Source organism: Jaculus jaculus, chromosome 14 (genome assembly GCF_020740685.1).
Source record: "Jaculus jaculus isolate mJacJac1 chromosome 14, mJacJac1.mat.Y.cur, whole genome shotgun sequence".
Classification (NCBI taxonomy): Eukaryota; Metazoa; Chordata; class Mammalia; order Rodentia; family Dipodidae; genus Jaculus; species Jaculus jaculus.
Window position 1 is genome coordinate 7424633 of NC_059115.1, and position 134372 is coordinate 7559004.

At 46.5% G+C, this 134372-nt stretch overlaps 1 protein-coding gene, 1 long non-coding RNA gene and 1 pseudogene across 3 annotated transcripts; 1 reads left to right on the forward strand and 2 right to left on the reverse strand.

The window, feature by feature from the left end:
* Positions 1-59065: 59065 nt before the first annotated feature.
* On the reverse strand, positions 59066-89308 carry LOC123454566. 2 transcript variants are annotated; one of them, XR_006633404.1, is made up of 6 exons: positions 89247-89308; positions 88756-89019; positions 84266-84461; positions 72228-72299; positions 72011-72152; positions 59066-60805 (listed from the first exon to the last, which is right to left on the reverse strand). It is a non-coding gene; the product is annotated as an uncharacterized LOC123454566 (long non-coding RNA). The 2 variants fall into 2 exon arrangements; XR_006633405.1 differs by lacking the exon at positions 72228-72299 and having other exon boundaries at positions 72011-72185.
* Positions 89309-90950: 1642 nt separating this feature from the next.
* Positions 90951-96285, reverse strand: LOC101603381 (annotated as a pseudogene).
* Positions 96286-100501: 4216 nt separating this feature from the next.
* On the forward strand, positions 100502-120855 carry C5ar1 (complement C5a receptor 1). The gene is made up of 2 exons (XM_004672781.2): positions 100502-100567; positions 119655-120855. Exons 1-2 carry the CDS (start codon positions 100565-100567, stop codon positions 120702-120704), a joined length of 1053 nt encoding a protein of 350 aa, XP_004672838.2. The 5' UTR covers positions 100502-100564; the 3' UTR covers positions 120705-120855.
* The last annotated feature ends 13517 nt before the right edge of the window (positions 120856-134372 follow it).

Consider the following 134372-nt stretch of genomic DNA (forward strand, 5'->3'; position numbering starts at 1 on the left):
GTGTGGCTGTGCAATGAACCTTGAGGGGGCTGGAGCAGCGAGCTCAGAGAAGCAGAGACTAAAGGAGCAGCCGCAGGGAAATGAGAACCGAGCCTTGTCCTCCTGATAAAGGCAATGGAGGACAACAGGGAAGGGTCTTCAGGTGGTCCTCGTGTCCTGGAACTCGTAGGGATCACTCTGAAGCCGTCATGGATAATCTCCTAACGCCACGAAACAGACTGAGTTACAATGCCACCTAATGATGTGTAATGCAAACCTGCGGGGATATTTTTGCATAGACTGTGATCCATGAGTGTATGGCAGATGGGGTGGCAATATAAGGACTGTCCCAAAATGTCCCTTCCACAAAACATCTTAGACACTTCAGGATACTGGAAATGAACCAATGCTTATAGTAAAGCAGGAAGCGTCATACACAAACAATACATTTGATGGCATTTTTATGTGTCCTGACTCCATCCTTCACTGTCCACTTCAGGGTTTGGACTAAACAGCAGCAGTCACATCATGGAGAAAATGACACCTTCAAGTCAGGAGCACGGCACGAGCTCTTCCCAGCAGAAGGACCGTGACTGGGACAGTCTGCCCTGCAGCCACACTTACATAAATCTGAAAGGTTTCCAATGGACCTCAGAGCAAAGTCTTTCAAAAACGATATTCACAAGCAGGCAAGCACAGTTCCACCACATGGTGTTTAAGGACCAACTCACAATCACTGTGCAACTGAATTATAAACCAACAATAGAATTTCTCAAACCTATAAAACACTTACACTTGAGGCAGCAAAATACATTTTCACATAGACGTCTCAGCCTGCGTGCATGATGTCCTGGAAATCAAGGAAACAAATTCATTAACTGTGAAATGTAACAAATGCCAAGCTTATACTGCAATGTTTAGAATTGAGGAGCAGAGATAGCTTGCTTCCAAAGCCTGCCAGCATAGGTTTGAAACCCCAGTACCCATAGAAAGTCAGATGCACACAGGGACACATGCATCTGGAGTTTGTTCACAGTGGCTAGAGGCCCTAGCATCCCCATTTTCTTTTTTATATTCTTTCTTTCTTTCTCTCTTTCTCCTTCCCTCTCTCTCTCTCTCTGTCTCTCTCATAAACAAGTAAATAAGCAAACTATGGAAAGGAAACAGAACTGAATGGAAGGCATATAGAGTACTGTAATGAAAATGGTTCAATTAGGGAATGATCAAATGTGGCACGATGCAAACATTGCAGATGATGAAAGGTTTCAGAGTTCTGTCTACTTAGAAAATAAACCTGACTACTAGAAATGACACCAGAGGCCTGGAAAGCAGCAAACACAGACAATGTCTTTAAAGGAACCCAACAAATTCTTATGAATCCAAACTTTTTCACCACGGAATGCAGTCTCTGTGATATTCCATATTTATCCAGTTGACATGAAAAGCTGCATCCGCACAAACTCTCCCCAGGAACATGCACGTCGCCTGTGTCTATAGTCACATAAACTGGAATAAAACATGATTTCTTTGCAGTGGTAAATGGATTACAGTTTTAACTTCATCCATATAGAAGACTGTGTTCTGTATTTAAACCATGTTCTCAATGAGGAAAGCAGAACATGCAGTGTATGTTGATTAGCAAAACAGGATTGCATAGGCAAGCTGTATTCTGATTCCCACTCAATGACCTTATGAAAAGCACAAAAGCATAAACATAATATACAAAATGTCACTAGGGTTTTGAGCAAAGGGTGAAGCATTAGTTACTGAAGGACAGACGATTTCTGTGTGGAGAAAGAAAGTTTCCGAAGCCAGGTGTGCTGGTGCACGCCTTTAATCCCAGCGCTCAGGACGCAGAGGTAAGAGGATTGCTGTGAGTTTGAGGCCACCCTGAGTCAACATAGTGAATTCCATGTCAGCCTGGGCTACAGTGAGATGCTATCGCGAAAAACAAAACAAAACAAAACAAAATTAAAAAAAAAAAAAAGAAAGTTTTGTGCTGGAGGGATGGCTTAGCTGTTAAGGCACTTGCCGGCAAAACCAAAGGACCCAAGTTTAACTCCGAAGGATACACATAAGCCAGATGCACAAGGGGCACATGCATCTGGAATTCGTTTATAGTGACTGGAGGTCCTGGCATGCCCATTCTCTCTTTCTCTGCCTGTCTATTACTGTATGTATCTCTCTCTCAAATAAATCAATAAAAATAAAATAAAAAAGAAAGTTTCTGCTTGATACTGTGAGGGCAAAAACATGATCATATGGACATTTCAACCATAATTCACACAGACGATGTGCGCATGTGTAATGACAGACAGTAGCAGGATCCACATCACAGATGAGGATAGTTTCTTCCTGTCAAGGAAAACCACAGTTGACTACTTTTTGAGGCAAAGTCTGACTGTAGCTCAGGCTGCGGGTGGCCATGAACTCACAGTGATGCTCCTACCTCGGCCTCCTCCAAGGAATGAGATTAAGGAGGTGTCATTTAGAGGTGTTTTTTTTTTTTTTTTTCTCAGTCTTTTAAGTATTCCTATGAGGGAAGTTCACACATAGAGAAAAGGGTGTGGCACAGCCCTGGTGGAGATCCCCAGAACTCCACGACCAAGAGAGGGTCCCCAGCTCCGCTCCTTTGGCGCATCTTCCACAGGGCAGCCTTCGCGACTCCCAGCACCCACACAGGAGCGTGCAGGGTTGGGGATCTGAAGCCCAGAACTCAACTTCCCGTCCTGCCAAAGTCCTGTCTCGCCAGGATTAGGGGAGTAAAGCCCTCACTCTCCAGACCAGATCAAGGACAAGTTCTACTTGGCCTTGCTCCCCGCTTCTGGGCAGAGATTCACCCCTCCTCCAGGATGAAATGTACTGAAGATCAAAGAGGGGGAGATGAGGTGCCCTCCCCCCTCCCATCCCTTGATGTTCCCCTTGAAAAGGTGCTGGGGCAAAGGAGGCGGAAGATGGGGAGAGGTAGAGAGTAGGGAGCAGAAGGGGGAGGTGGCCTCTGCACCCCAAACCCTGCTGGCCTTGCCCCATTTCCACTCCCTCGGCCCCGCCCCCTCAGGAAGTGTTCCCAGCCCAGAGATCTTTTTGTTTGTTTGGTTTTGATTTTCCGAGGTAGGGTCTCACTGTAGCCCAGGCTGACCTGGAATTCACTGTGTAGTGTCATGGTGACCTCAAACTCTCCGCGAACCTCCTACCTCTGCCGCGTGAGTGCTGGGATTGAGGGCATGCGCCACCATGCCCTGCTTAGCCCAGAGATCTTTGAAGAGTGGCCGAAGGCCCCCCAAGGTTGCCATCTCCCTTGGGCCACCCAACCTCCCACTGTTGGGGTTGACCTTTGGTCCCTGTGGATGAGGCCCCCTCCCTCCCCCCAAACCTTCGAAAGTAGAGGGGAGGGTCTGATGTGCCTCCCTGGTCCACAGTGGTCTCAGGAAGAAACAAAAACCCTGTCAAAACACTTCATACATCTACTCTGGAATATGAACTAATGTCACGTACAACTTGCTGCTCCTACTTCAACCCAGTTACTGAATTTCTCCCCTACCTGCTCGCTGCTGTCGACGCGGCCCTTCTTCCTCACGCTCGTCACTGGGATGGTTCTCCTGACGGTTTGTCCTATTTCGTTGAAATATGTTCATGATGGACGTCACTGAGAATGCATTCACAACACAGTCAGGTCAGCTTAGTGGCAGCAAATCAGAGGGAAATGAGTAATTATCCTGAGATTAAACACGTGATCTCATTTCACGCTTTCCATATAGTCATCACATCCAGGATGGGGCCTCAGGAAGATCATAATGTCCAGTGCATCCTTAACAGAGTGTATGTGAGGACTGCCTAAATTCATGAGATCATGTAGGGAAAAGAGCAGCATGCAGACCTGGTGGTCAGCATACAAACTCCTTTTAAAGCTCATATGTAATGAACACAGTGAAATTCCTGTGATTTCTCTTCCCCGTTCTTTGCGCCCTGACACTATAATCATCACAAGAGCTCCCTCTGTGAATGTTTGAGTCTAAATAATGTAAGGGCTTTTAATGAAAAGGCTGATACTTTGGAACTGCTCTGAGATGTTCTTTAAATGCCAGAGCAATGAGACAGGGGTGGTTGAGTTAAGAGAACATGTTTGGATGGTTCCAGGAAAGGGAAGAACCCATGTTCTTTACCTAATCATGACCCTTCAACCAGCTCATGAGCATCAAACAGTATCCTGTCCAGTAAGGGAGGCAGGCAGGTGACTGACCATACATCCTACTTTTCTTTCTTTCTTTCTTTTACTTTTTTTTTTTTTTTTTGAGAGAGAGAGAGAGAGAAAGGGAGAATGGGCGCACCAGGGCCTCCAGCCACTGCAAATGAAGTCCAGATGCATGTGCCACCTTGTGCATCTGGCTTACGTAGGTCCTGGGGAACCAAACCGAGGCCCTTTGGCTTTGCAGGCACGTGCCTTAACAGCAAAGCCATCTCTGCAGCCCCATACCTCCCACTTTTGAGCTGCGGATACTGTATTAGGTAATGGCATATGTCTGTGACCAAACTAGCTGACAGAAACAAGGAAGGGATTCTCTACATTTCCAACACTGATGCAAAACAGGACAGATTTTGTTCCAAAGTCACCCATGGGATCTTGATTATGATAGGTGAGAACATGGCCCGTGTCTCCCGCCATGACTCAGAATCCCAGTCAGGGTAAAACAGCCATAACAAGATGATGTTGCCTGTATCCTGGAGCAGCTCACCAGTCCTCACAGGAACGAGAGACATGCCTAGGCACAGCCTAATTATGATACACACCCACACTTCCTGTGAAGTGCACCCCTTTTTCAGAACCCATGATTTCCTAAGGAGGAGCATATGGGTTTTTACATCACTGACGCTGGTGAAGGTCTTTAGGAAGATGTGTCGATGCTATCTTTAATGATTGGCCACTGAGGCAGTCAGGATAGTGTTTTAGTGTTTGGAATCTCTGTATACGTGAGCATCTCAGATACACACAGGGAAGCTGGAGCTGTTTCTCTCAGGGCTGGGATTGAACTAAGAGGCTCGAGCACGCCGAGACAGCACTCCACCAACTAACTTATAACATGCACCGTGGAGAGGCAGGAGCGCTTACACAGTGACTGGAAATCCCTGATGGGATGACAAGTCGACGTGGTGACGTGTGAGCAACTTTGGGCCACATGTCAGTACACATTGTGGCTTTGACACGTCACAGCTAGAAAGCTTGCTCACTGAAGTAGGTACCTCTGTTTATTCATCTGTGGATTGGTGTGTAGGGCAATAAACCTAGCATACATGTCAGCCATGACGTTGGAACTAGTTAATGAAGGTACAGTAGGAACCGTGATGTTTTTCAATTGAAAAAAATTGGGTTGGATTGGGTTGAGAGGAATATTTTTCTATGATAAACATACATGTAGTTAGACATTGACACCCCAAATCCCACACTAGGTAAGGAGCAGAGCTGCATTCAGAGGCTGTATGCCCTATCCCGAGCAAAGGGCTCAGAGCACAGTAGTGCACTGGAGAAACCAGCATCCCTACAATTCTTATCTAAAACGTGTCTTCACCAGTGACTCCAGAATACGTACATATTCGTGCCTTCCTTGTCATGGTCTGTAAAGTAGAGAGGGAGAAACATTTTGAGGCTCACGTCATACTGAGTACTTTTTTCCCTCAATTTAATAAGCATTTTCCATGATTATAAAAAGTATCCCATGGTAAAACCCTCCCTCCCCCATGCTGAGTACTCTTGACCCAGGTCTCTGGTTCCTTGTTCTCATGTCAAAGACGCTGTTAGTCTTTGATGTGTGGCTATCATATGAGGCTGGCCACTTTGAAAAGAGAAATATTTTTTATGCTTTTGCGAATTCAGAGCTCTGATCATGCTACTCTATTTGCTGAGGCTACATTTAGAGTTCCAAAGATACAAAACAGCATGACAGAGAAACTGTAACAATCTGCTCTTGTGAGCGCTCATTACTCCATTCTAAAGTGGTTGGGATATTTCTATGTCCCAATTATCTCGATCAGGTCTCATGACTTAAATGTGTCATCACCTCAATGCCACGATACTGAACATATGAAGCACAAAGCACAAGAGCCTTTGGATGACACCCTAAAACTCTACCCAAACCATAACATACCCCAGAAGAAATGGGGCAAGTCATGTAGAAAGGGACAGGATTTTAATACAGGGTGCAGTAATCAAATCCATTTGAAAGTTTAGGTATCTTGCTGATATTATGAGATGGAAATTCAGTTATGAGGAAAACGCTCTACCACTTCAATATACTAGATTTGGCAGCACTAATTGTCATGGGGAATCAGGAATAGGTTGGTAGGAGATTCCCATGGAGTTCTAATACCCTCAGGAACTGATTCCTTCTGAACAGAGCACAGGGACTGAACATAGAACTTCATTTCTATAAAAGACACGGAACTGTAGACATACCGGAATTTTCTTATTTTTTCTTTTATTGCCTTTCTTCCAAGCTGAAAGGAAGCAGAACAAATATCATTGCCTTGATAATTTGGGATTACCTCTCACTGCTGGAAATGTCTCTGTGTGCGCAGCGAGTGGGGGGGCTGTTGAGCAAGCGGGACTGGGATAAGGACCCTCCTACCGGGGGAAGGGCAGAAAGAAGCGGGAATGACTGGCACAGAGACGCCCTGGCCCTAAAGCTCAGGGCACTGGGCACGATACAAAATGATCCTGCTGAGCTGAGCGCCAGCACTAGGGATGTGGGATGCAGAGGGCTTGAGAACGTGCTTAGGCACACTGAATGTAAGGCCTACCTGGGCTACAGGAGGCCCTGTGTCAAAACACACAAAGAAGGAAAATTGAAAGCCATGAATGCACAATACTGTTGGACAGAAGTCTTTTACCACCCTTCCCCCATGTCTGGGAAGTCATCAGATTGGCTCAGGAGCGTCTTGACTGTTTCAAAGCCATTGGAATACATCATGCTGCTGCTACATGAAGTCATTTTGCAGGATATGGATTTTTTTTTTTTTTTGAGGTAGGGTCTCACTCTGGCTCAGGCTGACCTGGAATTCACTATGTAGTCTCAGGGTGGCCTTGAACTCATGGCGATCCTCCTACCTCTGCCTCCCGAGTGCTGGGATTAAAGGCGTACGCCACCACGCCCGGCTCAGGATATGGATTTTTATACAAAGCAAATTCCAATGATGAAATACACTAGATTCTAGGAAATGCACTCTTATTCACTTATAGTTAGTTTGTATCCATAGTATAAGTGATTATTATTTGCAAATATTAAAGATTAATAACTTTTTTTGAGGTAGGGTTTTATTCTAGCCTGGGCTGACCTGGAATTCACTGTGTAGTCTCAGACAGGCCTTAACTTCATCACGATCCTCCTACCTCAGCCTCCCAAGTGCTGGGATTAAAGGCGTGTGCCACCACATCTGGCTAAATACAATAACTTAATAATAGTCCAGGATTTCCATAGTCACTTTTGTCATTCTTGTATAATATGTGGTATACATGCATTTGTTTCCCTGTGATCAGGACAGTCAGGAGCATTTGTATCACACTTAGTGAAGGTGGTACCATTGAGAAATTTCTTGAATCACTGAGATCAAGTTCAAACAGTCATGAAAATTGATCTATATGAAGACAAAGACCCATTCCACAGGAGTCGGGAGATGGAATGAAGTCGCGGAAGGCTCTAGGGACAGTTCAGCAGGTAATATGGTTATGGAAAGGCTACAGAACTACAAGTCCTTTCCCAGTTCACAAGTAACATAGAGATGCACAAGGTGACACGTGCATCTGGAGATCCTTTGCAGGGGCTGGAGCACTGGAGCACACATTCTCTTTATCTCCCCCTCTCTTTGATATACAAATAAAGTAAAATAAAATATTTTTAAAGAAATCACAGTATATATTTACATGGTCTCAGACAGGAAGAAACTTTCAAAGAGGTTACTCAGAGGTACGAGAATGATTGCTTGAATGTGGAAATGAGAAAATGAGCCCTTTTCACTCCATTAATGGCAAGGAAAGACATCAGGGGACGGTCGTCAAATGGTTTGAACCTCCAATAGCTCACAGAATCACTTCAAGTCTCCATAAATGTGATGCTAAAATAATGAATTGGTCTGAATGGCCATGCACGGTCAGGTCATGTAATACAAACACTGAAGGAGACATCCTCATAGTGTCCTAGAATAAAGACCCAAGAGGATCCAAAAGAAGACTGTTGGGCCTTGGAAGGCCTGGGCGTGAGGCCTCGTGGAACTTCCTGAGCCTAGCTGAAGTTGGGGATCTGCCTCCGGCCCACTCGGACTCAGCAGGGGCCAAATAGCCTCTGGCTGCTCCTTCCCGAGGAGTGGGATTCCCGGGCGCGCTTCGGGCCAATCACCTCAAAAGCCGCGGTTTCCTATTGGCCCTCACCTCTCCCCGCCCTAAAACCTCCACCCTCGTTTTCAACGTTATATGAGTAACGGCTTGTAGCAATAAAGCGAGTTCCCGCGCCCTGCGAGAGGCGGCCCCCTCCACACTGGCAGATGAAGACATCCTCTTGGGAATATTCCACAGAAGAGCTACGAACGACAAGGAGAGCGAGAGAACTGGCGGGGGCGGCGGCATCGATGAGCGCGACCCTTGACCGGAGCCGCCCCAGCCAGCGGCCTGGAACGCAGCGGTCCCGATGCAGCACAGCCAGCGAAGGGTCCCAGCGGCCGGGCGAGCGAAGGGCGGCGACCCGCGCGTCCTCGCCGTCCTCAGCCGCCATCGGCCTCCCTCAGCCTCCTCTGCCGCGGGACTCAGGCCGCCTGGGACCCAAGCCCGCTTCCTGCCTCCCGCAGCCATCGCCACGCTCCAGACTAGGGACCCCGAAGAGATCTCCCGGCACTACATTGCTAATGACTGGAGGGAAGTCCCCAAAGTGTGGTTCCCCCTTCGAGCCAACACCAGAGGGAAGATAATCGAGGAATAGGAGAACTTCAGCCCTCCACATGAGTCCACACGGCCTTCGTGGCAGAATCAGGTCTTCTCATGACCACCGTCACCCTTCCCTTTCCTACCAGGGACTCCCAACTCAGAGATCTCCGCACTGCAAGGGGAACGGACTTCCTCAGTACATGTGCGATTTCCCAGTACGTACCAGGACACTCCTCCTCCTCCTCCTCCTCGAAGTTCTGCACCTAGAGAAAAAGAAACACCGTGAATGCTCATCCCTCAGTACACTCCCCTCATTTTTGGCTTTACTAGGATGCATTAGGAAATCACGCAGTGGCACACTTTGCATAGATCAACAATGTTGTCACAATGGACCGCAAAGGACAAGGTATATAGTCTTTAATGCAGACTGCAGTTACAAAATCCTCGGACTTTCAGAATCCTGCTGTTAATATGAGAATGAAATTCACTGATGAAGAAAATCCTTGCACATATGGATAATATTGATTTTGGCAACATTAACCATCATGTAGAACCCACAATAGGCTGGTCAGAGTTCCCCACTGAATTCTAACCAGCTCAGGATCTTACTCTGTCCAAACAGTGCACATGTACTGGACATAGAACTACATTTCTAGAAAGACACAGAATGTGGTCTTACGACACTTACTGGGCTTCCTCGCTCCTCCTCTTCCTCTAGGTCTAGAAGGAAGCAGAAGCAATGTCATTATGTTGGTAATTGTGATTTCATCTGGCTGGTTGAAATTTCTCTATGTGGACATAAACAGCTAGTGAGGTGTATGGTGAACACGTGGTACTGAGCTGCTAATGATCCTCTCTACCAGGGGAAGGAGAGAAGGAAGCCGGAATGACTGACACATTGAAGCCTGGGCCGTAAAGCTCTGGGCACTGTGAATGGTACAAATCAGTCCTACTGAGCTGAGTGTGGCATTGCCTACCTGTCATGCGAGCTCTAGGAAGGAAGGGTGAGGAGGTTTGAGACTACTTTTAGTCACAATGGATTTGAGACCAGCCTGGGCTACAGGAGGCTGTCCCAGACACATCCAAGTGAGCAAAGTGAAATGGCATGGAATGCATACTGTATTCAAATGGAAGCCTCTTCCCATTCTTCGCAGAATTGGGAAAGTTATCAAAATGGCTAAGGACCTTCTTGACATTTTCAAGCCTATTTGAATATATCATGCTGCTATAACAAGAAGTCCCTTTGGTTGTTGTAAAAAGTGATAGAAATACATTTCTGAGGGTGAAAGGCCAGAACCTAGGAAATGCAACGTGTGCACTCACAACAGGGTCACATCCATAACTTACACAAACAAGATTTATGAACATTAAAGTACAATAATTTTGTACTAGTTCCGATTTATATACACATATATGTTTGTAAATGTATATTTTATTGAGTATGGTGACACTCTAGCTCAGGCTGACCTGGAATTCACTATGTAGGCTCAGGGTAGCCTTGTACTCATAATCATTCTCCCACCTCCACATACTAACTGCTTGAATTAAAGGCTTGCAACACCATGTGCAGCTATAAGGTCACTTTTGTCATTCCTGCATATACTGGGGACACACGTGTGATTCCTTGTCATCAGGACAGTCAGCAGGGTTTGTGGCACTCTCAGTGAAGGAGGTATCTCTGTGCCATACCCTCAATAACTGAGTCAGGTTCAAAGAGAGACCAAAGCCAACCTACATTAGCCTAAGAGACCCAATTCACAACCTTCAGAATAGGCAATCAAACTGCTGTGTTTAATCACATGGTCTCAGACGGGAAGAACCTTTCAAAGAGGATACAGGTAGAGGAATAATTGTCATGAAACTATGAGACCAACATACATCAAGTTAATTAAGGTGTCTCATTTGATGTCAAAGCAGTGAAAGTCAACACTTGCTGCTTTCACAGATTTCTCTCTGGGATATGTTAATTCTACGTGATTCATCAGCTAACAACATATGACTCGCCAGAACACATGCACAGTTTTTGCAAAAGGTGGTATAGAGCAGATAACCAAGAGTAGGGCAGATGATGGATCGGGTAAATAGGAGGAATTACCAGAGTGGAGATCTGTGGTGTTTCTTGTGCTACGCACAGCAACGGATGAGGGAGGAGGGGAAGCTGGAATAAAGCCAATAGAAAGAGTGTCTCACCCTGTCAAATCTGCCCCAGAGAAAAACACACCCCTCACCCTACACCAGCCTTGACTTTCCAAGGTTCACAATTACCTCCATGGTACCAAACCCACACTGACTTTAGGCCACATTAATATCATGATGGCTTTCCATTTGAATTCACTCCCTACCATCTTGTCAGTACAATGACAGGCACAGCATAAAGCTGTAAAGGAGAAACTCAGTCCCTCTATTTCCACCCAGAGTCCTTCTTCTGATGTCGTGATGGTCGATGTGTACAGGGAGCTAATTAAATACTGCCAGTAACTGACAGAGCCTTGTCATTTCCTCTGTCCACTTGGAAGAGGAAAAGTAGTGGGTGGATAGGAGAACTTCAGCACTCCACATGATTCCACAAAGCCTTCATGGCAGAATCAGGTCATCTCATTACCACCTTCACCCTCCTCTTTCCCACCAGGAACTCCCAACTCAGAGATCTCAGCACTGAAAGAGGAACGTGCTTCCTCAGTAATGTGGGATTTCCCAGTACGTACCAGATTCCTCCATTATTTTAGATTTTTGAGCCTGTAGAAAAAGAAACATTGTGAATGGTCATCCCTTCAGTACACTCCACATCGTTTTTGGCTTTACCAGGATGCATGAGGAAATCACACAGTGGCACACTTAGCATAGGTCAACTATGATGTCACAACGGACCGCAAAGGACAAGGTATATTCTTTAAGGCAGACTGATGTTACCAAGTCATATTGGACTTTCAGGTGTCCTGCTGTTAATATGAGAAGGAAATTCATTGATGTGGAAAATCCTTCCACATATGAATGATACTGATTTTGGCACCATTAATCGTCATGCCCACAACAGGCTGGTCAGAGTTTCCCACTGAATTCTCACCAGCTCAGGGTCTTATTCTGACTAAACACAGTGCACATGTACTGGACATCGAACTACATTTCTGTTTCTTTCTTTCTTTTTTTTTCTTTTTTTTTTTTTAGGTAGGTACTCTTTTACTTTCTATAGGCACATACTCTTTTACTTTCTATAGGCACATACATGTAATATCCATATTTTTCTGTTTCTTAAGGTTTAGCAAAGTTAAATAAGTTACAGGGTTATATATCTCAGATTTGAGCTCAGTGTCATTTGGCTTCGAACCTGTGGTCTTCTCTCCTATGCTGTGTAACTGCGTTCTTGAAAATGTGACCTTCCTGAGGTTATTTAGGCCCATCAAAGCCACATAAGCATTAAATTGGTTCAGGGGTTCAGGAGCCTAAGTGACACTCATCCATCTTACCACGCATTTTGATTGGTGCTTGAAGTATTGTCTTCCTTTTTCTTAAGCAGATTTACTTTATTTTTATTTTTTTATTGGAGAGAGAGAATGGGTACGCCAGGGCCTGTAGCCACTGCTAACAAACTCCAGATGCATGAACCACCTTGTGCATCTAGTTTTATGTGGGTACTGGGAAATCAAAGCCAGGTTCTTGACTTTTCAGACAAGTGCCTTAACCACTGAACCATCATCACTAAGGCCTGAATGTTTTTGTTTTTTTGGAGGTGGGTTTCACTCTAGCTCAAGCTGACCTATTGACCTGGAATTCACCATGTAGTCTCAGGGTGGTCTTGAACTCATGGCAATCCTCCTACCTATGCCTCCTGAGTGATGCGATTAAAGGCACGCGCCACCATGCGCAGCCTTGAATTTGTAGAACTACATTTCTATAAAGACACAAAATTTGGTCTTACGATAGTTACTGTCGTGCCCCGCTCCTCCTCTTCCTCGAGATCTAGAAGGAAACAGAAGCAATGTCATTATGTTGGTAACTTGTGATTTCATCTGGCCAGTGGAAATTTCTCTATGTGGACCTAAACAGTCATTGAGGTGTATGGTGAGCACGTGGTACTGAGCTGATAATGATCCCTTCTACCGGGGCAAGGAGAGAAAGAAGACAGAGTGACTGACACATCGAAGCCCAGGCTGTAAAGCTCTGGGCATGTGAATGGTAAAAAACAGTCTTACTGAGCTGAATGTCATGTCAGCTCTAGGAAGGAAGGGTGAAGAGGGTTTGAGACCATTTTTAGGCACACTGGATTTGAGACCAGCCTGGGCTACAGGAGGCCGTCCCAGACACATCCAAGTGAGCAAAGTGAAATGGCATGGAATACACACTGTATTCAAATGGAAGCCTCTTCCCATTCTTCGCAGAGATTGGGAAAGTTATCAAAATGGCCAAGGAGCTTCTTGACATTTTCAAGCCGATTTGAATATATCATGCTGCTCTAACAAGAAGTCCCTTTGGCAGGTTGTGAAATTTGATAGAAATCCATTTCTGAGGGTGAAAGGCCAGAACCTAGGAAATGCAATGTTGTGTACTCACAAGTTTCACATTCATAATTTACACAAACAGGATTTATAAACATTAAAGTACAATCATTTAATGCTAGTTCAGATAGCTATATCTACATATCTATCTACCTATATAGTAGTTTATTAAGGTATGATATCACTCTAGCCCAGACTGACATGGAATTCAATATGTAATCTCAGGGTAACCTTGAACTCATGATGATCCTCCTACCTCAGCATCCCAAGTGCTTGAATTAAAGCTTTGCACCACCATGTGCAGCTATAATGTCACTTTTGTCATTCCTGCATACTACTGGGGACACACGTGTGATTCCTTGTCATCAGGATATTCAACAGGGTTTGTGGCACTCTCAGTGAAGGAGGGATCTTTGTGATATGCCCTCAGTAACTGAAGTCGGGTCCAAAGAGAGACCAAAGTCAACCTACATTAGGCTAAGAGACCCAATTCTCAACCATCAGAATAGGCAATCATACTGCAGTTTCTATTCACATGGTCTCAAATGGGAAGAACCATTAAAGGAGGATACAGGTAGAGGAATGAAGTCGTGAAACTATGAGACCAATGTACATCACATCAATGGGGCTGTCACATTTGGTGTCTAAGCAATGACAGGAAACACTTGCTGCTTTCACAGATTTCTCTCTGTCTGGGTGTGTTAATGCTCCCTGACTCATCAGCTATCAAAGTAGGACTCTCCAGAACACATGCATGGTTTTTCAAAAGGTAGTACAGAGCAGATCACCAAGGACAGGACAGATGATGGATCAGGTAAATAGGAAGGATTACCAGAGTGGAGATCTGTAGTGTTTGGTGCGGTACGCACAGCGACAGATGAGGGAGGAGGGGAGCCTGGAATAAAGCCAATAGAGAGAGTGTCTCACCCAATCACATCAGCTCCAGTAGAAAACACGCCCACTCATCACACCAGCCTTGCCTTTCCCCTGGTTCACAATTACCTCCATGGTATCAAGCCCACACTGACTTTTGGCCACATTAATATCATGACGGCTTTCCACTTGGATACACTCCCTACCATCTTGTAGGTGGAATGACAGGAACAGCATGAAGCCAGAAAGGAGAAACTCAGTCCCTCAATTCCCACACAGAGTCCTACTTCTGATGTCATGATGGCCGATGTGTACAGGGAGCTAATTAAATACTGCCAGTAACTGACAGAGCCTTGTCATTTCCTCTGTCCACTTGGAAGAGGAAAGATAATTGGTGCATAGGAGAACTCCAGCGCTCCACATGATTCCTATACCGCCTTCATGGCAGAATCAGGTCATCTCATTACCAACGTCAGCCTCCTCTTTCCTACTAGGAACTCCCAACTCAGAGATCTCTGCACTGAAAGAGGAACGGGCTTCCTCAATAAATGTGGGATTTCCCAGTACGTACTAGATTGCTCCATTTTGTTAATCTTCGGCACCTATAGAAAAAGAAACATTGTGAATGGTCATCCTTCAGAACACTCTACATCCTTTTTGGTTTACTAAGATGCATTAGGAAATCACGCAGTGGCACACTTAGCATAGGTCAACTATGATGTCACAATGGACCGCAAAGGACAAAGATAGTCTTTAAGGCAGACTGCAGTTATCAAGTCCTATTGGGCTTTCAGGTGTCCTGCTGTTAATATGAGAAGGGAATTCATTGCCGAGGAAAATTCTTCCCCATTGAATGATGTTGATTTTGGCAACATTAATCATGATACGGAACCCACAGTAGGCTGGTCAGAGTTTCCCACTGTTTTCTTGCCAGCTCAGGAACTTATTCTGTCCAAACACATCGCACATGTGCTGGACCTCAAGCTACATTTGTATAAAGACACAGAACTGTGGTCTTACAATAGTTACTGTCGTGCCGTGCTCTTCCTCGAGATCTAGAAGGAAGCAGAAGCAATGTCATTATGTTGGTAATTGTGATTTCATCTGGCGGGTTGAATTTTCTCTATGTGGACCTAAACAGTCATTGAGGTGCATGGTGAGCACGTGGTACTGAGCTGCTAACGATCTCTTCTACCGGGGGAAGGAGAGAAGGAAACCGGAATGACTGACCCATTGAAGCCCGGGCCGTAAAGCTCTGGGCACTGTGAATGGTACAAATCAGTCCTACTGAGCTGAGTGTGGCAGTGCCTACCTGTCATGTGAGCCCTAGGAAGGAAGGGTGAGGAGGTTTGAGACTACTTTTAGGCACACTGGGTTTGAGACCAGCCTGGGCTACAGGAGGCCGTCCCAGACACATCCAAGTGAGCAAAGTGAAATGGCATGGAATACACACTGTATTCAAATGGAAGCCTCTTCCCATTCTTCACAGAGATTGGGAAAGTTATCAAAATGGCCAAGGAGCTTCTTGACATTTTCAAGCAGATTTGAATATATCATGCTGCTCTAACAAGAAGTCCCTTTGGCAGGTTGTGAAGTTTGATAGAAATCCATTTCTGAGGGTGAAAGGCCAGAACCTAGGAAATGCAACGTTGTGCACTCACAACAGGTTCACATCCATAATTTACACTAACAGATTTATAAACATTAAAGTATAATAATTTTATGCTAGTTCAGATATCAATATATGTGAACATATATTTAGTTTATCGAGGTTTGGTGTCACTGTTGTAGCCCAGGCTAACCTGGACCTCACTATGGAGTCTCAGGGTAGCCTTGCACTAATGACCATCCTCTTACTTTGGCATCCCAAGTGCTTGAATTAAAGGCTTGCACCACCACGTGCAGCTATGTCACTTTTGTCATTCCTGCATACTACCAGAGAAACACGTGTGATTCCCTGTCATCAGGACAGTCAACAGGGTTTGTGTCACTCTCAGTGAAGGAGGTATCGTTGTGCTATGCCCTCAATAACAGAAGTCAGGTTCAAAGACAGACCAAAGTCAACCTACATTAGGTTAAGAGATCCAATTCACAACCGTCAGAATAGGTGATCAAACTGTTGTGTGTGTTCACATGGTCTCTGACGGGAAGAACCATTCTAAGAGGATACAGGTAGAGGAATGATTGTCATGAAACTATGGGGCCAATGTGCATCACATCAATGGGGGTGTCACATTTGGTGTCTAGGCAGTGACAGGGAACACTTGCTGCTTTCACAGACTTCTTTCTGTCTGGGTGTGTTAATGCTCCCTGACTCATCAGCTATCAAAGTAGGACTCTCCAGAACACATGCATGGTTTTTGCAAAAGGTAGTACAGAGCAGATCACCAAGGACAGGGCAGATGGTGGATCAGGTAAATAGGAGGGATTACCAGAGTGGAGATCTGTGGTGTTTCTTGTGTCACGCACTGCGACGGACGAGGGAGGAGGGGATTCTGGAATAAAGCCAATAGAGAGAGTGTCTCACCCAATCACATCAGCTCCAGAAGAAAACACGCCCACTCACCACACCAGCCTTGCGTTTCCCATGGTTCACAATTACCTCCATGGTTCCAAACACACACTGACTTTAGGCCACATTAATATCATGATGGCTTTCCACTTGGATATGCTCCCTACCATCTTGTCAGTGGAATGGCGGGCACAGCATGAAGCCATAAAGGACAGACTCAGTCTCTCTATTCCCACCCAGAGTCCTTCTTCTGATGTCATAATGGTCGATGTGTACAGGGAGCTAATTAAATACTGCCAGTAACTGACAGAGCCTTGTCATTGCCTCTGTCCACTTGGAAGAGGAAAGATAATCGGCGCATAGGAGAACTTCAGCATTCCACCTGATTCCACAAAGCCTTCATGACAGAGCCAGGACATCTCATTACCACTCTCACTCTCCTCTTTCCTACCAGGAACTCCCAACTCAGAGAACTCAGCACTGAAAGAAGAACGTGCTTCCTCAGTAAATGTGGGATTTCCCAGTACATACCGGGTTCATCCCAGTTCTTCAATTCCTGGATCTGTAGAAAAAGAAACATTGTGAATGGGCATCCCTTCAGTACACTCCACATCATTTTTGGCTTTACTAGGATGCATTAGGAAATCACTTTGCATAGGTTGATAATAATGTCACAATGGACCGCAGACGACAAGGTATAGTATATAATGCAGACTGCAGGTATGAAATCTACTTAGACTTTCAGGTGTCCTGCTTGTAATATGTGATAGAAATTCATTGATGAGGAAAATCCTTTCAAATATTAATGATTTGGAATTAGGCAACATTAATCACCATGGGGAACCCTCAATAGTCTGGTCAGAGGTTCCCACTGAATTCTAGCTCGTGATCTTATTCTGTTCAAAGACAGTGCACATGTACTGGACATAGAACTACAGTTCTGTAAAGACACAGAATGTGGTCTTACCACAGGTACGGGACTGCTCCGCTCCTCCTCCTTCTCCATATCTATAAGGAAGCAAAAGCAATGTTACTATGTTGCTAACTTGTGATTTCATCTGGCCGGTGGAAATTTCTCTATATGGACCTAAACAGTCATTCGGGTGTATGGTGAGCACGTGGTACTGAGCTGCTAATGATCCCTTCTACATGGGAAGGAGAGAAAGAAGCTGCTTTGACTGACACGTCGAGCCCGGGCCGTAAAGCTCTGGGCACTGTGAATGGTACAAAACATTGCTACAGAGCTGAATATGGCAGCCCCTACCTGTCATGCCAGCTTTAGGAAGGAAGGGTGATAGGTTTGAGACCAGTTTTAGGCACACTGGATTTAAGGCCTGCCTGGGCTACAGGAGGCCCTGTCCCAAACACATGCAAATAAGGAAAGTGAAATGGCATAGAATGCACATTTTTTTCAAATGCAAGACTTTTCCCATTCTTTGCTAAGGTTGAGAAAGTATACAAAATGGCCAAGGACCTTCTTGACATTTTCAAGCTTATTTGAATATCTCATGCTGCTATAACATGAAGTCCCCTTGGCAGTTTGTGAAATTTGATAGAAATCCATTTCTGGGTGTGAAAGAGCCTAGGAAATACAATGTGTGCACTCACCACAGTTGACATCCATAGGGCACAAAAACAGGATTTGCAAACATTAAAGTGCAATAATTTAATACTAGTTCGGATTCCTAATGACCTTTTTTTGCTAGGTACCGAGTTAGCGTGTCACTCTTGCCCAGGCTGCCTTGAATTCACTATGTAGTCTCAGGCTGTCCTTGAACTCAGGCTGATCCTCCTACCTCTGCCTCCTGACTCCTGGGATTAAAGGCGTGTGCAACTATGCCCAGCTGTAATCTCACTTTTGTTATTCCTGCATACTACTGGGGACACACGCGTGATTCCTTGTCATCAGGACAGTCAGGAAGGTTTGTGTCATTGTCAGTAAAGGAGGTATCCTTGTGATATGCCATGAATCAGTGAAGTCAGGTTCAAAGAGCGACCAGAGTCAACCTACATTTAGCTAAGAGACCCAATTCACAACCGTCAGAATAGGCAATCAAACTGCTGTGTGTATTCACATGGTCTCAGACAGCAAGCACCTTTCAAAGAAGATACAGGTGGAGGAATGATTCCCTTAAAAATATGACACCAATGTACATCAATTCAATGGAGGTGTCTCATTTGGCATCGAGGTGAGTAACAGGAAACACTTGCTTCTTTCACAGATTTCTCTCTCTCTGGTGTATGTTAATGCTCCCTGACTCATCAGCTATCAAAGTATGACTCTCCAGCACACATACATGGTTTTTGCAAAAGACAAATGACCAGATGACCAAGAATAGGGCAGATGATGGGTCAGGTAAATAGGAGGGATTACCAGAATACAGATCGATGCTATTTCGTGCACCACGCACAGGGTAGCACCAATAAGGAGGAGACTCTGAAATAAAACCGATAGAGAGAGTGGCTCACCCAATCCAATCTGCACCACAAATAAAACACACCCCTCACACCATACCAGCCTTGCCTTTCCCCTGGTTCACAATTACCTCCACGGTACCAACCCCACACGGACTTTGGCCACATGAATATCATGACTGCTTTACACTTGGATATACTCTCTACATCTTGTTGGTGGAATGATGGGTACAGCATGAAGCCCAAAAGGAGAAACCTGGTCCCTCCATTCACACCCAGAGTCACATCACGATGATTGCTGTGTACAGGGAGCTTACTAAATGCAGCCAATAACTGACAGAGCCTTGTCATTTCCTCTGTCCACTTGGAAGAGGAAAGATAATCAGTGCATAGGAGAACTTCGGCACTCCATATGAGTCCACACAGCCTTCATGGTAGAATCAGGTCATCTCATTACCAACGCCACCCTCCTCTTTCCAACCAGGAACTCTCAACTCAGAGATCACTGCACTGAAAAAGGAACGTGCTTCCTCAGTAAATGGGGGATTTCCCAGTACGTACCAGGACACTCCTCCTCCTCCTCGAACTTCTGCACCTAAAGAAAAAGAAACACTGTGAATGGTCATCCCTCAGTACACTCCACATCAGTTTTTGGCATCATTAGGATGCATTAGGAAATAATGCAGTGGCACACTTTGCATAGGTCAACAGTGACCACAATGGCCAGGAGATGACAAGGTATAGTGTTTAAGGTAGAATGCCATTACCAAATCCACTTGGGCTTTCAGGTGTCCTGCTGGTAATATGAGATGCACATTCATTGACGAGGAAAAATTTCCATGTATTAATGATATTGAATTTGGCAACATTAATCGTGATGGGAACCCACAATAGGCTGAATTCCCACAGAATTCTAAGCACCTCAGGATCTTATATTGTCCACAGACAGTGCACATGTACTGGACATAGAACTACATTTCATAAAGACAGAGAATGAGGTCTTACACGTGTTACTGTTCTGCGATGGTTGTCCTGATGCGCAAGATCTAGGAGGAAGCAGAAACAGTGTCATTATGTTGCTAACTTGATTTCATCTGGCTGGTGGAAATTTCTCTATGTGGACCTACACAGTGCATTGAGGTGGATGGTGAGCACATGGTACTGAGCTGCTAATGATCCCTTCTACCAGGAGAAAGAGAGAAAGAAGCCGGAATGACTGACACATCGAAGCCCGGGCCATGAAGCTCTGGGCATGTGAATGATACAAAACAGTCCTGCTGTGCTGCATGTGGCAGCCCCTACCTGTCATGCCAGCTCTAGGAAAGAAGGGTGAAGATGGTTTGAGGCTATTTTTAGGCACACTGGATTAGAGTCCTGTTTGGGTTACAGGAGGCCCTGTCGCAAACACACGCAAATAAGGAAAGTGAAATGGCATAGAATTCACACTATTTTCAAATGGAAGCCTTTTTCCATTTTTTGCAGAGCTTGGGAAAGTTATCAAAATGGCCAAGGACCTTCTAGACATTTTCAAGCCTATTTGAACATATCATGCTGCTATGACATGAAGTCCTTTTTGCAGGATGTGAAATTTGGAGGAAAAGCATTTGAGGGTGAAACCATAACCTAGGAAATGCAACGTTGTTTACTCTCCACAAGTTCACATCATAGTGCATGCAAACAGGATTTGCAAATAGGAAACTACAATAATTTAATACTAGTTCAGATATCAAATATCTTCAACCATTTTTCTTTCTTTCTTTCTTTCTTTTTTTTTTTTTTTTTAGTTTTATAACTATGGTGTCACTCTAGGCCAGGCTGACGTAGAATTTACTATGTACTCTCAGGGCGGCCTGGAAATCATGGGGAACCTCTTATCTCTACATCCCAAGTGTTGGAATTAAAGGCCTGCAGCGCCACGCCCAGCTGTAATGTCACTTTTGTCATTTCTGCATACTGCTGGAGACACACTTGTGAGTTCCTGCCATCACGACAGTCAGGGAGTTGGTGTCTCCCTCAGTGAAGGTGGTATCCTTGTGGCATCCCAAGAATCACTGAAGTCAGGTTTAACGTGTGATCAAAGGCACGCTAAATAGAGCTAAGAGAGACAAGTCACAGCTGTCACAATAGGCAGTGAAAACTGCTTTGTGTATGCACATGGTCTCAAGTGAGAAGAAACTTTCTAAAAGGATACAAGTAGAAGAATGATTAATCTGGAAACTGTGACACCAACATACATCAAATCATTGAGGGTGTCTCATTTGAGATCTAGGCAATGACAGGAAACACTGCCTGCTTTTATAGATTCCTCTCTGTCTGGGCTATGGTAACGCTCCCTGATTCATCAGCTATCAAAGTATGACTCTCCAAAAAACATGCATGGTGTTTGCAAAAGATAGCACAGGGCAGATAACAAAGAATAGGGCAGATGATGGGTCAGGTAAGTAGGAGGGATTACCATAATGCAGATCAATACTATTCCGTGCACCACGCACAGCGACATATCCGGAAGGAGAGGACTCTAGAATAAAGACAATAGAGAGAGTGGCTCACCCAATCCAATTGGCACCTCCAAAGAAAACACACACCTCGCACCGCACAATCCTTCCTTTTCCCCGGGTTCACAATTACCTCCATGGTATGAAACCCACATTGACTTTAGGCCACAGAAATATCATGACAGCTTTCCAATTGGATACACTCCCTAACATCTTGTAGGTGGAATGACAGGTACAGCATGAAGCCATAAAGGAGAAACTCCGTTCCTCTATCCCACCCAGAGTCCTCCTCCTTCTAATGTCACAATGGTCAATGTGTACAGGGAGCTAACTAAATACTGCCAGTAACTGAGAGGGCCTTGTCACTTCCTCTGTCCATCTGGAAGAGGAAAGATAATCGGCGCCTAGGAGAACTTCAGGACTCCACATGATTCCTACACAGCCTTCATGGCTGAATCAGGTCATCCATTATCACGTTCACCCTCCACTTTCCTACCAGGATCTCCCAACTCAGGGACCTCAGCACGGAAAGAGGAACATGCCACCTCAGTATATGTGGATTTCCCAGTACATACCAATGTCCTCCTCCTCTTTGAACTTTTCCACCTAGAGAAAAAGAAACATTGTGAATGGTCATCCCTCATACGACCCTCATTGTGTTTGCCTTAACTAGGATGCATTAGGAAATCGTGCAGTGGCAGTTTGCATAGGTCACCAATGCTATCGCCACAGACCGCAGACGAGAAGATACCGACTATTGGGCTGACTGCAGTTATGGAATCCGCTTGGACTTTCTGGTATCCTGCCGGTAATGTGAGATGTAAATTCAGTGATGAGGAAAATCCTTCCTCGCATTAATGATATTGAATTTGGCATCATAAATTTTCATGTGGAACCCACAATAGGCTGGATAGAGCTTCCCACTGAATTCTCACCAGCTCTTGTTATTAATCTGCTCAAAGACAGTGCCCATGTACTGGACAAAGAACTACATTTCTATAAAGACACAGAACTGTGGTCTTACAAGTGTGATGGGACTGGTTCGGTCTTCCTCGTGCTCGAGGTCTAGAAGGAAGCAGAAGCAATGTCATTATATTGCAATGTCATTATATTGCAACTTGAGATTACATCAGGCCGGAGGAAATTTCTCTATGTGGACCTAAACAGTCATTGAGATGCATGGTGAGCACGTGGTACTGAGCTGCTAATGATCCCTTCTACCAGGGGAGGGAGAGAAAGACGCCGAATGACTGGCACTTTGAAGCCTGGGCCGTAAAGCTCAGGGCACTGTGAGTGGTATAAATCAGTCCTACTGAGCTGTATGTGGCAGTCCCTACCTGTCATGCCACTCTACAAATAAGAGTGAAGCGGTTTTGAGGCCACTTTTAGGTATACAGGATTTGTAGCCTGTCTGAGCTAAGGAGGCCCTGGTCCAAACAGATGCAAAACAGGAAAGTGAAATGGCATAGAATTCACAGTGTTTTCTAATGGAAGCCTTTTCTCAATCTTTGTCCAATTGGAAACGTTCCCACAATGGCCAAGGAACTTCTCGACATTTTCAAGTCCATTTGTGCATATCATGCTGCTATAACATGAAGTCCCTTTTACAGGTTGTCAAATTTGGCAGAAATTCATCTGAGGGTGAAAGCATAACCTAGGAAATACAATGTTGTTTACTACCCACAGGTTCAAATCCATAGTGTACGTGAACAGGATTTGCAAACATGAAAGTACAATAATTTAATACTGGTTCAATACCAAATATCGTTAACTTTCTTCCTTTTCTTTCTTCATTTCTTTCCTACTTTCTTTATTTTCTGTTTTTCATTTTATAGGTATGGTGTCACCCTAGGCCAGGTTGACCTGGAATTCGCTATATACTCTGAGGATGGCCTGGGACTCATGGGGAACCCCTTATTTCTGCATCCCAAGTGTTGGAATTAAAGTCCTGCATTGCCACACCCAGCTCCATTGTCACTTTTGTCATTACTGCATACTGCTGGAGACACATTGTGAGTCCGTGCCATCACGACAGTCAGGGGGTTTGTGTCTCTCTCAGTGTACATGGTATCCTTTGTGGCAAGCCGAGAATCACTGAAGTCAGGTTTAACGTGTGACCAAAGGCAAACTACATTATGCTAAGACACACAAGTCACATCTGTCACAATAGGCAATAAAAACTGCTGTGTGCATTCACATGGTCTCAGGGGAGAAGAAACTTTCTAAGAGGATACAGGTAGAATAATTGCTCATAAAACTGTGAGACCAACATACATCAAACCATTGGAGATATCTCATTTGGTTTCTAGGCAATGACAGGAAACACTTGCAGCTTTCATAGATGTCTCTCTGTCTGGGGTATGTCAATGCTCCCTGACACATCAGCTATCAAAGTATCACTCTCCATCACACATGCATTGTTTTTACAAAAGATACACAGACCAGATAACTAAGAATACGGCAGATGTTGGGTCACGTAACAGAAGTGATTACCTGAGTGAAGATCGATGCTATTCCGTGCACCACGCACAGGAACGTAACGGGGAGGAGGTGAGTCTGAAATAAAGCCAATAGAGAGGGTGGCTCACTAATCCGATCTGCACCCCACAAAACACACCCCTCACAGCATACCAGCCTTGCTTTTCCCCTGGTTCACAATTACTCCATGGTATGAAACCAACACTGTCTTTAGGCCACAGGAATATCATGACAGCTTTCCACTTGGATACACTTCCTATCATCTTATAGGTGGAATGACAGGTACAGCATGAAGCCATAAAGGAGAAACTCCGTTCCTCTATCCCACCCAGAGTCCTCCTCCTTCTAATGTCACAATGGTCAATGTGTACAGGGAGCTAACTAAATACTGCCAGTAACTGACAGAGCCTTGTCATTTCCTCTGTCCATCTGGAAGAGGAAAGATAATCGGCGCCTAGGAGAACTTCAGGACTCCACATGATTCCTACACAGCCTTCATGGCTGAATCAGGTCATCCATTATCACCTTCCCCCTCCACTTTCCTACCAGGAACTCCCAACTCAGGGACCTCAGCACGGAAAGAGGAACATGCCACCTCAGTATATGTGGATTTCCCAGTACATACCAATGTCCTCCTCCTCTTTGAACTGTTCCACCTAGAGAAAGAGAAACCTTGTGAATGGTCATCCCTCCTATGACCCTTATCATGTTTGGCTTAACTAGGATGCATTAGGAAATCGTGCAGTGGCAGGTTGCATAGGTCACCAATGCTATCGCCACAGACCGCAGACAAGAAGATACCGACTATTGGGCTGACTGCAGTTATGGATTCCGCTTGGACTTTCTGGTTTCCTGATGGTAATGTGAAATGGAAATTCACTGATGAGGACAATCGTTCCTCGTATTAATGATATTGAATTTGGCGCCATAAGTTTTCATGTGGTACCCACAATAGGCTGGATAGAGCTTCCCACTGAATTCTCACCAGCTCTTGTTATTAATCTGCTCAAAGACAGTGCCCATGTACTGGACAAAGAACTACATTTCTATAAAGACACAGAACTGTGGTCTTACGAGTGTGATGGGACTGGTTCGGTCTTCCTCGTGCTCGAGGTCTAGAAGGAAGCAGAAGCAATGTCATTATATTGCAATATCATTATATTGCAACTTGAGATTACATCAGGCCGGAGGAAATTTCTCTATGTGGACCTAAACAGTCATTGAGATGCATGGTGAGCACGTGGTACTGAGCTGCTAATGATCCCTTCTACCAGGGGAGGGAGAGAAAGACGCCGAATGACCGGCACTTTGAAGCCTGGGCCGTAAAGCTCAGGGCACTGTGAGTGGTATAAATCAGTCCTACTGAGCTGTATGTGGCAGTCCCTATCTGTCATGCCACTCTACAAATAAGAGTGAAGCGGTTTTGAGGCCACTTTTAGGTATACAGGATTTGTAGCCTGTCTGAGCTAAGGAGGCCCTGGTCCAAACAGATGCAAAACAGGAAAGTGAAATGGCATAGAATTCACAGTGTTTTCTAATGGAAGCCTTTTCTCAATCTTTGTCCAATTGGAAACGTTCCCACAATGGCCAAGGAACTTCTCGACATTTTCAAGTCCATTTGTGCATATCATGCTGCTATAACATGAAGTCCCTTTTACAGGTTGTCAAATTTGGCAGAAATTCATCTGAGGGTGAAAGCATAACCTAGGAAATACAATGTTGTTTACTACCCACAGGTTCAAATCCATAGTGTACGTGAACAGGATTTGCAAACATGAAAGTACAATAATTTAATACTGGTTCAATACCAAATATCGTTAACTTTCTTCCTTTTCTTTCTTCATTTCTTTCCTACTTTCTTTATTTTCTGTTTTTCATTTTATAGGTATGGTGTCACCCTAGGCCAGGTTGACCTGGAATTCGCTATATACTCTGAGGATGGCCTGGGACTCATGGGGAACCCCTTATTTCTGCATCCCAAGTGTTGGAATTAAAGTCCTGCATTGCCACACCCAGCTCCATTGTCACTTTTGTCATTACTGCATACTGCTGGAGACACATTGTGAGTCCGTGCCATCACGACAGTCAGGGGGTTTGTGTCTCTCTCAGTGTACATGGTATCCTTTGTGGCAAGCCGAGAATCACTGAAGTCAGGTTTAACGTGTGACCAAAGGCAAACTACATTATGCTAAGACACACAAGTCACATCTGTCACAATAGGCAATAAAAACTGCTGTGTGCATTCACATGGTCTCAGGGGAGAAGAAACTTTCTAAGAGGATACAGGTAGAATAATTGCTCATAAAACTGTGAGACCAACATACATCAAACCATTGGAGATATCTCATTTGGTTTCTAGGCAATGACAGGAAACACTTGCAGCTTTCATAGATGTCTCTCTGTCTGGGGTATGTCAATGCTCCCTGACACATCAGCTATCAAAGTATCACTCTCCATCACACATGCATTGTTTTTACAAAAGATACACAGACCAGATAACTAAGAATACGGCAGATGTTGGGTCACGTAACAGAAGTGATTACCTGAGTGAAGATCGATGCTATTCCGTGCACCACGCACAGGAACGTAACGGGGAGGAGGTGAGTCTGAAATAAAGCCAATAGAGAGGGTGGCTCACTAATCCGATCTGCACCCCACAAAACACACCCCTCACAGCATACCAGCCTTGCTTTTCCCCTGGTTCACAATTACTCCATGGTATGAAACCAACACTGTCTTTAGGCCACAGGAATATCATGACAGCTTTCCACTTGGATACACTTCCTATCATCTTATAGGTGGAATGACAGGTACAGCATGAAGCCATAAAGGAGAAACTCCGTTCCTCTATCCCACCCAGAGTCCTCCTCCTTCTAATGTCACAATGGTCAATGTGTACAGGGAGCTAACTAAATACTGCCAGTAACTGACAGAGCCTTGTCATTTCCTCTGTCCATCTGGAAGAGGAAAGATAATCGGCGCCTAGGAGAACTTCAGGACTCCACATGATTCCTACACAGCCTTCATGGCTGAATCAGGTCATCCATTATCACCTTCCCCCTCCACTTTCCTACCAGGAACTCCCAACTCAGGGACCTCAGCACGGAAAGAGGAACATGCCACCTCAGTATATGTGGATTTCCCAGTACATACCAATGTCCTCCTCCTCTTTGAACTGTTCCACCTAGAGAAAGAGAAACCTTGTGAATGGTCATCCCTCCTATGACCCTTATCATGTTTGGCTTAACTAGGATGCATTAGGAAATCGTGCAGTGGCAGGTTGCATAGGTCACCAATGCTATCGCCACAGACCGCAGACAAGAAGATACCGACTATTGGGCTGACTGCAGTTATGGATTCCGCTTGGACTTTCTGGTTTCCTGATGGTAATGTGAAATGGAAATTCACTGATGAGGACAATCGTTCCTCGTATTAATGATATTGAATTTGGCGCCATAAGTTTTCATGTGGTACCCACAATAGGCTGGATAGAGCTTCCCACTGAATTCTCACCAGCTCTTGTTATTAATCTGCTCAAAGACAGTGCCCATGTACTGGACAAAGAACTACATTTCTATAAAGACACAGAACTGTGGTCTTACGAGTGTGATGGGACTGGTTCGGTCTTCCTCGTGCTCGAGGTCTAGAAGGAAGCAGAAGCAATGTCATTATATTGCAATATCATTATATTGCAACTTGAGATTACATCAGGCCGGAGGAAATTTCTCTATGTGGACCTAAACAGTCATTGAGATGCATGGTGAGCACGTGGTACTGAGCTGCTAATGATCCCTTCTACCAGGGGAGGGAGAGAAAGACGCCGAATGACCGGCACTTTGAAGCCTGGGCCGTAAAGCTCAGGGCACTGTGAGTGGTATAAATCAGTCCTACTGAGCTGTATGTGGCAGTCCCTATCTGTCATGCCACTCTACAAATAAGAGTGAAGCGGTTTTGAGGCCACTTTTAGGTATACAGGATTTGTAGCCTGTCTGAGCTAAGGAGGCCCTGGTCCAAACAGATGCAAAACAGGAAAGTGAAATGGCATAGAATTCACAGTGTTTTCTAATGGAAGCCTTTTCTCAATCTTTGTCCAATTGGAAACGTTCCCACAATGGCCAAGGAACTTCTCGACATTTTCAAGTCCATTTGTGCATATCATGCTGCTATAACATGAAGTCCCTTTTACAGGTTGTCAAATTTGGCAGAAATTCATCTGAGGGTGAAAGCATAACCTAGGAAATACAATGTTGTTTACTACCCACAGGTTCAAATCCATAGTGTACGTGAACAGGATTTGCAAACATGAAAGTACAATAATTTAATACTGGTTCAATACCAAATATCGTTAACTTTCTTCCTTTTCTTTCTTCATTTCTTTCCTACTTTCTTTATTTTCTGTTTTTCATTTTATAGGTATGGTGTCACCCTAGGCCAGGTTGACCTGGAATTCGCTATATACTCTGAGGATGGCCTGGGACTCATGGGGAACCCCTTATTTCTGCATCCCAAGTGTTGGAATTAAAGTCCTGCATTGCCACACCCAGCTCCATTGTCACTTTTGTCATTACTGCATACTGCTGGAGACACATTGTGAGTCCGTGCCATCACGACAGTCAGGGGGTTTGTGTCTCTCTCAGTGTACATGGTATCCTTTGTGGCAAGCCGAGAATCACTGAAGTCAGGTTTAACGTGTGACCAAAGGCAAACTACATTATGCTAAGACACACAAGTCACATCTGTCACAATAGGCAATAAAAACTGCTGTGTGCATTCACATGGTCTCAGGGGAGAAGAAACTTTCTAAGAGGATACAGGTAGAATAATTGCTCATAAAACTGTGAGACCAACATACATCAAACCATTGGAGATATCTCATTTGGTTTCTAGGCAATGACAGGAAACACTTGCAGCTTTCATAGATGTCTCTCTGTCTGGGGTATGTCAATGCTCCCTGACACATCAGCTATCAAAGTATCACTCTCCATCACACATGCATTGTTTTTACAAAAGATACACAGACCAGATAACTAAGAATACGGCAGATGTTGGGTCACGTAACAGAAGTGATTACCTGAGTGAAGATCGATGCTATTCCGTGCACCACGCACAGGAACGTAACGGGGAGGAGGTGAGTCTGAAATAAAGCCAATAGAGAGGGTGGCTCACTAATCCGATCTGCACCCCACAAAACACACCCCTCACAGCATACCAGCCTTGCTTTTCCCCTGGTTCACAATTACTCCATGGTATGAAACCAACACTGTCTTTAGGCCACAGGAATATCATGACAGCTTTCCACTTGGATACACTTCCTATCATCTTATAGGTGGAATGACAGGTACAGCATGAAGCCATAAAGGAGAAACTCCGTTCCTCTATCCCACCCAGAGTCCTCCTCCTTCTAATGTCACAATGGTCAATGTGTACAGGGAGCTAACTAAATACTGCCAGTAACTGACAGAGCCTTGTCATTTCCTCTGTCCATCTGGAAGAGGAAAGATAATCGGCGCCTAGGAGAACTTCAGGACTCCACATGATTCCTACACAGCCTTCATGGCTGAATCAGGTCATCCATTATCACCTTCCCCCTCCACTTTCCTACCAGGAACTCCCAACTCAGGGACCTCAGCACGGAAAGAGGAACATGCCACCTCAGTATATGTGGATTTCCCAGTACATACCAATGTCCTCCTCCTCTTTGAACTGTTCCACCTAGAGAAAGAGAAACCTTGTGAATGGTCATCCCTCCTATGACCCTTATCATGTTTGGCTTAACTAGGATGCATTAGGAAATCGTGCAGTGGCAGGTTGCATAGGTCACCAATGCTATCGCCACAGACCGCAGACAAGAAGATACCGACTATTGGGCTGACTGCAGTTATGGATTCCGCTTGGACTTTCTGGTTTCCTGATGGTAATGTGAAATGGAAATTCACTGATGAGGACAATCGTTCCTCGTATTAATGATATTGAATTTGGCGCCATAAGTTTTCATGTGGTACCCACAATAGGCTGGATAGAGCTTCCCACTGAATTCTCACCAGCTCTTGTTATTAATCTGCTCAAAGACAGTGCCCATGTACTGGACAAAGAACTACATTTCTATAAAGACACAGAACTGTGGTCTTACGAGTGTGATGGGACTGGTTCGGTCTTCCTCGTGCTCGAGGTCTAGAAGGAAGCAGAAGCAATGTCATTATATTGCAATATCATTATATTGCAACTTGAGATTACATCAGGCCGGAGGAAATTTCTCTATGTGGACCTAAACAGTCATTGAGATGCATGGTGAGCACGTGGTACTGAGCTGCTAATGATCCCTTCTACCAGGGGAGGGAGAGAAAGACGCCGAATGACCGGCACTTTGAAGCCTGGGCCGTAAAGCTCAGGGCACTGTGAGTGGTATAAATCAGTCCTACTGAGCTGTATGTGGCAGTCCCTATCTGTCATGCCACTCTACAAATAAGAGTGAAGCGGTTTTGAGGCCACTTTTAGGTATACAGGATTTGTAGCCTGTCTGAGCTAAGGAGGCCCTGGTCCAAACAGATGCAAAACAGGAAAGTGAAATGGCATAGAATTCACAGTGTTTTCTAATGGAAGCCTTTTCTCAATCTTTGTCCAATTGGAAACGTTCCCACAATGGCCAAGGAACTTCTCGACATTTTCAAGTCCATTTGTGCATATCATGCTGCTATAACATGAAGTCCCTTTTACAGGTTGTCAAATTTGGCAGAAATTCATCTGAGGGTGAAAGCATAACCTAGGAAATACAATGTTGTTTACTACCCACAGGTTCAAATCCATAGTGTACGTGAACAGGATTTGCAAACATGAAAGTACAATAATTTAATACTGGTTCAATACCAAATATCGTTAACTTTCTTCCTTTTCTTTCTTCATTTCTTTCCTACTTTCTTTATTTTCTGTTTTTCATTTTATAGGTATGGTGTCACCCTAGGCCAGGTTGACCTGGAATTCGCTATATACTCTGAGGATGGCCTGGGACTCATGGGGAACCCCTTATTTCTGCATCCCAAGTGTTGGAATTAAAGTCCTGCATTGCCACACCCAGCTCCATTGTCACTTTTGTCATTACTGCATACTGCTGGAGACACATTGTGAGTCCGTGCCATCACGACAGTCAGGGGGTTTGTGTCTCTCTCAGTGTACATGGTATCCTTTGTGGCAAGCCGAGAATCACTGAAGTCAGGTTTAACGTGTGACCAAAGGCAAACTACATTATGCTAAGACACACAAGTCACATCTGTCACAATAGGCAATAAAAACTGCTGTGTGCATTCACATGGTCTCAGGGGAGAAGAAACTTTCTAAGAGGATACAGGTAGAATAATTGCTCATAAAACTGTGAGACCAACATACATCAAACCATTGGAGATATCTCATTTGGTTTCTAGGCAATGACAGGAAACACTTGCAGCTTTCATAGATGTCTCTCTGTCTGGGGTATGTCAATGCTCCCTGACACATCAGCTATCAAAGTATCACTCTCCATCACACATGCATTGTTTTTACAAAAGATACACAGACCAGATAACTAAGAATACGGCAGATGTTGGGTCACGTAACAGAAGTGATTACCTGAGTGAAGATCGATGCTATTCCGTGCACCACGCACAGGAACGTAACGGGGAGGAGGTGAGTCTGAAATAAAGCCAATAGAGAGGGTGGCTCACTAATCCGATCTGCACCCCACAAAACACACCCCTCACAGCATACCAGCCTTGCTTTTCCCCTGGTTCACAATTACTCCATGGTATGAAACCAACACTGTCTTTAGGCCACAGGAATATCATGACAGCTTTCCACTTGGATACACTTCCTATCATCTTATAGGTGGAATGACAGGTACAGCATGAAGCCATAAAGGAGAAACTCCGTTCCTCTATCCCACCCAGAGTCCTCCTCCTTCTAATGTCACAATGGTCAATGTGTACAGGGAGCTAACTAAATACTGCCAGTAACTGACAGAGCCTTGTCATTTCCTCTGTCCATCTGGAAGAGGAAAGATAATCGGCGCCTAGGAGAACTTCAGGACTCCACATGATTCCTACACAGCCTTCATGGCTGAATCAGGTCATCCATTATCACCTTCCCCCTCCACTTTCCTACCAGGAACTCCCAACTCAGGGACCTCAGCACGGAAAGAGGAACATGCCACCTCAGTATATGTGGATTTCCCAGTACATACCAATGTCCTCCTCCTCTTTGAACTGTTCCACCTAGAGAAAGAGAAACCTTGTGAATGGTCATCCCTCCTATGACCCTTATCATGTTTGGCTTAACTAGGATGCATTAGGAAATCGTGCAGTGGCAGGTTGCATAGGTCACCAATGCTATCGCCACAGACCGCAGACAAGAAGATACCGACTATTGGGCTGACTGCAGTTATGGATTCCGCTTGGACTTTCTGGTTTCCTGATGGTAATGTGAAATGGAAATTCACTGATGAGGACAATCGTTCCTCGTATTAATGATATTGAATTTGGCGCCATAAGTTTTCATGTGGTACCCACAATAGGCTGGATAGAGCTTCCCACTGAATTCTCACCAGCTCTTGTTATTAATCTGCTCAAAGACAGTGCCCATGTACTGGACAAAGAACTACATTTCTATAAAGACACAGAACTGTGGTCTTACGAGTGTGATGGGACTGGTTCGGTCTTCCTCGTGCTCGAGGTCTAGAAGGAAGCAGAAGCAATGTCATTATATTGCAATATCATTATATTGCAACTTGAGATTACATCAGGCCGGAGGAAATTTCTCTATGTGGACCTAAACAGTCATTGAGATGCATGGTGAGCACGTGGTACTGAGCTGCTAATGATCCCTTCTACCAGGGGAGGGAGAGAAAGACGCCGAATGACCGGCACTTTGAAGCCTGGGCCGTAAAGCTCAGGGCACTGTGAGTGGTATAAATCAGTCCTACTGAGCTGTATGTGGCAGTCCCTATCTGTCATGCCACTCTACAAATAAGAGTGAAGCGGTTTTGAGGCCACTTTTAGGTATACAGGATTTGTAGCCTGTCTGAGCTAAGGAGGCCCTGGTCCAAACAGATGCAAAACAGGAAAGTGAAATGGCATAGAATTCACAGTGTTTTCTAATGGAAGCCTTTTCTCAATCTTTGTCCAATTGGAAACGTTCCCACAATGGCCAAGGAACTTCTCGACATTTTCAAGTCCATTTGTGCATATCATGCTGCTATAACATGAAGTCCCTTTTACAGGTTGTCAAATTTGGCAGAAATTCATCTGAGGGTGAAAGCATAACCTAGGAAATACAATGTTGTTTACTACCCACAGGTTCAAATCCATAGTGTACGTGAACAGGATTTGCAAACATGAAAGTACAATAATTTAATACTGGTTCAATACCAAATATCGTTAACTTTCTTCCTTTTCTTTCTTCATTTCTTTCCTACTTTCTTTATTTTCTGTTTTTCATTTTATAGGTATGGTGTCACCCTAGGCCAGGTTGACCTGGAATTCGCTATATACTCTGAGGATGGCCTGGGACTCATGGGGAACCCCTTATTTCTGCATCCCAAGTGTTGGAATTAAAGTCCTGCATTGCCACACCCAGCTCCATTGTCACTTTTGTCATTACTGCATACTGCTGGAGACACATTGTGAGTCCGTGCCATCACGACAGTCAGGGGGTTTGTGTCTCTCTCAGTGTACATGGTATCCTTTGTGGCAAGCCGAGAATCACTGAAGTCAGGTTTAACGTGTGACCAAAGGCAAACTACATTATGCTAAGACACACAAGTCACATCTGTCACAATAGGCAATAAAAACTGCTGTGTGCATTCACATGGTCTCAGGGGAGAAGAAACTTTCTAAGAGGATACAGGTAGAATAATTGCTCATAAAACTGTGAGACCAACATACATCAAACCATTGGAGATATCTCATTTGGTTTCTAGGCAATGACAGGAAACACTTGCAGCTTTCATAGATGTCTCTCTGTCTGGGGTATGTCAATGCTCCCTGACACATCAGCTATCAAAGTATCACTCTCCATCACACATGCATTGTTTTTACAAAAGATACACAGACCAGATAACTAAGAATACGGCAGATGTTGGGTCACGTAACAGAAGTGATTACCTGAGTGAAGATCGATGCTATTCCGTGCACCACGCACAGGAACGTAACGGGGAGGAGGTGAGTCTGAAATAAAGCCAATAGAGAGGGTGGCTCACTAATCCGATCTGCACCCCACAAAACACACCCCTCACAGCATACCAGCCTTGCTTTTCCCCTGGTTCACAATTACTCCATGGTATGAAACCAACACTGTCTTTAGGCCACAGGAATATCATGACAGCTTTCCACTTGGATACACTTCCTATCATCTTATAGGTGGAATGACAGGTACAGCATGAAGCCATAAAGGAGAAACTCCGTTCCTCTATCCCACCCAGAGTCCTCCTCCTTCTAATGTCACAATGGTCAATGTGTACAGGGAGCTAACTAAATACTGCCAGTAACTGACAGAGCCTTGTCATTTCCTCTGTCCATCTGGAAGAGGAAAGATAATCGGCGCCTAGGAGAACTTCAGGACTCCACATGATTCCTACACAGCCTTCATGGCTGAATCAGGTCATCCATTATCACCTTCCCCCTCCACTTTCCTACCAGGAACTCCCAACTCAGGGACCTCAGCACGGAAAGAGGAACATGCCACCTCAGTATATGTGGATTTCCCAGTACATACCAATGTCCTCCTCCTCTTTGAACTGTTCCACCTAGAGAAAGAGAAACCTTGTGAATGGTCATCCCTCCTATGACCCTTATCATGTTTGGCTTAACTAGGATGCATTAGGAAATCGTGCAGTGGCAGGTTGCATAGGTCACCAATGCTATCGCCACAGACCGCAGACAAGAAGATACCGACTATTGGGCTGACTGCAGTTATGGATTCCGCTTGGACTTTCTGGTTTCCTGATGGTAATGTGAAATGGAAATTCACTGATGAGGACAATCGTTCCTCGTATTAATGATATTGAATTTGGCGCCATAAGTTTTCATGTGGTACCCACAATAGGCTGGATAGAGCTTCCCACTGAATTCTCACCAGCTCTTGTTATTAATCTGCTCAAAGACAGTGCCCATGTACTGGACAAAGAACTACATTTCTATAAAGACACAGAACTGTGGTCTTACGAGTGTGATGGGACTGGTTCGGTCTTCCTCGTGCTCGAGGTCTAGAAGGAAGCAGAAGCAATGTCATTATATTGCAATATCATTATATTGCAACTTGAGATTACATCAGGCCGGAGGAAATTTCTCTATGTGGACCTAAACAGTCATTGAGATGCATGGTGAGCACGTGGTACTGAGCTGCTAATGATCCCTTCTACCAGGGGAGGGAGAGAAAGACGCCGAATGACCGGCACTTTGAAGCCTGGGCCGTAAAGCTCAGGGCACTGTGAGTGGTATAAATCAGTCCTACTGAGCTGTATGTGGCAGTCCCTATCTGTCATGCCACTCTACAAATAAGAGTGAAGCGGTTTTGAGGCCACTTTTAGGTATACAGGATTTGTAGCCTGTCTGAGCTAAGGAGGCCCTGGTCCAAACAGATGCAAAACAGGAAAGTGAAATGGCATAGAATTCACAGTGTTTTCTAATGGAAGCCTTTTCTCAATCTTTGTCCAATTGGAAACGTTCCCACAATGGCCAAGGAACTTCTCGACATTTTCAAGTCCATTTGTGCATATCATGCTGCTATAACATGAAGTCCCTTTTACAGGTTGTCAAATTTGGCAGAAATTCATCTGAGGGTGAAAGCATAACCTAGGAAATACAATGTTGTTTACTACCCACAGGTTCAAATCCATAGTGTACGTGAACAGGATTTGCAAACATGAAAGTACAATAATTTAATACTGGTTCAATACCAAATATCGTTAACTTTCTTCCTTTTCTTTCTTCATTTCTTTCCTACTTTCTTTATTTTCTGTTTTTCATTTTATAGGTATGGTGTCACCCTAGGCCAGGTTGACCTGGAATTCGCTATATACTCTGAGGATGGCCTGGGACTCATGGGGAACCCCTTATTTCTGCATCCCAAGTGTTGGAATTAAAGTCCTGCATTGCCACACCCAGCTCCATTGTCACTTTTGTCATTACTGCATACTGCTGGAGACACATTGTGAGTCCGTGCCATCACGACAGTCAGGGGGTTTGTGTCTCTCTCAGTGTACATGGTATCCTTTGTGGCAAGCCGAGAATCACTGAAGTCAGGTTTAACGTGTGACCAAAGGCAAACTACATTATGCTAAGACACACAAGTCACATCTGTCACAATAGGCAATAAAAACTGCTGTGTGCATTCACATGGTCTCAGGGGAGAAGAAACTTTCTAAGAGGATACAGGTAGAATAATTGCTCATAAAACTGTGAGACCAACATACATCAAACCATTGGAGATATCTCATTTGGTTTCTAGGCAATGACAGGAAACACTTGCAGCTTTCATAGATGTCTCTCTGTCTGGGGTATGTCAATGCTCCCTGACACATCAGCTATCAAAGTATCACTCTCCATCACACATGCATTGTTTTTACAAAAGATACACAGACCAGATAACTAAGAATATGGCAGATGTTGGGTCACGTAACAGAAGTGATTACCTGAGTGAAGATCGATGCTATTCCGTGCACCACGCACAGGAACGTAACGGGGAGGAGGTGAGTCTGAAATAAAGCCAATAGAGAGGGTGGCTCACTAATCCGATCTGCACCCCACAAAACACACCCCTCACAGCATACCAGCCTTGCTTTTCCCCTGGTTCACAATTACTCCATGGTATGAAACCAACACTGTCTTTAGGCCACAGGAATATCATGACAGCTTTCCACTTGGATACACTTCCTATCATCTTATAGGTGGAATGACAGGTACAGCATGAAGCCATAAAGGAGAAACTCCGTTCCTCTATCCCACCCAGAGTCCTCCTCCTTCTAATGTCACAATGGTCAATGTGTACAGGGAGCTAACTAAATACTGCCAGTAACTGACAGAGCCTTGTCATTTCCTCTGTCCATCTGGAAGAGGAAAGATAATCGGCGCCTAGGAGAACTTCAGGACTCCACATGATTCCTACACAGCCTTCATGGCTGAATCAGGTCATCCATTATCACCTTCCCCCTCCACTTTCCTACCAGGAACTCCCAACTCAGGGACCTCAGCACGGAAAGAGGAACATGCCACCTCAGTATATGTGGATTTCCCAGTACATACCAATGTCCTCCTCCTCTTTGAACTGTTCCACCTAGAGAAAGAGAAACCTTGTGAATGGTCATCCCTCCTATGACCCTTATCATGTTTGGCTTAACTAGGATGCATTAGGAAATCGTGCAGTGGCAGGTTGCATAGGTCACCAATGCTATCGCCACAGACCGCAGACAAGAAGATACCGACTATTGGGCTGACTGCAGTTATGGATTCCGCTTGGACTTTCTGGTTTCCTGATGGTAATGTGAAATGGAAATTCACTGATGAGGACAATCGTTCCTCGTATTAATGATATTGAATTTGGCGCCATAAGTTTTCATGTGGTACCCACAATAGGCTGGATAGAGCTTCCCACTGAATTCTCACCAGCTCTTGTTATTAATCTGCTCAAAGACAGTGCCCATGTACTGGACAAAGAACTACATTTCTATAAAGACACAGAACTGTGGTCTTACGAGTGTGATGGGACTGGTTCGGTCTTCCTCGTGCTCGAGGTCTAGAAGGAAGCAGAAGCAATGTCATTATATTGCAATATCATTATATTGCAACTTGAGATTACATCAGGCCGGAGGAAATTTCTCTATGTGGACCTAAACAGTCATTGAGATGCATGGTGAGCACGTGGTACTGAGCTGCTAATGATCCCTTCTACCAGGGGAGGGAGAGAAAGACGCCGAATGACTGGCACTTTGAAGCCTGGGCCGTAAAGCTCAGGGCACTGTGAGTGGTATAAATCAGTCCTACTGAGCTGTATGTGGCAGTCCCTATCTGTCATGCCACTCTACAAATAAGAGTGAAGCGGTTTTGAGGCCACTTTTAGGTATACAGGATTTGTAGCCTGTCTGAGCTAAGGAGGCCCTGGTCCAAACAGATGCAAAACAGGAAAGTGAAATGGCATAGAATTCACAGTGTTTTCTAATGGAAGCCTTTTCTCAATCTTTGTCCAATTGGAAACGTTCCCACAATGGCCAAGGAACTTCTCGACATTTTCAAGTCCATTTGTGCATATCATGCTGCTATAACATGAAGTCCCTTTTACAGGTTGTCAAATTTGGCAGAAATTCATCTGAGGGTGAAAGCATAACCTAGGAAATACAATGTTGTTTACTACCCACAGGTTCAAATCCATAGTGTACGTGAACAGGATTTGCAAACATGAAAGTACAATAATTTAATACTGGTTCAATACCAAATATCGTTAACTTTCTTCCTTTTCTTTCTTCATTTCTTTCCTACTTTCTTTATTTTCTGTTTTTCATTTTATAGGTATGGTGTCACCCTAGGCCAGGTTGACCTGGAATTCGCTATATACTCTGAGGATGGCCTGGGACTCATGGGGAACCCCTTATTTCTGCATCCCAAGTGTTGGAATTAAAGTCCTGCATTGCCACACCCAGCTCCATTGTCACTTTTGTCATTACTGCATACTGCTGGAGACACATTGTGAGTCCGTGCCATCACGACAGTCAGGGGGTTTGTGTCTCTCTCAGTGTACATGGTATCCTTTGTGGCAAGCCGAGAATCACTGAAGTCAGGTTTAACGTGTGACCAAAGGCAAACTACATTATGCTAAGACACACAAGTCACATCTGTCACAATAGGCAATAAAAACTGCTGTGTGCATTCACATGGTCTCAGGGGAGAAGAAACTTTCTAAGAGGATACAGGTAGAATAATTGCTCATAAAACTGTGAGACCAACATACATCAAACCATTGGAGATATCTCATTTGGTTTCTAGGCAATGACAGGAAACACTTGCAGCTTTCATAGATGTCTCTCTGTCTGGGGTATGTCAATGCTCCCTGACACATCAGCTATCAAAGTATCACTCTCCATCACACATGCATTGTTTTTACAAAAGATACACAGACCAGATAACTAAGAATATGGCAGATGTTGGGTCACGTAACAGAAGTGATTACCTGAGTGAAGATCGATGCTATTCCGTGCACCACGCACAGGAACGTAACGGGGAGGAGGTGAGTCTGAAATAAAGCCAATAGAGAGGGTGGCTCACTAATCCGATCTGCACCCCACAAAACACACCCCTCACAGCATACCAGCCTTGCTTTTCCCCTGGTTCACAATTACTCCATGCTATGAAACACACACTGTCTTTAGGCCACAGGAATATCATGACAGCTTTCCACTTGGATACACTTCCTATCATCTTATAGGTGGAATGACAGGTACAGCATGAAGCCATAAAGGAGAAACTCCGTTCCTCTATCCCACCCAGAGTCCTCCTCCTTCTAATGTCACAATGGTCAATGTGTACAGGGAGCTAACTAAATACTGCCAGTAACTGACAGAGCCTTGTCATTTCCTCTGTCCATCTGGAAGAGGAAAGATAATCGGCGCCTAGGAGAACTTCAGGACTCCACATGATTCCTACACAGCCTTCATGGCTGAATCAGGTCATCCATTATCACCTTCCCCCTCCACTTTCCTACCAGGAACTCCCAACTCAGGGACCTCAGCACGGAAAGAGGAACATGCCACCTCAGTATATGTGGATTTCCCAGTACATACCAATGTCCTCCTCCTCTTTGAACTGTTCCACCTAGAGAAAGAGAAACCTTGTGAATGGTCATCCCTCCTATGACCCTTATCATGTTTGGCTTAACTAGGATGCATTAGGAAATCGTGCAGTGGCAGGTTGCATAGGTCACCAATGCTATCGCCACAGACCGCAGACAAGAAGATACCGACTATTGGGCTGACTGCAGTTATGGATTCCGCTTGGACTTTCTGGTTTCCTGATGGTAATGTGAAATGGAAATTCACTGATGAGGACAATCGTTCCTCGTATTAATGATATTGAATTTGGCGCCATAAGTTTTCATGTGGTACCCACAATAGGCTGGATAGAGCTTCCCACTGAATTCTCACCAGCTCTTGTTATTAATCTGCTCAAAGACAGTGCCCATGTACTGGACAAAGAACTACATTTCTATAAAGACACAGAACTGTGGTCTTACAAGTGTGATGGGACTGGTTCGGTCTTCCTCGTGCTCGAGGTCTAGAAGGAAGCAGAAGCAATGTCATTATATTGCAATATCATTATATTGCAACTTGAGATTACATCAGGCCGGAGGAAATTTCTCTATGTGGACCTAAACAGTCATTGAGATACATGGTGAGCACGTGGTACTGAGCTGCTAATGATCCCTTCTACCAGGGGAGGGAGAGAAAGACGCCGAATGACTGGCACTTTGAAGCCTGGGCCGTAAAGCTCAGGGCACTGTGAGTGGTATAAATCAGTCCTACTGAGCTGTATGTGGCAGTCCCTACCTGTCATGCCACTCTACAAATAAGAGTGAAGCGGTTTTGAGGCCACTTTTAGGTATACAGGATTTGTAGCCTGTCTGAGCTAAGGAGGCCCTGGTCCAAACAGATGCAAAACAGGAAAGTGAAATGGCATAGAATTCACAGTGTTTTCTAATGGAAGCCTTTTCTCAATCTTTGTCCAATTGGAAACGTTCCCACAATGGCCAAGGAACTTCTCGACATTTTCAAGTCCATTTGTGCATATCATGCTGCTATAACATGAAGTCCCTTTTACAGGTTGTCAAATTTGGCAGAAATTCATCTGAGGGTGAAAGCATAACCTAGGAAATACAATGTTGTTTACTACCCACAGGTTCAAATCCATAATGTACGTGAACAGGATTTGCAAACATGAAAGTACAATAATTTAATACTGGTTCAATACCAAATATCGTTAACTTTCTTCCTTTTCTTTCTTCATTTCTTTCCTACTTTCTTTATTTTCTGTTTTTCATTTTATAGGTATGGTGTCACCCTAGGCCAGGTTGACCTGGAATTCGCTATATACTCTGAGGATGGCCTGGGACTCATGGGGAACCCCTTATTTCTGCATCCCAAGTGTTGGAATTAAAGTCCTGCATTGCCACACCCAGCTCCATTGTCACTTTTGTCATTACTGCATACTGCTGGAGACACATTGTGAGTCCGTGCCATCACGACAGTCAGGGGGTTTGTGTCTCTCTCAGTGTACATGGTATCCTTTGTGGCATGCCGAGAATCACTGAAGTCAGGTTTAACGTGTGACCAAAGGCAAACTACATTATGCTAAGACACACAAGTCACATCTGTCACAATAGGCAATAAAAACTGCTGTGTGTATTCACATGGTCTCAGGGGAGAAGAAACTTTCTAAGAGGATACAGGTAGAATAATTGCTCATAAAACTGTGAGACCAACATACATCAAACCATTGGAGATATCTCATTTGGTTTCTAGGCAATGACAGGAAACACTTGCAGCTTTCATAGATGTCTCTCTGTCTGGGGTATGTCAATGCTCCCTGACACATCAGCTATCAAAGTATCACTCTCCATCACACATGCATTGTTTTTACAAAAGATACACAGACCAGATAACTAAGAATATGGCAGATGTTGGGTCACGTAACAGAAGTGATTACCTGAGTGAAGATCGATGCTATTCCGTGCACCACGCACAGGAACGTAACGGGGAGTAGGTGAGTCTGAAATAAAGCCAATAGAGAGGGTGGCTCACTAATCCGATTTGCACCCCACAAAACACACCCCTCACAGCATACCAGCCTTGCTTTTCCCCTGGTTCACCATTACTCCATGCTATGAAACACACACTGTCTTTAGGCCACAGGAATATCATGACAGCTTTCCACTTGGATACACTTCCTATCATCTTGTAGGTGGAATGACAGGTACAGCATGAAGCCGTAAAGGAGAAACTCCGTTCCTCTATTCCCACCCAGAGTCCTCCTCCTTCTAATGTCACAATGGTCAATGTGTACAGGGAGCTAACTAAATACTACCAGTAACTGACAGAGCCTTGTCATTTCCTCTGTCCATCTGGAAGAGGAAAGATAATCGGCGCCTAGGAGAACTTCAGGACTCCACATGATTCCTACACAGCCTTCATGGCTGAATCAGGTCATCTCATGTCCACCTTCACCCTCCTTTTTCCTACCAGGGCCACCCAGCTCAGAGATCACAGCACAGAAAGAGGAACATGCCACCTCAGTATATGTGGATTTCCCAGTACATACCAATATCATCCTCCTCCTTGAACTTCTCCACCTAGAGAAAAATGAACATTGTGAGTGGTCATCCCTTAGTACATTCCTCATCGTGTTTGGCTGAACTAGGATGCATTAGGAAATCATGCAGTGGCAGTTTGCATAGGTCAGCAATGCTGTCACATTTGACTTTAGACGAGAAAATATAGTCTATAAGGCTGACTGCAGTTCTGGAGTCTGCTTGGACTTTCTGGTATCTTGCTGGGAATGTGAGATTGAAATTCACTGATGAGGAAAGTCCTTCCTCGTATTGATCTTAACCTGTCCAAAGATATGCACATGTACCGGACATAGAATTGCATTTCTCTACAGACACAGACCTGTGGTGTTTCTAGAGGTAATGGACTGCCATGTTTTCCCTCGTGCTCGAGGTCTAGAAGGAAGCAGAAACAATGTCATTATTTTAGTAATTGTGATTTCACCTGGCTGGTGGAAATTTCTCCATGTGGACCTATACAGTCATTGATGTGCATGTTGAGCATGTGGTACTGAGTTGCTAATGATCCCTTCTACCGGGGGAAGGGGAGAAAGAAGCCGGAATGACTGACACTTTGAAGCCCCAGCCAGAAAGCTCTGGGCACTGTGAATGGTACAAATCAGTCCTACTGAGCTGAATGTGGCAGCCCCTACCTGTCATGTCAGCTCTAGGAAGGAAGGGTGAAGAGGGTTTGAGGCCATTTTTAGGCACACTGGATTTAAGGCCATGTCCCAAAAATATGCTATGGAGCTAACTGAAATTGTGTAGAATGCAACTGTTTTCAAATATAAGCCTTTTCACATTCTTTGCAGAGCTTGGGACAGTTATCAACTGGCCAAGGACCCTCTTGACATTTTCAAGCCTATTTGAATCTATCATGCTGCTATAACAAGAAGTTGACCTGGAATTCACTGTGTAGTCTCAGGGTGGCCTTGAACTCATGGTTATCCTCCTACTTATGTATCCCAAGTGTTTGAATAATTAGCCTTCAGTGCCACACCCAGCTCTAATGTCACTTTTGTCATTCCTACATAGTACTAGAGAGACACTTGTGATTCCCTGTCATCAGGACAGTCAGGGGGTTTGTGTCACTCTCAGTGAAGGAGGTGTCTTACTGGCATGGTGAGCATTATTGATGTCAGATTTACAGTATAGTGTGACCAAAATCAACCTACATGAAGCTAAGAGACCAAATTCACAACCGTCAGAATAGGCAATAAAAACTGCTCTGTGTATTCACATGGTCTCAGACAGGAAGAACCTTTCAAAGAGGAAACAGGTGGAGGAATGATTGTCATAAAAATATGACACCAATGTACATCAGATCATTGGTGGTGTCTCATTTGCTGTCTAGGCAGAAAACCATTGCTGCTTTCACAGGTTCTTTCTGGGTATATTTATGGTTCCTGACTCATCAGCTCTCAATGTATAACTCTCCAGAACACATGCATGTTTTTTGCCAAAGATAGCACAGAGCAGATAATCAAGAATAGGGCAGATGATGGATCAGGTAAATAGGAGGGATTACCAGAGTGGAGATCGATGCTTTTTCGTGCGGTACGCACAGCGACGTACTCGGAAGGAAAGGACTCTGGAATAAAGCCAATAGAGAGAGAGAGTGGCTCACCAATGCAATCAGCACCACAAAAAACAAAACAAAAAAACCCCACCCACTCTCACCAGCCTTGCCTTTGCCCTGGTTCACAATTACCTCCATGGTACAAAACCCACACTGACTTTAGGCCACATGAATATCATGACAGCTTTCCACTTGGATACGCTCCCTACCATCTTGTAGGTGAAATGATGGGCACAGCATGAAGCACTAAAGGAGAAACTCAGTCCCTCTATTCCCACCCAGAGTCCTTCTTTGACGTCATGATGGTCGCTGTGTACAGGAGCTAATTAAATACTGCCAGTAACTGACAGAGCCTTGTCATTTCCTCTGTCCACTTGGAAGAAGAAAGATGATCGGTGCACAGGAGAACTTCAGCATTCCACCTGATTCCACTCAGCCTTCATGGCAGAATCAGGTCATGTCATTAACACCTTCACCCTCCTCTTTCCTACCAGGATCTCCCAACTCACAGATCTCTGCACTGAAAGAGGAACGTGCTTCCTCAGTACATGTGGGATTTCCCAGTACGTACCAGGATCCTCCTCCTCCTCCTCGGACTTCTGCACCTATAGAAAAAGAAACATTGTCAATGGTCATCCCTTCAGTACACTCCACATCATTTTTGGCTTTACTAGGATGCATTAGGAAATCACGCAGTGCCACACTTTGTTTAGGTCAACAATGATGTCACAATGGACCGCAGATGCCAAGATATAGTCTATAAGGCAGACTGCAGTTACAAAATCGGCTTGGACTTTCATGTATCCTGCTGGTATTATGAGTTGGAAATTCACTGAAGAGGAAAAGCCTTCCATGTATTAATGATATTGAATTTGGCAACATTAGTCATCATGGGGAACCCGCAATAGGCTGGTCAGAGGTTCCCACTGAATTCTCAGCAGCTCATGATCTTAATCTGTCCAAACACAGTGCACATGTATTGAACAAAGAACTACAATTCTATACAGACACAGAACTGAGGTCTTACGAGTGTTTCTGGACTTTGCCCATCCTCCTCATGCTCCAGATCTAGAAGGAAGCAGAAGCAATGTCATTATGATGGTAACTTGTGATTTCATCCCACTGGTGGAAATTTCTCTATGTGGACCTAAACAGTCATTGAGGTGTATAGTGAGCACATGGTTCTGAGCTGCTAATGATCCCTTCTACCGGGGGAAGAAGAGAAAGAAGCCAGAATGACTGACACATTGAAGCCTGGGCCGTAAAGCTCTGGGCACTGTGAATGGTACAAATCAGTCCTACTGAGCTGAATGTGGCAGCCCCTACCTGCCATGTCACCTCTAGGAAGGAAGGGTGAGGAGGGTTTGAGGTCACTTTTAGGCACACTGGATTTAAGGCTACAAGATGCCCTGTCCTTAACACACACAAATAAAGGATGTGAAATGGCATAGAATGCACAGTTTTGTTTTGTTTTGTTTGTTTGTTTTGTTTTGTTTTTCTTTTCGAGGTAGGATCTCACTCTAGCTCAGGCTGACCTGGAATTCACTCTGTAGTCTCAGGGTGGCCTTGAACTCTTGGCGATCCTCCTACCTCTGCCTCCCGAGTGCTGGGATTAAAGGCATGCGCCACTTATCGCTGCTCACACTGTTTTTTAATGGAAGCTTTTTCCCATTCTATCTTCATGCTGAGGAAGTCATCAAAATGGCTAATGACTTTTTTTTTTTTTTTTTTACTTTTTCAAGGCCATTTGAATATCCTGCTTTTAGTACATGAAGTCATTTTCAGGAAATGTAATTGGTGCAGAGCCATTTCTGATGTTATAGTGTAGTAGACTGTAGGAAATGCATAATAATTAATTTCTCACTCCCTTTGCATCCATAAGATAAATAAATTTGATTTTTAAAATTTTAAAGTGCTCTCAGTTAATAATGTTTCAGGATTTCCATTATCACAAATAAAAAACATGCATCAGCTGCAGAGATGGGTTAATGGTTAAGGCACTTGGCTCCAAAGCCAGCACACTTTTTCAATTCCCTTCTCCCTATAAGAAGTAAGATGAGGGGCTGGAGAGATGGTTTAGCGGTTAAGCGCTTGCCTGTGAAGCCTAAGGACCCCGGTTTGAGGCTCGGTTCCCCAGGTCCCACGTTAGCCAGATGCACAAGGGGGCGCACGCGTCTGGAGTTCGTTTGCAGTGGCTGGTAGCCCTGGCGCGCCCATTCTCTCTCTCTCTCTCTCTCTCTCTCTCTCTGCCTCGTTCTCTGTCTGTTGCTCTCAAATAAATAAATAAATAAATAAATAAAGAAGTAAGATGAGGTCTGGAGAAATGGCTTAGTGGTTAAGCGCTTGCCTGTGAACCTGAAGGACCCCAGTTTTAAAAATATTTTTTAGGTTATTTTTATTTATTAATTTGAGAATGACAGACAGAGAGAAAAAGAGGCAGGGGGGGGGGAATGGGCGTGTCAGGGCCTCTAGCCACTGAAAACAAACTCCAGATGCGTGTGCCCCCTTCTGCATCTGGCTAATATGGGTCCTGGGGAATCGAGCCTCAAACGGGAGTCCTTAGGCTTCACAGCTAAGTGCTTAACTGCTAAGCCATCTCTCCAGTCCAGGACCCTAATTTGAGGCTTGATTCCCTAGGATCTATGTTAGCCAGATGCACAAGGGGGCGTATGCATCTGGAGTTCATTCACAGTGGCTGGAGGCCCTGGCACGTCCATTCTCTCTCTCTCTCTCTCTCTCTCTCTCTCTCTCTCTCTCTCTCTCTCTGCCTCTCTCACTCTCTGTCTGTTGCTCTCAAATAAATAAATAAAAATTTTAAAAAGTAAAATGAATTAGCACATGTGTCTGGAGTGGGTTTTTTTTTTGGGGGGGTGACATTCGCTTGTAGCCCTGGAATGCTGATGCTGATTCATTCTCTCTCTCTTTCTCTCTCAACTGTCTCTCTATGCTTGCAAATAAATAAGTAAATAATATTTTAAAAATATATTCATGCCACCTGTTGTGGTGCAGACCTTAAATACCAGCACTAGAGAAGCTGAGGAGATCTCCACAAGTTCAAGGCCATCCTGAGGGTACAGTGAGCTCCATGTCACAATGAACTACACTAAGACCCTGCCTGCAAACAATATCTATCTGTCTATCTATCATCTTTCTATGTACACATATATTTGTGTATATATAAATATAGATGTATGCATATATATATATGATTTATATGTATATAATATATGCAAACATACATACACACTAAAATAAACATAAGACATCAGTTTCAGGGTGGTCTGATTTGTTCAACAATTGTGGAAATATGTTGAATAGATATTAGATGAGTCTATATTATAGAAAATTATTAGCTTCACATAGAACGAAATCCCAAGTTTACTATTTTCCTTGAGCAGTTTCACTCTGACTAGGGATGGCCTGGAATTGTGTCTGTAGCCCAGTCTTGCCTTGAAGTCATAGGCATGCTCTGACCCCAGCTTCCGAAGTGATGGGGTAAAAAAAATTCTGAGTTTAAATGCATTTTTCAATTCTGTGGTTGGCACTCTCTGACATAACAAATTAATATTTCACATCTTAAAAAGTATGACTAAAGCCAGGCGTGGTGGCGCACGCCTCTAATCCCAATACTTGGGAGACAGAGGTAGAAGATCACTGTGATTTTGAGGCCACCCTGAGATTACAGAATGAATTTCAGGTCAGCCTGGACTAGAGTGCTACCATAACATGAACTGCCATCTCCCAAAAAGTATGACTACACCTCTTCATCATTTTACCTATGCGATATGCTATACATACAGTCACTGTCCACAACTTAACCAAATTATTAAAACTGTACAGTCAGCCTATGACGTTACCTGTTACAGGTTTTACACAGCACGTTTGTGGTTGAACTTTTGAATTTTTCAAGAAAGTTTTGATTTTCTGATCCTGGAATGTTTTGTCATGAGAAGACACTGGAAATGCATCAATAAAACAGGTTAGTTTAATGGCAAGAAAACAGAGGGAAGTGAGTAATTATTCTGAGCTTAAGCATGTGATCTTATTACAAACTTTCAACATAGTCATCTCACACAGCCAGGCTCTTTGCATCATTCAGCATGTGAAAGTCTGCAGACAGATGCGCAGATGCTATCGCAGTGTCTGGATCACTGAGACAATCTTGATAGTGTTTAGTGCCTCTGTGAGCTGGAGGGTTGCAGGTATGCAGGGGGAGAGCTAGACCTTATTTTCCAGTCCTGGGGATTGAACTAAGAGCCTCCCGCACACAAGGCTGGCACTCTACCAACGTAAATGTTTCCCCAACTCTGTGGGGCTGGAGCTCTCACACAGGGACTGTCATCCCATCCCGGGTGACAAGCAGTGTTTGTAACACAGGAGTGTTGCGTTTAGCCTGCACACGCGTGGGTACACACTGTGGTTGTTGCAGCCCATGGCTAGAGAGCTTGGTTACTTTCCTCTGTGCCATTGCTGAGTTCATCTGTGGGTGGTGTCCAAGAAATTACATCTACCCAGTGTGTCTGTCTTGGGACTGGAACTAAGTAATCCAGATACAGGATATACTGTGATGTTTTTCAATTGAGAAAATTGGATTGTACACCAGGAAATACCTCCCTCAGATAAATACACACATATAGATAGACACGGATGCCCCAAACGCTGAACGAAATAAGAAACAGAGCAGAATTTAGGGCCTGAACTCCCAGTTCCCAGCACAGGACTCAGATCACAGCACTACAGCAGAAAAGGCAGAATTTCTACAATGCTTATCTAAAGTGGGTCTTTAGTAAGTGATTCCAGATACATACAAACTCTTCTGTTTTTATGCTCCGCCTGTAATGTAAAGGGGAGAAACATTTTGAGGCCACATCATCCTGAGTTCTCTTTACCCAGGTTTTTAGTTCTCCCAGAGGTTTGGAGTAACGGGAGTGAGTGGTCAAGTCAAAGGCTGTGTTGGTCTATTATGTGTGGCTGTCACACGAGGCTGGGCGCTTTAAGCAGTGTTTATTGTTCGTTTGCGGATTCAAAGCCCAGATCATGCTTCTCAGCCTTCGGGGGGCTGCGTTTAGAATTCATAAGGCACATAGCAACATGGCAGGGAAACTTGGTAGCCATCTGCTCTCATGAGAGCTCATTACTCTGTTCTAATGGTTACGATGTCCTCATTATCTACACTGTGCCTTGTAACTGAAATGTGCCACCACCACCTCAGTGCCATAACACTGGACCATAAAGCATCACCACAAGGACCTTTGGGTGACACCCTTAAATTCTATCCAAGCCAAACATCCCCCAGAAGAAATGGGAGAGGTCACTTAGAGAAAACACATCCTTTTCATAGATGACAAAAATTGTCCAATTTTGAGCCAGGCGTGGTGACACATGCCTTTAATCCCAGCTCTCAGGAGGCAGAGGTAGGAGGATCGCCATGAATTCGAGTCCACCCTGAGGCTGCATAGTTATTTCCAAGTCAGCCTGGACCAGAGTGAGACCCTACCTCGAAAAAAACCCAATTGTCCACTTTTGGTTGACGATCAAACAATCTTAATCTTTTTTTATTTTTTATTTTTATTTTTATTTTTTTTTGAAGTAGAGTCTCACTCTAGCTCAAGCTGACTTGGAATTCACTATGTAGTCTCAGGGTGGCCTCCAACTCATGGCGACACTCCTACCTCTGCCTCCCAAGTGCTGGGATTAAAGGCGTGCGCCACCACGTCTGGCAAACACTGTGAATCTAAACAGAACCACTTGCTCCCAACCAACAGATACCTGAGCATGCAGTTTGCAACCTGCACTGGCATTTTTTTTTAATGCCACTTTGAAATCAGGGATGGTTTGGTTAAGTTCCATTTCCTCCTCTACTTGGCAGACACTCTAAAACCTATTTTATTGTTTGTATGTTATGTCTACAAAGTCTCAAGAAATCATGAAATCAACTTTGTTTGTTTTTTGAGGTAGGATCTTGCTGTAGCCCAGGCTGATCTGGAATTCACTGTGTCATCTCAGGGTGGCCTCAGACTCACAGCGATCCTCTTACTGCTGCATCCCAAGTGCTGAGAATAAAGACAAGCACCTCCGTGCCTGGCTTGAAAGCACCGTTCTGTCTTAGGAAAAGGAGATGCTACCTTACCTTCATGGGAGTTGGCTCCGCCTCATCCTCAGAGGATGAGGATGAATCCTCCTCCTCCTGATCTCCTAGAAGGACACAAGAAACTGTCCACTAATGGCATGATTATTATATCCCTAGGGCTCAAAGAAACGAGGGCAGAAGGTGAACAACCGAGCTTGGCTCGTTGACAGGAAAACAAAGGCCAGAGACAGCCAAAGAGAAGACAGAAACAGGTTGTTTTACATTTTAAGTCTTGGGAACTGAGAGCAGTGGGAAGCAAGCCTTCTGTGAGTGGGTAAACCCTTCCCAAAGTGTCATGATTAGATAGGAGTGTTCTATTCCTTCTCGAGACCCTCCTGAAACAGCAAAGTGATGCTACTTGACATCTGCCAATCGTAAGTCAACCTCCACATGTCCAAACATGGAAATTGTGCCTTCATCCATCAGTATGTAGTTGCTTTTTCTCCTTGGCAACATGATTTTGTATTAGGAAAACGGGTTTAATACCAGGCACAAATATTAGTATTTGTCTATTCTTCCTCAGTTGTAGAACAACAAATAATTGGCTATTGGAGATACTGAGGCGTGACACAGGAAGGGTTGTGTCCACAGGGCACGCGTTGGTGTCTTGATGGAGAGCAGATGTTTACTTCCATGCCTTATCTCACCAGGATGGTTAACAGCTCAGGGCGGCACACTGCGCCCACTTCTGGGAGGGAGTCAGGGAAGGGGCCATCCTGTCGCTCCTACTTTTCACCCGAGGATACTGGATTAAGTACTATCATGTCACTGTGACCAGACTACCTGACAGAAACAAAACATCTCTACATCTGCAATCCTGATCCAAATAGGACAGATTTCCTTCAACAGAAGTCATCAGAGGAAGTTGGTTGGCATTGCTGCGTGGCCATCCCTCTCCACTACCTTCCCACTGTCATCTGCCTCTCAGCGAGGGCTTCTGACGACCAGCTAACCACGCAGACGTGAGAACAGAGCTGGGGCCTCCTCCCGGGACTCAGAATTAACAGCTGGAAACGGACTGTAACATGATGGTTGTTCAACAAAGACTTTTCCCCTCCAATGTCCAGCACTGGGTAAGGGCTTCGAGGTGAACGAAAGGGGAAGTACGGGGGAGACTGAATGAACTGTGTCCGTGACCACCACTTTCTCCGTGGTCATTTGTTCTCACAACTGTGTGCAGCCTGGGCTAGGTCTGTCCGAGAAGGGCTGTGGCCGCACTAGCACCCAGGGGACCCTCCCTGCTCTCCTCCCGGCAAAGTTGGCTTCCGCGTCTACAGCCTCCTATCTACAGCCCAAGCATTGGCAACGAAAGGGCATCACCCGATGGTTTTGGTTTTGGTTTTTTTTTTTGAGGCAGGGTCTCACTCTAGCCCAGGCTGATCTGGAATTCGCTACGTAGTCTCAGGGTGCCCTTGAACTCACAGTGATCCCCCTTACCTCTGCCTCCCGAGTGCTGGGATTAAAGGTGTGCATCACCACACCCGGCTACACTCCATCCTTTTGAATGTTGTCCAGCGGACTAGCTGGGCTTAAACTAATGTAGCTGATGATGACCTTGAATTTCTGATCCTATTGCTTCTTCCTCCCAAGGGGGGGATTACTGCCGTGCCCCACCATACCTGATTTCATGAAGTACCAGGGATTGAAATGTGCATACTGGCAAGCTCCATCCATAGCCTAGCCCAGCTCCTCTTAACAAAGGCCCTCATAGCCAAGGGCTGCATCAGGCACATCCTCATGCACACGTGTTTATAAATCATGATGTCCAGTCACAGGGCAGATCACCTCCTGGGCTTGCCCTTCTCAGTGCACATAGACCCTGTCTGTCTATCAATGAGAGACAATGAGCAGTCTGCCCACCTCCACTTCACAACGTCCTCGCAAAAGGATGGCCGAGCTGGGTAAGGGGCGCGTGGGGATTGCAGACCTTGGTGGAGCCATCCCTAAATCGTGCTGCTCTTCGCAGTCGTGATAATAGACTCTCTAATGCACTAAAGCGCGTCACCGCTTCCTGCAGGAATGGGCCTGCTTGGCAGGAACCTGACTGTGGCATGCAAACACACGTTTTCCTGTGGAGTGGCTCCGATGTTCAGAACCCGTGAACCGAGCAGGACCGGACAGGCTTTTTCTACCATCTGAACAAGTGAATGTGTGTGGCCCTATGCGCAGATGCTATCACAGTGTCTGGATCACTGAGACAATCCTGATAGTGTTTAGCGCCTCTGTGAGCTGGAGGGTTGCAGGTATGCAGGGGGAGAGCTAGGCCTTATTTTCCAGTCCTGGGGATTGAACTAAGAGCCTCCCGCACACAAGGCTGGCACTCTACCAACGTAAATGTTTCCCCAGCTCTGTGGGGCTGGAGCTCTCACACAGGGACTGTCATCCCATCCCGGGTGACAAGCAGCATTTGTAACACAGGAGCATTGCGTTTAGCCCAGCACACGCGTGGGTACACACTGTGGTTGTTGCAGCCCCTGGCTAGAGAGCTTGGTTACTTTCCTCTGTGCCATTGCTGAGTTCATCAGTGGGGTGGTGTCCAGTGAAATAAATCCACCAAACGTGTCAATTGTGGGGTGGAACTAGTTAATGCAGGTACAGGATACACTGTGATTTTTTTTTCTTTTGAGAAAATTGGATTGTATATAGGGGAATATCTTTCTAAGATAAACACACACATGTAGATAGACAGTGATGTCCAAACTCCCAAACTAAGTTAAAAAAAAAAAAAAACAGAGCTGAATTTACAGACTGGACTCCCAATTCCCAGCACATGACTCAGATCACAGTACCACACAAAAGCCAGTTTTTCTACAGTGCTTATCTAAAATGTGTCTTCAGTGAGTGATTCCAGAACACATACCTAAGTTCTTTTTTGGAGATCCCACCTGTAATGTAAAGGAGAAAAAACATTTTGAGGCCACATCATGCTGAATTCTGTTCACCCAGGTCTTTTAAAAAATAATATTTTATTTTTATTTATTTGTTTGTGTGTGTGTGTGTGAGAGAGAGAGAGAGAGAGAGGGAGAGAGAGAATGGGCTAGCCACAGCCTCCAGCCACTGAAAACAAACTCCAGACACATGTACCATCTTGTGCATCTGGCTGACCTGGGTCCTGGGGAATTGAACCAGGGTCCTGTGGCTTTGCATGCAAACACTTTAACTGATAAGCCATCTCTTCAGCCCCGTCTACCCAGGTGTTTAGTTCTCACAGAGGTGTGGAAAATGGGAGTGAGTGGTCAAGTCACAAGTTAGTCTGTCATAGGTGGCAGTCATGTGAAGCTGGGCACTTTCAGCAGTATTTATTGGACATTTGCTGATTCAAAGCCCAGATCACATCTCTGTTTCCTGGGGTTGCATTTAGAGTTCCAAAGATACATAGCAACATGGCAGAGAAACTTGGTAACAATCTGTTCTTGTGAGAGCTCATTACTCCACTCTAAAGTGCTTAGGTTGTCCCAAACAAATACACTGTGCCTTGTGACTTAATGTGTCACCACCTCAATGCCACAATACTGGACATATGAAGCATCCACTCCGAGAGCCTTGGGGTGACACCCTTAAATTCTATCCAAACCATGACATCCCCTAGAAGAACTGGGAAAGGTCACTTAGAGATAACAAACATCCTTTTAAAAGATGATAGAGGGCTGGAGAGATGGCTTAGCCATTAGGGCATTTATCTGCAAAGCCAAAAGACCCATGTTAGCCAGATGCACAAGGGGACACATGTGTCTGGAGTTCGTTTGCAGTGGCTGGAGGCCATGGCACTCCCATTTTCTCTCCTTCTCCCTCTTTCTCTGTCCAATAAATAAATATACATTAAAAATATGAGATGGTAGAATTGTCCACTTTTTTGTTTCTTTTTCCAGGCAGGGTTTCACTCTAGCTCAGGCTGATCTGGAGTTCACTATATACTCTCAGGATGGCGTCACTCTTTAGTTCAGGTTGGTCTTGAACTCACAGTCGTCCTACTACCACTGCCTCCTCAGCGCTGGGATTACAGGCATGTGCCACCATGCCTGGCCTTACATAATCAATTTATTGTTCATATGTGACCTCCACAAAAAATTGAAGGAGTCACAAAAACTATCCTCCTATCTTAAAAAAAGTAAAGGCTGGGCTGGAGGGATGGCTTAGCGGTTAAGGCATTTCCTTGCAAAGGCAAAGGATCCAGGTTTGATTCCCCAGGACCCACGTTAGCCAAATGCACAAGGGGTTGCATGCATCTAGAGTTCATTTGCAGTGGCTGAAGGCCCTGGTGTGCCCATTCTCTTTCTCTTCCTGTTTTCTCTGTCAAATAAATAAAATAAAATAGTAAAAAAGAAAAAGTAGAAGCTACATTACCTCCTCTAAGTCCATATTTATGTCATCAGTTTCAGAGGGGCCCACATCCTCCACCTCCTGACCGCCTCCTAGAAGGACACAAGAAGCCATCAGCTGCTGGTGTGATCATTGATTACCCAGGGCTCTTTGCTTCATAAGAACAAATGTCCAGGGGTTTAATCTATGTGGCTAAACACCATGGGTCTAGAAGATGAACAACCATGCTTTGCTCCTTGACAAGAAAACAAAGGCCAAGAGACAGCTGAAGAGAAAGGAGGAACAGGATGCTTTACATTTTAAGTCTTAGGAACTGAAAGCAATGGGATCCAAGCAGTCTCCCCTTGGGTAAACCCTTTCCAAAGTGTCATGATTGGATGGAAGTGTTCTATCCACAAGCAGAGTAAACAAGAAATTCACAGGTCTGCTCAGCTCAGAAACACCAAGTACAAATATGCTCGAGCCTCTGAAAAGAAAGTGTCCAGGAAAGGAAAAGGGAGAGGACTTTTTTTTTTTTATAGCAGAGAAGACATGTTTTTAAGTTACAAAAACCCCATCAGAGCTCCTGAGTCTGTTTCCACCATCATCACTGCAGTCTTCTCAAAGTCCACTCGAAAAACCAAAAAAAAAAAAAAAGAAAAAAAATTAATGATTGGGGGTTGAAGGGATGGCTCAGTGGTTAGAGATTCTTGCTTGCAAAGCCTAATGGCCTGGATTCGATCCCCCAGTACCTGGAGTGGCACATGCGTCTAGAATTTGCTTGCAGTCTGAGTATAAAGTAACCTTTAGCTTTCATAGCTAAAAACTACACCTCAGTCGGGCGTGGTGGCACACGCCTTTAATCCCAGCACTTGGGAAGCAGAGGTAGGAGGATTGCCATGAGATCAAGGCCACCCTGAGACTGCATAATGAATTCCAGGTCAGCCTGGGTTAGAGAGACCCTATCTCGAAAAACCAAAAATAAGAAATAAATTTAAAAATCCACCTCAAAATTAAACTGTGTACCATGGATTCCTGATGACATGTTTTGCCCTTGCAAGGTCTGTTGCTTAGGCTTCCAAGTACCAATAGGTTAAGTGAGGGAACAACTGTGTAAAAGTGAGTGTGGTAAGCATGTCTGCTCACAAAGGACTCATTGTAATCACTGTTGTAAATGATTTTCTTAAAATGTTCAAAACTGAACCAGGCATGGTGGCGCACGCCTTTAATCCCAGCACTCGGTAGGAGGATCACCGTGAGTTCGAGGCCACCCTGAGACTACATAGTGAATTCCAGGTCAGCCTGGGCTAGAGTGAGATCCTACCTCAAAAAACCAAAAAAAAAAAAAAAAAAAGTTCAAAACTTTTGATTAAAATATAATTCGGGGGCCTGGAGAGATGGCTTAGTGGCTAAGCGCTTGCCTGCGAAGCCTAAGGACCCCAGTTTGAGGATTGGTTCCCCAGGACCCACATTAGCCAGATACACAAGGGCACGCAGGTGTCTGGAGTTCGTTTGCAGTGGCTGGAAGCCCTGGCGCGCCCATTCTCCCTCTCTTTCTCTCTCTGCCTCTTTCTCTCTCTCTGTCACTCTCAAATAAATAAATAAGAATGAACAAAAACTTTTTTAAAATAAAATATAATTTTGGTCAGGTGTGGTGACACACACCTCACACCTTTAATCCCAGCACTTGGGAGGCAGAGGTAGGAGGATTGCCATGAATTTGAGGCCACCCTGGGACTCTATAGTGAATTCCAGGTCAGCCTGAGCTAGAGTGAGACCCTACCTAAAAAAACCAAAAAAAAAAAAAAAAAAAAAAAGAACTAATTAGTAAATTTACTCAATTGAAAGAAATCTAAATGTTACAGTAATGAAAAATATTCAAAATCTATATGTAATAAAAGGTGAATATAAAGCCAGGCATGGTGGCGCAAACCTTTAATCCCACCACTCCAGAGGCAGAGGTAAGAGGATCACCACGAGTTCAAGGCCAGCCTGAGACTACATAGTGAATTCTAGGTCAGCCTGAAATACAGTGAGACCCTACCTTAAAAAACCAAAAAAAAAAAAAAAAAAAAAAGTAAATATAAATTAGCCAAATCCATGGACATTTCCAATTAAACATTCAAACAAATACATAATTACCTTTTCTGTTTATATAAGGATAAAACAAACATACAAATATAATATGAATATTCTGGCAAAAAAATAAAATAAACAGAGCCACTACAAATATTCTCAAGTTTAAAAACTGGTGTGGGGGGCTGGAGAGATGGCTTAGCGGTTAAGCGCTTGCCTGTGAAGCCTAAGGACCCCGGTTCGAGGCTCGGTTCCCCAGGTCCCACGTTAGCCAGATGCACAAGGGGGGTGCACGCATCTGGAGTTCGTTTACAGAGGCTGGAAGCCCTGGCGCGCCCATTCCCTCTCTCCCTCTATCTGTCTCTCAGTGTCTGTCGCTCTCAAATAAATAAATTTAATAATAATATAAAAAAACTGGTGTGGGATATGCTTCAGTAACAACATCCTTTATGAATGTTAAACCCCTGATTTAATTCCACAAGTTAACCCTGTCAGAAACATTGGGTCTTCTTGGTTTTTTTTTTAACAGGTACTGCTATAATAATACATTGGTTTGTTAATAATTAAGGATTTTTATATACACAGCATCAGTGTGGACTTAATTATATACTTACTTTTTACTATGATGCTTTTAACTTTCAAATATTTTCAACAGAAGTAGCTGTAGACATTGAAGTGCCCTTTTTTTATTTTTAATTTTATTATTTATTTATTTACTTATTTGCCAGAGAGAAAGAGGGAGAGAGAGAATGGCCACACCAGGGCCTCCAGCCACTGCAAACCAACTCCAGACTCATGTACCACCTTGTGCATCTGGCTAACGTGGGTCCTGGGGAATCGAACCTGGGTCCTTGGGCCTTGCAGGCAAATGCTTTTAACTGCTAAACCATCCCTCCAGCCCTTCTTTTATATATCTGTATCTCTATCTATCTATCTATCTATCTATCTGTAGATAGATATAAATATATCTCACAACAGAATTAAGCTGGTCGTGGTGGCACAGGCTTTTAATCCCAGCACTCGGGAGGCAGAGGTAGGAAGTTTGCGATGAGTTCAAGGCCACCCTGTCACTCTATAGTGAATTCCAGGTCAGCCTGGCTAGAGTGAGACCCTACCTTGAAAAAAAAAAAAAAAGTGAGGTTGAAGGGATGGCTCAGGGGTTAAAGGCTCTTGCTTGCAAAGCCTGATGGCCTGGGTTCAATCCCCCAGTACCCGTAGCGGCGCATGCGTTTGCCGTGTGTTTGCAGTGGCAAGAGGTCCTGGTTTGCTCATTCATTCTCTCTCTCTCTCTCTCCCCCTTATAAATAAATGAATAGAATATATTTTAAAGCATCAATGACTGGTTTCTGTAGTTCCTAGTAGTAAGTCCTGTCTTATTTTCCCGCATGGCATAAACTGCAGTCTCACGCAGGTCTGCGCGGAGGCCCAGCGGTTCCCCCAGCACGCCGCACACGCCGCCTAAACTGGCAGCCGAGGCGAACGGCCTCCTGGAGCGCGGTCAGCCAGGACGCTGAAACTGCTCCTCTGGGCACCGTTCCCCTTCGACGTGAAGCAGATCGTTAGGGTGTCGTTATAGTTTCACCATGTGGCTTTTAAAAGAAGAAAGATCTGATTTCTTCCATAGCCCACGGTTCTCAGAAGAGACCTACCTCTGGAAATCATATAATCTGGTCATGATTTCAATAAGCAAAAGCTCTATAAGAGATGAAGTTTCTCAGTGCAACTGAACTAAGAAAGCATCTACATCCTTAGCAACATTACCAGTGTCTCCTGGAGCCAAAGGAAGATGGTGTTCCTGTTCCCATAATCCACTTAATTGTTGCTTCAAAATTTAATACTCCCATCATGCATGATTTCTTTTGGATGATAGTTCTGACCATCACCTTTTTATTACTGCTGGAAGCTAGCTTAAGCCAACTATTACATATTCAAATTTGCTTTTTAGTAATGACTTTACTACAGGCAACAAGTCTACACAGCACTCAAGTGAAATGTTCCTTTTCTTCCTGTAAACTGTTAGAACAGGAAGGCAATCTACCACAACCCCAAAATCTTCCATCCTCCCCAAATAGGCTACAAGTTCACTTATACTTCTCTTCCTCCAGAAAGTTAAACTACATTTAATCTCAAATCCCCACTGAATAAAACTTGTATAAAATATGAATAAAACTTCAGGATGAGGTGGGCATGGTGGCACATGCCTTTAATCTCAGCACTTGGGAGGCAGAGGTAGGAGGATTGCCATGAGTTTGAGGCCACCCTGAGACTACAGAGTGATTTCCAGGTCAGACTGAGCTAGAATGAGACCCTACCTCAAAAAAGCCAAACAAACAAACAAACACACCTTCAGGACCCTGAGAAACCTCGGAAGAAAAGCCACTGTATTTTGGTGATGGGTTTTCTGTTTGTGAAGAACCAGAATCACTAGATGTCACCAAAAATGTTTGACTATCGTGGAGCAATTTTTCAGGCAGGTGGCCTGCACAAGCCAGTGTTTCTTCTTCTTTTTTTTAAATTTATGTTTTTATTGACAACTTCCATGATTATAGACAATAACCCTTGGTAATTTCATCCTCCCCACAACAATTCTCTCCATCATTTGAGACTCTATATTAAAAAAAAAGTTCTAGTACCTGTGACAACCCACTATATTACTTGTATTAATTACTCACAAATATAAGGGCCTCTACATTTAGCTCATTGTCAAACGACAGGAAAGGCCAGGCAGGGTTCAAGTTTCTGAAAGCTCAGACTGGTCAGGAGAACCAAGCCACAGAGCCTGTGACAACAGGATTAGCACTAACAACTCTTATTAAAGCTTCAAGTACAGACAAGCAGATATTCACAATTATCTGAAAACAGATCTCATTGGTCATTGAAACTATGTACATATCACACATCAGTATAAATCAAGAGCGAATCTTTACATTCTTGTTCATCAACTGAGTGTTTTTAGTTCATTAACACAAAATACACACACTTAAGCCCTTTCACAGTATTAGAAATAATGTACATGTAATTTAGTGAATAAAAATACAATGATAAAGGAATAAATCACAGTATAAAATGGAACTATCACCATCTGAGCCAGAAGAAATGTTTAAACAAAGTATTTGAAAGACACAGTCCAGTCTACTTAAAGGGAAAGCACCCAAAGACAGTGTGAACTCACCTCCAAAACTGAAAAAATTTCCCATAGTCAAGTATTCGCGAAAACTAGCACTGACTGCTACGTGTGAGCGTCTGGTGAATCACCAAGTCTCCCACTGGCCCAAACAGCACTGAGGGGAGTAGATATCTCAGATATGTCATAGAGCTTTCAGGGACCTCACAATGCACATTGTGACATCAGCCAGCTGCTACTAGACTAGTGCACTTATTGTCTAGTTTATTTATTAGAGAAACAGGCAGGTAGACAGAGAGAAAACGGGCATGTCAGGGCCTCTAGCCAATGTAAACGAACTCCAGGCCCATTAGCCAGCTCGTGTAGCTGGCTTACCCAGGTACTGGGGGGTCGAACCTTGGTCTTTTGGCTCTGCCAGCAAGTGCCTTAACCACTAAGCCTTCTCTCCAGCTCCCACAAGTGCGCTTACTTTAAATCAGCTCATGATTACATTTAATAGATTATGAATGTGTGTACAGTATACTCTTTCCCTAAGAATATGACTTTCAAAGTATATATTTTTCTCACGTTTAAAGTTTTAGAAGCTAAATGCTTGACTACACTGAAGACCGCCCCTTTCACTGAGCATTTAGGTGACAGACTATTTACTAAGGAAGAGTAAGAAAACAATGTTCTCTTCTAAGCACATTCTTGGGAGGGGAAAGCTCTCTTGGGGAGTCCCTTTATCTCCACTGTGACTCCAGGGCGCCTGCCGCTGCCTGAGACCAGCTGCTCTGGCCGGTCAGCGGTCCCGATGCCGAGGGGCTCAGCTCGCTGCACCTCCGGGCTGAGGGCCGCCAGGAGTCTGACATGACTCCGGGAGGAGTTCAAACTCGATCCGCTCTCAGAGGTGCGCAGGCCTCAGTGGTGACCCCCTTCCTCCTGTCCCCGCTGCCCTGGGTCTTCAGAGCTCCTGGGCTTGCTGTGCTCTCCTGTGCACAGGTCACGTGACATCAGGTTTCCAGAGGACACACACTGGGCGGTGGGGCGGCCCTGGTCTCAGCAAGCAGAGGACATCTGGGGAGTTCTGGCTTCTGGTGGTCCTGAGAACCCGGCAGCCAGTGGCAGGGACTTGCAGCTGAGAGAGAAGAATAACAATTATGTCAAAACTTGGGCTGGAGAGATGACTCAAAGTAAGGTGCTTGCCTGCAGAGCCTAAAACCAGTACCAGCATAAAGCCAGATGCACCAGGCAGCACACATTATCTGGAGTTCCTTTGCAGCAGCTGGAGGCCCTGGCATGCCCATTCATCTTCATTCATTCTCTCTTTCCTTGCAAATGATAATAAATAAATATTATTATTTATATATATTTATAATATATAAATATATAATATAATTACATATTTATATATAATAATTAATATTAATAATTAATAATAATAATAATTAATAATATAATAGCCGGGCGTAGTGGCGCACGCCTTTAATTCCAGCACTCAGGAGACAGAGGTAGGAGGATTGCCATGAGTTCGAGACCACCCTGAGACTACATAGTGAATTCCAGGTCAGCCTGTGCTAGAGTGAGACTTTACCTCGAAAAACCAAAAAAAAAAAAAAAAGATAAATATATAAACAGTATATAATATATAAAATAATAAATATATATAATAAATAAAATTAATAAAAATAAACCTGCTAAAGTGTCAGAACTTTTCCTCATTCAAGTGGTTGAACGTCCAGGTTGAGACAATTCCCACAGCCAGAGGCAAGGACACCAGGCTGGTACCCCCAGCAACGGCGCCTCTGGTGTATATGGTCAGTGGGCACCAAACGGTCCCACGGAGGGAGGAGCGGAAGCCCAGCTCTCTTGCACGCTGTGGTGACAGCTGCGGCAACCACTGGGCAGGTCAGTGGCCCACTCACGAGTCCCAGGCAGCGCAGGAGCCTGTGTGCGCAGCGCTCAGCCCTCACTCCAGCCCAGCACAGACAGACCTCCAGCCTCAGGCTGTCCCCCAGGGTGCCCGGCTGAGCCACCACACCCAGAACCTGACTCAGTTTTGAAGGAGTAATTAATCAAAGTGTAAGCTACACCCCCAAACCCTCCTCCACCTTCCTAGAACTCATTATGTATCCCAGGAAGGCCCTTAAACTTGCTTCTCCTGCCTTCACCTCCTAAGTGCCAGGTTTACAGGCCTACATCATCCTGTCTGGCTGCTTTTTTTTTTTTTTTTTTGGACAGAGAGAGAGAGAGAGAATGGGCGCGCCAGGGCCTCCAGCCACTGCAAAGGAACTCCAGATGCGTGCGCCCCCTTGTGCATCTGGCTAAGGTGGGTCCTGGGGAATTGAGCCTCATACTGGCGTCCTTAGGCTTCACAGGCAAGTGCTTAACCACTAAGCCATCTCTCCAGCCCATGTGGCTGCATTTTAAGAATGAGACCGCAACATCTTTGCAGCTGTGCAATATATTCTACCTTCCTTACCGAGGAAGTGCCTTTTTCTGTCTTTTTTTCCTATTAGACGTAGGGTCTCACTCTAGACCAGGCTGGCCTGGAATTCTTGTGAGTTTGAGGCCACCCTGAGACTACAGAGTGAATTCCAGGTGAGCCCGTGCTAAAGTAAGATCTTACCTCAAAAAAAAAAAAAAAAAAAGGTTTGTAAAGACCGGCTGGAGAGATGGCTTAGCTGTAAAGACGTTTGCCTGCAAAAGCAAAGGATCCAGTTTCGACTTTCCAGAACCTACGTCAGCCAGATGTACAAGGGGGCTCATGCATCTGGAGTTCGTTTGCAGTGGCTGGAGGTCTTGGCATGCCCATTCTCTCTCTGCTTCAAATTTATATATACATGTATAATATATGTGTGTGTGTATATATATTTTTCCCCATAAAGGACTCTTCCTGAGACTAAGGGAAGGAGAATATGCGCTAAGGCCGGGGCCTCTCCTCCTGTGCAACTTCCTGGAAGATGACACCATGTCCCACTGAGAGGAGAGAAAGGCTGGCAAGAATCAGGCCTTGCCTCTTTCCTGACCTCTGCCCCCCACCTAACCCAAGCTCCAACCACAGCCCGCACCACACCCTGGAAGGCGCGGGCATCCGGGTGCCCCCAGCGCCTCCAGCACCCCTGCGCTACGTGGTGATCCCGCCAAGCCCGGCCCCTGCCAGCAGCAGGCCCGCGCCGTGCAGCAAGACCACCAGCAGACGCTGGGCGGTGCGACCTGGGCTGAGCCGCTGCCGCCTGGGGAACGGAGGAGCCCCCCCACCCCGTGGTGACCCACCGGGGGTCCCGTGGGGGACACAGCCCAGGGGATGGAGAGACCAGCACAGCAGGTGAGGAGCGGGGCGGGGCCAGAGACGGACCGGAGGTGATCGGACCCCCAGGGCGGAGGGGCCAGGGATGGGGGGGAGGATGGGGGGCAGAGTCGGGCAGGAGGGAGGAACAAGGCCTGAGGGGAAGAAACTCGCGGGACACGAAGCCCGGACCCGCTGGCAGCGCCCGTCTCCTGCGGGCACAGGACCCGCTGTTCGTTTCCTACTGGCCAGGAAAACCCCAGTGTTGGTGCCAACTGCGCTGCTCTGAACCCTCAAGCCCACCCCCAACTCCCACATATTCCCTTCCCAATGCGCCGCCGCTCCCCGAGTCCAGCTCCCCACTCCAAACCCCGTTCGTCACGCCCTGCCCACTGACACCTGCGCCGGACACAGCTCCGCGAGAGCCCTTCCCAATGTCCCTCCACCCAGGCCAGGCAAGGCCGGCGGACAGCAGCCCGCAGACCCCCCTTTCCCAGGCGGCGCCCCAGGCCAGACCCCGAGCCCCGCCCAGCTCCCCGCCCCGCACGCTGCAGACGCGCCCTCCGCCCGGCGCGTTCCGACGCCTTCGCCTCGTTGAGCTGTGGACAGAAGGCCGCAGGGTCCCTGCCGAGGACCCGACACCCCCGCCCGCCCGCCTCACCTCCTCGGCCAGGCGGCGGCAGTCCTGGCCACGGCGGGCCGCCCCTCGCGAGCCCAGGCCGCGCTCCTGCCGCAGCTCCAGCTCCAAGCTCCGCACCAGCCCGCGCAGCGCCTCAAGCTCGCGCTTCTCCGCCGCCAGGCGGGACACCCTGCGGGCGGAGGGGACAGAAGCTCTGCCCACCCTCCCCATGATCACGGGGTGGGGGAGCTCGCCCAGACCCCACACTGCCTTCACCCATCCACCGCACACTGACCACACTCACTACCCTCACCATCCACCGCACACTGACCACACACTCACTACCCTCACCATCCACCGCACACTGACCACACACACACTACCCTCACCATCCACCGCCCACTGACCACACACTCACTACCTTCACCATCCACCGCCCACTGACCACACACTCACTACCTTCACCATCCACCGCACACTGACCACACACTAACTACCTTCACCATCCCACCGCACACTGACCACACACTCACTACCTTCACCATCCACCGCACGCTGACCACACACTCACTACCTTCACCATCCACCGCCCACTGACCACACACTCACTACCCTCACCATCCACCGCACACTGACCACACACTCACTACCCTCACCATCCACCGCACACTGACCACACACTCACTACCTTCACCATCCACCGCCCACTGACCACACACTCACTACCTTCACCATCCACCGCCCACTGACCACACACTCACTACCTTCACCATCCACCGCCCACTGACCACACACTCACTACCCTCGACATCCACCGCCCACTGACCACACACTCACTACCCTCACCATCCACCGCCCACTGACCACACACTCACCACCCTCACCATCCACCGCCCACTGACCACACACTCACCACCCTCACCATCCACCGCCCACTGACCACACACTCACCGCCTTCACCATCCACCGCCCACTGACCACACACTCACCGCCTTCACCATCCACCGCTCACTGACCACACACTCACCGCCTTCACCATCCACCGCACACTGACCACACACTCACCGCCTTCACCATCCACCGCACACTGACCACACACTCACCGCCTTCACCATCCACCGCTCACTGACCACACACTCACCGCCTTCACCATCCACCACACACTGACCACACACTCACCGCCTTCACCACCCACCGCACACTGACCACACACTCACCGCCTTCACCATCCATCTCACACTGACCACACACCGCCTTCACCATCCACCGCACACTGACCACAAACTCACCACCTTCACCATCCACCGCACACTGACCACACACTCACCGCCTTCACCATCCACCGCTCACTGACCACACACTCACCGCCTTCACCATCCACCGTACACTGACCACACAATACCTTCACCATCCACCGCTCACTGACCACACACTCACCACCCTTCACCATCCACCGCACACTGACCACACACTCACCGCCTTCACCATCCACCGCCCACTGACCACACACTCACCGCCTTCACCATCCACCGCACACTGACCACACACTCACTACCCTCACCATCCACCGCACACTGAACACACTCACTATCTTCACCATCCACCGTTCACTGACCACACACTCACTACCCTCACCATCCACCGCACACTGACCACACACTCACTACCCTCACCATCCACCGCACACTGACCACACACTCACTACCTTCACCATCCACCGCACACTGACCACACACTCACTACCCTCACCATCCACCTCACACTGACCACACTCACTACCCTCACCATCCCACCCCACACTGACCACACACTCACTACCTTCACCCATCCCCTCACACTGACCACACACTCACTACCTTCACCATCCACTGCACAATGACCACACACTCACTACCTTCACCATCCACCGCACACTGACCACACACTCACTACCTTCACCCATCCCACCACACACTGACCACACACCACCTTCACCATCCACCGCACACTGACCACACACTCGCTACCTTCAACATCCACCGCACACTGACCACACACACACACCCACACTCACTACCTTCATCCCTCCCACCACAAAGGCTGATCCCCCCGCCCCCCACGCCCTAAGGACGCAGGTTCAATTCACCAGTACCCATGAAAGCAAGATGCACAAGGTGGCACATCCGTCTGGAGTTCTCGGCAGCTAGAGGCCCTGGTATGTACATTCTTTCCCTCTCTCCCTCCCTCTCCCCCCCCCCCAAGTAAATAAAATTTTTTAAAAGTCTCCAAAGAGGGCTGAAGAGATGGCTTAGCAGTTAAGCGCTTGCCTGTGAAGCCTAAGGACCCCGGTTCGAGGCTTAATTCCCCAGGACCCACCTTAGCCAGATGCACAAGGAGGTGCACGCCTCTGGAGTTCATTTGCAGTGCTGGAGGCCCTGGTGCGCCCATTCTCTCTCCCTCTATCTGCCTCTTTCTTTCTCTCTCTGTCACTTTCAAATAAATAAATAAAAATAAACAAAAAAAATTTTTTAAGTCTCCAATGATTAGGAGGAGAAAACTGGAATAAGGGCTGGAGAGATGGCTTAGCAGTTAAGGCGCTTGCCTGCAAAGCCGAAGGACCCAGGTTCTATTCTCCAGAACCCACGTGCACTGGAGGCATGAGGTGGGGTGTGCATGTGGGGTACACTTGGAGTGGCTAGAGGGCCGAGTGCACCCATTTCTCTCTCTCTCAAATAAACAAAAGTAAATAAATAGTGTTTAATGGGACCAGGGGCTGGGGAGGCGGCTCAGTGGTGAAGCGCTTGCTGTGCACTATGAGGACCAGAGTTCGGACCCCAACAGTCACGCAGAAGCCGGGCGTGGGGGAGCGCACCTGAAACCCCAGCACTGGGCAAGTAAACACAAAAGAATGACCAGACTTGTGAACTCCAGTTTCAGTGGGAGGTCCTGTCTCAGGAAACAGGATGATAATAAAAGGTGGCGAACTACTGAGGAAGATGCTCAGCGCTGCCCTCTGCCCTCCACAGGTCATGTGCTCCCACATACATACAAACACTCATACACAGGCCACATATGCACAAACAATGTAACGTGGGGGCTGGAGACATGGCTTAGTGGTTAACCACTTGCCTGTGAAGCCTAAGGACCCCAGTTCAAGGCTCGATTCCCCAGGACCCATGTAAGCCAGACACACAAGGGGGCGCATGTATCTGGAGTTTGTTTGCAGTGGCTGGAGGCCCTGGTGCGCCCATTCTCTCCCTCCCTCCCTCCCTCCCTCTATCTGTTGTTCTCAAATAAATAAATAAATAAAAATAAAGAGTGTGGTGTACACCTTTAATCCCAGCACTTGGAAGGCAGAGCGTAGGAGGATTGTGTGAGTTCGAGGCCACCCTGAGACTACATAGTGAATCCTAGGTCAGCCTGGACTACAGTGAGACCCTACCTTGAAAAACCAAAAAATAAAAGTAAAAATAATGGAACATTATTTACTCATCAAATAAACCCAGAGATACACTGTTCAAAGGTTGGAGTGTTGATGAAAACACCAGCTGAACATAAACAAGTCTCCTGAAAAGTAGAAGTTAACCCACACGAAAAAAGAACCTCTGTTCATCAAAAGACACTACACCGGGCTGAAGAGATGGCTTAGCAGTTGAGCTGCTTGCCTGCAAAGCCTAAGGACCCATGTTTGACTCTCCAGGTCCCAGTAAGCCAGACGCACAAGGTAACGCAAGTGTGCAAGGTGGCTCATGCGTCTGGAGTTCAACAGCAATGACTGGAGGCCCTAGCACACCAATTTTTTTTCTCTCTGCCTCTCTCTCTCTCTCACACACTTAAAAAAAAAAAAGTATTCAAAGAAAAAAGAGAGGCCAGCTAGAGATAGAGAATGGGAGGTTTCTGAAAGACATGAAATCAACAAAGGGTTCAAATCCAGGCTGTGCAAAGAACTTCTAGGAATCAGTAAGAAAAAACCACTAGCAGAGGGCTGGGGAGATGGCTTAGCCATTAAGGCATTTGCCTGAAAAGCCAAAGGACCCCAGTTCAATTCCCCAGGACCCATATAAACCATTCGTACAATGTGGCACACACATCTGGAGTTTGTTTTGCAGTGGCTGGAGGCCCTGGCCCGCCTGTCTTCTCTCTCTCCCTGTTTCTGAAAACCAAAATCTGTAAATGATAGCCAGGCATGGTGGCTCACACCTTTAATTCCAGCACTCAGGAGGATTGCTGTGAGTTTGCAGTCAACCCAAAACTACATAGTGAATTCCAGGTCAGCCTGGGCTAGATAGAGTGAGGCTCTACCTAGAAAAACCTATATATTTATCTATATTATCTATATCTATATATCTAGTCTATAAATGAAATGTAAGAGTTTGTAAATGTACACCAATGTCTTATTGCATAGATTCTAGTTTACTGGGCTACTTCCTTATTTTAAAATATTTAAAATTCCCTGGCATGGTGGTACACACCTTTAATCCCAGCACTCAGGAGGCAGAGGTAAGAAAGATCACTGTGAGTTTGAGGCCACCCTGAGACTACACAGTGAATTCCAGGTTAGCCTGGGCTACAGTGATACCCTACCTAGAAAAAAAACAACAAAATTTAAATAAAATTGTCCATATTCAGTTTTCAGAAATCATTTTCAATGTATTGGTTGACCAAGTTCTATCATATGGTAAGTAAATATAAATAAACAGCAACCTACATGGTGGAATTAAAATATCCACACTGAGCCTTATCTCATCATTCACAGAAGTTTTTCTTCCAAAAACCAAAAGTAAATCTCTCTAGCTTTTGCTTTGCTTGACAGCATTAAGTCACTTGTTAACTAAAGTGGCCAACTGCGCTCCTTTCTAACGCCTGCTTGCCTTTGAAACATACACCTCAGTGGTACACAATTAAATAAATATCCAGGAAACATTTGCTGAATAAACATTTCCAGTAGTGCTGGATTTGGGCCAGGCCAACCAAATTCTCAGACTTTCTTTCAGTCAAAATGCATGTAGCTTTCAAGTCAGGATTGATCTATAAATCCACTGGTCTCTGGCACAACCACTTCGAGAGACAAAAAAACAAATTAAGTATTACCAGTTTGTGGTCTTTTCGAGGTTCACAAGAGACCTTTGCTTGAACGTTAATAAAGTTGCCTATTTTCTCCTACTTTTCTTTTCTTTTCTTTTTTTTTTTTTTTGGTTTTTCGAGGTTGGGTCTCACTCTAGCACAGGCTGACCTGGGATTCACTCTGTATTCTCAGGCTGGCCTTGAACTCACAGCGATCCTCCTACCTCTGCCTCCCAAGTGCTGGGATTAAAGGCGTGCGCCACCACGCCTGGCTCTCCTACAGGTTTCTCTGGTTTTCAGCCTCTTTCGTAAAAGTTCTCTTGTCGCATGTAAATGTATTAGGTATCTATGGGTAGATATTAAAGGGTGGAGTTGAGAAACGAGGGGCCCAGTGTCGGAAGCATCTACTGCACCTGATCCCAGAGGTACAAAGCCAAATTCCTTGTCCTTTTGAAGCTGGAAAAGAGAGAATGAGATAAACAAGAAAGAGAAGGTGCAATATCCCGAGGAAAAAATAAAAATGGAGCCTTCAAACGTGGTGATGCACGCCTTTAGTCCCAGCACTCAGGAGGCAGAGGTAGGAGGATTGCCATGATTCGAGGCCACCCTGACACTACATAGCGAATTCCAGGTCAGTCTGAGCTAAAAAAAAAAAAAAAAAAAAAAAATCCCCAAGGAGCCTGCAAACCTGTGACTGTACACAGTGGCCTTGGAAGCCCTGAGGTGACACTGGAGCGCAGCCCCAAAGACAGAAGCAAGCCCAAGACAGTGCGGGGAGACCGGGCAGGGCACAGCGCTGCTTCCTTCCCCATGCTGCTGGGCTCCGTAAGGCCTATGTCAAGGTTTGGGCTTGCGCCCCTCCAGTCCCTGCACAGTCTGGACCTGAAGGGGTGACAAGACGTTCATCCCTTCAATAAATTCAGGGACAGAAGAATACCGTGCAGGCACGTTTCCCCATGCTCTACACACGTGGGCACATACGAACATGGGATTCACTGGACTCATGTCCACCACCCCCGTCTGAGTAAAATGTGCATACTACTGCACCTTTGACCTTAGAAGGCACCTTTATACAGACAACAGAACACTGTGGACTGACAGCATTATTCTTTTTCCCCTTTGGTTTTTCAAGGTAGGGTCTCACTGTAGCCCAGGCTGACCTGGAATTCACTATGGAGTCTCAGGGTGGCCTCGAACTCGTGGCGATCCTCCTACCTCTGCCTCCCGAGTGCTGGGATTAAAGGAGTGCGCCACCACACCCGGCTTGACAGCATCACTTCTTATTTTACAACAGGGGTCTGGGAAAGGGCAGGACACTGGACTGCAGCCTTGTCCATTTCCTCAGTGTTCAAAACCACTAGTGGGGATTCGCCGGGGAAGGACTGGCATTCAGAGGACGCCGGGCTCCACCCACAGCAGCCCAGCTCCCGTGGCCTCGCTCTCTCACGGTCACCTATGGGCCTTCTCCCAATGGGCAGGGAGGAATCGAGTGATGGCCAACAAACTAGTCCAGCAGCACTGGAGATTTCCAAAAAGACACGTGTCCCAGACCAAAATCCGACTCAACCTAGCCTCGAACCTTCCCTTCCAAGGACCATTCTCCTTTTGCAGAATCCACACGGGCTGACAGGCCTAAGGACCAGCAGCTCCAAAGGACAGGTGCATGCTGCAGGAACACCATTGAGAAGGACAAGCGCCTTCACCGCCGGGCCATCTCTCCATGCCATGATGCCACAAGGACTGGGCCAGTGCAGTTTGCCAGTCCTCCAGAGCAGAGGCGCTCCAAGGGGGCAGTGCCTGCCTGCCTTCCTCATTCATGCTCCTCTGCCCGACAGCTTCTTACATGCAGTAACACGCAGAGCGCTGACCGCACTAATGTGCCTGATCCCCTGATCGAGTGAGCACTCTGCTCACCGCCACACCTAGAACCAGGTCTCGCTACTCAAAAAAAAAAAATTTAAAGCCAGGCCTTGTGAACTTTGTAATCCCCACACACTCCGGTACTGGAGGCAAATGGATGCATGCCCTGTTTCATAGGAAACTCAAGGCCGATAAACATTAAGCCTTGTCTGAAAACACAGACAAAAGGGTTGGGGACTTGGCTCAGCAGCTGAAGGAGCTTGCTTGCAAAGACTGGAGGCCTGGATTCGCTTTCTAAGATATCCACATATGCCCCACCCAAAACACAGTGCAGGCCCTACAAGAAGCCTGGGGAACCACACACATACACATACACACCTAAGTAATATGAAATTTTAAAAACTATACAAAATACAGGGCTGGAGAGATGGCTAAGTGGTTAAAGTGCTTGCCTGTAGAGCCTAACCACCTCCATTCAACTCCCCAGTACCCACTGAAAATGCCAGATGCCCAAAGTGGCACATCTGTCTGAAGTTCATTTGCAGGAGCTGGAGACCCTGGTGTGCCCATTCTCTCTCAGTTGGGCAAGGTGGCTCACACCTTTAATCCCAGCACTTGATATATGTGTGTGTATACATTATATATTTCCAAAAAAAAACCCAAAAAACCACAATTAGGAATTGACTGAGCAGCAGAGCCATCTGCAGGCTGTGCGGCGAGCTGCAGACACACAGCTTCTGTGAACTGTCACCTGTGCTGGGCTGGGTTTTCCACTGCTGCAGCTGCCTTTGAGTCCCATTATTACTGTGAGCAACTTCCTGCCTGCTCTCTAAGTAACTCTAGTTAAGTTCGTTGGCTTATCAAGAGGAACAAAACAATGCACTGAGGATGCCACACAGGAATAAATTATTTCAGGTCAGCCCAAGCTAAAGCGAGATCTTCCCTCAAAAAAAAAAGGGGGGGGGCTGGAGAGATGGCCTAGCAGTTAAGTGCTTGCCTGTGAAGCCTAAGAACCCCAGTTCAAGGCTCGATACCCCAGAACCCACATTAGCCAGATGCACAAGGAGGCATACGCATCTGGAGTTCATTTGCAGTGGCTGGAGGCCCTGGTGCGCCCATTCTCTCTATCTGCCTTTCTTTCTGTCTGTTGCTCTCAAATAAATAAATAAAACAAACAATAAAAAATTTTTTTTTTTTTTTTTTGGCTTTTCAAGGTAGGGTCTCACTCTGGCCCAGGCTGACCTTGTTCACCATGAAGTCTCAGGTTGGTCTAGAACTCACGGTGATCCTCCGACCTCTGCCTCCCGGTGCTTGGATTAAAGGCATACGCCACCACGCCCAGCTCCAAAAAAATTCTTTTAAAGGTGGGACTTGAGAGATGGGTTAACAGTTAAGGCACTTGCCTGTGAAGCCTAAGTACCCAGGTTTGATTCCTGAGAACCCACATAAATGAGGCGCACAAGCAGAATCCCTGGACGTCAACAATCAAGTGCAGACAGCTGAGCTGCTTGGAGCCTGCAGCCAGTCCTTACCTTTCATAGACATCTTGAGGGGCCTTGCGAATCTTGTTTTAGGAACTTCCTGAGCATTGGAGGTGCTGACTTCCTGAGCCTTAGAGAGCTTTTGACCTTCATAATGAGTCCATGTTTCAGTTTAGAATTTCCCAAGGAGGGCCTGGAGAGATGGTTTAGCAGTTAAGGTGCTTACCTGCAAAGCGTAAGGACCCATTTTCAATTCCCCAGTGCTCACGTAAATCCAGATGCACAAGGTGGCACATGCGTCTAGAGTTCATTGGCAGTGGCATTAGGCTCTGGCACACCACTAAAAAATAATAATAAAAATTAAAATTTCCCAAGGAGCCTCACTCCAGGATGAGATGTTTCTACTAGGAGGAAATTGCTACACAAATCAGGAAATCCTGGCTGGAGGGAGAGATGGATGAATGGTTAAAGGCACTTGCTTGCAAAGCCTGACAGCCTGGGTTCAATTGCCCAGTACCCCACAATTCCCCAGTGTCCACAAAAAGCCCAATGCACGACGTGGCATGAGTCAAGTTCGTTTGAGTGGCAGGAGACCCTGGTGCACCCATTTTATTTGCAAATGCGCATGGATTTGGCAGGATCTCCGGTTGCTGCAAACAAATGCCAGATGCTTGTTGTACTGTTCTGCCTGGCCTTAGGTGGATTCTGCAGAGTTGAACCTGGGCTACCAGGATTTGCAAACAAGTGCCTTTAACCTTGGAGCCCTCTTCCCAGACCGTTTCTGGTTGCTGAGGTAGGGCGTCACTGTAGTCCACGCTGTCCTAAGACTAACTGTACCCCAGGATGGCCTCTAACCTCATGAATGAATCTCACCTCAGTGCTGGAATGAAAGATAAGTACCACCACACTAGGCTCTTGCTGGGAGTCTGAACGCAGCCCGGCCTACATGTTTAGATCTAGACCAGCCTGGCTAGGGACTGAGTTAATCGGCCCCTCCATGAAAGAAATTACAAATGGTGGACGAGCTTCCTCATATCGCACAACCTGAACACTGAAACTTCTTCCACAGAGCGTACTGAAATATTGTCCAGTCCCCTTTAAAAATATTTTTGGTCTTTCATTTTTATTTATTGATTTGCAAGCAGAGACCTGCAGATGCACACAGAGAGAAAGAGAATGGGTGTGCCAAGACCTTCTGCCACTGCAAACAAACTCAGAATACTTACTCCACTTAGTGCGTCTGGCTCTGTATGGGTATTGGGGAATTAAGCCTCAGTTCATTAGGCTTTGCAAGCAATCACCTTAATGTAAAACTATCTCTCTGGCCCCTTTAACTTTTTTTTTTTTTTCCAAAAGAAAGGTCTCACTCTAGCCCAGGCAAACCTGGAATTCACCATGATGTCTCAGGCTGGCACTGAACTAACAACTCTCCTGCCTGGGGCTCCCTAGTGCTGAGATTAAAGGCATGCACCACCTACCCCAATCTCACCTCTTTAAAATGTTTTTATTTCATTTGTAAGCATAGAGAGAAAGAGCGTGGGCAAGTCTGGGCTATTGCTGCTGCAAACAAACTCCAGACCCATGTGCCACCGGGCATCTGCCTTCACATGGGTAGTAGGAAACCAGGTACAGGAAAAGTCCAGTTTGGTAGACTTTATCCAGTGAACCATCTCCTTAGCCCCTCTTTTAAAAAATGTATTTTAGGATGGACCTGGAAAGGATTATACTAAGTGAGGTAACCCAGGCCCAGAAAGCCAAGTGCCACATGTTCTCTCTCATATGTGGATCCTAAGTACAGATGACTGGGCTTCTGTGTGAGAAGGAAAATACTTAGTAGCAAAGGCCAGTAAGTTAAAAAGGAGACATAAAGGGAAGAAAAAGGAAGGGAGGAGGGTACTTAATAGGTTGATATTGTATATATGTAAGTACAATGATTGTAATGGGGAGGTAATATGATGGAGAATATAATTTCAAATGGGAAAGTGTGGGGGTGGGGAGGGAGGGAATTATCATGGGATATATTTTATAATCATGGAAAATGTTAATAAAAATTAAAAAAGAAAAAAAGAAAAAAATTATTTTATTTATTTTTAAAATTAAGGTAGGGTCTCATGCTAGCCCAGGCTGACCTGGAACTCTCCCTACAGTCCCAGACTGGCTTTGAACTCACAGAGGGATTAAAGGCATGGGAAACCATACCCAGCAACAATAGACTTAAAAAAAAAAATTTTAAGCCAGGCGTGGTGGCACACACCTTTAATCCCAGCACTCGGGAGACAGAGGTAGAAGGATTGGCATGAGTTCAAGGCCACCCTGAGACTACATAGTGAATTCCAGGTCAGCATGAGCTAGAGAGAGACCCTACCTAGAAAAAAAATTTTTTTTTTTTTTGTTAAACCTATTTTTTGATTTCTTAAGGTAAAGTCTCACTCTAGCTCAGGTTCACCTGGAATTCACAATGTAGTCTCTGAGTAGCCTCAAACCCATGGCAGTCCTCATAGCTCTGCCTCCTGAGTGTTTGCATTAAAGGCCTGTGCCACTATGCCTGGCTTCAAAAACTATTTTATTTGTTTGTTTGTTGCCCAGGGTGGTGGTACAAGTTTACAATCTCAGCCTGTGGGAGATGGTGGAAGATTGATGAGGAACTCAAAGCCACCTTCAGCTACATAAGGAGCTCCAAGCTCATCTAGATTTTATGAGACCTTATTTCATAAAACAAACAAAAAGTCACACCAATATCTACTTTGCATGTGGTTTGTTTCAGGAAGGACAATTATACATTATCAACCCAAGGACAGATTTTGAGACAAACCACGGAAGCAATAACTTAAGGGCTGAGAAGATGGCTCCGAGTGTAAGGGTGCTTGGCAGAAAATGTTTTTTTTTTAATTTTTATTAACATTTTCCATGATTATAAAATATATCCCATGGTAATTCCCTCCCTCCCCACCCCCACACTTTCCCAGAAAATGTTTTTTAACAAGGTTCAGTTTACCAGTCACTCACAGAGAGCTAAACAGGCACGTGTTTGCAGCAAAGAAGCTGGCTACACACACACACACACACACACACACACACACACACACACACAATTTTTTTTTTCGAGGTAGGGTCTCACTCTGGTCCAGCCTGACCTGGAATTAATCTCAGGGTAACCTCAAACTCTTAATAGTAATCCTCCTACCTCTGCTTCCCGAGTGCTAAGACTAAAGGCGTGTTCCACCATACCCAGCTCACACACATAATTAAAAAAAAGTTGACAATCTCAGTCCACGTAGACAATAAACCATTAAGCAGTCATCTGCCATGATCCACACTTTTTTTGCTTCCACATAATATATATTAGATATGGACATATTTAGCACGTAAACATCACATGTTGGTACCATCCTTCCCCCTCCTCCCCGCCCCTTTTCTGAAGAGGTCTTCCTCCTCATTGGAGAGGCAGGTCAACCCCATGGGGATTGTGGGTCATGCACTGTAGGGGGGAGGCAAGGTCTGTGCAAAATGTCCCAACTTGTGGCTCTAACAATCTTTCCGCCCCCTCTTCCGCAAAATTCCCTGAGCCATGCTGGGAGCATTTTAAGTCTACTTCAGGGATGGGCACTTAGGAGCCTCTGGGTCTCTGGTTTGATAGGTGCTGAGTGTCCTCAGTGTCTATCTCCTTCACCCTTGTGCTGATATCAGATTCACTAAGAAAGCAGCATTCTTGCTCATTGCCTCAATTCTTCTGTGGTTTCATTTGGGGCCAGGGTGGAGTGCGCTGGGCCATTTATCTCTTCAGGTCTAGCTCCCGTCTGAACAAAGAGAAACAGATTCTCCAATGGAGAGAGAAGTCAGCACCGGTTAAATGGGACAACCATTATTAATTTAGAGAGAATTTAAAGGGTGAAGACCCTCTCTTATACTGTAGGGTTAGTGCGAGCTTGACAATGAAAAGCAGAATCATTATCTGGATATGATTCTGACTTGTTTCCCAGTTCCAGATATAGTTTCCTTTCCACTGAGCAGATCTGTTAGCCAATCCAAGAGCAGCTGGATACCCACCAGGGCTGTGTGCCACTATTGCACTTGTGTGACCATCACATCAGGTTGCTTCTGAGTCGCTTAGACTTTGAGTTGTGTGGACAGATGTTGGCCACTTTTCCCCAGTAGCTCATATAGCACCTTCCAGCACTAGATGGGCTAATTGTCTGGGGACTGGCTCTCCTCTGGATTCCAACCAGGTCTCTCCGTGGTCTGTGCTGACAGTGTATAGTGTCTTCAGCAATAGGGTCTTACCATTAGCCTCTGGTGGGTAATCAAGTTGTCTGACAGAAGTCTGTCCTGTTTGTTTTGGGAGATCTAGTAGGGGTCTCTGATCAACAGCTCATTGCGGATGTAGACTACATCTTGGCACAGGGAATTACAGGACAGCACCAAGGGAAAATAAAAAAAAAGGAGGCAGAGAAGAAAGAGAAACAGGAGAAATTTGAGTTTAGGTTTCGCATCACCCTCTCCAGGGCCCTTTGATTCAGGTGCTTCCCCTAAGGTCCTCTTGAGGGTTCCACCTCTTAGTCTGACTTCCAGAATTCTATGGAACCAGTTCAATTTGGGTTCAGTTTGTGTCCCCTCCATCCCTTCCCTTCCCCCAAGCCCTGCCCTCCCTATTGTCACAGCCTCAAGATGCCATTCAGTTATGCCAGCAACTCGGGCTGATCGAGGTTAGGAACTGCAGATGAGTGAGACCATGTGATGATTGACTTTCTGTTAGTGTGTGAGTTCACTTAGAATGATCTATTCCAAGTTCAGCCATTTTTCTACAAACTTCAATGTGTCATTTTTTCTTATTGCTAAGTACACTTCCATCATGTAGCTACACCACATCTTCGTTATGCATTCATGCAATGATGGGCACCTGGGTTGGTTCCAGTTCTCAGCTGTTATGAACTGAGCAGCTATAAACATGGTTGAACAAATATCTCTGAACTGAGATGTGGAGCTTTTAAGGTAAATGCCCAGGAAGGGAATACCAGGGTCTGTTGGTAACTCTATATTCATTCTTTTTAGGAGTCTCCATATTGATTTCCATATGGTTGTACCAGCTTACATTCCCACCAACAGTGAATGAGGGTGCCTATTTCTCCTCATCCTCATCAACATTTGTTTTCATTATTTTTTAATATTTGCATTTTTTTTTATTTTTTGAGGTAGGGTCTCACTCTAGCTCAGGCTGACCTGGAATTCACTATGTAGTCTCACGGTGGCCTCAAGCTCACCAGGATCCTCATATCTCTGCCTCCCAAGTGTGGGATTAAAGGCGTGCACCATCATGCACCCTTTTTAAAATACTTATTGACAAATTCAGCACATGTAGACAATAAACCATGAACACAGTCACCTGCCATAATCTACACTTTGCACCTCCACGTAATTCTTTCTTTTTTACAACTCGTCACTTCTATTTTTAAGTATTTTATTATTATTATTATTATTATTATTATTTATTTATTTATTTATTTTGCTGGTTCCTGCCATGAGGAAAAGACAGGAGAACCAGCTGTTTCAGGTCTGATTTCCCTGGAAGCAAGGAGCCTGCCCCAGTGGTGCATGGGCTGGACAGACAGGCACTCTGGCATCAGATACTGGGCATTCAGATATAGGCTGGCTCCAAGGACAGGGCCAAGTGTGGCCCCAGCACTGGGGTTCTGCAAACAACTTTCTACTGAAACTTCAGTACCAAGGACAGCAGCGGGCTCTTGGGTGGGCAACTCCATGACCTCTGGCCAAGTGGACATGAGGGAGGTGGCCACAGTAGTGCCTGACCACCACAAGTACCTAGGTTCAACTCCCCCAATACCCACATAAAGGACCAAGGTTCCCAGGACCCACAAAAAGTACCTAGGTTCAATTCCCCAGGACCCACATAAAGCCAGGTGCACAAAATGGCATGTGCATCTGGAGTTTGCAGCAGCAAGAGGTTTCCATGTGCCTATTTTTTCTCTCTCTCACTCTTTAAACAAACAAACAAGAAAAAACAAATACAATTTGGCCATAGTGACACATGCCTTTAATCCCCATACTTGGGAGGCAGAGGTAGGAGAATTTGAGGCTATCCTGAGAATACATAGTGAATTCCAGGTCAGCCTGGGCTAGAGGGAAACCTTACCTCAAAAGACAAACAAAAGGGGGCTGGAGAGATTGCTTAGTGGTTAAGGTGATTGCCTACAAGGCCAAAGGACGCAGGTTCAATTCTCCAGGACCCATGTAAGCTAGATGCACAAGGTGGCACATGTGTCTGGACTTCATTTGCAGCAAGTGGATGTCCTGGCATGGCCATTCTCTGTCCCTCTTCCTCTCTCTCTGTCTCTCTCCTAACTAAGTAAATAAAAATAAAAGTAACTTAAAGAACAAAACAAAGCAAAAACCCAAATATTTAAAAAACTTTTATACTTAGAAATTTCATAAATCCAAACAATATACAACTATCACAATCCCCTCCACCACCCTCCCTTTTCTCTCATCCCCTCCACTGAATCCCTTCTTTCCAACTAGTCTTTCTTCCATTTTAATAATCATTGTTTCTCTTCCTAGTATGTAGCCTCAGTGAGGTCATGAATATCAGGGCCACCTTGTGTCCTGGAGACAGTGTAGACTGTATGGTGCACACTCCTCGCTGCTTTTGACTCTTTCTTTCAGCCACCTCGACCACTGTGAACCCTGAACCTTGGAGAGTGTGATCGAGATGTCTCCCTTAGAGCTGAACACTACATGTCACTTCTTCCTAGTGGTCCCTGCCATTCCAGTTACATTGTTAAAAATTACTTGTTTATGCCGGGCGTGGTGGCGCACGCCTTTAATCCCAGCACTCGGGAGGCAAAGGTAGTAGGATTGCCATGAGTTCAAGGCCACCTTGAGATGACAGAGTTAATTCCAGGTCAGCTTGGACCAGAGTGAGACCCTACCTCGGGAAAAAAAAAAATTACTTGTTTATGTGCAAGCACAGAGGGAAAGAAAGGCATATAAACATGTATGCCTCCCTTGCCCTCTCTGCGCGCACACACACACACACACACACACACACACACACACACACACACACATATAAAGAGAGAGAAATGGAGGAATGAATGCACCAAGGCCACTTTGGATCTAGAGTTTCCCAGGGACCACTTAGGCTTTCTGAGAACCTCAGGAGTAGACAAGGGGGAGAAAACCCATATCCAAGTGGTGAAAACCAGGAAAAAGTGATGGAAGGGCCAGGCGTGGTGGCACACGCCTTTAATCCCAGCATTCAGGAGGCAGAGGTAGGAGTATTGCTGAGAGTTCGAGGACACCCTGAGACTACAGAGTGAATTCCAGGTCATCCTGAGCTAGCTAGCGTGAGACCCTCCCTTGGGGAAAAAAAGTGATGGAAGGGTCGCATTACATTTATTGTTATTAGTAGTGCAATTAAGCTTAAATCAAAGAGAAGCATCCCCACCACAGCCTGACAGTCAGGCACTCTTGCGGGCACCTCCCTCATGTCCACTTGGCCAGAGGTCATGAAGTGGCCCTCCCAGGAGCCCGCCACTGTCCTTGGTGCTGAAATGTCAGTAGACCGTCGTTTGCAGAACCCCAGTGCAGGGGCCATGCTTGGCCCTGTCCTTGGAGCCAGCCTGCATCTGAATGCCCAGTACCCAATGCCAGGGAAATCACACCTGAAACAACTGGTTTTCCTGTCTTTTCCTCATGGCAGGAACCAGCAATAAATAAATAAAACAAAAGTAATAAAAACTTCTTTTTTTTTTTTTTTTTTGGTTTCCAGGTAGGGTCTCACTCTAGCTCAGGCTGACCTGGAATTCACTGGAGTCTCAGGGTGGCCTTGAACTCATGGCGACCCTCCTACCCTTGCCTCCCGAGGGCTGGGATTAAAGGCGTGTGCCACCATGCCCAGCTTAAATAAAGACTTCTTTGAAGTGATTAGCTGCAAAGAAGAAAGGGTGATGTGGAGGTGAAAGTATGGATTATGGCAGGTGCCTATGTTCATGGCTTATTGTCTACATGTTCTGAGGTTGTCAATAAATATCACAAAGATCCACCCCCCCCCCGTGCATATGTTCACAAGCCAGGTTCTTTCTTTGTTTGCTGGAAACACATGTCTGTCTGGCTTTCTGTGAGCATCTGGGAAATTGAACCTTGTTGGGAAACCTCTTCCACCAAGCACGCTTACCCTCGGAGCCTCCTCCCCAGCCCTTAAAGTATTGCTTCCGTGGTTCATCTTGAAATCTGTCCTTGAGTTGATAATGTGTTAGTGTCCTTCCTTACACAAACCACATGCAAAGTAGACATTGGTGTAACTTTTGTTTTTGTTTTTTGAGATGGGGTCTCATAAAACCTAGATGAGCTTAGAGCTCCTTATGTAGCTGAAGGTGGCCTTGAGTTCCCATCAATCTTCCACCATCTCCCACAGGCTGAGATTGTAAGCTTGTACCACCACGCTGGGCATTTTGGTCTTGCTATTTTTATTGTTTGTTGGTTTTTGTTTTTTTGGTTGGATCTCGCTCTAGACCAGACTCACTTGGAATTCACTATGTACTTACAGGCTGGCCTTGACCTCACAGAGATCCTCCTACCTCTGTCTCTGAATGCAGGGATTAAAGACGTGTGCTGACATGCAGAATGGCTGCACCAGGACCTTCAGCCACTGCGAACAAACTCCAGATTCATGCGTCATCCAGTGCACCTGCCTTTGTAGGGATACTGGGGAATTGAACTCTGATCCTTGGGCTTGGAGATAAGCACCTTAACTGCTTAGCAATCTCCCCAGCACAAGTTGTTAGCTTTTTTTGTTGTTTTGAATTTTTAAAAGTTTATTTAAGAGAAAAAGAGGCAGATATATGTTGGATCTGCCAAGCCATCTCTCCAGCCTCAGTTGTTGTTGTTCATTTTTATTTATTATTTATTTGAGAGCAACAGAGAGAGAGAAAGAAGCAGATGAGAGAGAGGGGGCGGTGGGGGGGGGTAGAGTGGGTGCACCAGGGCCTCCAGCCACTGCAAACAAACTCCAGACACATGAGCCCCCTTATGCATCTGGCTAACATGGGTCCTGGGGAATCGAGCCTCAAACCAGGGTCCTTAGACTTCACAGTGAAGTGCTTAACCTTCAAGCCATCTCTCCAGCCCTAGTTGTTGGTTTTTAAAAAACATATTTTTATTTATCTGTTAAGGAGAAAGAGAGAGAATGAGTATGGGCATGCCAGAGACTCCAGCTGCTACAAAAGCATACCAGATGCATGCTCCACCCCATACATCCAAGTTCTCATGGGTACTGGGGAATTGAATCCAAGTCACCCATGTCATTAGAATTTTTAGACAAGTGTCTCATTGAGTAAGACATCTCTCTGGCCCCTGTGGTTGGTTTTTGAGGTAGGGGCTTACCCTAGGCCAGGGATATCTGGAACTCACAGTGCTCTCCTTTCTCGGTGCTATGAGTGTTAAGATTAAAAGCATGCACTGTTATATGTATTATAAATGTTAAAAGAGGTAGACCAGCTGGGCATGGTAGTGCATGCCTTTTATCCCAGCAGTTGGGAAGCAGAGGTAGGAGGATTGTTATGAGTTTGAGGCCATCTGAGACTACATAGTGAATTCCAGGTCAGCGTGGGATAGACTGAGACCCTCCCTTGAAAATTAAAAAAAAAAAAAAAAAAACCCAGGTAGGCTGGAGAGGTGGCTCAGTGGTTAGTGGTGCTTCCTTGCAAAGACTGACGTTCTAGGTTGCGTTGCTCCTAGGCATGTAAAGCAAGGCCCTGTCACTGAAGACACCACACGATTGCACTGCAAGACATGAGACATCGAGCTGGAGCTGAGATGGAAGCCTGCTCCTTGTTGGCTGGTTGTCATGGTTCTGGAAGAGCTATGCAGCCTGTTGGTGGAGGTGGGAGGAGCCAACAATGGTTCATCTAGAAGTGAACCCTGCAAGCGTTACTGCTGCCCAGGCAGGCTAAATTTGCTAACTGGAGCAATTGGGCATGTCTGTTATGGGGGAAGCCAACAGGTCTCTGATTGGATTCGAGGCCTGCTCCTTGGCAGGGACTTCCTGTGTGTACTGAGCCACAGTCAATGTGTGTGACTGGGGAGGTCAGAAGCCCTGGGAGGGGAAAGCTATTGCTGCTGTTGCCTAAATAGATGTATTTATGCCCACCTAACTGCCCGCTAGGTACTTAAGGCTCAAGTGCATATACTGAGGCTTCTCTCACTTTTGTTCGAGAAGGTTCTCTTTGCAGATGCACTGACCCCTGGGGGGACCCACAAGTCACTGAAGAGCTGAGAAGTGACAGTGGAGTGCTCCGCACTAAGTGAGACAGCGCTCCCACACCCTCCAAGGTCCAGGGACCACGGCCTGCAGCTGGTAAAAGGGATCAAAGAGCCAAAGCAGGGGAGGAGAGCTTTGCAATACCTGTCTTCCAGACACGGCGCTCATGTTCACAGTGGCTGACGCTCCCTGCACAAGCCCTGAGTGCTGGGAAAGCGCAAAATAATGACAGTGAAGTAGAAGAGGGACTATTGAAAAGAAGGGGTTCAGTGCCAGGGGATGTGGAGGAGGGTGAAAAAGAGAATAATAATAATTTTTGTTTCCCCAAGATAGGCTCTCACTGTATCCCAGGCTGACCTTGAATTTTCTATGTTGTCTCAGGGTGGCTCCAACTCACAGCCATCCTCCTACCTCTGCCTCTGGAGTATTGAGATTACAACAGGTGAACAACCACAACCAGTTGAGGAAGAGCAGCCTGGCATCGTGGTGCGTGCCTGTAATCCCAGCACTCTAGAAGCAGAGAGGTAGGAGGATCTGTGATTTCAAGGCCAGCCCAGAACTACAGAGTGATTTCCAGGTCAGCCTGGGCTTAAATCATACGCTGCTTCAAAAAAATAACAAGGAAAATACAAGAAAGGGGGGCTGGAGAGCTGGCTCAACAGTTAAGTTGCTTGCCTGCAAACCCTAAGGACTCAGGTTCAATTCCTCAGTGCCCATGTAAAGCCATATGTAGAAGGTGGCGAATGTGTCTGGAGATTGTTTGCAGTGGCAGGAGGCCCTGATGTACCCAGTCTTTCCTTCAATCTGCCTCTTTCGTTATCAAATAAATAAATAAACAAATAGAGAAAAACCCACATTACCAGGTAGAAAGGGACATACCTTTAATTCCACTACTGGGAAGGTTGAAGTACAAGGATTGCCAAGAGTTCAGAGAAAATCTGGGCTACAGAGTGAGTTCAAGGTCAGCATGGGTTACAGTGAGATCCCGTGTGCATAGAAATAAATAAGTCAGGCTCAATGGACATGTGGGGGGGGGCACGCTTGCCTATAATCCCAACATTCAGGAGTGAGAGATAGGAGGATTGCTGTGTGTTTGAGCCACCCTGAGACCTCATAGTGAATTCCAGGTCAGCCTAGGCTAGGGTGAGATTATACCTCTAAAAAAACCAAAAAAAGGACAAAAAAAAGAAAAGCCAGAAAACGTCCAGGTGTGCTGGTACAATCCTTTAATTCTAGCATTCAGGAGCCCGAGGTAGGAGGACCCATATGAGTTTGAGGCCTGCCTGAACCTGGTTAGAGTGAGACTCCTCCTCCTCAACGAAAATGAAAAAACTCCTCAGGCATGTTGGCACAGGCCTTTAACCCTAGGACCAGGAGGCAGAGGTAGGAGGTTGTGAGTTCAAGGCCAGCCTGACACTACACAGTGGGTTTATTGGGGTTAGTAAAGCGAGACAAATGACTCAAAGGCAGCTGCACACCAACAAGCCACGCCAGCAAGGCTGTGCCTCACCGAAGCCGAATCCCTGAGTGCAGGCGGCTGACGTCCTGGAGGTCTGAGGACAGCGCTCACTTTTCCTACTCTTGAGGAAGGGCCTCGTGAATCTTGTAGGTTTCAGGAACTTCCTGAGGCGTGGGGGTGCTGACCTCCTGCGCCTTAAAGAGCTTTTGAACTGCCTAAGTGTTCCATATTTCACTTTAGAACTTCCCAAGGAGCCTCCCTCCAGGATGGAATGTTTCTACATGCAGGAAATTGCTACACAATCAGGAAAGGCTGGCTGGAGGGAAAAACTGATGAATGTTTAAAGGTACTTGCTTGCAAAGCCCGATGGCCTGGGTTCAAGTCCCAGGCACCACACAATTCCCCAGTGCCACGAAACGCCAGATGCAGAAGGTGGAAGGAGTCTGGAATACTTTACAGTGGCTGGAGACCCTCGTGCACCCATTTCCTGTCTCTCTTTCTCCCACTCGCTTTCAAATAAGTAAGTAAAATATTAAGTCATAGCAAAGCTTAGCCGGGTCGGCTGACTCACCCGCGAAGCGAAGCATGCCCGCGTCATGGCTCCACCAGCACGCCTCTCATTGCAAGAGCCTGGCTGTGGGAAGCCGACCAGAGGGCCGGCTACTCGGCGCAGCAGCCAGGGAGGGCCGGGATCAAGCCTTGAGCAAGGAGCAGGGTCAGCTGCGGGTTGGGCCAATCATGGCAAGGTGTTGCTTGATCCTGCAAGACTTGTGAGAGAGCATGTGGCCAAGTCAGGCAAATTCCATGAGCAGTGATGCCGGAAAAAGTCAGAAGAGACCAGCCTCATCTTTTACAAAGCTAAATGTACATGTGTCACAGGACCCAGCCAGCTCATTTGTTGGGACTTACTCAGCAGAAATGGAAACACAGAGGGCCTGGTGAGGTGGCCCTGTGATCCTAGCACTTGGGAGGTGGAGGCAGGATTCAAGGTCATGCTCAGCTACACAGCAAGTTCGATGCCAGCCTGGGCTATATGTGACTAGCAACAAAAGCATGTGAGGCCAGCGGGGACTACAGACTAAGTTCCAGGCCAGCCTGGGCTAGAGTGAGACCCTACCTCAAAAAAACAACAAACAAACAGGGCTGGAGACATGACTCAGCAATTAAAGGCACTTCCTACCAAAATGTGGTAGTGTGGGCTCTATTTTTCAGTACCCACATAAAGCCAGACGTACAAAACGGCACATGCGCCTGGAGTTCATTTGCAGTGGCAGGAAGCCCTGTGTCTGCTTCCTTCTCCCTTAAATGAATAAATAAAAATTTAAGACACCGGGCGTGGTGGTGCACGCCTTTAATCCCAGCACTCGGGAGGCAGAGGTAGGAGGATCGCCATGAGTTCAAGGCCACCCTGAGACTACAGAGTTAATTCCAGGTCAGCCTGGACCACAGTGAGACCCTACCTCGAAAAACAAAACAAAACAAACAAACAAACAAAAAAAAATTTAAAAATATTTATTTTCCAGGAGAGAGATAAGGGGGGGCAATGGGCACTCCAGGGGCTCTAGCATTTGCAAATAAACTACAGGCACATGTGCCACCTTATGCCTCTGGCTATGCATTGAACCTAGGTCACTAGGCTTTGAAACCAAGTACCTTAACCACAGAACCATCACTCCAATTCCAAATAATTAAAAAAAAAAAAAAAAAAGAATCTGTTAGTTGCTTAGAACCTTAAAATTAGAAACTTCTAGACTTTTCAGACTGACAATATACTTAGCATTGTGTGTTAGTATCATCTCCATTTGCTTTGATTTTTTTTTTTTTAATGTCGTTTGTTAGTTTCCAAGATAGGGTCTCCCTGTAACCCAAGCTGACCTGGAATTCAATATATAGTCTCAGGGTGGCCTCCAACTCACAGCGATCCTCCTACCTCTGCCTCTCAGGTTCTGGAATCAAAGGCGTGCACTACCACGCCTGGCTTACATTGACTATTATTTTTTAAATTTTTATTTATTTACTAGAGAGAGGCAGGTAGAGTGAGAGATTGGGCAAGCCAGGGCCTTCAGCCATTGCAAACGAACTCCAGATGCATGCACCACCTTGTGCATCTGGCTTACATGGGTGCTGGGGAATCGAACCTGGGTCCTTTGCTTTGCAGGTAAGCACCTTAACAGCCAAACTGTCTCTCCAGCCCTTCCTTTGATTATTCTGAAGTGCTTGGGACAGTGCTGGGTGCTGGGCATTCAGTGATCTATCGTTATTTTTGGTGCTGCTGTTCTTTGGGCAGACATTTTCCACCAGCCCTCCAGAGGCCTCCTCAGCTTCCTCCTGTTCATCTCCCCTGGTACCTGCAAGAGCCTTCTGGCTCTGAGGCCCAGCGGATGGAGAGTTCTGGTAAGCTGGCCAAGCTAGTGTGGGAAGGCTGCCTGGACCACAGCACTGGCAAAGATGGACCTGCCACATCCTGCCTCAGAAGCCACTGTGGCCACAGCCCAGGAGCCTCAGCGCCATGAGAGGGAAGGGGGTGGATGCTGGCCGCATTCTGGAGGTTTTGGGGCTTCCCGTGGCCGCTGGCAGACTGGTGGTTGGGCGGATGGGGGGGGGGAGCTTGTGTGGTGGTTGTAACCACTTACTCAGCCCCTTCAATCCCATGTAGGAGGGATTTGCAAGGTTACTGGAGGTTGAGGATGACAACACATACTTCATATGCTTCTTGGTCTCCAGCCTTTTCTGTCATTAAAAATATATATACTTTGTTTATTTGAAGCCAGGCATGGTGGCACACGCCTTTAATCCCAGCACTTGGGAGGTGGAGGTAGGATGATCGTCATGAGTTCGAGGCTACCCTGAGACTACATAGTGAATTCCAGGTCACCCTGGGCTAGAGTGAGACCCTACCTTGAAAAACCAAAAAAATATAAGTAAATAAATAAAAAACAGGCAGGCTGAAGAGGTGGCTCAGTGGTTAATAGTGGTGCTTCCTTGCAAAGACTGACGTTCTAGGTTGCGTTGCTCCTAGGCATGTAAAGCAAGGCCCTGTCACTGAAGACACCACACGACTGCGCTGCAAGACATGAGACATCGAGCTGGAGCTGAGATGGAAGGCTGCTCCTTGTTGGCTGGTTGTCATGGTTCTGGAAGAGCTATGCAGCCTGTTGGTGGAGGTGGGAGGAGCCAACAATGGTTCAACTAGAAGTGAACCCTGCAAGCGTTACTGGTGCCAGGCAGGCTAAATTTGCTAACTGGTGCAAGTGGGCATGTCTGTTATGGGGGAAGCCAACAGGTCTCTGATTGGATTCGAGGCCTGCTCCTTGGCAGGGACTTCCTGTCTGTATGTACTGAGCCACAGTCAATGTGTGTGACTGGGGAGGTCAGAAGCCCTGGGAGGGGAAAGCTATTGCTGCTGTTGCCTAAATAGATGTATTTATGCCCACCTAACTGCCCGCTAGGTACTTAAGGCTCAAGTGCATATACTGAGGCTTCTCTCACTTTTGTTCGAGAAGGTTCTCTTTGCAGATGCACTGACCCCTGGGGGGACCCACAAGTCACCGAAGAGCTGAGAAGTGACAGTGGAGTGCTCCGCACTAAGTGAGACAGCGCTCCCACACCCTCCAAGGTCCAGGGACCACGGCCTGCAGCTGGTAGAAGGGATCAAAGAGCCAAAGCAGGGGAGGAGAGCTTTGCAATACCTGTGTTCCAGACACAATGACCACGGCGCTCATGTTCACAGTGGCTGACGCTCCCTGCACAAGCCCTGAGTGCTGGGAAAGCGCAAAATAATGACAGTGAAGTAGAAGAGGGCCTATTGAAAAGAAGGGGTCCAGTGCCAGGGGATGTGGAGGAGGGTGAAAAAGAGAATAATAATAATTTTTGTTTCCCCGAGATAGGCTCTCACTGTATCCCAGGCTGACCTTGAATTCTCTATGTAGTCTCAGGGTGGCTCCAACTCACAGCTATCCTCCTACCTCTGCCTCTGGAGAATTGAGATTACAACAGGTGAACAACCACAACCAGTAAAAATTATTTTTTTAGGGCTGGAGAGATGGGTTAGTGGTTAAGCGCTCGCCTGTGAAGCCTAAGGACCCCAGTTCGAGGCTCGGTTCCCCAGGTCCCACGTTAGCCAGATGCACAAGGGGGCGCACGCGTCTGGAGTTCGTTTGCAGAGGCTGGAAGCCCTGGCGCGTCCATTCTCTCTCTCTCCCTCTATCTAGCTTTCTCTCTGTCTCTGTCACTCTCAAATAAATAAATAAAATATTAAAAAAATATATTTAAAAAAAATTATTTTTTTATTAGAGGAAGAGCAGCCAGGCTTAGTGGTGCATGCCTGTAATCCCAGCACTCTAGAAGCAGAGAGGTAGGAGGATCTGTGAGTTCAAGGACAGCCCAGGACTACGGAATGAGTTCCAGGTCAGCCTGGGCTTAAATCATACGCTGCTTCAAAAAAACAACAAGGAAAATACAAGAAAGGGGGGCTGGAGAGCTGGCTCAACAGTTAAGTTGCTTGCCTGCAAACCCTAAGGACACAAGTTCAATTCCCCAATGCCCATGTAAAGCCATCTGCAGAAGGTGGCGAATGTGTCTGGAGATTGTTTGCAGTGGCAGGAGGCCCTGATGTACCCAGTCTTTCCTTCAATCTGCCTCTTTCTCTATCACATAAATAAAAAAACACATAGAAAAAACCCCACATTGCCAGGTAGAAAGGGACACACCTTTAATTCCACTACTGGGAAGGTTGAAGTACAAGGATTGACACGATTTCAGAGAAAATCTGGGCTACAGAGTGAGTTCAAGGTCAGCACGGGCTACAGTGAGATTTCCACGCGCATAGAAATAAATTAAAAAAACCAGGGTGCCCCATGGCTCAATGGGCATGGGGGTGCTTGCCTTTAATCCCAGCTTTCAGGAGTCAAGAGATATGAGGATTGCTGTGTGTTTGAGGCCACCTTGAGACCTCATAGTGAATTCTAGGTCAGCCTAGGCTAGGGCAAGGTTCTACCTCTAAAAATCAAAAGAAAAAAATAAAACAACAGAAAAAGCCACCCCAGCAAGGCTGTGACTCACCGAAGCCGAATCCTTGAGTGCAGGGGTGAAGTCATGGAGGTCTGAGGACAGCGCTCATTTTTCGTAGATCTTGAAGAAGGGCCTCGTGAATCTTGTAGGTTTCAGGAACTTCCTGAGCCGTGGGGGAGCTGACTTCCTGCGCCTTAAAGAGCTTTCCAACTGCCTAATTGTTCTGTATTTCAGGTTACAACTTTCCAAGGAGCCTCCCTCCAGGATGAAATGTTTCTACGTGCAGGAAATTGCTACACAATCGGGAAAGGCTGGCTGGAGGGAGAAATGGATGAACGGTTAAAGACATTTGTTTGCAAAGCCTCACGGCCTGGTTTCAATTCCCAAGCACCCCACAATTCCCCAGTGCCTACAAACTGGCAGATGCACAAGGTGGCAGAGGTCGGGAGTACTTTACTCTCTCTCCCCGCCCCCCACTCGCTTTCAAATAAATAAATAAAACATTAAATCGTAATAAAGTTTGGCCGGGTGGGCTGACTCACCGGTGAAGCGAAACACGCCTGGGCTCAGGGCTCCGGCAGCACGCGTCCGTGCGGGAGCGGCGGCGGGAGGCGGCCCGGGCGGCCTCGGCGCCGCAGCGGCGCCTGGCGGTTGGGACGCGCGGCGCTGCAGCGGCCTCGCGCGGGCCGGACCGGGACCGGGGAGGCGGGGTCACGCCTGGCGGCGGCGGGGCTCGTGCGGCCGGGGCGGGGCCACGTCCTGCTCGAGGGGCGGGCTTGGCTGCGGGTTGGGCCAATGGAGGCAAGGGATTGCGTTTGTGCAAGACTTGTGTTGACAAGTCAGGCTAGTTCAATGAGCACTGATGCAGGAAAAAGTCAGGAGCGACCAGCCTCATCCTTTATTTATTTTTTAAATTTATTTATTTCTTTTTTTTTTTTGTGCGGTAGGATTTCACTGTAGCTCAGGCTGACCTGGAATTCACTAGGGAGTCTCAGGGTGGCCTCCAACTCACACTGATCCTCCTACCTCTGCCTCTCAGGTGCTGGAATCAAAGGTGTGCACTACCACGCCTGGCTTACTTTGATTATTATTTTTTAAATTTTCATTTGCTTACTAGAGAGAGGCAGGTAGAGTGAGAGATTGGGCAAGCCAGGGCCTTCAGCCATTGCAAACGAACTCCAGATGCATGCACCACCTTGTGCATCTGGCTTATGTGGGTGCTGTGGAATAGAACCTGGGTCCTTAGGCTTCACAGGCAAGCGCCTTAACTGTGAAGCCATCTCTCCACTCCTCACTAGTCTTTTTCTGCTTCTCTCCTTTCCATCACATACATTCTAAGCCTTCAGTTCTACTTGAAATGAGACAGCTATTTTTTTTTTTTGCTTTTTAAATTATTTATTTATTTATTAGAGAGAAAGAGAGGGAAAGTGAGAAAGAGTGAAAACCGATGCGCCAGGGCCTCTAGCCACTGCAAATGAACTCCAGATGCATGTGACACCATGTGCATATGGCTTACGTGGGTTCTGGGGAATCGAACTTGGGTCCTTAGGCTTCACAGGCAAACACTTTAACCGCTAAGCCAGTCCTGCTTGTTTGCTTTTGGTTTTTTTATTTTTTTATTTTTTATAAGCACAGAGAGAGAGTGTGAGAAAGAAAATAGGCATGTCAGGGCCTCCTGCGACTGTAAATGAACTCCAGCCACGTTATGCATCTTTATGCATGTTGCTTTATGTTGGTAATGGGGAAGTGCACTCAGGCTATCAGGTTTTACAAGCAAGCAACTTTAATCACTGAACCAACTCTTGTTTTTTGGATTTTTTATTTGTTTTTTTATTATTTTATTTTTATTTATTCCTTTTCTACATATGAACCAAACCTAAAAATTTAATTTTCTGGTTCTGGTTGCTTCCTGCTGTATCTCCTTTACTTTGAACAGTACATAGGTGCATAACAAGCGCTCAGTAGATCACTGTTGCGTAAACAGACCCCAACAGACGTCTTCGTGGAAAGGATTCAGCCCTTGTGTGCCCAGCAGAGAGATACCTGACTCCACGGTTCCCCTTACACAGTGCCTTTCCTCATGGGATTGATGAGAAGGGACTGTGTCTCCGGATTGCTTCCATGAGAAAACGTAGAACCTTCTCCCCAGGCTGCAGACATCTGGTGAGTAGCCAAGAATGGAAGGTTCTTCTGTTAGACTCGACAACATGATAGGATTGGCTGTTATTCCATTTATAAGGCGGACTTTTCATATCCCGAAACTGCCCAGAGTTCCACCAGCCTGGGTATAATATTTCTTATAGTCTAGTCGAAGCAGTAGTTGGGCCAAATCGGAGTTGATCTGATGATTCCGAGCGCTGGAGAGAATCTTGGCCAGGAGTGAAGATTGGCACCTAAAGCCCTGCGCAAGCTGCTCAGCTGGAAGTTGGGGGTCGCGGTTCCGGTGCGCGCGCTTCCGCTGCGGGGCGGCGTACCCCGTCTTCGCGGGGAACCTGCACCGGGCCGGGGCCGGGGAGCGCATCCCACCGCCCGCCCGGCTCACGTCCGGCTCCGCACGCCTCGATCGTAGCGCGGCCCTCGCCGGAGGCCTAGGGTGCAGGTGCCGGGATCACGCTTGTCCCCAAGGCTTGCCGCGGACCTCCACATGTTGGACTGATTCCTTTTACCACTCACAACTCGATTTTCTCTGCTGCTGTCTTGTCACCCACCGTCCTCACGTCTACCATACTTCTGAGCCTGGATTTTGGGGCACCTCCCAAAAATGCCAAGCATCAGCCTTTTGTCAAAGAGGCGACGATTCCTGGAACAGAAGGGTCTTCTAAATAAGAAGAATCAGCCTCCTAGCAAGGTGTCGAAGTTGCATTCAGAACCTTCCAAGAAAGTGGAGACGCCCAAGGTGAACGGCACTTGTAGGACCTCTTCCCAGCCACCAAAGGAGGCAGGTGCTTCCGGCGGGTCGGAGCAGTCTGTGGCCAAAGAAAGCGGCAGTGACTTGGCTGACCCCTGCCCCTTTACAGAAGTGCCCTTCCAAAGATGAAGCACCGCCCACCCCGCCAGGGAAGGTGGTGGCAATTGACTGTGAGATGGTGGGCACAGGACCCAAGGGGCGGGTTAGTTCTTTGGCTAGGTGCAGCATCTCAACTACAGTGGTGATGTGCTTTACGGTGAGTACATCCGGCCCCCCTGCCAAATCGTAGACTACCCTACCAGATGGAGTGGCATTCGCAAGTGCCACATGGTGAATGCTACACTCTTCAAGACTGCTCGGGTCCAGATCTTGAAGATACTCCCGGGGAAGGTAGTAATGGAGCATGCCATCCACAACGACTTCAAAGCCCTACAGTAGCGTTACCCCAAGTCTCTCACCCGAGACACCTCCCGAATCCCCTCCTCAACCGGAAGGCCAGAGAACGCCACCATGTCACTCCAGGCTGGAAAAAGTGGTCATTCCTCTGTGGAAGATGTTCAAGCCACCGTGGAGCTATACAAAGTGGCTGAAGTCGAGTGGCAGAAGCATGTGGCCCAGAATCTCCCCCAAAACTAGCAGCCCTAAGAGACGGGGGCGGCAGAGCAGTGCACAGGACTGCCAGCTTCAGCCTCTGGGAGCTCGGCTTGCGCCGGGAGAGGCTGACCTCAGACGTGATACCCATTGAAGTTTCATCTCTGCCATCGCGTTTCCTGTCTGGTTAAATGTCCCACGGAAGTGGGAAGCCTTCCTGTCAGCCCAGCCCTAGGCCAGCCTGTGGCACAGACTACATCCCAGATACTGAATAATGGAGTGGTTGAGTAGGAGGTCCCAAGTTCAAGGCCTGCTTGGGCCACAGAATGAGTTCAAAGCCAGTGGGTCCTGTTTGAAATAAAATGTAGAGTTAGGGTGGAGATTGCATTTCAGTGGTGGGATGCTTTCCTAGCATGAGGAAGCCCCTGGGTTCAGCCCCTTGACAAGAGGCTGGGGAGACCCCATCCTTAGACTGCTGACTTGACTTACTTCCTAAATGGTGCTGGCCACAGGTCCTTGGGTGCTTTGTGCCAGCCAAGCTTTTGACTTTCAAAGTGAAGGACATGCCAGGAGATGTAATTCCCCACACTGCCTTACCACTAGGGTGGTTGTATGCCATTTGGGGGGGGGGGGTTGTCAAGATAGGGTCTTACTCTAGTCCTGGCTGACCTGGAATTCACTATGTAGTCTCAGGGTGGCCTTGAACTCATGAAGATCCTCCTATCTCTGCTGGGATTTAATGCATGGACCACCATGCCCAGCATGTGTGCCTCTCTTTTAGGAGGGCAGAGGGGGCCTGTGTGGTCAGGGCTGGCCTTAAACTCCTGAGCTCAAGCAGTTTTTCCTCAGCCCCCTGAGTAGCTGGGACTAGAGGTGTGCGCCGCTGTGCCTGGTTGGTCTCATTTTGGCTTTTGGTCCTGGTTTAAGCCAGGTGTGGTGGTCCAGGTCTATGATGTCAGCATCAGAAGGCTGATGGAGGAAGATCCAAAGTTCAAGGCCAGCCTGTGCTATGTGGAGAAGCCCTATCTCCAAAAAGAGAAAGGGAGAGAGAGAGAAAGAGAATGGGCACTGAGCTGTGTGCTCACATTAGACGTCATCTTTCTGGCTCAATCTGCCTTGGCTGTTGGGGTGTCTTACCGCCTGCTGCCTTTCGGGGGAGGCTTAGATCTCTTTAGGGTTATAAAGCAGGTAAGAGTAGAGCTTGGAAATAACTTTTCTGGCTCTAAAGCTGTCTCTTACTAGAGTAATAAAGGATTTACTTAATTTAAGTTCTACTTGGTAGGATTAAGTGGAATTTAAAGTTTTAAATTGTTTTAATACTCTTACCTTTTGAGCCAATCCTTATAAAAACCTCAAGTGATTCTTTTGATAAATTTCTATAATAGAGGGGAAAAAAAGAGAGAATGCTCAGCTGGCCGGGCGTGGTGGTGCACGCCTTTAATCCCAGCACTCAGGAGGCAGAGGTAGGAGGATTGCCGTGAGTTCAAGGCCACCCTGAGACTCCATAGTTAAATCCAGGTCAGCCTGGTTCAGAGTGAGACCCTACCTCAAAAAACCAAAAAAAAAAAATAAAAAAAAAAATGCTCAGCTGGGCAGCTCCACGCTCACCTAGTGAGCCCAAGTTCTGACTGACCAGTGAACAAAAGCTGTGACAGAGATCTAGGATTTCACTCAGGCAGTGAAACTCAGGTTTCCGCAAGATAAAGGACTGAGCCAGTAAGGCGCTAAGGAAGTGGTCATGAGCCATTTGGATGCTTTCAAAGTCTCAAGTAGAATAGCTCTGATGAAGCAGCTGTGAGAACTGAGATCCCAGCATATCTACCTGCAGAGAGTAGTGAAGATGACCTACCAGGAATGCCGTGTGATTTCTTAGGCGCATCAGCCTGGCTGGACTTGAGGTGCTTGCGATCATCTGTAGCGTCCAGCAGGGCTGCAGTTCAGCTTGGACACGGCGCATGCTCAGTAAGTACTTAAAAACCACACTGTTCTTTTCTGAGACAGCTGGGGTGAAGAGATTATGTAGAGGCCACTGTTCTTTGTAGGACAGACCTAGAGCAGCCCAGCCAGAAGCAGGAGATTCCCCCCGGGGCGGTGGGGGGGGGGAGTTTCCAGAGAAGAGCCTTCTCTTGCCTGAGTAGCATCTTTGTGTTCTTTTCCATGACACTCAATTGTCGACTGCAACCGAGGGAGAAGGTGGTCATCACCCAGCAACACCTGTGTGCTGACTGCTGAAAGACCACATTTACATCATGCTGTTACTGCAGTGGGCAGCGTCTTTAACATGTGTTGAGCCGTGTCAATGAAGGCTTGAAACAGTTCTCCTCGTCCGGGTAGGTAAAGGTCTTGAATGATCTTTAGCTGTCCCAGTAAATCTGACTCTTCGGCCATCAGCTTCCAGAGATGTCACAGTACTATGGATTCGATCCACCACTTGCTCAAAATCCACCAAGCTGAGGAGTGGCTGTTGCTTAAGTCAACTCAGCAGCAAAAGTGTCCTCCAGGGGCTGGAGAAATGGCTTAGTGGTTAAGTGCTTGCCTGTGAAGCCTAAGGACCCCGGTTCAAGGCTCGATTCCCCAGGACCCATGTTAGCCAGACGCACAAGGGGGTGTACGTGTCTGGAGTTCGCTTGCAGTGGCTGGAAGCCCTGGCACATCCATTCTCTCTCTCTCTGCCTCTTTCTCTCTGTCGCTCTCAAATAAACAAAAAAATAAAAATAATTTTTTAAAAGTGTCCTGGTTCTTCAAAATATATCCTTTTCTAGTCAGGTTCACATTTTGAGTGTCAAACATTGGGACAGATTCTCCAACGAAGAGGATTTTTTCAGCGACCCTTACTGGAATATAGGATGGCAAAATCTCTACCCGCAGTGAAAACTGCTTCAGTGATGGGGCCAGTATGTTCTCTTCCTCAATCAGGCGCAAATCCTGGGGTTCCCTCAGTTGTTTTCCTGCCAGTCCCCCAATGCCCAGATCCTCCTCATCATCTTCTGATCGGGCACTGACATTACCAGAAGATGGACCCTGTTTAATAAAGAACTTATGTTGGTCCAAGAGGAGTCCGTGTAGCATCCAGGCCAAGAGCTGTTTAGTGCATGACCCCATGACAGACACACAACCAGGATTTTTTCTTTTTAAAAAAAAAATATTTTTATTTATTTGAGAGAGACAGAGAATGGGCACACTAGGGCCTCTGGCCATGCGCCACCTGTGTATCTATATCTGGCTTACGTGGGACCTGGAGTATCGAACCCGGATCCTTAGGCTTTGCAGGCAGTCGCCTTAACACTAAGCCATCTCCCCAGCCCAGCCAGGACTTTTTCTAATGTACTGTGAACTGGAGGCAACCCCCGCCCCCCGAGCTGGGTTTGTAGACTGTTTGCAGGATTTTTTTTTAAATTTATTATTTATTTATTTGAGAGCGACAGACAGAGAGAGGAAGAGGCAGATAGAGAGAATGGGCACGCCAGGGCCTCCAGCCACTGCAAGTGAACTCCAGATGCGCGGGCCCCCTTGTGCATCTGGCTAACGTGGGTCCTGGGGAATCAAGCCTCGAACTGAGGTCCTTAGGCTTCATAGGCAAGCGCTTAATGGCGAAGCCATCTCTCCATCCCATGTTTGCAGGATTTGACAACTATGAATCTTCTGACTTTGAACTTGCTCTACTACAGCCATCACAGACAGGGAAAGGAGTTGAAACTGATCTAAGGAGTAACTGACATGTGATCTACACGGGTGAGGGTCAGCCAGGATCTCTTGTTCCAAATCAAGCAGTGCCTGGCCTTAAGGCTGCAAAAACTGAGTCCAGCCCCGTGCAGAAGGCCCTCAGGTAGCTCCCCGGTCGCCCGCTGTGGCCCTGCTGAGATGGATAGTGACCCTGTTGCTGCACATGGCCTGTGCACTGTTCATGAACTCAGCGAAGCGAGCGCAGTCTGTGCCCAGACGGCAAAGTGGATGCAGGACACTGGTCTCGCTGGGGCGGGCAGAAATGGGAAGTCCTGGGACACTGGCAGGCCGCTGCCCGCGGTCCAGGTGAAAATGGAGCCCGGGTACCCGCTCAGAGCCAAAAGCAGCTCGTGCATCATGCCCGCAGCGCACCTGGAGTCCCCCGCTGGGTCTCCGCTTCCTCCAGGCCACCGCCTTGGGCACGCTGTCTGGGGACGCAGGCCTGGGAGGCGGCGGGCGTCCCGGAAGTGCCCTGCTTGTTTGTTTTTAAGGGAGAGTTTCACTCAAGCCCAGGCTCACTTGGGATCCATCTGTAGCCCTAGACTGGCCTCGAACTCACGGTGGTCCTCCTACCTCAAACTCACAAGTGCTGGGATTAAAGCTGGGTATCACCACACGCAGCTACCCGTAACTCTTCTTCTTTTTAATCGTGTAGAGGTTGGAGAGATGGCTCAGCAGTCGAAGGCACTTGCTTGCAAAGCCTGACTACCCACATAAAGCCACATGTCCAAAGTGGCACATGCACCTGGAGTTTGTTTGCCATGACAAGAAGCCCTGGTGCACCCATTCCCCCTTTATGGCATAATGCTCTCTCGCTCTCGTGCTCTCTCTCTCTTTGCTTCAAATAAATAAATAAAAATATTTGCTGGGTGCCAGGCATGGTGGCACATGTCTTTAATCCCAGCCCTTGGGAGGCAGAAGTAGGAGGGTCACCGTAAATTTGAGGCCACCCTGGGACTACATAGTGAACTCTGGGTCAGCCTGGGCTAGAGTGGGACCCTACCTTGAAAACAAAACAAAAAAAAGAAAGCATGAATTAAAAGTAGTTGCAGAAGCCGGGCATGGTGGTGCGCACCTTTAATCCCAGCACTCGGGAGGCAGAGGTAGGAGGATCACCGTGAGTTCGAAGCCACCCTGAAACTACATAGTGAATTTCAGGTCAGCCTGGGCTAGAGTGAGACCCTACCTTGAAAAAAAGAACAACAAAAAAAGTATTTACAGGGCTGGGAAGATGGCTTAGTGGTTAAGGCACATACGTACAAAGCCTAAGGACCCAGGTTCGATTTCCCAGTACCCACATAAACCAGATGCATAAGGTGGCACATGCATCTGGAGTTTGTTTGCAGTGGCTAGAGGCCCTGGTGCACCCATTCTCTCTCTCTATCTCTTACTCTCACAATCTCTCCTTCTCCTTCTTGTTCTCCCTCTCTTTCTAAAATAAATAAAAAGTAACTTTTTTAAAAAAAAATAGGTATTTGCAGGACGTGGTGGTGCATGCCTTTAATCCCAGCACTTGGTAGGCAGAGGTAGAAGGATTTCAGTGAGTTTGAGGCCACTCTGAAACTACATAGTGAATTTCACATCACCCTGGGCTACAGCGAGACCCTACCTCATAAAACCAAAAGAAAACTGCATGTGTATGTGTGTATATATATATTTTTTATATCTCAGCCAGACATGGTGGGACATGCCTTTAATACCAGTACTGAGAAGGTAGAGGTAGAAGGGTTGCTGTGAGCTCAAGGCCAGTTTGGGATTACAGAGTGAGTTGCAGGTCAGCTTGGGCTAGAGTGAAACCGTACTTTGAAAAATTCGCCATATATATATATATAGTTTAGTTGGTATGCTGATATTTAGGTATCACTCATTGTAGTAGGTTCAATTACAATTGGCTTTTCAATGTAGGGTCTCATGTGGCCCAAGCTAACCTGGAATTTACTATGTAGACTCAGGGTGGCCTCGAACTCACAGTATTCCTCCTACCTCTGCCTTGTGCATGCGGGATTAAAGGTGTGCGCCACCACTCCTGGCTTACAATTTATTTTCTCGTTTCCTTTCTTCTCCCCGGTTCCCCTCTCCCCCCTCCTTGTTCCCCTCTCTCCCTAATACCCTCCTTCCTCCCATTTTCATGCCACATGTGTCCTTTCATTCTTCCCTTGCCCCTCTTCCTGCTCATCTCTTGATACTCTCTTTGGTTATGACTCTACTTTTGTAGCTTTTCCCCACATTTCTCCCTTTATATACATACTTACAGGGATCACAAGCAAAGTCCTATACAGCAGAGGGAACATGCGGTTTCTGAGTTTGGATCACTTATTCACTGTAACTTTTTCTAGGACCATCCACTTTCCTGCAACTTTCATAATTTCACTTTTCCATGCTGCCGATTAGAATGCCATGGTGTGGGCTGGAGAGATGGCTTAGCGGTTAAGCGCTTGCCTGTGAAAACTAAGGACCCTGGTTGGAGGCTCAACTCCCCAGAACCCACGTTAGCCAGATGCACAAGGGGGGCACACGCATCTGGAGTTCGTTTGCAGTGGCTGGAGGCCCTGGCGCGCCCATTCTCTCTCTCTCTCTATCTGCCTCTTTCTCTCTCTGTAGCTCTCAAATAAATAAATAAAAATGAACAAAAAAATTAAAAAAAAAAGAATCCCATGGTGTGGGGCTTAGCAGTTAAGTACTTGTCTGTGAAGCCTAAGGATCCGGGTTCAAGGCCTCCATTTCCAAGGACCCACGAAAGTCAGATGCACAAGGTGGCGCATGCATCTGCAGTTTGTTTGCAGTGGCTGGAGGCTCTGGTGCACTCATTCTCTCTCTCTCTCCCTCTTTCTTTGTCTGTCACTCTCAAATAAATAAGTACAATAAAGTAATATTGCTGAACGTGGGCTGCAAGGCCACTGAGAAATCCTGCTGGAACTGAGCTGATAACCTCCTCCATGTAGACCAGCTGACAGAAAGCTGGAAGAAGCCATTCTGCATGCAGTTCAAAGCGGGGGGAGAGACATCACCAGGGAAGATACTCAACAGTGGACACTGCAAGCCTTATTATCTTTTTTTATATTTTATCTTTATTTATGTTTGAGAGAGGGATAGAGGCAAATAGAGAGAGAATGTGTACCAGGGTCAGCTGCTGCAAATGAACTCCAGAAGCATGCACCACCTTGTGCATCTAAGCCTTAGATTTGGCCAGCCAGGCCAAATGAGCCAACAGGTGCAATAGGGGCACATCTGTCATAGTGGAAACCAATTGCCCTCTAATTGGACTGGAGGCAAGCTCCATGGGAGGGAATACATCCCTGATACTGAAAACCTATAACAGGGTAGTCATGAGCTCTAGGGTTGTAACATCTGCTGCTGTCTGGCTAAATGTATATACTATGCTCATCAAAATACCCAGTAAGAACTTCTGTTAATGTTCATCCCTGTATATTAATGCTACTCTCACTTTTGGTAGAGAATCTTCTCTTTTCAGATGGCAGTGACCTTGGGATGACTCAGAAGGCATCATGGTGCTGGAAAGAAGTGACAGAGGAGTGCTCAGCACTGAAATATCTCCATCACAACTTCCAAGGCTCAGGGTCCATTGCAGAAGATGTGGCAGAAAGAATGTAAGAGCCAAAGGAAGGGTAGGACTCCTTACAACGTGCTCGCCCCAGACACAAAATGGCCTGGATATCCATGACCTCACAGTGCCTGACTCTACCTACACAAGATCATCATAATAGGAGGAAAAGATCATGACATCAAAATAAAAGACTGATTGAGAGGAGGAAGGGATATGATGGAGAGTGGAGTTTCAAAGGGGAAAGTGGGGGAGGGAGGGCATTACCATGGGATATTGTTTACAATCATGGAAGTTGTTAATAAAAAAAATAATAAATAGGGCTAGAGAGATGGCTTAGCAGTTAAGCACTTGCCTGTGAAGCCTAAGGACCCCTGGAGCACCCATTCTTTCTCTCTATTTGCCTCTTTCTCTCTCTGTCTGCCACTCTCAAATAAATAAATAAAAATGAACCAAAAGTTTAAAATAAGAATAATAATAAATAAATCTTTCTTTGTTTAATTTAAAAAATCCCATGGTGTGAATGCTCCACATCTTCATCACCCATTTATCAGTCGATGGGCATCTAGGCTGATTCCAATTCTTAGCTATTATGAATAGAGCAGCAATAAACCCCAATGCCCAGGAGTCCGCTGGCTCCTTTAGGAGCTCTTATTTCTAACTTTGTGAGATACCTCCTGTAGCAGACAGCCTCACGTTGTTGGGATGAACTTCCAAACCAGGCACAGTTATGGAAGAAGGGATATTTATTGACGTTTACAGCAGAGGCACAATGGGGAAGGTCCCTGGTAGCTGTCTTCCTCCCTTCTGACACAAGAAGCTTCCTGTTTTCCAGGTCTGACCTCTCCTCTTCCTGGGAGGCAATGGTTAGGGTGCACTGAGTGAGTGCCGGGGAGGTGGAGCCCCAACCAGGGTACCCCATGTGTGGACCAATCGGGACTCTAGAGAAATAAGACTGTCATTTCCTGCCAGCTGCCCACACCACCCTTTGAGGTTTTAGAAACCACAGTCCAGGCAGTAGCAGGGACCTTAGTCATTGATCATCGGTCATCGCAGAGCCAGGAGGAGCCCAGGATATGGTGAGTGAGTCCCTTTCCCTTCCTCTCCCTTTCTTACTCTGTACTCCTTCCCTCCCTCCCAACTCTGTCCTTCTTGCTCATCCCAAAGTCCCACAATCGGAGGTGAGGCGTATCCCTGGAATGAGACTGTGAAGGGATCATGGAGTCATGACAACCTCACAGGGCTGGGGACCCCAGAAGGTTCTCCAGGGTGGGGAAACCTGATGTGGGAGATGATTACAAGAGATTAAGATGATTACAAAAATCTACAAGCCAGTGGCTGGACAGGCGGCTCAGCAGTTAGGGCGCTTGCCTGAGAAGCCTAAGGACCCATGTCTGGCTCTCCAGGTCCCACATAAGCCAGCCGCACAAGGTGACACAGTATGCAAGTTTCACACATGCTCGCAGATGGTGCACGCATCTGGAGTTTGATTGCAGTGGATGGAGGTCTTGGCATGCCAATTCCCCCTCTCTCTCATTAAAAAATAATTTAAAAAAAGATTAAAAATTAAAAAAAAAATCTACTGGCCAGATATGCTGACTCTTACCTGTAATCCTAGCACTCAGGAAGCTGGAGCAGGAAGACTGCTATATTTGGAAGTCAGCCTGGGTTACTTTGTTTCAGACCAACCTCGGTTACATGAGACCCTCTCTCAAAAACCACCCAACCAACCAATCAAACAAACTAGCAAAAAGAGAATTGTACAGATTAGTTGGGCGTGGTGGAACACGCCTGTAATCCTAGCACTGGAGAGTCTGCAGCAGGAAGTTGGGAGTTCAAAGCCAGCCTCGGCAACTTAGTGAGCTCCTGCCGCAAAAAAATAAAAATCAAGCTGGGTGTGGTGGCACATGTCTTTAATCCCAGCACTCTGGAGGCAGAGGTAGGAGGAGTGCTGTGAGTTTGAGGGTAGCCTGAGACTACATAGTGAGTTCCAGGTCAGCCTAGGCTAAAGTAAGGCCCTACCTAAAAAAAAAAAACAAAAAAACAGCAATAAGGGCTAGAGAGATAGCTCAGTGGTTAAGGCATTTACCTGGAAAAAAAACCTAAGGACTGAGGTTCGATTCCCTAGTACCCACATACAGCCAGATGCACAAATTGTTACATGCATCTAAAGTTTGTTCTCAGTGGTTAGAGGCCCTGGCATACCCATTCTCCAAAATAGAGCCGGGCGTGGTGGCGCACGCCTTTAATCCCAGAACTCGGGAGACAGAGGAGGTAGGGCCAAGAGTTCAAGGCCACCCTGAGACTACATAGTGAATTCCAGGTCAGCCTGGGCTAGAGTGAAACCCTACCTTGAGAAACAAAGCAAACAAACAAAAAAAATCAAAATAGCAGCTGTGGATGTAACTCATTGGTAGAGTGCTCCCCAGCATGCAGAAAGCCTTGGGTTCCACCCCCAGCACCACAAAAACAAGGGGCGGTGGCACCTGCCCATCATCTCAGCATCCTAGAGGTGGAGGCAGAAAGATCCGCTTCCTCAGTTACATAGGGAGTTCGAAGCCAGCCTGGGATGCAGGAGACTCTGTTTCAAAAAAACAAAAAAACAACAATCAATAAAAGAAGAAAGAGTGAAAGGATGTCAGAAACTAGAGTAAGGTGAGGTTATACAGCTCAGTGCCTGGTATCCACGTGGCGCAGGGTTCCATCGCCAGGACTGAAGGGAAAATACTCATAAATGGAGAAATATTTTTTACCTGTTTATTTCTTTGTTTTTATTTTCTTTTATTTTACTTTATTTTATTTTATTTTATTTTATTTTATTTGTTTGAGAGAGGGAGAGAGAGAGAATGGGTCACAAGTGGAGAAATTTAGAGGTCAGAGTGGGGAGCTAGAGCCCCAAGACTGATGTTGGAAGATCAGTCCAGTCACTTCAAGGACGTTTCTGATGCTCTGGATTTTAGAGAGGGGAAACCTGAGGCCCAGAAAAAAAAAAGTATGGCTGGACTCTGGGGTTGGTGTTTGAGTCAGGCCACCTCATGGATCTCGGAGCCCATCTTGGGCTGAGCGGGGGACCCTCCCCCATTGTATCATCTCCTGAGCAGGGAGGCAGAGCTGCGATTTAGTACCTGTGCTAATAGAAGATCTGGCTTTGCCTCATCTACTTGAAAGGGGAAACGGAAGACGCTGTGAATGGGGAGGGCCAGCAGTTGCTTCATGCCTCCTTCCCACTCCTGAAGTCCACTCTGAGGAAATCTGGTATCCAGAATAGGTTTTTAAAAATATTTTATTTGTCTATTTGAGAGAGAGAGAGAGAGAGGTAGAGAGAGAGAAAAATGGGCACTCTAGGGCTTCCAGCCACTGCAAACGAACTCCAGATGGATGCGCCTCCTTGTGCATCTGGTTTACATGGGTCCTGGGGAATCGAACCAGGGTCCTCTGGCTTTGCAGGCAAATGCCTTAACTGCTAAGCCATCTCTCCAGCCCCAGGACTGTCTTTTTGTTTGTTTGTTTTTGTTTGTTCGAGGTAGGGTCTCACTCTAGTTCAGGCTGACCTGGAATTCCCTATAGAGTCTCAGGGTGGCCTCAAACTCAGGGCAATCCTCCTACCTCTGCCTCCTGGGTACTGGGATTAAAGGCATGCACCACTATGCCCTGCCAGGACTGTTTTTTTTTTTAATATTTTTATTTATTTATTTGTAAAAGAGAGAGAATGGGCACACCAGGGCCACTTGACACTGCAAACAGACTCCAGATGCATGTGCCATCTGGCTTTATGTGGGTACTGGGGACTCAAACCCAGATGTCAGGCTTTACAAGCAAGTACCTTTAACCACTGAGCCATCTCCCCCACCCCCTTTTTCCTTGCCATAAGAGGATTCTGGGAAAGTCATTCTCTGCCAACCCTAGAGCCTTTCATTTCTTGTCATCACCCCAGAGCTAATCTTGGAGACCAGTGTGTGGTAGAAATTTCCAGAAACAGGCTACAGTAGCCCAAGAACAGGAGTTTAGGGAAAAAAGGCAGGGAAGGATTAGAGGTGAGGGACCATATCTAATCCAGTTCAACTTCTGCCTCTAGTGTGTGCTAGCTGAGGACAATTGCCTTCTGGATTCTCCTTTGTTGAGACAAGTTCTCAGTAGGTAACCCAGGCTAACCTCAAACTCAAAACCCTCCCGCCTCGGCCTCCAGATCACTGAGATTACAGGTGTGTAGCACCACACCTCATTTCCTTTCCGGGTGTCCTTCTCCTTGTCTTTGAGATGAGGGTGATGAAAGAAATGACACTTGCATTACTTACTACTTGAGAGAATTAGATTAGATAGAACTTGTGTAGCTCTTCCAGCAATGCCTGATAGTTAGAGTTCCATGCATGTGACCTCCACCCTCCCCCCATCTGCAAATAGCAGTATATTTATATATAATTATTATTGTCCTTTTTGGTGCTTGTGGCAGACAGCTTCGGGTTCGCTCAGATGAACTTCCAGACCAGGCACAGTTATGGAGGAAGGGACTTTTTGAAGCTTACAGATCCAGGGGAAGTTCCATAATGGCAGAAGAAGCTGGCCTGCTTTCACAGATCCAGAGAGAGAGAGACACCACAAGCCAAAAGGCCACACCACACAGCACACTTCCAGAACCCAAGAGGAACTAGGCACTTTGCATATCTTTAGATTGCAATCTCAAACCCACCACCACACCTTAGGGCTGGACCCTAAGATCCACCAGTGACATCACCTCCAGCCCTGTGGCCTCAGATGCAAACTACAAACTAATAAAACACTGGCTATATTGGGGGCCACCTATTCAAACTACCACATTCCGCCCCTGGCCCCCAGTAGATTCAAAACCGTCACACAATGGATACTGTGTTCAGTCCACTTTCAAAGGTCCCCACAGTCTTGACCAACTTAAGATAGTTCCAAAGCCCCAAGTCTCCTCTGAGATGTAAGGTTGGCTCTTAGCTGTGAGTCCTGTACAAACAAACAAGTTATATACTTTCAACATATAAAGGCACAGAGCAAACATTTCCAACTGCTATAAGACATAACAGGGAGAGACTGGAACACTGCAAACTCTACAACCATCAAGCAAACATGAAACTTCTGCAGTTCAACTCCCATATACTAGAGACTGACAGTCTCCAGATTTTCCAATTCCGCCCCTCCAGCTGGACAGAGCAGCCAGGGAACACTTCCAACCCAGGCCAACAGGGCATTCCATTGCACAGTCCTCGTACATCCAAAACATCTTCAGGTCTCCATGCAAAGCAGCTTCTTCAGAACCTGAGAGCTCATTGTTCCCAGATTCTTCAGGTCTTCCCACACATCCCCATCCCAAGTCACAGGATCCCGCTCTCGTCCGATCAGTGCCCTCACTTTAACTTCCGACAGCCTGTGGGGCTGGGAATTGAGCTTCCGTTGCAAGTTAAGCCACTTTACAATGACAGCCTGGGTTTGGCTTACTGCAGTTTAAGCCCTGTTCTGACTAGAGAGGACTCTCCTCCAGGGCTCCCTTAGAAACCTTTAGATCGTGTATGCGGGTCTTAAGCTTAGAAATTTCCTTTCTGAGTTTCTGCTTTTCCCTTGATAGTTTGTCCAGAATTGCTAGAAGCAACCAGCCAGCATTATCATTCATCTTACTTTTCTACAGATATTCAAGTTTTAGACACAGAGTCTCTAAATTCCTTGCCCTTCCCAAGATACGACTCAGGATCACCAAATACATCTATCTCACGGAGTTCTTTAAATAGTTCACACCATGGATTATTAGTGCCCTCCTTATTACCAGTAAAAGTGCTCTCCTTGTTACCAGTAGAGCCGTTAGTGGCACCAAAGTTGGAGAAGCAACTCCAGAGAGCACCAAGCCCGGTAGGGAAATCCATCCTTATCATTCAGTTTCTCTAGAACCACACTCAAGGGACCAATTTCTGTAGCAGACAGCTTCAGGTTCACTGAGATGAACTTCCAGACCAGACACAGTTATGGAGAAAGGGATTTTTTTAAATTTGTTGTTTAGTTTTATTTATTTATTTGAGAGTGACAGACAGAAGGAGGGAGGAGAGAGAGAGAGAGAGAGAGGGAAACAGAATGGGCATGCCAGGGCCTCCAGCCACTGCAAATGAACTCCAGACACCCCTTTCTGCATCTGGCTAATGTGGGTCCTGGGGAATCGAGCCTCCAACCAGGGTCCTTAGGCTTCACAGGCCAGCGCTTAACCACTAAGCCATCTCTCCAGCCTGCGGAAGGGATTTATTGAAGCTTACAGATCTAGGGGAAGTTCCATACTGGCAGAAGAAGCTGGTCTGCCTTTACAGGTCCAAGCAGAGAGAGAAGGGAGAACCACACAGCACACGTCAGGAACTCCAGAGAAGCACACTTTGCATATCTTTAGATTGGAATCTCAGCCCCACCATCACACCTTCGGGCTGGACCCTGAGATCCACCCAGTGACATCACCTCCAGCCAGGTGGCTGCAGATGAAACTACTGAATATATATAACAAAACACTGAACATATTGGGGGCCATCTAGTCAAACTACCACAGTGCTGTTTGGGATGGAAGTTAGGGCCTTGCAAACGCTCGTACGAGAGCTATGCAGACACCGAGCCTCCAGCCCCTCACTGGGGAGTTCTAGGCAAGTGCTATACCATTAAGCAGCATCCCCAGTCTTTGGACTTAAAAAAGAAAAAAAGCCTTTATTGGGCTGGAGAGATGGCTCACTGGTTAAAGGCACTTGCTTGCAAAGCCTAATAGTCCAAGTTCAAATCCCCAGTAACCACATGAAGCCAGATGCACACGATGCCACCGCGTCTGGAATTTGTTTCAGTGGCAAGAGACCCTTGTGCATATACACTTTCTCCTCCTCTCTCCTTCTCTCTGCTTGCATAGAAATAATAAATAAAATACCTTAAAGGCTTCATTTATTTGCTTTCATATATGTGCACGGGCATGCGCGCCACTGCCTCTTGCTGCTGCAAGGGAACTCCTGTCCTGTTTTATTTAGGTGGGTAGCTGGGGAGTTGAACCAGGCCAGCAGCAAGTGCCTTTAACCACAGAGCCATCTCCCCAGCCCTCTTTAAAATTATTTATGTGTTTACTCGCAGGTGTGTGTATGTATGTGCCAAGGTCTTTTCCATTGCAAATGAATGAATGCCTCGCTGGCTTTCATAGATACTGAGGAATTGAACATGGGCGGGCAAGCTTTGCAAGCAAGTACCTTTAACCACTGGACCTTCTCCCCCGCCCCTATTGCTTTTCTTTTTTTTTTTTTTTCTTTTCTTTCTCCTCCCCATCCTTTCTCCCTTCCTGGGTCCTTCCATCTCCACCATTTGTTAGGTCTGGGAGCCTTTCAAAGAGAGGGCTCTGGAGTTTGTTTCTAGAAAGGTCTCCTATCTCTTGTTTTTTTCTTTTACTTTTTATTTATTTAAGAGTGACAGAGAGAGAGAGAGAGAGAGAGAGAGAGAGAGAGAGAGAGAGAGAATGGGCACGCCAGGGTTTCTACCACTGCAAATGAACTCCAGATGCTTGTGCCCCCTTGTGCATCTGGCTAAGGTGGGTCCTGGGGAATTGAGCTTCGAACTGGGGTCCTTAGGCTTCACAGAAAAGCGCTTAACCGCTAAGCCATCTCCCCAGCCCCTATCTCTGTTCTTGATAACAGACATGATTTGGGACTATCTCCTGCCCTCTCTGGAGCCTCACTTTGCTCATCTGTGGAATGGGTCTTACAGCAGCAATAGCCCTCTTAGGTCTGTTGTGTGAATTAATGACATAATATATGAAAACAGCCCAGAAATCTGGATGTAGTAGCACATGTCTGTAATCTCAGCATTTGGGAAGTGGGGGGCAGTAAAATCAGGAATTCAAAGTTATCCTGGGCCTGCACAGTAGTAGGCTCAAGGTCAGCCTGGCCTATATGAGATCCTGCCTTAAAAAAAAAAAAAAAAAAAAAACAGGCTGGGCATGGTGGCTCACGCCTTTAATCCCAGCACTCAGGAGGCAGAGGTAGGAGGATTGCCATGAGTTCAAGGCCACCCTGAGATGACAGAGTGAATTCCAGGTCAGCCTGGACCAGAGTGAGACCCTACCTCAAAAAACAAACAAACAAACAAAACAAAACCAAAACACCATGAGCACAGCCAGGCGTGGTGGCGCACGCCTTTAATCCCAGCACTCAGGAGGAGGTGGTAGGAGGATTGCTGTGAGTTCGAGGCCAGCCTGAAACTTCATAGTGACTTCCAGGTCCACCTGGGATAGAGTGAAACCCTACCTCAAAAAAAACGGAGCCTGTGGGCTGGAAAGATGAGTCAGTGGTTGAGGCACTTGCCTGCGAAATCTAAGGACCCAAGTTCAATTCCCTAGAACCCACATAAATCAGATGCACATGGTGACACATGTGTCTGGAGTTTGTTTGCAGTGGCTGGAGGCCCTGGTGTGGCCATTCTCTCTCTCATAAATAAAAATAAAATAGTTTTTAAATGAGCGTGTAAACATAGGAACGTTCACTGTGAGGTGTCCTTGCGGTGCTGAGTTTGCGGTAACTAACAAGAGCACATCTGGGAAGCAGCTTCCCCCAGGCCTGGCACTCAGGTGCCCTTGCGGCTCACAGTGGCTCTCTAATGGCTGTTAAAATGATAGGTAGATAAAGGCTGGTGGTCTAGCCTCGTCTCAGGGCCTCAGTGTCCACATGTGGCTGGTGGTTGCCACGTTGGATCTCACAGACCAGAGCATTTCCATCACCATAGAAACTTCTATCAGATAGGGCTGCTATCTACTTGATTTTTTTTGGTGCAGGTATGTGTGTGCATGCCCGTTCATGTGTGTGCATCCACGCGGGTATGCGTGTATGTGGTGGCCAGAGGGAGACACTGGGTGTCCCACTCAGTCATTCTCTACCTGGTTTAGTTCACTGATGCTGCTAGACCAGCAAGGAAGTGAGCCTGAGAGATCCCGGTCTCCACCTCCCCAGCACTGGGATTACAGGTGCCCACTGACATGCCAGGCTAGTTATTTAATGTTTTTGGCATACAAGTGCATGTACAATGTGTGTATTATGCGATGTGTGTGTGTGCATTTTCATGTGTGTGCATGCTCAGGCACATGTGTGCCACAATGCACATCACATGTGGAGGTCAGAGGAAACCCTTTGGGTGCTGATCCTCATCTTCCATTATAAATCATATATATGTGTGTATATATATATATTTTATTTATTTATTTATTTATTTGATAGAGAAAGAGGGAGAGAGAGAATGGGTACATCAGGGCCTCCAGCCACTGCAAACAAATTCCAGATGCATGCGTCTCCTTGTGCATCTGGCTAACGTGGGTCCTGGGAATTGAACCTGGGTCCTTTGTCTTCACAGTCAAACGCCTTAACCACTAAGCCATCCCTCCACCTCCTGAAGCATTATTCACTGACGTTCTGTCTCCATCTCCTTCTGGCTTTTTGTGGGGTTCAGGACTCAGGTCCTCAGCAAGCACTTTACACACTGAGAAGTCTCCTCAGCCCCTGCCATTTTACTTCTCCAGGATGTTTTTCTGTTTTCTTTTTAAATTTTATTTGTTTATTTGAGAGAGTGAGAGAGAAAAAGGCAGACAGAAACGAGAGAATGGGTGCGCCAGGGCCTCCAGCCACTGCAAACAAACTCCAGATGCATGTATCATCTTGTGCATCTGGCCTACATGGTTGCTGGGGAATTGAACTGGGGTCCTTTGGCTTTGCAGGCATATGCCTTAACTGCTAAGCCATCTCTCCAGCCAGGTTTTATTTTTGTTGTTGTTGTTGTTGTTTTTGTTTTTTTTAAATTTTTATTAACATTTTCCATGATTATATGTTTTTGTTTTTTTAATGTAGGGTCTTGCTCTAGCCCAGACTGGTCTGGAATTCACTGTGTAGTCTCAGGCTGTCCTTGAATTTACAGTGATCCTCCTACCACTGCCTCCTAAATGCTGGGATTAAAGGCATGCACTACCACATCTGGCCTGGGGTGTTTTCTTTATCAACTCTGTATGCTGGTTTGTTTTTCTTTTGTTGTTGTTAAAGCTGGTTCAGATGTACAATGGTAACTAAATGTGGAATTCGTTTGCAGCAGCAGGAGGCTCTGGCACACCCATTCTTAACTGCTAAGCCATGTCTCCAGCCCTGTTTGTTGTTATTATCCTGTGTGTGTGTGTATGTGGGCACCTGTGTGGTGTGGCTGTGCATGCATGCGGGTGTGTGCACATCGCTGGCTGACGTTGACGTCATCCCCAATCACTTTCCACACTATTTACCGAGACAGGGTCTTTCGCGCCTGAGCCCAGAGCTCAAGGACTGGCAGCCTTAGCTTGACCAGGATCCCTTGTCTCCACCTTCCCTGGTGCCACCCTGCCGTCTGGCATGAAGCGCTGGGGTCACAGGCAGCCCACAATACCTGCCTGGCATTTAAGAGGTGTGAATCAGGGATCGTGGCGTAGGTCCTCATACTTGCAAGTACTTTACAAACTGAGCCATCGCCCCGCTCCCTGGTTTTTAGACAGGATTTGGCTATGTAGCCCAGGCTGGCCTCAAATTCAAGGTTCTCCTGCCCCAGCATTCCCAGCCTGAGATTATAGGCATGTGCCTTTGCAGGGTGGGGAGAGAGAGAGAGAAAGAGAAAGGATTAATATGGGTGTTCTTGCCACTACAAATGAACTCGAGACACTTGCACCACTTTGTGCATCTGGCCTTATGTGGGTACTGGGGAATCAAACCCAGGCCTGCAGGCTTTGCAAGCAAGCGCCTTTAACCACCGAGGTTTCTCTCCAGTCCTGAATCAGCGTCTTTATCTGCCTCACGAGGTCACGAGGGAGGAAAGGCCAGCAGAGATAAGAGGCCCTGCCTTGGGGGTCTGAGTCAAGCACAGCCCGGAGCTGGAGGAACCCCCAGCGGGGAAGCAAGCGTGGGAGGGAGACGGAAACACAAACAAGCCAGGGAGCCGTGCGGCTGAGCGCACTGTGTGGTCTCGGGCGGGGCCTGCTGTTGACCTTTGAGTGACTTGCGTGGGGGACCCTGAGGAGTATGGGGAGAACCCCGGGTAGCAAGTGTGTTGAGGGGGAACCAGGGTAGGGCGGGGCCAGAGCCAAGGACTCTGTCAATGGCAGTATTTCAAACACATAAACTCCTCTGAAATACTTTTTTGTAAAAGAAGATTTTTACTTATTTATTTATTAGAAACAGAGAGAGAGAGAGAGAGAGAGAGAGAGAATGGGCGCTCCAGGGCTTCCAGCCATTGTAAACAAACTCCAGATGCATGGGCCACCTTGCGTATTTGGCTTATGTGGGACCTGGAGAATGGAACCTGGGTCTGTACACTTCGCAGGCATGAGCCTTAACCACTAAGCCATCTCTCCAGCCCCTGAAATATTTTTGAATTGCAAAAATATTATAAGAATAGTATAAGAAGTATACACTTCCTTATTGTTATTACTATTGAAACAAGTCTGGCTATGAGGCCTAGACTAGCCTGGAACTCCTGAACACCCCCGTGTCAGCCCTCTGGATGTCAGCGTTATAGGTGTGTGCCATTCTAAAGTCCCACATATTTTAAATATTTCATTTTCATTTATTTATGTATTTAAAAGAGAGAGAGCCGGGCGTGGTGGCACACACCTTTAATCCCAGCACTCAGGAGGCAGAGGTAGGAGGATCACAGTGAGTTCCAGGCCGGCCCGAGACTACAGAGTGAATTCCAGGTCACTCTAGGCCAGAGTGAGACCTTACCTCGAAAAAAAACAAAACAAAAAAAAGAGGGAGAGAGAAAGATGTAGAGGAAAGAGGGGAGGGAGGGAGGGAGGGAAAGAAGAAGGAAGGAAGGAAGGGTGCTCCAGGGCCTCTGAACCACTGCAAAGGAACTCCAGACACAGGCACCACCATGTGTATTTGGATTATGTGGGTTCTGGAGAATCGAACCTGGGTCCTCAGGCTTTGTAGGCAAGTGCCTTAACCACTAAGCCATCTGTCCAGCACATGTCCCATGTATGACACTGAGAAAAGAGGCAGAGGAAGAATGCGCGTGGGTGCCCCAGGGCCTGCGGCCACTGCAGATGCACCCCCACGCACGCATCACTTTGAGTATGTGGCTTTACGTGGGGACTGGGGCGTCACACCTGGGCCATCAAGCTTTGTAGGCAAGTGCCTTTAACCGCTGAGCCACTTTTCCCGCCGCTCCCCCCTCCCCCATATGTATTTGTTTTATTTGTTCAAGGTAGGATCCCATTCTAGCCAAGGCTGAAACTCACTCTGGAGCCCAAGCTGGCTTTGAACTTACTGTCTTCTTCAGCCTTTCAAGTGTTGGGAGTAAAGGCATGTGCCACCACTCCCAGCTTCCACGTTTTTTTTAAAGATTTATTATTTATTTGTTTGTTTGTTTATTTATAAGAGACAGACAGAGAAAGAGAGTGAGAATAGGTATACCAGGGCCTCTAGCCACTGCAAACAAAATCCAGACACATGTGCCGCCATGTGCATATGGCTTACACAGGGCCTGGAGAATCAAACCTGGGTCCTTAAGCTTCACAGGCAAGCACCTTAACTGCTAAGTCATCTCTAAAGCTCTGTTTTTTGTTCAGATTCTTCACATTGTCTGCCTGCTTACTATGTTCTATCTCTCTATCTACCCATCCACCCCATTCTCTATCATCTATCCATCATCTCATTTTTACCCATTCATCTACTCTTTTCTTTTCTTTTTGAGGTAGGAATTTACTCTAGCTCAGGCTGATCTAGAATTTGCTATGTAGTCTCATGGTGGCCTCAAACTCATGGCAATCCACCTACCTCTGCCTTCCAAGTGCTGGAATTAAAGACGTGTGCCACCACACCCGACTCTCTCTCTCTCTCTCTCTCTCTCTCTCTCTCTATATATATATATATATATATATATATATATATATTTTTTTTTTTTTTTAAATTTTTTTTTTTGAGGTAGGTCTCAGTCTAGCTCAGGCTGATCTGGAATTCACTATGTAGTCTCAGGTGGCCTTGAACTCATGACAATCCTCCTACCTCTGCCTCCCAGAGTGCTGGGATTAAAGGCATGCGCCACCATGTCCTGCTCCATCCATCTACTTAAAAAAAAAAGAAAAAAAAAAGGTAGGGGCTGACTGTGCCAGCCTGCAGCACGGAAGTCGAAACAGACCCCGAAGGAGGGAGTGGGAATGGATTGGAGACAAGAACACAAGGAATGGAGCCAAGACAAGCTCTGATCAAGGCTCAGGTTTATTCAGGCAGACACAAGCTTATATACAGAATAAGCATCTTTCTTGATAATGCCTACATGTCTAAAGTCAGCTTCACCAGGGCCATACGATAACTAATGTCTCTGTGTCTGGCACCTGGTTCTTGTAGGCTGTACGATAAGGCCTCTGTACCTGGTGCCTACCTCACATTAATTGCCTCTGTGTCAAGAGGTCAAAGAGCAGCTGAAGTTCCCGAGGTCTAAGAGAGGCTGCAGCTCCTGACACTGGAGAGATGGCTTATTGGTTAAGACACTTGCCTGCAAAGCCAAAGGACCTAGGTTTGATTCCTCAGGACTCATGTAAGCCAGATGTACAAGGTGGCGGATGCATCTGGAGTTCATTTACAGTGGCTAGAAGCCCTGGCCCACCCATTCTCTCCCTCTCCTTCTCTCTCTCCCTTTTTCTCACTCTCACTCTTTCTCTCTCTTTCTCTCTGCCTCTTTCATGCTCTCAAATAAATAAATAAAAATACACACAGAGATATATACATATATATGTATATGGTAGGGTCTCATGTAGCCCAGGCTAGCCTCAAATTCTCTATGTAGCCAGAGATGACCTTGAACTCCTGATCATCCTGCCTCTACCTCCTGGGTGCTAGGATTACAGGCATGTACCACCAGAGACAATTTATCATGTGTTCCATCAGTTCTATCTATTATCTATTTGCCCATTGTCCATCCATCCATTTTCTGTAATCTACTGTGTATCCCACACTGTCCTTGAGCTTGTGATCTTTCTGCCTCAGCGTCCCCAAGGCTGGGATTATAGGCATGTGCCACCATGCCTGGCTCAAAAGTTTGTTTTGATTCTACTTTCTGTGTATATGTGTGTTCGCATGTGTGTGTTTTCGCCTGTGCATGTGTGAGTGTATGTGTGTGTTCACATGTGTACGTGTGAGCCTGTGCATGTGTGAGTGCATGTGTGTGTTCACATGTGTACGTGTGAGCCTGTGCATGTGTGAGTGCATGTGGGCTGCAGGTCAATGCTGGCTGCCTTGCTCTATCCCCAGCTGGTTTATTGAGACAAGCAAGGTCATGTACCGCTGTTTTATGAGGGACCTGGAGATTTGAACTTGGGCAGTCTCAGGTCAGCCTCAGACCCTCATGTTAGCACAGGAAGCACATCTAACCATTGAGCAATCTCTCCAGTGCTCTAAATTCTTATTACTTTTGTAGTCCCAAAGCAGTTAGTATCCTTTTTTTTTTTTTTTTTTTTTGGTTTGTCAAGGTAGGGTCTCACTCTAGCTCAGGCTGATCTGCAGCAATCCTCTTACCTCTGCCTCCCAAGTGCTGGGATTAAAGGCATGCACCACCATGCCCAGCTAGTTTGTCTCTTTTAAAAAAAAATAAATATTTGATTTATTTATTGAGAGAGAGAGAGAGAGAGAGAGAGAGAGAGAGAATGGGTACGCCAGGGCCTCCAGCCATTGCAAACAAACTCCAGATGCATGCTCCACCTCGTCCATGCTTACGTGGGTCCTGTGTAGCCAAGGATGACCCTGAACTCTTTTTTTTTCCCCCTTTGGTTTTTTGAGGTAGAGTCTCTAGCCTAGGCTGAGACCCTGAACTCTTGATCCTCCTGCCTCCACCTCCCAAGTACTGGGATTACAGACACATGCCACCATACCCACTTAAAAGCATTCTTTTTATTTTATTATGTGTAAGCATGCACATGTATGTACTTGTGCATATCTGTGATGTGTGTGCGTATGAGTGTTCACATGCCGTGTAGTACATGTGGAGGTGTGAAGACAGCTTCAGGGTGTTTGAGACAGTGTCTCCCCTTGGTGGCGTTTCTTTTTTTTCTTTTAGGTAGGGTCTCGCACTAGCCCTGGCTGACCTGGAATCCACTATGTAGGCTCAGGGTGGCCTCGAACTCACAGCGATCTTCCTACCCCTGCTTCCCGCCGGCTGGGATGAAAGGCGTGCGCCACCGCACCTGGCTTCCCTTGAGTTCTTTTGTTGTTGTTGTTCGTTTTGCCGCTTCACTACATGTGTCCCAGTCTAGCTGGCCTGCAAGCTTTTGGGTTCTCCTGGCTCTGCCACCCATCCCTGAAGGTGTGTTGGGATCACAGATGCAGGCCTCACTTTGTGTATGGCTTTACCTGGGTGCTGAAGAGTCGAATTCTGGCTGGCAGGTTTGCAAGCAGATGCTTTTAACCACCGAGCATCTCTCCAGCCCAATAAAGCCCTTAAAAACAGCCACAGGGGGCTGGGGAAGTAGAGATAGGAGGGTCCCTGGGACTGGCTGGCTAGTTAGTTTAGCCAAATTGGTGAGCCTGTCTCAAAAATTAAGCTAGGGCTGGGTGTGGTGGCGCACGCCTTTAATCCCAGTATTCAGGAAGCAGGGGTAGGAGGATCACTGTGAGTTTGAGGCCACCCTGAGACTCTATAATGAATTTCAGGTCAGTCTGGGCTAGAGTGAAATCTTACCTTGAAAAACAAACAAAAACAAAAAAAATTAAGATAGGACTGGAGAGATGGCCTAGTGGTTAAGGCTCTTGCCAAGAAAGCCTAAGGACCCAGATTTGATTCCCCAGTACCCACATAAAGCCAGATGCACAAGGTGGCATATGCGTCTAGAGTTCATTGCAGTGGCTAGAGGCCCTGGTGTGTCCATTCTCTCTCTTTCTCTCTATCTGCTTCACTCCCTCTCTTTCAAATAAATAAACAAATAAAATATTTTTAAAAAATAAAAATAGGGCTGGAGAGATGGCTTAGCAGTTAAGCACTTGCCTGTGAAGCCTAAGGACCTGGGTTTGAGGCTTGATTCCCCAGAACACACGTTAGCCAGATGCACAAGGGGGCGCACACATCTGGAGTTTGTTTGCAGTGGCTGGAGGCCCTGGCGCGCCCATATACATATATCTGCCTCTTTCTCTCCTGTATGTCGCTCTCAAATAAATAAAGGTAAAAATGAAAACAAAAATAAAAATAAAAAATAAGTTGGAAAGTAACTGAGGAAAACACCCATTACTGATCTCTGGCTTTTACACACACAAACACACACATGCCTACATGCATACAGACATTCACACAGACATGTACACACACACATGCACACACACTCACAAAGCACTTACCATTGTTCATAAAGGTCCACGTTGCCCAGTGTGCTTGCAGGTCACACTTCCCCTGCATGAACACACCCCCTGATGGTGACTCAAACTCTGGACTGAGGGGAGCTTCAGGGCCACTCAAACCAGACAACAGCAGTCTATGTTTATCTGCAGTTTGGATTTGAGCTGAGCGTTGCGGCTCACGCCTATAATTCTAGCACTTAAGAGGTAGAAATAGAGCCGGGCGTGGTGGCGCACGCCTTGAATCCCAGCACTCGGGAGGCAGAGGTAGGAGGATTGCCGAGAGTTCGAGGCCAACCTGAGACTACATAGTGAATTTCAGGTCAGCCTGAGCTGGAGCAAGACCCTACCTCAGAAAACAAACAAACAAACAAAAGAGGTAGAAATAGGTTTACCATGAGTTGGAGGATAGCCTGGGGTACATAGCAAGACCGTGGCTGCAAATACCCAACAAGTGGGGCTGGGGAGATGGCTCAGTGGTTAAAGGCACTTTCTTGCAAGGCCTGATGGCTGGGGTCAATCCCCAGCACCCATCTAAAGCAGGACACAAGTAGCACATGCGTCTGGCATTCATATCCAATGGCAAGAGTCCTTGGCATGCCCCTGTGCCCACAATACACACTTGCCAATAAATAAGTGAAATAAAAGAAACAAGTCAACCAATCAATAAAAACAATTATTTATTTATTTATTTATTTGAGAGCAACAGAGTGAGAAAGAGGCAAATACAGAGAATGGGCACGCCAGGGTCTCCAGCCACTGCAAATGAACTCCAGAAGCATGTGCCCCCTTGTGCATCTGGCTAACGTGGGTCCTGGGGAATCTAGCCTCGAACCAGAGTCCTTAGGCTTCACAGGCAAGTGCTTAACTGCTAAGCCATCTCTCCAGTCCTTGTTTTATATTCTTACTTATTTATTTGCAAGGAGAGAGAGAATAAATGAGCATACTACTAGGACTTCTTGCTACTGCAAATGAACTCCAGATGAATGCGCTACTTGCTGCATCTGGTTCATTTGGGGACCAGAGAACTGAACTTGGGAAAGCAGACTTTACAAGCAAATGCCTTTAGCAACTGAGCTAACTCCCAGCCCTAGATTTTTTTTTATTTATTTATTTGCGAGAGACAGACACAGAGAGAAAGACAGATAGAGGGAGAGAGAGAGAATGGGCGCACCAGGGCTTCCAGCCTCTGCAAACGAACTCCAGACGCGTGCGCCCCCTTGTGCATCTGGCTAACGTGGGACCTGGGGAACCGAGCCTCGAACCGGGGTCCTTAGGCTTCACAGGCAAGCGCTTAACCACTAAGCCATCTCTCCAGCCCCCTAGATTTTTTAAAAGACTATTTATTTATTTAAAATGTGTAAGAGGGCTGGCGGGATGGCTTGCCAATTAAGGCACTTGCCTGCAAAGCCAAAGGACCCAGGTTCAATTCCTCAGTACCCATATAAGCCACATGTACAAGGGGCACATGCATCTGGAGTTTGTTTATCCAATTAGTGGCCCTGGCATGCCCCTTCTTTGTCTATCTCCTCTCTCTCTTTCTGCTTGCAAATAAATTAATTAATTAAATAGGGCTGGAAAGATAGTGGTTAAGGCATTTGCCTGCAAAGCCAAAGGACCTCGATTCGATTCCCCAGGACCCATGTAAGCCAGATGCACAAAGGGGCATATGAGTCTGGAGTTCATTTGCAGTGTGGCTGGAGGCCCTGGCATGCCCATTCTCCCTCTCTCTGCCTCTTTCTCTTTCTCTCAAATAAATAAATAAAAATTAACTTTAAAAAAATAAATAAAATAAAATTGTAAATGTGCATGAGCATGCCAGGGCCTCTTGCCACTGCAAATGAATTCCAGATGCTCACACGACTTTTGGCATCTGGCTCACATGGGTAGTTTTGGAGTTGAACCAAGGCCAGCAGGCTTTGCAAGCAAATGCCTTTAAGTACTGAGCTATCTGCCAGCCCTACAATTTTTGTTTTCTTTAAAATTATTGATAGCTTCCATACTTATAGGCAAGAAATCGTGATAATTCCCTCCCCTCCCCCACGTTCCCCTCACGACTCCACACCCCATCAGACCCCCCTCTCCATAGTCTCTCTTTAATTTCGGTGTCCTCACCGCTCCCTCCTGTTCTCGGGCCTTGTGAAGGTGGTGGGAAGCGCTGCGAAGTCCCGGATTCCAAGGCCAGTTTCTGCTCTGGGCGGTTGCATCGTAATCCGTCCTCCCTTTCCTTCAGCTGTACCATTCTTTCCACACCTCTTCTGCAACGGACCCTGAGCCTCGCAAGGTGTGGTAGAGATGTTTCAGTGTTGAACATTCCTCCGTCACGTCTTCTCAGCACCATGGTACCTTCTGGGTCATTCCAGTGGTCACCACCATCTGCAAGAGAAACTTCTCTAACCAAAAGTGAGAGTAGCATTGTTAAGTATGAACATTAAGTAAAGTGCTTACAGGGCAGTTTGATGAGCATAATATACGTATTTAGCCAGACAAGAGCAGGCTTTACACTCCTAATGCTCATAACCTCCCCTGCCATAGGCTTTTGGTTAGGTTTTCAGTACCAGGCATGTATTCCCTCCCATAGAGCGGGTCTCCAGTCCAATTAGAGAGCGGTTGGTTTCCCCCATAACAAATATGCCACTATTGCACCCATTGGCTCACTGGGCCTGTCTGGCCATACTTCAGGCTTGCAATATCCATTGTTTTCATCTCTGATGGCTTCTGTCTCCCATAAGGCTGCACGCAGTGCAGCTTTTTCCAGCTTTCTGTTAGCTGGTCTACTGGGAAGAGGTTTTCAGCTCAGCCCCAGTTTGCTTTCTTGGTGACCTTGCAGCCCAGGCATACGAAGTCTTCAGCAATAGGGTCTTATTATCTGTCCCTGGTGGGAAACCAAGAACCTTTGCAATAGCTTGTAATGTTTTGGGGACATCAGGAACCTCCCTTGTCAAAAACTCATTGGAAGGTATCCCACCGCGGACACTGAAATTTTTCTAGTAACAGTCTATGGCTGCTGGGTGTGTCATTATCCAAAAACGTAGATCCTAGGGTGTTTTTAATAAAGACTGTTCATTTGTTTAAAATGTGTATGGGTATGCCAGGGCCTCTTGCCACTGCAAATGAATGCCAGGTGCCTATACCTCTTTTGGCATCTGGCTCACATGGGTGGTTTGGGAGTTGAACACAGGCCAGCAGGCTTTGCAAGCAAATGCCTTTAGCCACCAAGCCATCTTTCCAGCCCCTAAGGCCGGGGTTTAAACATTTCTTTGCTGCGCTGTGGGGCAGTCCATGAATGTGTGGAGGTGGAGGTGGTAATGTGGAGGGGCAGCCATCACCAAGGAAGCATTTCACAAATAGTACCACACCCCAACTGACTCAGCCCTCAGCAGCCCCACGGCAAGGCTGAGGCTCAGAAATGGAACAACGTCACCAAGCCACTTGTAACAGTGACAGAACTACATGGCTTAGGACAAGCTCAGGACATGGTGTGGTGGTTCGCTTAAGGTGTCCCCCACAATACTCCTGTGCGCGGAATCCTAGGTCCCCAGCTGATGGCAATTTGGGAGTCGGAACCTCGTTAGAGGAGCGTGGTTGGGGGCTGGCTTATGGCTGCTAGAGCCAGCTTCCCCTTGCCAGTGTTTGGCGCACTGTCCCCCGACTGTTGTCCGACATTGCTGCCCACCTGATGTTGGCCGTCATGGAGGTTGCCCTTGAGTCTATCAGCCAACATAAGCCCTTCCATCCCACAAGCTTTTAGTGGGGTGCTTTGTGTCAGCAGTGAGGAGGTGCCTGCAAGGATGGGGGTGTGACCTCTGATGCTGTCTTTGATTCTTAGGACTCCATGGATACCAATTTCACTGATTACCCCAACTACCTGGATGGGACGCTGAACCCCAACGTCCCAGTAGATGATGCTCCCGTTTATCTGCGTCCTCAGGACATCATAGCTCTGATCATCTTCACCTTTGTCTTCCTGGTGGGAGTGCCAGGCAATTCCCTGGTGGTCTGGGTGACGGCATTCGAGGCCAGAAGAACCATCAATGCCATATGGTTTCTGAACCTGGCGGTGGCCGACCTCCTGTCGTGCCTGGCCCTGCCCATCCTGTTCACATCCATTGTTCAGCACAACCACTGGCCCTTTGGCGCGGTCGCCTGCAGCGTCCTGCCCTCGCTCATCCTACTCAACATGTTCGCCAGCATCCTGCTTTTGGCCGCCATCAGCGCCGATCGCTTCCTGCTGGTGTTCAACCCCATCTGGTGTCAGAAGGTCCGAGGAGCAGGCTTGGCGTGGGGGGCCTGCGGGGCGGCTTGGTGCTTCGCCTTCCTGCTCACGATCCCGTCGTTCATCTACCGGGAAGTGAGCGTGGAGCCCTTCGCCTCCAAGAGGACGTGTGGTGTGAACTACGGTAAAGACAGTGGGCGCACTGAGAAGGCTGTGGCCTTCCTGCGGCTGATCCTGGGGTTCGTGTGGCCCTTGCTGACCCTCAGCATCTGTTACACCTTCCTCCTGCTCCGGACCTGGAGTCGCAGGGCCACCCGCTCCACCAAGACGCTCAAGGTGGTGGTGGCCGTGGTCACCAGCTTCTTTGTCTTCTGGCTGCCCTACCAGGTGAATGGGACGCTGATGGCCGTGTTCCACTCATCCTCGCCTGTCTTCAGGCGGTCACAGAAAGTGGACTCCTTGTTCATTTCCCTGGCCTACGTCAACTGCTGTATCAACCCCATTATCTACGTGATGGCCGGACAGGGCTTCCATGGCCGGCTGCGCAGGTCCCTCCCCAGCCTCATCCGCAATGTATTGACCGAGGACACGCTGGGCAGAGACAGCAAGACCTTCACACGCTCCACAGTGGACACCGCGACCCAGAAGACCCAAGCGGTGTAGAGAGAAGGCCACCCCTGATCCAATGCCACCTTTCTTTTGTAGCCCTCCTTCTCTGCCTTCCTCCCCTTTTCTCCTCTCCTCTCCTTGTTCTCCTTCCCTGCCTCTTCTCCTCCCTCGCCTTTCCTTATCCCTTTCTTTTTCCCCTCCTCTCCTTCCCTTCTTTTCTTATCTCCTTCTCTCTCTTCTTTCTCTTTCTCCCCTCCTAATCCTCTGCTACTCTCCTTCTTTCTCTCCTCTTCTTCTCCATCTCCTCTCCCTCCTCCTTTTCCATTCCCCTTTCCTTTCTTCCTCCTTTTGACTTTTTGATTCAGGGCCTGGACTTGATTCACTGTGTAGCTCAACTTGAACTTGAAAGTTCCATATTCCTGACTCCAGCTCCCAAGTGCTGGGATTGCAGATGTGTGCTGTCACGCCTGGCCCACCTTTGATGTCCATAATTTTGTCATTTCAAGACTACTGCTCCAGGGCTGGAGAGATGGCTTAGCAGTTAAGCGCTTGCCTGTGAAGCCTAAGGACCTTGGTGTGAGGCTCGATTCCCCAGGACCCACGTAAGCCAGATGCACAAGGTGGCGCACACATCTGGAGTTTGTCTGCAGTGGCTGGAGGCCCTGGTGCGCCCATTCTCTCTCTCTGCCTCTTTCTCTCTCTCTCTCTCTCTCTCTCTGTTGTTCTTAAATAAATAAATAAATAATATATAAGAATTAAAAAAATTTAAAAAATGTTACTCAAAGCCGGGGGTGGTGGCACATGCCATTAATCGCAGCACTCGGGAGGCAGAGGTAGGAGGATCACCGTGAGTTCAAGGCCATCCTGAGACTACATAGTGAATTTCAGGTCGGCCTAGGCAGGAGTGAAACCTACCTTGCAGAACAAAGAATGTTACTCAATGGAGCCAACAATGCTTAATGTTCTGAGCTGTTTAGAAACAGCTAGGCATTGCCTAGTTGATTTTTTTTAAAAAAGAAAAACTAAAGGGCTGGAGAGATGGCTCAGCAGTTAAAAGTGCTTGCTTGCAAAGGCTACACGATTGGGTTTGATTTCCCAGGACCAGGTAAAGCCAGACACATCAAATGACCACATGTCTGCAGTTTGTTTGCAGAGGCAGGAGGCTCTAGGGCACCTATTTTCTCTCTCTCTCCTCATTCTATCAAGTAATAAATACTAAAATAATAATGAGATGGAGATGTGCTACTTATGAAGTGTAAGTTCTGCTTAGAGCATGCACGTGTACAGCGTGCACATGTGTGTGCTGTCTAGGAAAAGCAGACGAGCGCGGGAGCCTGGCCCAGCTCATGGCAATCCTGCCTCAGTCTCCTGAGAACTGGGGTTACAGGCCTTGAGCCACCACACCCAGCTTCAATTTCCAAACTGGTCAGCTGTTTCCAGTATTTCATGTTGGGAATTAAGAGCTGAAAAATACAATAGTTTATGCTGTATAATTGTTGCAGAACGTCTCTGGAAAGATCCCTGCAATGCCAGGATGCCAACGTGAGTGAAAGCAGACGAGTGCCAGTGACCTTGCCGCCGCTCTGACCCCGAGTTGAGACTTTTCTTTATTATTAGAGACAGGGGGGGGAGGGGAATAGGCGCACCAGGGCCTGTAGGCACTGCAAACTAACTCCAGATGCATGAACCACCTTGAGCATCTGGCTTACGTGGGACCTGGAGAATCGAACTGGGATCCTTAGGCTTCGCAGGCAAGTGCCTTAACCTCTAAGCCATCTCTCCAGCGCTCCCCCACCTCCCTGCGGCGTTGAGATTTTGTTTCCATTTTATAGTTTTCATGGCTGAGGGGAGGGGTTAAGTGAACAAACAAGATGTGGCAATTTGCATATCAGCTGCTTCTGTAGTCAGGCCACTCCCGTGACGAGCTCCATTTTACTTTCTTTTAGCCTAAACTGTCTTTCTTTCTTATCGTCCCTGTGGGCCCTTTCTGGACAGTTCTTTCTTTGGGATTTTTTTTTATCTGCTGAAAAAGATAAGTTTTTGCTCCTTAGCAATTAACTCTTACAGTAACTCAGTTCAACTTTTACCTTCTTTTCTACCACATAATAATTATATATTAATAACAATGATATTAGTGTATATTATGTGAATATGATATATGGATATCAATACAGTATAAGATTACATAAGTATGAGAAGTATATTATCTCTACCTTACTTTTGCTTGAATTTAGTTTTTCATGTAATTTTTTGTTGTTGTTGTTGTTTTCAAGGTAGGGCCTTGCTCTAGCCCAGGCTGACCTGGAATTCACTGTGCAGTCTCAGGGTGGCCTCAAACTCATGGCAATCCTCCTGCCTCTGCCTCCCGAGTGCTGGTGTGTGCCACCATGCCCAGCTCTATTTTTACTTTTAGTACAAAATTCAACAAATTGTGTAAAGTCATCAACACTTTATATTAACAGTGGCTTTGCGGGTGATCTTGCCTAACTATAAGCTAATATAATCTGAGCACATTTTTTTCTTCTTTTAAGACACCTTATTTTTATTTAGTTGTGAGACAGAAGGAAAGAGAGGGTGAAGGAGAGAGAGAGAATGGGAGTGCTAGGGCCTCTAGCCACTGCAAACGAACTCCAGATGTATGTGCCACATCTGGCTCACATAGGTACTGGGGAATCAAACCTGGGTACTTAGACTTTGCAGTCAAGCACCTTAACTGCCATCTCTCCAGCCTGCACATGTTTATTTTCTAAAGAAAGAGAGAGAATGTCACTGCAAATGAACTCCAGATACGTGAGCCACTTTGTGTGTCTGACTTTATGGAGGTATTGGGGAATAGAACCTGGGCTGGTAGGCTTTGCAAGCAAGTGCCTTCAACTGCTGAGCCATCTCCCTATCCCCCATTAGCACTTTTGAAGTAGTCTGGGTTAAGTTATGGTGTTAGGAGGCTGGTATAGTAAATACATTTTCCCTGGGCATGGTGAGGATCATCATAAGTTCAAGTCCAGCTTGGGGCTACAGAGTGAGTTCCAGGTCAGCCTGAACTACAGTGAGACCTTACCTCAAACAAAACAAAACAAACAAAAAAAAAGAAAGAAAGAAAGAAAGAAAAGAAAAGAATACATTTTCAACTTACAAAATTCTCTCTCTCACCCATCTTCCTAGGGCTTTGCATCTGCTCTGCAAGCTCTCTATTGCTGAGCTACACATCTCCAGCTGTAAGCTGGATTTTTTTAAACTTTTAAATTTTCATTTATTTATTAGGGAGAGAGATAGAGAATGGATGCATCAGGGCCTCCAACTACTGCAAACAAACTCCAAACGCATGTGCCATGGTGTGCATCTGGCTTCCATGGGTTCTAGAGAATCAAACCTGAGTCCTTAGGCTTGGCAAGCAAGTGCCTTAAACTGCTAAGCCATCTGTCCAGCTCTGCAATTTTGATATTTAATGTTTCTCCAAAGGCCACTCATTAAAGATTGACTACATGCCTGTGGCACTCTTAGGGGGTTGAGGAATATCTCTCTCTCTTTATTTTTTTTATTTTTTGAAGTATGGTCTCGCTTTAGCCCAGGCTGACCTGGAGCACTATGTAGTCTCAGGGTGGCCTTGAACTCACAGCAATCCTCCTACCTCTGCCTCCCAAATGCTGGGATTAAAGGCGTGCGCCACCACGCCTGGTTTAGGTTGAGGAATCTTTAGGAAGTGGGGCCTAGTGGGGTTGGGGGTGTGTCTTTGAAGAGGACACCTGGACCCTGGCTCTGGCTTTCGCGCTCACCGCCAGTGAGCACTTTCCGGTAGCGTGCACTCCTATCATAATGCTCTGCCACACCACAGTCCCAAAATGACCAGTCAGGACCAAGGAGCTATGGAGTAAAATCTCTGAACCAAAACTAAATTTTTCTTCCTTAAAAAAGAAAACAAAATGAAGACTGGAGGGATGGCTTAGCAGTTAAAGCACTTGCCTGCAAAGCCAAAGGACGCAGGTTTGACTCCCCAGGACCCGCGTAAGCCAGATGCACACGCATCTGGAGTTCGTTTGCAGTGGCTGGAGGCCCTGGTGCACTCTCTCTCTCTCTCCCTCTCTCTGCCTCTTACGGCCTGTCAAATAAATAAATAGAAATAAGATATTTTTTAAAATGACAGGGTCTCATGTAGCTTAGAATGACCCTGAACTTCTGATATAACTAAGGATGACCGTGAACTTCTGATCCTCCTGCGTCTACTTCTTTTCTAAAAGAAATTTTAATTTATTTATCTTTATTTATTTATTTGATAGAGAAAGAAGGAGAGAGACAGAAAGAATGAGCGTGCCAGGACCTCCAGCCACTGCAAACAAATTCCAGATGCATGTGCCCCCTTGTGCATCTGGCTAACCTGGGTCCTTTGGCTTTGCCGGAAAAATACCTTAACCACTAAGCCATCTCTCCAGCCCAAAATATTTTATTTTTATTTATTTATTTGAGAGAGATGCAGAAAGAGAAGGAGAGGAGTGTGCCAGGGCCTCCAGCCACTTCCAGTGAACTCCAGATGTGTGCACCCCTTTATGCATCTGGCTTACGTGGGTCCTAGGGAGTCAAACCTGGGTCCTTTGGCTTTGCAGGCAAGCACCTTAACTGCTAATCCATCTCTCCAGTCCTGCCTCCACTTCTTGAGTGTTGGAATAGTAGGCACGTGCCTTCACTCTGTTCACACAGTTCTAGGAAGGAACCCCAGTGCTTCATGAGTGCTAGGCAAGCACTCCACCAACTGAGCTACATTTCCAGTCCCAATTTTCCTCCTTATCAGTTAATTATCTCTGGTATTTTTTCACAGTAAGGATGACATGGGTTGACTATCTTGGGGATTGACCATAGTGATAGAGACCAGCCACAGCTGCTCTTAAACCCTGGCATTGCTTTCTCTCTCTCTCTCTCTCTCTCTTTTTTCTTTTGGGGTGCACGTGTGTATGTGTGTGTGTGTTGTGTTGTGTGAAAGTTTTTTCTTCTGGAGACATGAACACACATCTATTCACCCCAGATGGTTCTCAAACAACAAATTCTAAGGCATGATTGCACCAAAACCAGTTCTGGTGACCAGTGAGTCTACTGGGGTTACTCACAGAGCAGGGTGAGGGGCTGCTTGCAGGGCAAGAAGACCCCAGAACAGCCATGACATTGAGAAGCCTCCTCCCAGCTTGGGACGGGGACCTCCCAAGGCTCTTCAGGGGGCTTCCCACCCCTTGCTCCATCACCTCTACATACTCTTATCTCTCCTGGAGGGCCCGAGCCCTCGTGCATCATTTCATCCCGCTGGCACAGGGGCACCTGAGATCTCAGGAGGCATCTGACCATCTTCCCACTCCCTTTCTTCTATGGGGACTATCAACAAGCCCACCCTCAAGAGTCTATCACGAGTGTCCGGCTGCTTGAGAAAGCTGGCAATGGTTGTTTATTCCTTTCAACGTGGAGGAATGTGCCGTACAACAGTATATATAATGTGAGTGTGTGTGCGTGCACATTTATGTGTGTGAATGTGGGTGTGCATGTGGAGGTCATAGGACAACTTTTGGATCATCAGTCCTCATCTCTCACCTTGTTTTTGTTCGTTTGTTTGGTTTGATTTGTTTGTTTTTCGAAGTAGGATCTCACTCTAGCCCAGGCTGACTTGGAATTGACTATGTAGTCTCAGGGTGGCCTTGAACTCACAGCAATCCTCCTACCTGTGATCCCAAGTGGTAGGATTAAGGCATGCGCCACCATGTCCAGCTTGTTTTGATCCCCCCCCCCCAAGATAGGGTCTCGCTCTAGCCCAGGCTGACCTGGAATTCACTATGGAGTCTCAGGGTGGCCTTGGACCCACGGCGAGCTTCCTATGTCTGCCTCCTGAGTGCTGGGATTAAAGGTGTGTGCCGCCTACACATGGCTTCTACCTCGTTTTGAGACAGGGTCTGTCATTCACTGTTCTGTCTGCCAGTCCACCAGACAAGCTGATCTGAACATCTGGGAGACTGGCCTGTGCCCACCTCCTATCGTGACGTGGTGCTAGGATTACAGAAGCTCCCCAGCTTTTTATGTGACTTCTGGGGATCTGAACTCAGATCATCATGCTTGTCCCACAAACACTTTATTCACTAAGCCATCTTCTCAGATCCAGGGGGATTTTTGTTGTTATTTACTAGTTTTTTTTGTTCTTTTTTTTTTTTTTTTTGAGATAGGGTCTCTCTCTAGTCCAGGCTGACCTGGAATTCACTAGGTAGTCCCAGGCTGGCCTCATATTAATGATGACCCTCCTACCTCTGCCTCCTGAGTGCTGGAATTAAAGGCATGTGCCATCATGCTTCTTTTGTTCTTTTATAATTTTTATTTATTTATTTATTTATAATCATGCATGTGGTATATCAGGGTATTTTGCCACTGAATATACTTATACCACCTTTTGTGTCTGGCTTTATGTAGGGCTAGGGAATTGAACCCAGGCTGCAGGATTTGCAAGCAAAAAAAAAAGGTTAATTATTATTTATTTATGTGACAGAGTGAGAGAGGGAAAGAGGCAAACAGAGAGAGAAAGATCAAGAGAGAGAGAGATTGAGAATGGGCGCACCAGGGCCTCCAGCCACTGCAAACAAACTCCAGCGCATGCACCACCTTATGCATCTGGCTTATGTGGGTCCTGGGGAATCGAACCTGGGTCCTTAACCAGTAAGCCATCCCTCCAGCCCTTTAAAATAATTATTTTATTACTTATTTATTTGAGAGAGTGAGAGCAGGAAAGAGGCAGACAGAGAGAAAGAGAGAGAGGCAAGCAAATGTTTTAAACCACTTAACCATCTCCCAGCCCCTGTTTTCTTAATTTTTATGTGTGTATTCACATGTGTGTGCACATATGTATGGGCACACCAGGGTCTCCTGCTACACAAACAAACTCCAGACACATACGCCCGGCTTTACATGGACACTGGGGAAGAAGTGAACCCAGCCAGTAGGCTTTGTAAGCAGGCAAGAGCCTTTAACTGCTGAGCTATCTCTCCAGAACCCCCTCTTTATTTATAAAATGAATTATTATTTATAAATGATTTATGTATAAATTTATTTATTTATTTAGGCAAACCTAACAGACTTTTTTTTATTTTTATTTTTTTGGTTTTTCGAGGTAGGGTCTTACTCTAGACCAGGCTGACCTGGAATTCACTATGGAGTCTCAGGGTGGCCTCGAACCTCAAACTCATAGTGATCCTCCTACCTTTGCCTCCCAAGTGCTGGGATTAAAGGCGTGCACCACCATGCCCGGCGCAAGACTTTTTATTTTTTATTTTTTTATTTTTTTTCAAATTTATTTATTTATTTATTTGAGAGCGACAGACACAGAGAGAAAGACAGGTAGAGAGAGAGAGAGAGAGAATGGGCGCGCCAGGGCTTCCAGCCTCTGCAAACGAACTCCAGACGCATGCGCCCCCTTGTGCATCTGGCTAACGTGGGACCTGGGGAACCAAGCCTCGAACCGGGGTCCTTAGGCTTCACAGGCAAGCGCTTAACCGCTACGCCATCTCTCCAGCCCAAGACTTTTTATTTTTTAATGAGAAAGAGAAAGAGAGAGAGAGAGAGAGAGAGAGAGAGAGAATGGGTCCCAGGGCCTTCAGCTGTTGCAAATGAACTCCAGACATGTGCACCCCTTGTGAGCATGTGCAACATTGGGTGCTGTCACTTTGTGTGTCTGGCTTATGTGGGACCTGAAGAGTAGAACGTGAGTCCTTAGGCTTCCCAGGCAAGCACCTTAACCGGTAAGCCATCTCTCCAGCCCGTCCTCCCTTTTTTTTGAGGTGGGGGTCTCACTCTAGTCCAAGCTGACCCCTCCCATCTCCATGATGGACTGTTGATGGGCTCCATCTTGGTCAGGAAACCACAGCTGCTGGGAGTTTGAGTATAGTGGCCATAGCCTGCTCAGAAAACAGCATGCACGGCTCTGCTGCTCAGGCTCTGGCTCCCACATTCCTTCCTCTTGCACAATGCTACCTGAGCCCTGGAGGGAGTGATCTAGAGGCTCTGTTGAGGGCTGAGAACTCAAGCATCACTTGCCATTCTTAGCATTTTGACCAGACAGGCGTCTCTGCACGAGCCACTGCGTGCAAGAACTCCTCAGATGGAGGCTGAGGGTGGCACTGATTTGTGGGTGTAAACATTAATATTTATTTTATTTATTTTTTTTAAAGTAATCTTTTTTTTTTAATTTTTATTTATTTATTTGAGAGCGACAGACACAGAGAGAAAGACAGATAGAGGGAGAGAGAGAGAGAGAATGGGCGCGCCAGGGCTTCCAGCCTCTGCAAACGAACTCCAGACGCGTGCGCCCCCTTGTGCATCTGGCTAACGTGGGACCTGGGGAACCAAGCCTCGAACCGGGGTCCTTAGGCTTCACAGGCAAGCGCTTAACCGCTAAGCCATCTCTCCAGCCCAACATTAATATTTAGAAGGCACCAGATGGCAGTTCTTTTTTTTCTGAGAGAGAGAGAGAGAACTGGCGTGCCAGGGCCTCCAGCCGCTGCAATCAAACTCCAGATGCATGCGCCCCCTTGTGCACGTGGGATCTGAGGAGTCAAACTTGGGTCCTTTGGCTTTGCAGGCAAGCACCTTAACTGCTCAGCCAGCATTCCAGCCCCCCCCCCCATGGCATTTCCGAGGCAGCCTCCTGTGGGGGTTAACCAACACTGCCCAAAACGGAAGTTGGCTGAAAGGCCAGAAGATTGCCCAATCTGGGGCCAGGGAATCGGCTATGTCAACAGTTTGGAAGGGGAAGTGGCCAGGAAAGGAAGTAGTCTCAGGGCTTGGCTGAGTCCAGTTCTGCCCCTCAGAGCACCTCCTGCGCCCTCAGCTCCTATCTACCCATCCCTTCTTCACACCTGGGCCCCGGGGCCGGTGCTCCCCACCCTATGGTCCTGTGTGACCCCCCTGTTCGCGCAAAGCTACTATCCAGGGAGTAGGGCTGCTAGAAACAAAACGTGAGCCACGTATATGAGGGTGTTTTAGGTGTGTGTGTGGGTGGGATGTGTGTGTGTATGAACAACGCGTGCATGTGTGTTTGCAGGTGCATGCATCCCACGCGCGCACGCACGCACACCCATGCACACGCACACGGCTCTCCCTTGGCATCACTCTTCTGTTTTCTCCTCCGCGCGGAGTCTGTTACTGGTCCTGGAGCTGCTGTTTTAGGTCAGGCTGAGTGCTGCTGTCTTCATGAGCGTCAGAGATTCTCCTGTGTCTGCCCCCTCCCCATGGACTCAGGTTACAAACGTGCATGATCATGTCTGGGTTTTTTTTTCTCAATTTTTATTAACATTTTCCATGATTATAAAAAATATCCCATGGTAATACCCTCCCTCCCCCCACTTTCCCCTTTGAAATTCCATTCTCCATCATATCCCCTCCCCATCTCAATCAGTCTCTCTTCTATTTTGATGTCATGATCTTTTCCTCCTCTTATGATGGTCTTGTGTAGGTAGTGTCAGGCACTGTGAGGTCATGGATATCCAGGCCATTTTATGTCTGGAGGGAGCACGTTCTATTTTTATTTATTTATTTGAGACAGAGAGAGAGAGAGAAAGAGGCAAAGAGAGTGAAAGAGAGAATGGGCATGCCAGGGCCTCCAGCCACTGCAAACGAACTCCAGACTCATGTGCCCCCTTAGACATCTAGCTTATAGGGGTCCTGGGGAATCAAACCGAGGTCCTTTGGCTTAACAGGCAAAAGCCTTAACCACTAAGCCATCTCTCCAGCCCTGTGTGAGGTTTTTAAAAATTTATTGATTCATTTGCAAGGGGAGAGAGACAGAATGGGTGCTCCAGGTCTCCCGACCCTGTTCTTATGTTTTATAACTTACATATGTCATGTTCTTTCCAGGGCTGCAGAGATGGCTTAGTGGCTAAGGTGTTTGCCTGTGAAGCCCCAGGACCTGAATTTGATTCCCTAGTAGCCATGTAAACCAGATGCAAAAGTTGGCACATGCGTCTGGAGTTTCATTTGCAGTGGCTAGAGGTCATGGCATGCCCATTCTCTCTTTCACTCTCTCAAATAAATAAAAAATAATGTGCTTCTTTAAAAAAATTATTTTTTGTTTTTTTGAAGTAGGGTCTCCTTCTAGCTCAGGCTAAACCAGAATTCACTATGTAGTCTCAGGGTGGCCTTGAACTCGCAGCAATCCTCCTACCTCTGCCTCTCCAGTTCTGGGATTAAAGGCATGCACCACCAGGCCCAGCAAGATGTTTTCTGCAGAGAATGGTGGCATACAACTGTAAACCCAGCCCTGGGAAGGCAGAGGTAGGCTGTGAGTTCAAGACCAGCCTGAGGGAGGCAGGATTTTACTCTAACTCAGGCTGACCTGGAACTCATTCTGTAGCCCAGTCTGGCCTCAAACTCAGAGATCCTCCTACCTCAGCTTCCCAAGTGCTGAGATTAAAGGCATGGGCCACCAAATTCAGCTTAAAAAAAAATTGTAGTAAAATGCACATTTACTGTCTGTGACATTTAGTAATTCACTGTGGTGTGCAACTGCTTCCACTACCTTGTTCTAGAACATTTCACGACCCCAAAATAAAATGTCATGTCCATTTAATAGTTATTCTTATTTCCCATCTGTCCCTGGCAACCATGTTTTTTTTTGTTGTTGTTGTTGGTTTTTGTTTTGTTTTGTTTTGTTTTTTTGGTTTGGTTTCTGAATTCCTGGAACTAAATCAGCTTTGACCAACAAACAGTGTAATTTCATGTGAGTCAACTTAATGACCTAGAATCTTCTCATTCTAACTTCTCCAGGAGGAAAGGGCTCGTGAGCTGAAGGTCTGTGCTTCATCTTTCCCAGGGGGCAGGGACTGGAACGCTATTCCCCAGGACTTCCTCTATGAGTGTATAGGGGTCTTGTCTTTGCCCCACATCAGTCCGGAACTCCAGTTACAAGCCTCTAGATCCAGAGACACCAGAACTTTTACTACTCGGAATCAGGGAAACACACCCTGTGACCCAGTGTCTGGCTGAGTTGATCAAGCTGAATGGATCCAAACTCATGCACCTGTGTCCTCTTTAGTATGACAAACCCAACTGGACAGAAGTTTCCCTCACCTTATCTCTTTGTTTATTAACTTAAAAATATTTATTTATTTATTTGCAAACACAGAGAAAAACAGAGAGAGAGAAACAGAGAGAGAATGGGCGTGTCAGAGCGTCTTGCCACTGCTAATGAATGCCAGACACATGCACCACTTTGTGCATCTGGCATTATGTGGTACTTGGGAAACAAACCTGGGCCATCAAGCATTGTCAGCAAGCACTGCTGAGCCATCTTCTTTGGCTCATTTTTTAAATTATTTATTTATTTATTTGCAAGCAGAGAGAGACAGAAGAAAGAGAGAGCATTCCAGATACATGCACCACTCTGCACCTGGCTTTATGTGGGTACCGGGGAACCAAATCTGGGTTGTTGTTAGATGCTGCAAACAAGCGCCTTAACTGCTGAGCCATCTCTCCAGGTCTTTATTAACTTTTTTTATTGACAACTTCCATAAAATAAACAATATACCATGATCATAATCCCCTTCCATTACCTCCCATTTCCCCCTTCTGTGGAATCCCTTCTTTCCAACTACTCTCTCCTATCTTGATGTTACGGTGTTTCAAGGGAGGGCCTCACTCTAGCCCAGGCTGACCTGGGATTCACTATGTAGTCTCAGGGTGGCCTTGAACTTTCCGCGATCCTACTACCTCTGCCTCCTGAGTACTGGGATTAAAGGTGTGTGCCACCATGCCTGGCAATGCCATCATTTTTTTTTTCATATTATACAGATCTTCTGAAGTTGTTATCAGCTATTTTTTTGGTACTGAGAAAAGACTCAGGACCTTATGTACATAATAGATCTGTATACTATTGCGCCACGCCCCCAGCCCGTCACTGTGGATTCTAGGTAGACACTGTATTCCTGAGCTGCCACCACATCACTAGTAACATTTAAGAACTTTTTTTTCTGACCAAGAAAGTTCCTCTTGCAGCCTGAGGATGTTGTGGTGTGGAGAACACTGAGCTTTCTTGAGACAGGCGGTCTCTGGGCTAGAGTGAGTCCCCAGTAACTTGACTCAGAACCAACTTCCTGTAGCATAATTTTATGCTCTAAATAACAACAGAAGAACTGTTGACCATGTCTCCTCAGCTCCCTAAGTGTGCAGAGAGAGAAGTGTGGCACAAGGAACTGCTGAGTGAAGCGCTTCTGAAGCTGGGTTGAGTCACTTCCTCTTGCTGTGTCCCTAAACCTGGTCTGGGTGTGTATTTTGGGAAAGCAGCCTCTGTCTTTACTGTGGTTGTTTATTCAGCATATGTGTACACAGTATACCCAGCCTTCACATCCTGAGCCAGATCTCCTGAATCTGAAATGTTCTAAACACCCCCAGACCATGGTAATTCTGCACTTGACTCCTTGGGAAAGTCAAAAGTGTAGATGTGGGGGCTGGGAAAATGGGTCAGTGGTTAAAGGCGCTTACTTGCAAAGCTCCTGTCCCCTGTTCAATTCCCAAGACACCAGATGCAAAAAAAAAAAAAAAAAAAAAAGTGGTACAAGCACCTGGCATTTGTTTGCAGAGGCTAGAGACCCTTGTGTAAACACACACACACACACACGCACACACACACACACACACACACACACACACACAATTGAATAATTTTTTTTTTCTTTTTTGGTTTTTGGAGGTAGGGTTTCACTCTAGTCCAGGCTGACCTGGAATTCACTATGGAGTCTCAGGGTGGCCTTGAACTCACGGTGATCCCCCTACCTCTGCCTCCCGAGCACTGGGATTAAAGGCGTGCACCACCACGCCCGGCTCAAGTGAATAAATTTTAAAGATTAATTTTATTTAAAAAAAAATAGCCAGGCATGGTGGTGCCGGCCTTTAATCCCAGCACTCAGGAAGCAGAAGTAGGAGGATTGCTGTGAGTTTGAGGCCAGCCTGAGACTACTTAGCAAATTTCAGGTCATTCTGGGCTAGAATAAGACCCTACCTTGAAACCAAAAACTTATTATTGATGAGGAATTTTATTTATTTATTTATTTGAGGGAGCAAAATTTACACACACACGCACATAGTCAACTTGGGCTAGGATGCTAGCTCGATAGGTAGAGTGCTTGTCTTGTAAGCAAGAGGACCTGAGTTCAGGCCTCCAGAATCCATGTACCTGTAACCCCAATTCTGGAGAGGCAGAGGCAAGAAACTCACTGGGGCTCACTAGCCAGCTGGTGTACCCTAGCCTAGTTGGTGAGCTTTAATTATTATATATATTTTTTTAGGTAAGTCTCAGGGTGGCCTTGAACTCATAGCAATCCTCCTACCTTTGTCTCCTGAGTGGTGGGATTAAAGGTTGCCACCACACCCAGCTGAGCTTTTATTATTATTTTTTCAGGGTCTCATGCAGTCCAGGCTGGCATCAAATTCACTGTGTGACCTTGAACTTCCGTCCTCTTGCCTCCACCTCTGAGTCCTGGGATGACAGACATGAAGTACCATGCTCATCATATTTTGTGGGTTCGAAATCTGGTCACACACTTACTGCTCACAATAGCTGTCCACTCCACAGATGAGAAAACTGAGGCTCTGAGGGAAGACCCAGTGAAGGGCTAAGAATATGAAAATTAGTAATCTGGTTTTCAAGTTCATGTCTCACCCACTGTGAACTGGGAGATTAGATTAACAGCCATCGTAAGCATCTTCCTTATTGGT